Consider the following 144,179-nt stretch of genomic DNA (forward strand, 5'->3'; position numbering starts at 1 on the left):
TGGACTCTTTGGCCCTTCTTCAATCTTTTGGGGCTGAAAACTCTAAGAAAAGAAGAGGAGGAAAGACACCTCTTGTAGAAACAGAGGTAAGGAGGAGTGATAGAATTAAAAAAGATAATGCTGGGTTTAAAAGAGGTTCATGCTCTAATAATAAGTGTCTGCCATGTAATGCTGCCCCCCAGTTGTTCAGAAATCAGTGGTTAAAAATCTCACAACCTCATTTTGCAAGGTGGTTGATCAGGACTTGGAGGGGAAGATCTCTAAGAAGCCCAAGAGAAGAGTGGGAGAGGAATTGGCTGGGATGCTCCCATCCAATGAGGACAGGCAGGACTCCCAAAGTGTTTAGATGATCAAGTTATGTGCTTTTGTAGTGGAGAGATAGGGGATTAAAGTCATGACTTGTATCCTTGTTCCTTTTGGTTGTACTTGCACTATATGGGCCCTTTGGACTTACTGTAATAGTTCATGTACCTCTGACAATGCACTCTGCTACTATAATACCCTTTGGGAAGTTACCTCTTTTGCTATGCTATGGATGATGTGGTTGCTGTATCTGCTGAAATTGCTTACTCTGCTGCCTTGTGGGTCAGTTTTTCCTGGGCTCTAGCCAAGTGGTGGTGCTTGGTCATTGGTTACTCTCATAAATTGTTTCCATGAATAGTCAAAATAGAAGTTGGAATATTCTCAACTGGAACATCAGAGGGATTAACTCACCTGATAAATGGCTTGCTCTAGGGCAAAAAATTGAAGAAAGTGCTTGTGCCATTTGTGTCTGCAAGAAACCAAGAGGGAACATTTTGATGCTACTTACATTAAGAACTTTTGTCCTAACAAGCTCAATAAATTTGCTTTCCTGCCTTCAATTGGCGCTTCTAGAGGACTTCTAATCACCTGGAATGGCTCACTCTTTGAGGGATAGGTCATCTTCCAAAACAGATTCTCTCTCTCAACTAGTTTCACTAGTTTTTTGTCCAACCAATCTTGGGTCCTCACCAACATTTATGGGCCTTGTGAACAAGCAGACAAACTTGAATTTATCAATTGGTTCTCCAACATTCATATGCCTCTGGACACTAGTTGGATCCTAGTTGGAGATTTTAACTTCATTAGAGCTCCTACTAATAGAAACAGACCTGGTGGGGATGTTAATGAAATGCTTCTCTTTAATGAAGCCATCAGTAACCTTGGTTTAATTGAGCTCCCACTTCATGGTAGAAAATACAGTTGGAGTAATATGCAACAGAGTCCTTTGTTGGAAAAGCTGGATTGGTTCTTCACCTCTGCTTCTTAGATGACTGCTTTTCCTGATACAATTGCTATGCCTCTTTTCAGGCCTATTTCTGATCATCTGCCATGTGTTATTAAAATTGGGATTGCTATCCCAAAGGCCAGGGTCTTTAGATTTGAAAATTTCTGGTTAAAGCACTCAGACTTTAAAGATGTTGTTTCTGCAGCATGGAGTATTCCTGTGGGTAATCTTGATGCAGTAAAAAGCTTAAATGCCAAGTTCAAAAACTTGAGAAGGGCTCTCCAACTTTGGGCCAAAAGCCTGTCTTGCATGAAAGTAAAAATTGCAGCAATTAATGAGGTTATCTTCCTGTTTGATCTGTTTGAAGAATTCAGAGACCTGGGTGATTTTGAGTGGAACTGCATGGTGATTCTCAAAGAGCAATTGCTCATTTTACTGAAAAACCAAAAGATCTATTGGAAACAGAGAGGTAAGATCAAGGGTGTTAAGTTTGGTGATGAAAACACAAAAAGAATTCATACAAAGGCTTCTATAAACCACATGCATAATCACATTGCAATGCTAAAAAATGAGGATCAAGTGGAAATAACAGATCATGCAGGAAAAGCTGCCCTTCTGTGGAATGCCTTCAAGAGCAGATTAGGGCAGTCTCAGCAAACCACTATGCACTTTGATTTATCTTCTCTGCTGCAACACCAAGCTAGTTCTTCAGACTTTGAACAGCTGGAAATTCCTTTCACTGAGGAAGAAATCAATGAGGTTGTCAAACACTTGCCATCAGACAAGTCTCCTGGACCTGATAGATTTAACAATGAATTCTTTAAGAGCTGCTGAGATATCATAAAGCCTGATGTCATTAGACTGATTCATGAGTTCTATGCTGGGCAAATTTCTCTAGAGAGTATCAACACCTCTTTCATAACCCTGGTTCCCAAGGGGCCCTCTCCAATTACTGCAAATGATTTCAGGCCTATACCTTTGCTAAACTGTTGTCTCAAGCTCATTACCAAATTGCTTGCAAACAGGCTGCAAAAAGTGATCCTCAAAATGGTCCATACAAATCAGTATGGTTTCCTAAAAGAAAGAGCTATCCATGACTGTCTAGGCTGGGCCTATGAGTACTTGCATCAATGCCACAAGTCCAAGGAGAAAATTGTTGTGCTGAAACTAGATTTTGAAAAGGCATTTGACCTCATTGAACACTCTACAATCATTGACATCCTCAGAGCAAAGGGATTTGGTGAAAGATGGATTGGCTGGATTAAAATGCCATTTACATCTGCTTCATCACAAGTGATTCTCAATGGTATTCCTGGGAAAAAGTTTTATTGTCTGAGAGGTGTAAGGCAAGGGGATCCCCTCTCTCCTCTCCTTTTTGTGCTGGCTGCAGACCTCTTTCAGTCAATCATGAACAGAGCTATGAATTTGGGTCTTCTCACACCTCCTTTGCAAGTGCAGTCATGTCCTGATTTTCCCATAGTACAGTACGCCGATGATACTCTGATTCTCATGCAAGTTGATGCCCCACAACTCCATTGTCTTAAAGCCCCGCTTCACACCTTTGCAGATGCTACTGGGCTAAAGGTCAACTACAGTAAATCAAATCTCATTCCAATCAATGTGAGTGATGAAAAAATGGAAATTTTGACTGGTACTTTAAACTGTTTGAAGGGATCATTCCCCTTCACCTACTTGGGCATGCCTTTAGGGCCCCTAAAACCAACAGTGGAACAGTGTTTGCCTTTAGTAAGCAGAATTGCAAAAAAATTGGTGGGTCTATCCTCTTTTATGACTCTTGCTAGCAAGTTGCTTCTGGTCAAGTCAGTGCTCAATTCTCTTATTATATATTTCATGGGTTGCCTTGATGTTCCTATAACCATCAAAAACCAGGTTAACAAATACTTGAGACATTGTCTTTGGAGAGGTCCAGACTTGGAGGATCACAGACCTGCTATGGTAGCTTGGTCCACTATTTGTAGACCCAAAAATCAGGGTGGCCTAGGAGTGATGAACATCTTTGTGCAAAACCAAGCCCTTCTGCTCAAAAACCTCCACAAATTCTACAATAGGGAAAATATCCCTTGGGTCAACCTCATTTGGGAGGCTTATTATGACAATGGCATCCTCCCAGGACAAAAATGGGAAGGATCCTTCTGGTGGAAGTGTAACTTGAGGCTCATTGATAGCTACAAATCCATGGCAAGATGCACAATTGGAGATGGTAAATCTGCTCCGTTTTGGTCTGACCTCTGGCACTCTGCTTGTGTGAATCAATTGTTCCCTCATCTTTACTCCTTTGTCAGAGATCAAAACATTTCAGTGCAACAGGTCCTTATGTTTGAATACTTGGAAGACTTATTTCACCTACCACTTACTCAGGAAACTTTCTGGAATTTGAGCGGATGGAAGAGATTTGTGACACCTTGAGAGGATCTGTATTTACTGACCACCTGGATTCTTGGAGTTATATGTGGGGGAATAATACATTTTCTGTGGCCAAAGCATACAAAATTCTGATAGGTGTAAAAATTGTACCAGCTCAGTTCAACTGGATTTGGAAAAGTTCTGCTCAGCCAAAACACAAGGTCTTCTTTTGGAGACTTCTGCGTGATAGACTCAATACCAGGAATCTGCTAAGAAGGAAAACTTTTCATCTTGACAACTATAATTGTGCTACTCTCAACTGTCAGCAGGAAGAAACTTTACAACACCTATTTTGGACCTGCCCTTTTGCTTCTGCTTGCTGGGATTTCCTATGCCCTAACAGACAAAGAAACCTAACCATCATGGAAGCCATTCCAGACTTAAGGGGCAATCTACAACAACCTTTTTCTATGGAGATCATTATCATTGCCTCATGGGACATTTGGATAATCAGGAATGATAATATTTTCAGTAACATTCCCACCAGCCTTGATAGATGGAAATTCATCTTCCTCTCAGAGCTACACCTTCTCAAATTCAGAATTAAGGAGAAGTTTTCATCTGCTTTCATTTCCTGGTTGGACAGTCTAGTCCTGTAATTTTTTCTATTGGAATTTTTAGACTAGTTTTCACTTTTCTTCTGGGCTTATCTCAAGCCTTGTATGTTTAAACTCTCTTTTATAATATATAAAAATTGCGGTGGGGTTTTGCCCTACTGTGTACAGTCAAAAAAAAAATCAACGCTAAAATAAGTTATCCCTAGCCCATCATGCTCAATCATTGATCCATTCATGAAACACACTCGCATATTAACTACACCCAATTCTCAAGTACGATCATAGTGCCCCCTAGTTGGTGCTTTATAAGAGAAGATGGAGACTCAGATTAAGAATAAAAATTGTATAAAGTAAAAGAAAGGCCCTTCATGGAGGGAAGTAGATATTTGTAGAGGTGCGAGAGCTCAAAGCGAAAATTGAGAGATAAAAACATTTTGAGAGGCATACTTTTCCCACCAACGAAAACGACTTAGAGTTCCCAAAACTTTCCATGCTAGATATATCATAGGAGGTTCCCAAATATAAATTAAAGTTTATGCCTTTTTCCACCATACTTTCACTTTCCATGGCTAACCGTATCCACGGGTGCCTTCCATACCAAGACTTTTCAAAGAATTTATTATTTGACAACATAAAGTAAGTTCATTTTTCATTTCGGGACTGGGCTTCCTTATACCTTTGCCTTACTCTCGTGTAATGACAAGTGAATAAACTCTAATCGTGAGAATAACACGTTTAGCATGGAAAAAATTGGCCACCCCTCGTCGCCTTGCGAGCGGTACGAGCACACAAAAGAGAAAATTATTTTGAAAATTAGAGATGGCACATACAAATTTGCTTAGAACGGCAAAATAATACCACATATAGGTAGATATAATGGACTCATGTGGCAAAACTGGTTTAAAGGATTTTGGATGCACAAGTAGTGATCATACTTAGTGCAAAATGAAGGCTAGCAAAAGATTGAGAAGCGACCAACCAAGAAACGAATAATCTCATAAGCGAGCATTAAGCATAATTAACACTGAGTAATGCACCACAAGTAGGATATAATTTCATTGCATAACTATTAACTTTCAGGCTTGCATAGGGAATCACAAACCATAACAACAATGTTCTTACTAAAGCATAATTACTCATCAACATGACTCACATATCACATCATCATATCTCAAAACTATTACTAGGAATCAAGTTTATTTTGTCCAATGATCTTCATGAAAGTTTTTATTATATCCTTCTTGGATATCTATCACTTTGGAACTAAATTTCATGTGTTGCTTTTGATAAGCTCATACAAATATAAGTGAAGATCATCAGCATAATTTTTCTTTCTCTCAAATTAATTTAAGTGAAGCAAGAGAGAATTTCTTAAAAAATTTACTAACTATCAAATAAATCTAAGTGAAGCAAGAGAGCATTTCTTCAAAAATACCAAAGCACACCGTGCTTAAGAAGATATAAGTGAAGCACTAGAGCAAATCCATGGCTCATAAAAATTTAAGTGAAGCATAGAGAGCAATTCTAACAAGTCATGGCATAATTTTGGCTCTCTCAAATAGGTGTTTCTAGCAAGGAATCAAGACTAAAAACACAAAGCAAAATAAGCAAAGCCTCAAATCATACAAGACGCTCAAGCAAAACACATAGTATGTGACGAATAAAAATATAGCTTTGAGTAAAATACCGATGGTCCTTAGAAGAAAGAGGGGATGTCACTCTGGGCATCCCCAAGCTTAGTTGCTTGCTTCTCTTTGGATAATAACTTGGGGTTCCATGGACATCCCCAAGCTTAGGCTCTTCTTACTCCTTATTCCTTCATCCATCGTAAGATAACCCAAAACTTGAAAACTTCAATCACACAAAACTCAACAAAACCTTCGTGAGATCCGTTAGTATAAGACAACAAATCACTACTATAAGTACTGTAGCAAAACAATTCATATTTTATTCTTGCATTATATCTACTGTATTCCAACTTTTCTATGGCAAAAACTCATCAAAGAAAACTATAGAATCATCAAAACAAGCACACAACGCAAAGAAAACAGAATCTGTCAAAAACAAAACAGTCTGTAGCAATCTAGATATTTTGAATACTTCTATAACTCCAAAAATCTTGATAAATTAGGGAAGCCTGAGAAATTTGTATATTAATCTTCTGCAAAACGAATTTGTATTTTATCACGCTCTGGTTAAAAATGAGAATTGTTTTCGTGAGCGTAAAAGTTTCTGTTTTTCAGCAAGATCAAACAACCATCACCCAAGAAGATCCTAAAGGCTTTACTTGGAAAAAACACTAATTAAAACACAAAAAACACAATCATAACATTAGCATAATTTTGCTAACACTCAAGAACAGAAAGAAAAAGGCAAAAATGAATTTTATTCATTGGGTTGGCTCCCAACAAGCGCTATCGTTTTACGCCCTTAGCTAGCATAAAGCAAGGATCTAAGTTTTGTCATCTTTGTTTCGAGATCCATAAGATGCCCTCATGATTGATTCATATGGTGGCCTAATTCTTGCTCTAGGGAAGTGTTCCATACCCTTCCTTAGTGGAAATTAGAACTTAATATTGCCTTCTTTCATATCAATCACGGCACCAATAGTGCGTAGAAATGGTCTACCAAGAATAATTGGACAAGACAGATTGCAATCAATATCAAGAATAATAAAATCTATGGACACATAATTCCTATTTGCAAGAATACGAACATCATTATTTCTTCCCATGGGCTTTTTAATAGTAGAATCCGCCAAGTGCAAATTTAAAGAGCATTCTTAAATATCGGTAAGACCAAGCACATCACATAAAGATATCAGAATTGTAGAAACACTAGCACCCAGGTCACACAAAGTAAAACACTCATAATTTTAAATCTTGACTTTGATAGTAGGTTCCCATTCATCATGTAATTTTATAGGAATTGAAACTTCTAATTCCAACTTTTCTTCTAAAGCTTTCATCATAGCATCAAAAATATGCTTAGTAAAAGCTTTATTTTGTTCATAAGCATGGGGTGTACTTATCATGGATTACAACAAAGAAATACAATTAATCAAAGAGCAACTATCATAATTAAAGTCTTTGTAATCCAAAAGAGTGGGCACATTACTAGTTAAAGTTTTGACCTCTTTAAACCCACTTTTATCAATTTTCTCAACAATATTTTCACCCTCTGAATTATCGGGACGCCTTGTAGCTAAAGTTGACTCTTCTCCAGTCCCTTTTTGATCAATCTTAACTTTACTAAACAAGGAATCAATAGACGAAACACCAATCATTTTAAGATCATCGTTTTTATCTTCTAGCGAGATTGGTTTAGCGGCCATTTGATTTACTAGGGTAGCTTGTGCATCGGATATTATTCCTAGCAAACTTTCAGAAAAGGCATATTTAGATTGGAGATTAAACTTCTCTACTAATATCATCAAGTTGTTTTGTTATAGCATCAAGCACAATGGAGTGTTCCTTAAGTTCTTCGGTAAAATACTTATTATGCCCAAATTGTGTAGTCATATATTCCTTAGTACTTTTCTCAATTTCAAGCAAAATATTGGGGTAAGGAACACCATAATATTTCTTTGAGGCATCATGACTACGCAAACAAGAACGCACACAAAAACAATTCCGACAAGAAAACGGCAAACGAAAAATAGGGCGAATAAAACGACAAATTTTTGTGAAGTGGGGGAGAGAAAAACGAGAGGCAAATGGCAAATAATATAAATTGCGAGGAGATGAGATTTGTGATTAGGAACCTGGTATATGTTGAAGATCCTCCCCGACAACGGCGCCATCAATTCTTTTTGATGCGGCTTGAAGCTACGTCGGTATTTCCCCAAAGAAGAAGGAATGATGCAGCACAGTGGCAGTAGGTATTTCCATCAGTTATGAGACCAAGGTGTCGAACCAGTAGGAGAACCAAGCAACAATATGCAAACATCACCTGCACACAAATAACAAATACTCGCAATCCGACGTGTAAAAGGGGTTGCCAATCCCTTTCGGGTAGCGGCGCCAGAAATTGGCAAACGGACGTGAGAGAGTAGTAAATATTGATAGATCGAACGCCAAATAAAATAAAGTGTAGCAAGGTATTTTTGTATTTTTGGTTTAATAGATCTGAAAATAAAAGCAAAGGAAAATAGATCATAAAGGCAAAAAATATGAGAAAGAGACCCGGGGGCCGTAGATTTCACTAGTGGCTTCTCTCGAGAAAAATAGCAAACGGTGGGTAAAAAAATTACTGTTGGGCAATTGATAGAACTTCAAATAATCATGATGATATCCAAGCAATGATCATTACATAGGCATCACGTCCAAGATTAGTAGACCGACTCCTACCTGCATCTACTACTATTACTCCAAACATCGACCGCTATCCAGCATGCATCTAGTGTATTAAGTTCATGGAGAAACAGAGTAATGCAATAAGAACGATGACATGACGTAGACAAGATCTATTTATGTAGAAATAGACCCCATCATTTTATCCTTAGTAGCAACGATACATACATGTCGGTTCCCCTTCTGTCACTGGGATCAAGCACCGTAAAATCGAACCCACTACAAAGCACCTCTTCCCATTGCAAGATAAATAGATCAAGTTGGCCAAACAAAACCCAAATATTGGAGAAAAATACGTGGCTATAAGCAATCATGCATATAAAAGATCAAAGAAACTCAAATAACTTTCATGGATAAAAAGATAGATTTGATCATAAACTCGAAGTTCATTCGATCCCAACAAACACACCGCAAAAAGAGTTACATCATATGGATCTCTAAGAGACCATTGTATTGAGAATCAAACGAGAGAGAGGAAGCCATCTAGCTACTAACTACGGACCCAAAGGTCTACAAAGAACTACTCGTGCATCATCGGAGAGGCACCAATGGAAGTGGTGAACCCCTCTGTAATGGTGTCTAGATTGGATTTGGTGGTTCTGAACTCTGCGGCGGCTGGAATTGATTTTTGTTGACTCCCCTAGGGTTTATGGAATATTGGGGTATTTATAGAGTAAAGAGGCGGTCCGGGGGCACCTGAGGTGGGCACAACCCACCAGGGCGCGCCTGGGCCTCCAGGCGCGCCCTGGTGGGTTGTGCTCCCCTCGGAGCAGCCCCCAGGTGCTTCTTCGGCCCACTGGATGTCTTCTAGTCCAAAAAAAATCCTCAAAAAGTTTCGCTGTGTTTGGACTCCGTTTGGTATTGATTTCATGTGATGTAAAAAACATGCAGAAAACAACAACTGGCACTTGACACTATGTCAATAGGTTAGTACCAAAAAATGATATAAAATAACTATAAAATGATTATAAAACATCCAAAAATGATAATATAATAGAATGGAACAATCAAAAATTACAAATACGTTGGAGACGTATCAGCTACCAATGTCTAACCCAGCACAATAGGAATCACCTAGAATGCCTTTCAAGTCCCACTTAACAAGATCCCAAAACTCGTGATAAAAATCAATAGGGAATCCATTAGGACCAGGGCTTTTTTTTTGAATTTTAGGACCAGGGCTTTTATTTTTCTCCATCATGAATTGCTTGCATAGAAAAAGGTTCTATTATTTTTTCAGCCACCTCTCTAGTAATCCGAGGCAAATCCTAGTTTTGGAAAGCAATATTAGAGAAATCAGGTTACCTATTTTTATTTATAAAATTCAGTTATGTAAGCGATCAACTGAACTTCACCCTCTATCACCCCTTCTTCCTGTTCCAAGGATGAAATCATATTTCCTCTTCTTCTCCCCCATTTACTTTAGCATTAAAGTATCTGGTATTGATGTCTCCATCTACAATTTCTTTATCCTTATATGTCTGCAGCCACTTCAATTCTTCCTATTTTAAAATTATAGTCAACTAATCTCTGAGCTCTTTTCTGCTCCCGTCTATCACACGCAAAAGACCCATTTTCTCAGTAGTTTTATCAATAGCATCTAGCTTACCTAAAATCTCCAACTTAGTCTTGTAAACCAAACGTCAACATTTCTACTCCACCCTCAAACTTTCTTCCTTAGATTTCTCAGTCTTTCCCACCATCTTTCGAAATTGGATCCATAATAATTTTGATTCCAAATTTTAAAGACAAAATCCCTAAAACCTCTATAAGCATCAATGATTTCTCAGACTAAAAATAGGAGGGTCATGGCAGCGATCTCCATAATCTAGAAACAAAGGAGTATGATTAGAAACCTCTCTAGCAAAGGCTTGCAGCATAGACAAAGGACAATGTTCCTCCCATTCAGGGCAGAAGAATACTCCATCTAGTTTTTCAAAGGTAGCATCCTCCAAATTATTTACCCACGTGAAATTTCTCCCATTTAAAGGCTTCTCTCTCAACCCAACATGTTAAAATGATGTATTAAACACAAAACGCCAGTGATTAGTATCATTGGATTTGTTTTTTCACAGCTCTTTCCCATTATTTTAAAATCCCCACCTACTAAACATGGTAGAGGATTATCTTGATATATTCTAGCCAACCAATCTTGGAAGTTAGCTTTTCCTTCCAAGTGCGCATCACCATAAACAATAATGAGATTCAAATTAAATTCGACAATCTTATAAAAAGTATTATTCTAATAAAGTACCCTCCCCTCTCCAGTTGGATAATATCAAACACATCTTTATTAATACCACTAAAATCTCACTGGACCTCCACCTAGGATGATTTCAATGTCACTATTTTTTTCTACCACTCAAAGAGTGAAGTTCATTGTTAGAAAAAAATGTTTTGTGGTTTCCAAAAGACTAATAAAATCCAATCTATGATCAATTATCATTTCCCTAACATATCTCTTTTGGGGATCTTGTCCTAAACCTCTAAAAATTCAATCTAAAAGACCTCCCACGTTACAACTTGGATGGACCTCATGCATGAGTCTGGGAGAAGGTTTCGAGGAGTCGCATCACAAGCCTGCGGCCATCCATCCCCTCCCACGAGGCCTTCCTAACGCAAGACTCCGTGCTCTGTCGAGACGGCTAAACCTATTATTAAAATATTATTTTATTTGTTTTTATCCATGTATGTATGCATCCAGGGTAACTATACTTTAAACCGTTACGAAGAATACCTTTAGTTGGGAATTGTTTTCATAACAACAAGCCTACAATTACACCTTGTTTTATTTCGTTGAGATGATGGTCCTAGATTTATGAAATGGAATTTGTTCCTGAAGTGTCCGTTTCCACGTCAAAAGTGTAAGTGCCACCTTGAATTGGAATCGTGATTTTTCTCCGATCCAGCATTTGCTTTTCGAGAACAAGACTCCGACTCAGTTTTTCTTTCGTCCGATTGTCCTAGAATCTTGAGAATCGGGAGAAAGAACTCGGCTCCGACATTTGTTTAGGGATAACACACCGTGGCCCTGGCCCTGGCCCCAACAAAGCTGCAAGCCCAGCCCACCGGGTACCCACGTCCCTCGGGCCTCGGGCCTCACCCATTTCCATTAGCTAAGAGCAACTCTAGTAGACCCCGCAAGAAGCCCCGACCCGCAAAATAACCGCTAAAATGCGGGTCGGCGTGGAAAATCCCGCCCGAACAGACCTGGCATACATGTCCGACCCGTAATTTTTTTTGCGGGCGTGGCAATAGATCTTCCCCGACCTCTAGATTCACAGGGTGGGAGGACGACCCGAGCTCGGCCCCTATCCACAGCGAGATTTGGCGGGAGGGACATTTCCGGGCGGCCGTTCCCGCTCCCCCGACCCTCCACCACCATTGCCCCGTCACCTCCCGCTCTGGTGCATCTTCCTCGACTGTCCTTCGCCGCCATGGACGACTCCCTGCCGTCCCCGTCACCGTCGAGGTCGCCACGCTCAATCCCCTTGGGCGGATCTCGTCGCTGGCCATGTTGGCCCCGCCGTCGCCCAAGGCACCACTGCGCATGGCCGCAAGCGGCAGGGCAACGTGGTCATGCAGGGCGGGAATCCGGCTGCCCCCACCGGAAGGCCCGCGCTCCGGGCGCCGACGCCGCTGCGCGATCTCGGCCGGCGGCGGAGAAGGTCGCTAAGGTCTCTGGCGCAAAGCAAAAGAGGATTACGGCTACAAAGAAGCCGGCTCCTTCATCCACTCCCTCCGGTCCGGAAAGAGGTTCCTCGGCGATGCCGCTCAACGGTGCTGCTCCCACCGCAAGCGAGGTGTTCGACGAAATGGCCGAAAAGTATGCCTCTCCGGTCATGGAATTTTTCTTTGCTTTTTCGCCATTTGCGATGGCTCGTGACTTGTTGTCATTCACTATAGCGGTGGTTCGAACAATGCAACTGTCGAGTTCGTGAACTTGTTGGACACCAACGCCGTTGACACCGATCAAGCCCCGTTCGCCGCATTTGATTACAATGAAAAGAAGGGCGGCGTGGATGATCATGGGGGTGAAGAAGAAGTTGAGGAGATCGATGAGGGGGCGTATGAGCAATCGCAAGCAAGAAGTGGAAAAAGCCAGAGATCGAAGAACTACACGACCTTGGAGTGCGGTGTCTCTTGATGCATGCACAGGTACTTCTCAAACCGCCAAGAGGTATTGGCAAAGGATCGGAGATCAATACTTCTGCATGATGGCAAAGTATCCCAATAGGACTCCACGCACCTTTCGGTCGCTCCAAGGTCGTTGGGACGTGATCCAGCCTATTTGCAGCCGTTGGGCAGCTTGCTTGGAGCAAGTATGCAATGCACCTCCAAGTGGAACCGTGGAATCTGACTATGTGAATTTGTTTTGACTTTGTTCAAGTTGTGCACATCATGTTGCATCATATGAAATGATTGCATCATATGAAATGATTACACCGTTCAAATTGTGTAGGACAAAATTGCCCAACAAAGATACAAAGACATGGAAGCTTCAGAAGGCAAATTCTTCAAACTAGAGCATTGTTGGGATTTGCTCAAAGAATGCGAGAAGTGGAAGTTGATTGACAAAGAAACCCCACCGAAGAAAGGTTCACTTACAAACATTGATGAAGATGAGGATGACGATGGCCCAAGAAACTGAACAAGCCCGATGGCAACAAGAATACTAAGGAGAAGATGAAGAGAGAGCACGAAGCGTCGAGCTTGAGGGAGAAGATTGATGCCATGGTGCAATCAAATGAGTTGATGTTAGTGAAGACGTTGGAGATCAAGAAAGAGTTGGTCGAGAAGAAGGCACGAGGAAAGCAAGAAAAATGGCAATTGCTCAAGGAAGAGGGGCTGCGCAAAGCAGCCATTGAGGAGAGAAGAGCACATGTCGCTGAAAACGAAGCCATGTCCAAGTTGCTCGCAGAAGAAAACAAGATCATGACAATGAACCGCAATGATATGGACGACCTCACCAAAGAATGCCATGATATGGCAACAAGAGAAATCTTGAAGAGGAGAATGGTTGCGTTGGCCAGTGCGTGTTACAATGCCAGAGATGTTTTTTCAGTGGGGTTTGGACCAATGTCACCGATGTGTTCAGTGCATCAGCCGATGATTTCGGTACGGGAGTTGGAACAAGCGCCGGAGGTGAACTCCATGGACTCGATGGCACGAAGTGAAGATCGACCAAGATGATGTCGGACGTGATCGTCACTTTTGCAAGACCCTCTTTTGCGTTTGTCTTAAAAAACTTAAGCTTTTATTTGTGAACTGTGTCTTATTATTTGAATTTGAACTTATTTGTTGAAATCGATGTCAAATTTGATAATTGGGCGTCCTCGGTTTGCGGGTCGACGCGGCGGTGCCCGAGCAGATCCCGCATAGCTGACCCATAAAAAAGCATATTCACCGAATATCTTTTTTACGGTTCTGTTTTGCGGGGTCTAAGTCGGACCTTGTCCGCGCCAGCCTGCATATACACGTTTGTGCAAACTACAAGATATTGCGGGATCTGTTAGAGATGCTCTAATAAATACTAAATATTGGTAAACCCCCATCCCCTCTCCCCCACCCCACCACACACACAAGACAGCGGCCAGAGAAGAGGAACTGAAAAGGAAAAAAACGGGGAAGAAAAAGGAGGCAAGCAGTGCACAGGTCTAGTGGAAAATGGCGGAGGCGGCGTGCTCGACCTCGGGCACGTAGCTCACGCGCAGCTCACCGTTCCCCGTCGCGCTCTCCAGAGACCCCGCGCCGCCGCCGGCGACCAGCAGCTCCCCCGTGCGGCGGCTCCGCGTCTCCACCCGTCTCGTTCTCCCGCTAGGGTTTCCCCCGATCCCCAATCACTGTAAGCCGCGAAGACTTGTCTCGCTAGTTTCCTTCTGGTTTAAGCTCACGGGAGCGTGCGCGTGGTCCCCGAGTGGGTGGATTTGGGGGTTGCGGTCTCGGATCTTGCGCGATCAGTGTAGCGCTGTTCCCAGCTAGGGTTAGTTCGTAGAAGCATAAGTTGGGAACTGAAATTCGTGGAGCCTTATGTCATTTGGGTCAGCGAGCTGCTTCTGTAGCGAGAACTTATAAGCTCTGAGCGCGTCATGTGGAGTAATTGGCCTATTCTGTGCAATAATCCCATCTTTAAACATTCGTCTCTTTTCCGGTTCTGTTAGGGATCTTTTGGGTGTGACTTGGGTTTATTCCTTGTATGCATTGCCTAGTCATGACCTGATTGGTTAGCTTTTAGTTGCACTTAATTGGTCGGTGAATTGTGTTATAGGGTGGGATGTCTTGTTAGTGAAGCTTGATCAGTATCATGCATCTGATTGCTTTTCTCAAAGAGTGGCACTATTTTTTTAGACCAAATGAGTGGCACTATTTCGTTGTTATCCACAGAATTTTTAGCATGTGGAGCGGTCCCACGCTACCATGAAGCAAGAAATACCAGTTTTTAACTTTAGCTCAGCATATACTGATATCTCTGCTACTTTCTCTAGAGCAGCTTGAATGCACGCCATTGTGATGCCTGCTATTAATTTACATAGCATTACATGTGGTGAACATGCAAATTCTATAGCAACTTTTTTGGAAGTTCTGTTTTTGGTAGCTATGTAACTGTAGAGTATGCCTGTTTGCAATTTACTAAACCTGCTGCTCTGCATTAACAGTTTGCATCTACAAAGATTAGCTCTGAAATTCATGCTGCTGTATCTGTACTCTCTTTCGAACTTGGATCCATAATAATTTTGATTCCAAATTTTAAAGACAAAATCTCTAAAACCCTCTATAAGCATCCATGATTTCTCAGACTAAAAATAGGAGGGGCATGGCAGCGATCTCCATAATCTAAAAACAAAGGAGTATGATCAGAAACCTCGCTAGCAAAGGCTTGCAACATAGACAAAGGACAATGTTCCTCCCATTTAGGGCAGAAGAATACTCTTATCTAGTTTTTCAAAGGTAGCATCCTCCAAATTATTTACCCACATGAAATTTCTCCCATTTAAAGGCTTCTCTCTCAACTCGGCGTGTTAAAAATGATGTATTAAACACAAAACTCTAGTGATCAGTATCATTGGATTTGTTTTTTTCACAGCTCTTTCCTATTATGTTAAAATCCCCACCTACTAAACATGGTAGAGGATTATCATGATATATTCTAGCCAACTCATCTAGGAACTTAGCTTTTCCTTCCAAGTGCGCATCACCATAAACAGTAATGAGATCCGAATTAAATTTGGCAATCTTATCAAAAAGTAATATTCTAATAAAGTACTCTCCCCTCTCCACTTGGATAATATCAAACACATTTTTACTAATACCCACTAAAATCCCACTGGACCTCCACCTAGGATGATTTCAATGCCACTATTTTTTTTCTACCACTCAAAGAGTGTAGTTCATTGTTAGAAAAAAAATGTTTTGTGGTTTCCAAAAGACCAATAAAATCCAATCTATGATCAATTATCATTTCCCTAACATATCTCTTTTGGAGATCTTGTCCCAAACCTCTAACAATTCAATCCAAAAGACCTCTTGCGTTACAACTTGGATGGACCTTAGGCATGAGTCCGGAAGAAGGTTTCGAGGAGTCGCATCAGAAGCCTGCGACCATCCACCCCATCCCACGAGGCCTTCCTAACGCAAGATTCCGTGCTTTGTCGAGACGACGAAACCTATTATTAAAATATTGTTGTATTTGTTTTTGTCCATGTACGTATGAACCCAAGCTAACTATACTCAAAACCGCGTTACGAAGAATACCTCTAGTTGGGAGTTGTTTTCATAACAACAAGCCTACAATTACACCTTGTTATATTTCATTGAGATGGTCCTAGATTTATGAAATGGAATTTGATCCTGAATTTTCCGTTTCCACGTCAAAAGTGTATGAATTGGAATCGTGATTCCACTCCGATTCCAACATTTGCTTTTCGAGAACAAGACTGACCCAGTTTTTCTTTCGTTCGATTCTCCTAGAATCTTGAGAATCGGGAGAAAGAACTTGGCCTCCGGCATTTGTTTAGGGATAACACGCCATGGCCCTGGCCCCAACGAAGCTGAAAGCCCAGCCCACCGGGTACCCACTGCCCTTGGCCCTCGGGCCTCGGCCCTCACCCATTTCCACTAGCTAAATACTGGTAAACCCCCCCCCCCTCTCTCCCCCACCCCACCACACACACAAGACAGCGGCCAGAGAAGAGGAACTGAAAAGAAAAAAAGGGGAAGAAAAAGGAGGCAAGCAGTGCACAGATCTAGTGGAAAATGGCGGAGGCGGCATGCTCGACCTCGGGTACGTAGCTCACGCGCAGCTCATCGTTTCCCGTCGCGCTCTCCAGAGACCCTGCGCCGCCGCCGGCGACCACCAGCTTCCCCGTCGGCGGCTCCGCGTCTCCACCCGTCTCGTTCTCCCTCTAGGGTTTCCCTCGATCCCCAATCACTGTAAGCCGCGAAGACTTGTCTTGCTAGTTTCCTTCTGGTTCAAGCTCACGGGAGCGTGCGCGTGGTTCCCGAATGGGTGGATTTGGGGGTCGTGGTCTCAGATCTCGCGCGATTAGTGTAGCTCTGTTCCCAGCTAGGGTTAGTTCGTAGAAGCATAAGTTGGGAACTGGAATTCGTGGAGCCTTATGTGATTTGGGTCAGCGAGCTGCTTCTGTAGCAAGAACTTGTAGCTCTGAGCGCGCCATGTGGAGTAATTGGCCTATTCTGTGCAATAATCTCATCTTTAAACATTTCGTCTTTTTCCCGGTTCCGATAGGGATTATTTGGGTGTGACTTGGGTTTATTCCTTGTGTGCATTGCCTAGTCATGACCTGATTGGTTAGCTTTTGGTTGCACTTAATTGGTCTGTGAATTGTGTTATAGGGTGGGATGTCTTGTTAGTGAAGCTTGATCAGTATCACGCATCTGATTGCTTTTCTCAAAGAGTGGCACTATTTGTTTTTAGATCAAATGAGTGGCGCTATTTTGTTGTTATTCACAGAATTTGTGGAGCGGTCCCACGCTATCATGAAGCAAGAAATACCATTTTTTAACTTTAGCTCAGCATATAGTGGTATCTCTGCTACTTTCTCCAGAGCAGCTTGAATGCATGCCATTGTGATGCCTGCTATTAATTTACATAGCATTACATGTGGTGAACATGCAAATTCTATAGCAACTTTTTTGGAAGTTCTGTTATTGGTAGCTATTTAACTGTAGGGTATGCCTGTTTGCAATTTACTAAACCTGCTGCTCTGCATTAACAGTTTGCGTCTACAAAAATTAGCTCTGAAATTCATGCTGCTGTATCTGTACTCAATGTACTGTATTTGATTATCGAAATCTATCACATTTGTTTTCCTACATTAACTAATGGCGTACTGGTTTGCCTCTTATAACTTATAATTTATATAATTTATTTATCTTCTTTTTGATTGATCTTATTTTGATGGCAAGCAGAGTTTGCAAATGGCTTCATCACAGCATGTTGAAGTGGAGGCTGCGAAGCTACTTCAAAAACTCATTCTGGAATCAAAGGATGAGCCCGCTAAATTAGCAACAAAACTTTATGTGGTATGCAGCGCAACCTATATACAGGACATGAAAAGCCTTAACTCAACCATAACCTTGTTTCTTTGTTCAATGTTCTAGATATGTCAACATATGAAGTTAAGTGGAAAAGAGCAGTCTCTTCCCTATCAGGTCATATCTAGGTAAATATTTCTTTTGTTCTTGGCTATCTTTTCAGAAGTTTTTTTTGCCATCAATTTTACTGTAAATATTAGTCAAATATTCTGTTAGAAAAACACTACTCTCTCCGATCCATATTAATTGATGCTGGTTTAGTTGTATTAACTTTGTACTAAACCAGTGTCAATTAATTTGGATCGGGGGGAGTAGTTAAAGTTCTACCTTGTGTCTTAGACATGTTGTCTTGTTATTCTTGACTTTCAGATTTGATAATTGTTGATGTGTTGTTCTTATGTTCGAAAGTTCTGCTTATTTAATTATAATTATGCCATCATCAAACTAGATTTCACACATCAGTTAGTACTCATTGTCAATTGTGGAATAGCATACAAGGAGGGGGCCTAACCATCTAGATGCTGTTGCAGCGAGGTTGTAGCTTGGTACTCTCCCTAGGTACTAAATGTTGCTCCAACTAGTTTAGGTGAAGAAAATAGGAATAAGCAGAAAGACCAGACGCCCCTGGACACAGGCTCAATGAGGGAGACAGGAGGGGATTGAAGCTCAGTGATGGACACTTTCCTCATCTATGTAGTGAACTGTTAATACACACTTACACAGTAGTACGATATCCACAACCCCAAAATGCATGGGCAAATTGAAGTTCAACATCCTCCCTCTGAGCAGCCTTTCTCATGGAGATGGAGATTTGAGGAGGGAGAGAAGTCGTTGGAGGATGGCAAGAGGGAGCGGCAGAGAAGTGCAAGTAGGAGTAAGATGGGAGTAGCGAGCTGTCATTTGGAGGCTTACAACTGATAATATTTGTCTTTTGGTTGACATGTTAGCCTGTAGTAATAGATCTTGATTCTTGAAATCCTCTATCCTTGATGGGAGTAGCGAGATTTTTAAGACTATTTGATTGTGTTTGGCTGGGCTGTGGATTTTGAGCTTGGCCTGGGCCTGAGTTTGGTGCTGATTTGTGCCTGGCCAGGCTGGCCTGGGCATGAAGCGTTTGGTTGGTGGCCTGGATGTAATAGCCTATTGGTTGATAGTAGCTCTGAATAAAATATAAATAAAAGCTCTAGACAAAGCTATTTGCATGGGATAGCGTGCCCAGGCAGGTTTATAGATGGCCAGGCATCCATTTCCATACGCCTGCCCCAGGCTAACGCCCGTGCCTGGTGCTCCAGCCAGGCTAATCAACATGAAAAATGCTCCAGGCCAGGCAAGCATTTCATTGCTCAGGACACCATCCAAACAACCTCCAGGCTAGTATCAGGCAAGCTCCAGGCCAGGCATAAAGAGGTGAGGAAGCGAACCAAACTGACCCTTTCTGAAAGCAGATGCAAGAGATGTACCGTGGGAAAGCTGCTGTGGACGGTGTGTTGTGAGAAAGCTGTGAAGCCATTTGGCAAACTAGCTGTCTGAAATGCGGCTGCGGGGATAAATGTCTGAAATACCCTTAAAAGCCGAGACATTGGATACATACTGTTTAATGATAAAAACATCATTACAGGTTGACCTAGTTCGTAAATATAGCTATTCAACCAGTTACCTAGTTAATTATTTCATGGAGTTTTTGTTTTAATGCATATTAATAAAAATATATATAGCTCTACATATCACAAAATAGATGCACTAGTGCCATACAAAATTTACATATCAACAGACACATTAATCTGGTTCCAGTCTGACCATAGGCTACTACTGCCATACAACATAAACATATCACCAAAAAATGCAATGGTCGTACATCTCCAGTGGGGCAAATCTGGAGAAAGGAACGACATGTACATGGGCGAGGGAAGCGGCAGTAGTACACCTCGAATGGGGGATGTAGCAGAGGTCAGGCAGCCATGGTCGGCGGCGGCCTTGCTCGTCTGAGTAACCTTGGACACTGGTGGAGGTAGATGAGGGGGTGGGGGTGGAGCAGGGAAGAGGAGTCCAATTGACCGAGGTGGATGAAGGGATGGAAGCATCCACCGGCGGTCTTGCGGCGACGTGCCGTCAGTGACATGGGAGTGAGCTGGTGACCAGCAGCTGGCCGGCGGTGCTAATGAACCCTAGAATCGCCAGAGGTGGGGGACGAGAAAAGGGCCTTACTCGATGGGTTTGGTAGAGCTGTCTCTCGTGGACGTACCGGCTGGATTATTTTGGCGGCGAAGGTGAGTAATTTGATCTCAAGTGGATGTAGGTTCAGGGAGCCATGCAGCCAAAGCCAGAAAAGCACCTCTTCGTCCGCTTTCACTCGTACATGTGTTTTGCGATGGCTTTCAAGGGAATCGCGTTCGTTCGTTTTGCCGTTTGGTTGTGATTTCAGCTCTGAAGGAGAGAAATCCACAGCGAAAGCCAAACCAAACGCAGCCTTTGCCTTAGACAATTTAAGAGTGTAGAACCTTGCGCGCACCTTTTGTCTGGAATCAATCATCAGTGCTGTCAACTGGAGCTATCGTTTTCCATAAATTTGGGGTTGTTTTTGCACCAAAAGAATTAAGTATCTTTTGTTTGGTAGAGCTTATACTCCATTATGATATTGAGTGCGTTATGGTTTATACTCTATAGTAGGTGGTGTCAGATGATTTACCAAATGTACTGTTTGCAACGTGTAGTATAAGTATAGTAATACAAATAATCCAGTTTGGTTAGGTTTACTGTACCTGAGTGTTTGTAATTTCAAATGAAAGGATTCTGTGTATGTCAGAGAGTTCTATCAAACTTTCAATTTTTCTCTAGCTTGACTTCTCTCCTCTTTCTAGTTTCTAAGATGCCCATAACATCCGTAATTTTTGCCTGCAGGGCCATGGAGACTGTTGTAAGTCAACATGGAATTGATATGGATGCACTGCGATCATCACGAGTTCCATTTGCCGGCGGTCCACAAGCAGTAGATTCTAGTGGCGTTATGTCTAAGGACAAGGAGATCATTGGTGGTCAGTCTTCCATGGTTGGAAGTGATGCATCCCAGAGCAGCGGTCAAGCTGCATTATGGCATTTGCCACCAGGTAACCAACCAACTTGGAAAGGAAACTGCAGTCACTGTTTTGGAGATGTGATATGATTTATTTTATATTATTAGGTTCAGCAGATATGGCAAGGCCTGGGGTGTATATTCCAGGCAGGGTTCCAGCAGGACAAAATAGGGGTGATGTCGCAGGATCTGATATTCATCAAGGCTCCATGTCGCAAAAGAGTGGCAGGTCCTCTGGAGTCGAAAGCCCTGCAAGTCTGCAAATGGAGGACACTAGATCTATGAATTCACATGATTCTTTGAAGTCCGATGAAAAAACAAGCAAGAAAGCTTCCTCTTCCAAGAGAAAAAGGATGGATTCAAAAGCAGCAGGGGATATGCAATCTGAAGAAAACTCAAAATCAGATGGTATCTCAAGTGGACAAAATATTAGAAAAAGGAAACAGGTTGGCAAAGCAGGTGCACAAGGTCAGCCCTCCAGGGGAGCTGAGCCTGAGCAATCACATATACTGCAAGGTGCTACTGCTCAGGTGCCACCCTTACCTGGTGGTGCATCATTTTTCAGGGCTCACCAGGAAGGTCCACCAGCTTCTGCTGGGAGGACTATTGACAATACTAAACCATCAAACCCGTTCGCAATGTCACAAGTTTCAAATTTTGCTGAAGGGCTGGCTTCTGGTAGTATCCCCACTGAGTTGCAGAAAAGTATACTGGGAGGAACAAATATGTTTAACACTGGTTTTGGCTGGAATCAAAGTTCACAAGGTTCAGCTATTAAGAATACTCAAGGTTCTGTTGCCAACTTAATGCGGCCAGGAGTTAATGTTGAAGGTACTTCCATTAAAAAATAATGACATAACAGCATTGTGAAAGACTTGAATTACAAATATTTACCTTAATGAGCTTGCTTATACTGCAGGGAAAATTAATGTAGGGTCACAAGGAGCTTTTAACCCTACTCCCACATCGCAGATGGATTTTCCCAAAATCCCTCCTTACATGTCTTCCTCCTTTGGAGGTGGCTCACAGTTTCTGGACAAGGGCAAGGATTCGGCTTCTGGCAATACCGGCACTGAACTTCATTCTGCTGCTAAAGTTGGAGTTAACTTGGGGATTGTGCATGTAAGGCCTGTAGTTTAATCCTTAAAGACCCGGGGTGTTAACATGCTATTTCGGCTACAGTTTGGCCCTTCTAAAAAACCTTTTAATTGAAAAGCTAATATTTTTTGCTGTGTTCGCCAATGGTAACCTGTTACGGAAGTGCCTAGTAGTAATGGTATAATGCAGGGTATTCATTTGCATAAGATTGTACTCGAGCTTCGAACACAAGTGTATTGCACGCTGGTTTTGTGTATGTCTATTTGCGTGCCTTGATAGACTTTCTGCCAGGTTTCAGGTTGATCAACCGATAAATAAGCTGTTTCTGCCTGCAAGATTAATAATTTTGTTGTCTGGTCATTTAGTGATATGTTAATTGATTTCTGTATCTCAAGTAGAGGTGCTTTATTTGATGCATCCATGTAATACGACTTTGCAGGGCAGTCCAATGCAAGAAAGGCAAAATATTACCAGAGCACCACAGAGGGCCGAATCATCTTTGCAAGAAGCCAGATTGTCTTCGCTCCCGAATAGAAATGTTGGGCCATATCAAACGTCTCACATCTCTCCAAACACACCTTTCAAAGAACAACAGTTAAAGCAGCTCCGAGCACAGTGCTTAGTATTTCTTGCATTCAGGTACATGCTTAGAGCACTGTAGGATGATTGGTATCCGAAGTTCATCTCTGTAGTACTAATTTAGCTACTCTTTCTTGTAGAAATAATATGCAGCCCAGAAAGGTGCACCTTGAAATTGCCTTAGGTGGAGGCCCCACTGCAGAGGGTAAGAACTAAGAACAGAAAACATTGTGTGAGCTGACAAGGTTTCTGTACTCATGATGAGCTTATAATTAAATAAACAGGTGGCGGCGCGGGTCAGGGAGGTAACGAGAGCAGAGTGGCTGATGGTTCTGTAAGGGAAAACGGAAACAGTCAGGAAAACTCTGCTATTTTCGGCAGCCAAAGTGATATGTCTAGACTCCCATCCACATCTGCAGGCAGCATTGCAGAGGCTGATTCTTCACTGAAGGACTCGGAAATTAAGAAGAAGATCAATATAGCTGAACATGAGAAGTCATCGATGGAAATGGAAAATATCCAGCAAGCTGTTATGCAGGGAACTGGTTCAAGTTCTGAAATGCGCTCCCAAGAAATAGCATCCCCTGTGCCATCTGGACCACAGCAGTCATACTTTCAGGGAGATAAAAGAAGAAATGCCCCTGAGGCCTACAGGACGGATGCAGAAAATTTGAACAGGAATTTAAGTTTCGGAGGCCAGGGACCATCTTCTTTGGGTGGTAATAGACAACATCCAAATTTTGAAGCTGCTGTTTTGACCAAAGATCGATTACAGGATGAAGCATCTAAAGAATCATATCCACCTTCGAGGCTTCATCACATGCCTATCGATGGTTACAACTCCAATTTACCAGGAAAGGATCTAACTCCAGATACAGATAGAAATGAGGTTGAACATTGTACCCAGATGGGGGAGATGTCTGATCGATCAGCTGATGAAGGAGATGACGATCTATTTGAGCATGATGATTTTGCATCAACTCCTCCAAAATACACAATGACTGAAAAATGGATTGTGGATTATCAAAAGAGAAAATATGGAGAAAATGAAAAGAAGGTATTAGAACAGCAGAGCGCACATAAAAGGATGTCAGCATCCTATCAGAAGTTAAAGGTCTCTCTCTGCCTTCCTCACATTTATTTTTGAAATGGGGGGAGTGTCATTTAGAAATACTGTGTACATATTTATGAGTTTTTGCGAGTTCCTGTTTCATATGTCCAGTTTTCCCTCACTGTAGCAGCTGTAATTGTTGGTTGCAAAATTTTAAGTTCTTGTTCATCCTACAGGGAAGTGTTAGTTCATCTGAAGATCTTACTGCAAAGACAAAGAGTGTCATTGAATTGAAAAAGCTTCAACTTCTCTCACTTCAGCGTCGTGTGCGCAGGTTTGCTTGCCATTGGAGATCATCAGTCTTCAGTTTCTCTCCTTGTGCTTACCGTATGTTTCTATGGCTGTAACTTCCCTATTCTAATTTCTTGCTTATATTGGGCAGTGAATTCTTGTCAGACTTTTTCAAGCCTAATACAGCTGATTTGGAGCGTGTAAAAGCAGTAAAGAAACACCGGCATGGACGCCGTGTGAAACAGCTTGAAAAAATTGAACAGAAAATGAAGGAGGAAAGGCAAAAAAGAATACGCGAGAGGCAAAAAGAGTTCTTTGCTGATATAGAGTCTCACAGGTTGGATGACTATATTTGATTCTTCATTCTGACCCCTTTAGTATGGAGATGTTATTTAAATTTTTTCTTACGCAATATTCTCAAGTATTTGTGGCATCTATGCTCCGTTTTTACAGTACTGATGATTTGGGGTCTATTTGGTATTTGCCAATGCAGTGACTATCAAGCTTTACTTTCATTTTGGTATTGTGTATAGGCTAATATCATCTGCATTAGAGCCACAACAAAAGCTGTTTACATTATTCTTGCAGCTAAATAAAGTCCATGGTGGAGCACAGCAAAAACAAGCCGGCCTTAAATAATCAAACATAAGTAAGCTAAGCTGAAATAAGTAAATGGTGGTTTTTAAGTAAACATGTTGCTAAAAGAACTGGATCAGAATAGCTGATTCAACCTAGTCAGTAGTCACCTTTGTAAACGCTGCCTGTCTGTGTTTACACCCCCTCAACATTTTACCCATGTCATTTGGTAATAATGCCTTGCCTTTGTAACTTGCAGAGAGAGACTGGAGGATAGTTTCAAGGCTAAAAGAGAGCGTCTAAAGGGTTTCAATCGATATATAAAAGAGTTCCACAAGAGGAAAGAGCGAATTCATCGGGAGAAGCTGGATAGGATCCAGCGGGAGAAAATTAACTTGCTTAAGAACAATGACGTTGAAGGGTATCTTAGGATGGTCCAGGTGAGTCTTATTTGCTTTGTTTCTCATCATGTTCTTCTATATTAGCTTAACCCTTCACACGTCAAAAAAAGAAAAGCTTAACCCTTCATTTTATTTTCTCAATATTTATTGGACGAAGTCACATCTGCTAAGTGTTACTGCTTTGCAGGATGCAAAATCTGACCGTGTTAAGCAACTACTACGAGAGACTGAGAAATATCTACAGAAACTTGGGGCCAAATTACGAGGTGACAGCTCAATGGATGGCCGTTCTTATGTTTCTGGTAAGGGCGTCACTGCAAACGATGTTGAAGACGAGAGCTACCAGCCACAGGTTTTATTATCTCTTTGTTTTAGTCAACGTCTAGGTGCATTTTTGTTGAATATTTACTTAATTTTGTTCTCCTTTCAGAATTATCTTGAGAGCAACGAGAAGTACTATCAGTTGGCCCACAGGTACTACATGGATTAAATAGACTTTCATGCTTCATTTAGTAAATCCTTATCAATGTCTGCATAGCATAAATTACGTACTACCTAACTTTCTAATCCTCCATCTTATTCATACTTTTTTTTGAACTTTACCATCTTATTCATACTTCTTTGCCATTGAACTTTCTAATTCTTTTTTTTGAGATTACTGAACTTACTAATTCTGCCTTGTATTCATACATATTTGTTTATTTTTTCTAGTGTGAAGGAGATTGTAAATGACCAGCCTACTTATCTTAATGGTGGGAAATTGCGGGAGTAAGTTGTGCTGCTATTTTCCTTGCTTTTACCTCCTTTTCATTTTAAGTGTATTTTGACATTATTGTTACTGACTTGTGTCCTGCTACAATCTGTTTAACCATCCAGTACATATTTCCTTGATCTATTACTTGCTGTATTACAGGTACCAGATGAACGGTTTGCGTTGGCTGGTTTCATTGTACAATAATAATTTGAATGGAATTTTAGCTGACGAGATGGGGCTTGGTAAAACAGTTCAAGTAAGATCCAGTACAACGCCATCTCAGCATTTATTGTTCGGTTTGTATGTTATCTGATCTAAGCAAGTGTCTGAATTCTGCTTACACTGCCCTTGCTACTTTCTCAGGTAATCTCTTTGTTGTGCTACCTTATGGAAACAAAAAATGACCGGGGCCCATTTCTTGTGGTTGTACCATCCTCTGTTCTTTCTGGATGGGTATCTGAACTCAACTTCTGGGCACCTAGTATAAATAAAATTGCTTATTTTGGTCCTCCAGAAGAAAGGCGCAGACTGTTCAAGTAAATTCTGAATTTATAGTTCGATACTTTGTCACAGTTCATGTGAACATTTTATTAACCAAGCTAATTTTTTCAGAGAGATGATTGTTCAACAGAAGTTCAATGTTCTTTTGACAACATATGAGTACTTGATGAACAAACATGATAGGCCAAAACTAAGCAAAATACAGTGGCACTATATAATAATCGATGAAGGGCACCGTATAAAGAATGCGTCTTGTAAGCTCAATGCTGATCTGAAGCTTTATCGGAGTTCTCATCGGCTATTGTTGACAGGAACACCTCTGCAGGTTCTAAAGCTTGCACTTATACTTTCACACTTGATCCTGTATTTGTTGCTTTCCAATGAATGTTCTTTTCAAGGAATGTATGAACGGCTTGCTCATATATTTATTTAATGGTCTTGGGTCTCTGTATGAAGTATTCTATTATGCATATATGTCAAGTTGCTAACTTCTTGTAACTTCTTCTTGAAGAATAATCTTGAGGAGCTGTGGGCACTTTTGAACTTTCTGTTGCCCAATATATTTAACTCATCCGAAGATTTCTCTCAGTGGTTTAACAAACCATTTGAAAGCAATGGTGATAACTCAGCTGATGAGGTAATGCTGCCGTTTTTCATGATACAACATTGTTTTCTTGGAAGGAAACTGTGTTTGACTCCAATCATCTTCTTTCTTAAAAGGCCTTACTTTCAGAGGAGGAAAACTTGCTGATCATAAACCGTCTTCACCAAGTTCTTCGGCCCTTTGTACTCCGAAGACTTAAGCATAAGGTATTGATTTTATTTGCTATCGTTATGCTTGTGTTGAAATCACTGGCACTGTAGGAATTCACCATGCAATTTATTTGAAATTCCAAGTTCCAACAGGAGATCTATGCTATGCTTAGCTATTCAACCTCATTATCTCAAACTGAGGGAGTTCCAGCCTTCCAGAATTGCATCCAGTGATCACATTGGCAGAACCCTTGCTTCTAACCGAAACCTAGTAATAGTAGGGAGACAGATAAGAAAATAATTGCTTGATGTCTTTATTGATGTGAGGGCCTAGCCTTATATAGCTGGCTACATAGATATATGGAAATAAAGTAACAATCTTGGAAGCTTATCTAGTTATTTAAAAGAAATCTAATAACCAGTAACCAACTAGAGATGAAATTTGTTACGTATTTGCTTAAGGCAGACCAGGGGGTTAGACTTTAGGCGTTGGCTGTATGCCTAACCCCACTTGTCACACATTATAAGCTCATATTATTTGAGCAGTACACATGTTCCTTAAATATGTGTGACCTATCAGGAGTTACTCACAGCATGTAATTCGGCTTTCAATATGTCAGCTGATTCAGTAGACATTGCTTGATGTTCCTTACTTCTTTTTCCATTTGAAGTCTTTATATGTTGCATTTGTTGGGATGATTCATGTTTTTGTATTGTACGAATGCTGAGCTGGGCATTGCAGTGGTGAAGAGCTAAATATTGTCCATAACTAGGTTCAACAGCACAACGCAACACAATATAGCAACGTCAAACTGGTTCTTGTTAGCTTTGTTGCTCTACATGATCTGTAATTTAAAAATTCCATGGACAAGATTTCTCTATGTGCTTGTACACATCCATCTAGCTGCCTGAATGCCAAAAAATGTTGCTTATTCTGTTTCTCAATATATGCTACTTTGGCATATCAGTACAAGCACGGTCACACTTTTCAAGTTTGACCACCAACATATTAAAAACATCTAGATTTTCACATCAGAAAAACACTAGTAGCTCTTCCACTAGAGTTGCTCTACAAGTTTTTTTGAAAACTAGTTGCTCTACAAGTTGTAGATGCTTTTATGAATGTGGATTTTCTCAACTAGTTGCCGCTGCACCCTACTCTAGCATCCATCGCGAAAAGTTCTAAAAAGATGGGAATTTCGTAGATGTACAGTTTGCTATAATATGCGCAGCTGATAAATGGCCATTTGTGTATTGTGCGAAAAATTAAGAGATGAGTGTCTAGTATAGCAACTATATGTGCACACATGGTCACACTCACTCTTAAAGCATATGTGCGAGCATTTTGTATATCTATGACTTTTTTTCGCTTTTTGATAAAGAATTACGTGCTTTCCATCTTCACATTCTTGTGAAATGCATAAGATATAATTTTGCCAACTACTATACAAACATATAATCATTAAGACCATGAATAGGAAAGCATCTTTCATTTATAAACGGTGAGTGCTCCATATTTCTTAGTTTATGATTACTAGTAAAAGGTACTGATTCTGTTCCTAAATGTAAGACGTTTTTAGAAGTGCAAAAACGTCTTACATTTATGAACAGAGGGTAGATTATACGATTCGAACAGAAATCATGGTATTTGGCAATGTTCAAAAAATCATTAACTGGTAGCTGCTTGGTCGGCTGGCGATAAGGGATTTATAGGTGAATCGGCCAGTTAACGGCAAATATACCAGTTAATTCGCCTATAAGTCAATTAATCGGCTACTCGGTGACCCACTGAGTAGGGATTAATTGGCCAGTTAACTGATTTATCGGCCGATATTCTGACAATACTTAATTATGATAATTTTCGATCATGTGGTGTAGACGTGCAAATTTGTTTTTTAGAGGTTGGTGAACCAATCTTGCAACCGGTTCATTGATTTTTAAAATTTAATATTTGAAGCAAATTTGTTACGCCAAAAGTCAAAATTTTGAATATGAAAACTGAATTTTTTTTGTGATAAATTTTCACAAAAGAATAACCGAAAGTATTGAAATTATGCCTGATAGTTCCAAATAGTCAAGAAAACTCGATCAAACTACATATTAATTGGTTCTTATGCTAATGACCAGCTGAAAAATTGGTTTTGGCAGGAGCACTGTTGATGGTGTGTAAATCAAGTTCAAAACTGCTGTTTACAAGTAGAGATTATGATTACTTTAAGTTGCAACTTAGTTAAAAAAGCAACTCATATGTCCATGCCCCCTTTTCTCTTGGTTTTGAATTGATTTTTGTTTAGACTTTAGAACCGTTGATGTCGAATAAATTTGAAAGAAGCACCAATCATTGGAGCTCCAACCATTTGTACTTCTTTGAAACTTATTCGACATCAACGGTTCTAGAGTCTAAACAAAAAGCTACTATTGTGATGCTGTGTGGGAAACTAGCTCGTCAGGTTGGGGATTTGATATTGTTTCCCAATTGTTTCTCATCTTTGTTTGTATCTAGACCATCTGGATGGTGCAATAGTTTCAATTGTGTTTTACTGTCTTCAGGTTGAAAGTGAATTGCCAGGGAAGATTGAAAGACTTGTAAGATGCGAGCCATCAGCTTATCAGAAACTTCTGATGACAAGGGTGGAAGACAACCTTGGTGGAATTGGAGCAGTTAAGGTGCGTAGTGTGTGACTGTTCGAGTTGTTTATTTTAATGTTTCACTTGTCAGATATTTCACAGGTTCTTATTTGTAATATGTGTCTTAAAATTTTTAGGTTCGCTCGGTGCACAATTCTGTCATGGAATTGAGGAACATATGCAACCATCCATACCTTAGCCAGCTTCATGTTGAGGAGGTAGAGCATGATTCTGCCTTGTCGCCACATTCTGGCTATTTTTGTTTCCTCTTGGGCATCACCAGCCATATGGATTGTCTATGCAGATTGAGGGTCATCTACCTAGGCACTACCTGCCATCTATTGTGAGGCTGTGTGGGAAACTTGAGATGTTGGACAGATTGCTACCCAAACTCAAAGCTACTGGCCATAGGGTAAGTGGATTTTACTGGTAGCGTGGTAGGTTTGTAAAGATCTCCTACTCGTATGTCGCATGAATTGTATTTTCTCGAACAAGTCTCACATCAAACTTGCATTATCTGAGTTGAAGTTGTCGTCCGTTCCTTGTTCCTTCCTTGGCATGCAGGTTCTACTTTTTTCTACAATGACAAGATTGCTTGATGTGATGGAGGATTATCTGGTATGGAAAAAGTATCAGTACCTTCGGTTAGATGGACACACTTCTGGGCATGAGAGAGGAGCACTTATTGATAGATTTAATGATCCTGATTCTCCAGCTTTCATTTTTCTGCTAAGGTAAAATATTGGTTCACTATATTGTGGTGTAGGAGGCATTATATAAATAGAACATAGTGAACTCATGAATCCTTATCGGCCAATTTAATTAATTAATATTTGATATCTAAGGCCTACTTCACCCCTGTTTTCTGTAGTATCCGAGCAGGAGGTGTTGGTGTCAATCTTCAAGCAGCTGATACTGTCATCATATTTGATACTGATTGGAATCCTCAGGTAGCTAAAGTTCCTTCAGTGTTGTCACTCTATGTTGTAAGATTTGTTTTACATAAATATATCTTTTCCTTGATTATTTCAGGTTGACTTGCAAGCACAGGCTAGAGCCCACAGAATTGGTCAAAAGAAGGAGGTTCTTGTTTTACGTTTAGAAACTGTAAGTGCACACTGACAGTTCGCTTATCACCGGGAGTAAATATGTAGAAACTGAAATGAACAAGGAACATTTGTTTGCTAACAAGGAGATGGTAGTTAATAAATAGAGCAAGTCGCCAGTTGAGTCCTTTGTGTTGCATAGGGTTTGTTTGAGCATCTTAGATCAATAGTTAGATACGTGACTTATGTGGTATTCTAAATGAAGAACTGGTCCAGATTTACTCAATACCACTCCACCATGGGGATGGGCCCCCATGCATAAACAGCACCCTGCTTGCACTTTCTTCCTCACTTCATGTAAAAGGGTTAATTCGGAGGTGCAATGTTTTGACTCATGACTCATCATGCATTATATGCTACTATGCCCACACTAGAATCTGGATTCCAATACTGCTTGGGTTTTCCTCTCTTTGTGCCAATTTGTGGCTGTTGTGTTGCTGCGCTGCCTTGGAACCTAGCTATAGGGATCTTTACTGTTTTCTTGTATATTTTGGTGATATAACTCCAAAAGAAGTTACTTTCAACTGCTCCCTCCGAGAATTCGCTTCTGAATATCTTTCCATGGAGAATATCACGAGTGTAGTTATTGCTGTGTTTCCAGTCTCTGTTTTACTTAAATGCTTTGTATCTGTCAATTAGTAGGGGTACGCATGGTCATTTCTCATTAACTCTCTCAGATTTAGTGCTCTCTTTGTCCGTTCGCTTGATGAAGTAACTATCCATATGTGGAAAAAGGTACTGCACTAGCTACCAGATCGTGACTGCTCTCTACGGAGCCTTTGTCTTCTTGGCTGTTTATTTCTCTAAGCTTGGACAGAACCCACTAGCGTTTTGTGACACTGCCAATATGATAGGAATAAATGCTGCCTGTTATGCTCTAACCAGAACCAATGCATTCTATTACTTCAACTGAAAATTTCAATACGCCTGTTCCTGACTTGGATGTACCTTGTTGAACTTAAGGTCCGAACTGTAGAAGAGCAAGTCAGGGCTTCGGCAGAACATAAATTAGGCGTTGCTAATCAGAGTATAACTGCTGGATTTTTCGACAACAACACAAGGTCAATTCTTCTACTCGGTTAAGATTTTAGCTTTTCTAGCTCTCTTTTTTCCTTTCCTTCATGCTAGATGGTAACAATTGCAGTGCTGAAGATCGGAGGGAGTATCTTGAGTCACTTCTACGTGAGTGTAAAAAGGAAGAATCAGCTCCAGTGTTAGATGATGATGCTCTGAATAATATTCTTGCCCGCAGGTAAGACTGAGTTTGCTGTTAGTATTATTTAAGCATTGTTTTAACAATCTCTGTCACTCCTGGTACTTTATCTAATTACATGACATATCACATTTCTCTCCTTGCAGCGAAGATGAGATCGACATATTTGAATCTATTGACAAGCAAAGACTAGATGATGAAATGGTATACTAAATTCCTTTACTTTGTACATGTTTATTTCTGCTAATATTTTGTGCATCCCAATTTGATTCTTGTACCCCTTGTAGGCTGTATGGCTAAAGGTTGTTCAGGATGGTTCAGTTAGTGGGCTAGACCCCTCAGTATTGCCACCCCGCCTTGTGTCTGATGATGATCTGAAGCCCTTCTGTCATGCTATGAAGATTTACGAGTCTTCAAATGTAAAAAATGTGAAGGTAAATGTGAGGAAGAAGGGCGAGCTTGGCGGCCTTGATACAAAGCATTACGGAAGGGGAAAACGTGCTCGTGAGGTCAGTTGCATTATCATCTTCTGTATGTCTCTCTATTATTGGTTGAAGTATTTGTTTGCTAATTTCATTATATATCCTTTGTAGGTCCGGTCTTATGAGGATCAATGGACCGAAGAAGAATTTGAAAAACTTTGTCAGGCTGAATCTCCTGACTCACCTCAACCTGGTGGTGTATTGAAGGATATAGATATCTCTAAAGAGAGTAAGTTGGAGGTACCTGCAGAAAGTTCAATAGACCCAAAAGAAAGTTCAATAGATCCAGTCGAAGCCAAAACGGTGCCAGTCCTGGCTGTTCCAGACTCCTCACCACCAGTCCCGTCTGTTCCAGACTCCTCACCAGCTAAGCGGCGAAGAGGTAGACCTAGAAGGTCAGACGTTTCAGTATCTCCTGTTATGTCCCCAGCAAAAGCTGTCCAACAAGAGGCAGGAACTACACTTGGCAGTTCTGCACCAGCAAGTACCATCGATTCTGCAGCACCAACTGCTACCATCCATTCTACTGGTCCAGATGTTACCACCCATTCTGCTGCACCAGTTGCTGCCATCAAACCAGATATTGGTGCAGAAGTTAAGGCTACTGCTTTTGTTGCTGCTGTACCAACTGCTACCATGAAACCCGAGATTGGTACTGAAGTTACGGACCATGTTGTTTTGGAAGGGTCTATAGCAAAGGAAGTTGGTCCGGCGGTAGAGAGCGGTCATGACCCAGTAGCTGCCAGTGCAGCCCCTCATCCACCAGCTCCTGCTACATCTAGAGGCAGAAAGACCCAAACAGTTGAAACCCCTCGCAGACGAGGCCGAAAACCAAAATCTCTTTCCTCATCTAGTGCTGGTGATGTTAATATAAACCCTGTGGTTGCAATTGGTAGTGGACCTGCTTCTGTGGGTTCTCCATATCCTCAAGGGGATATGCCTGCAAGTCTCATGTCAAGATTTCAGAAGGATTTGGTTACAGGTAGGCCTGTTACGTCATTGCCAGAGGCAGTTAAGGGCATCTCCGCCCCTGAAGGTACGACACCTGTTGCCGAAGATAAACACACTGGAACTGCAATAAGCTCGGACAATGCCAGCTTACTAATGCCAAAGATCATTCACAACGAAAATGTTGGATTTGTTCAAGCGAGCTCTGAGCAAGTTTTTTCTGCATCAGTACCTACTTTAACTGCCGTCTCAGGTGGAATATTGAAAGCATCACATATTCTCTTGGCAGATAAGCCTGCCGAGAAGCAAAGTGCTTCACGCCGTCGCAGAAAGAAAGCGCCTGGTGGTGAGGATACTGGAGTAAGCACTAGGCAAAGAGCAGCTATGAAGAAATCTGATGGTATTCCTGGTACCACTGACAATGTTGGTGCGGACACGAGCACAGCTGAGAAGCTAGGAGCAGTGAATGTAAAAGATGGCAGTTCACTTCAAGATACTCCCAAGGAATTACCAAATATAAACTCTCCTCCATATGACAAGTCTGGGTATGACTCTCAACCAAGAACACCTATAGCAGTTCCCATTAGTGAAGCTGCACTTCCTAGTGGTTCCGGTAATGCCCATGTTGCTTATTCTGATATAACTCCTAGGATACCTACCAATCCTGATGTTCAAGATAAACCAGTAAATCTGCACATAGGAGCACCTCTAGCGGCAGCCACACAACCTGAAGTGCCATGTAAGACAGGGAATGACCATGTTGCAGTGTGTTCTGTGGTCACTACCACACATTCTGAAACGGTTACTGAAAAACCATTGCTAAATCCTGTTAGTGAAGTAGCAAATGTCCAGGTCGAAGCACCTAGTTCTTCACTTCATAATTCAGGTAAGAACATCAGTACAGTGCCTTCTGAGGTCAATAGTGTCGCTCCCAGTAAGGCATCAGGTAGGAGGAGGAAAGGTCCTGCCTCTGAACCACGCACCAGAAGTAAAGCCGCAACAGCTGCATGTGAACGTCGTGCTCGACTAGCTGGACCAAAGCAGACAGGTGATGCGAGAAAAATAGAAATATTGGCAAGCCCAAGCACGGCGGTTTGTGTTTCTTCAGTTGAGCAACAGGAAACCGCCCTGGCAGAGCCTCTCACCGCTTCTGTCTGCGAACCGCAGAAGAATGCTGAGAGTCATGTACGTGGTGGAATGTCTACTCTGATGGGGATACTAGATGCCCCAAAGCAAATTGCTACCCAGTCAATTACAGCATGTACTGAAGAAACAAATAACAGTCTAAGCACCCAGACTCCTGCACTTCCCATATCCAGAGAAAGTATTCTTTCCATGGGTGACAAGCAAGGTTCTCTCTCTCTCTCTCTCTCTCTCTCTCTGCTGTTATTATTCATTGTTTGGTAGTAACAATGGCTCATGCTGATGCCCATGATGCCTTTTTTCAGGTGTTGGAGTTGATACCATACATGGACAAACAAAGATGGTTTTGGCTGCAGAACTGACATCTGCAAATGATGAACATAAGCTGCATGAAGTACATGATAAGACTGCTGATGGTAATATACTCCAACACAGTGCGGCAAATGACACACTCCAGGATAAAACTGATAGCATTGCTGGTTTGGACCTAGCCTCTCGTCATAGAATTGGTGATTTGGAAATGGAGAAGGGTGATTCTAAAACAGTGATGTTACCAGACTGCCAAACCCCTTTTGATGCCTCAGTTAAGGATATTAACGATACTCTTGCCCCCACAGAAGCTGATGTCAGTGATCTGCAAAGTGAGGCTGCTGCTATTGATGTGACTAGTCCTAAGCAAGATACTATGGTAGTTGAAGCACTTTACACTAATTCTGGAGGTTCTGCTAGTCATCTGCCTGCTGCTTTACAATCAACGGACTCAAACCAGCATGCAGAACGGAAAGGAAGTTCAGATAACAGTGGCTCTAAAATTTTTGCATCTGGGAAGAAAACAGAGGAAATGGAAGGAACTTTGGATAAGAATACGGATCACAATCTTATTCAGGCAAATGCCAATATAGCTTTAGGAAGATATTCTCCTTCAGAGGACAAAAGAGAGGACAGTTGTGCCCATGTAGTTGATGGTGGCCTGTTGGGAAGCAAACAAACTCTTCCTGAAGTCGTTTCTGCTGTAAACACTGATGGCTCTGAGGAAGCACTCAATGCTTCGTCTACCCACTCGAATAAAGATGCCACCTTGGTTTGTGAAGTAACAAAGGATCCTGAGAGTCATGTATCAGTGTCTGTACTGGCCTCTGCTGCTATGAACGCTGGTGATGACTCTGAGGAAGTTCACAATGTTCCATCCACCCATTCTGATAGAGGGGGCAGCATGGTAGAAGTTGACGCGTCTAGAGATGATGCTACCTCTATTTGCGAAGTACGCAAGGATCCCGAGAGTAATGTATCTGGTGAGTTGTCGATGCCAGTACGGTTAGCGGAGCTTGAGTTAGAACTGCCAAACCAATCCAAATCTTCTAGCCAGTCTAGCGCAGTAAATGCTGATGAGACAAAGGCCAGTATCAACATTCAGACTACTTCATTGGTAGAATCAGGAGAACAAAAATCACCCAGAAATGGTGCACATGGTACTCCCTATCTCTATCCCCTCTTTCCCCCTCTCTCTCCCACCAACCATGATCCTGTACACATTCCCTGGTGTATGCTGATTGTTATTCTTATCCAGCTAGTGTATCTTTTTTATGTTTTGCCAGAGTTGAAAGAAGGGATGGAGTTGGCTGGGCCTAAGATTGAGTGCACCATACAAATGCCGAGTCCCGATGATAAGAGTATGCTCTGTTATTACTTTCTGTTGTAGTAGAGACGGGCCAGGGGGCTCATGCACATCTGCACCTTTTCAGGTTCTGAGGCTCATAGTTTGGCACAACGGGAGATGGTTTCGGGTGCAGAACAAGCATCTATGAAAGGTATAGTCAGGTTTTAAATTTCTGAATTAATTAACGCATGGTCAATAGTTACTCATGGGTAGTGTATCTAACATATGTACAGATGATAAAGAAAACAAGATGGTTGATGTTACATTTTCGTCTGGTGGGGAACAAGAAACACAGCGAGCTGATGTAGACTTGCCCACATGTCCAACATATGCAGATTGTGAGGGTGAAAAGGACGATTCCCCTAAAACTATTTTGGCAGGCAGCCAATCTTTTTGTGAAGCCTCAGATAAGGACGTTGCCCCAGTGAGAGATGATCACACTGATCCGCAAAGTGAAGTTATTGTTGTTGATATGAATGATGCCAACCAAGACTCTGCTGAAGCGGAAGCTATGCAGATTGATAGTGTCTCCAAAGGATCTTCAAGTGATTTGCCTGCTGCTTTACGATCGACCGATTCAAATCAGCCGGCAGAACAAGTATCTCCTTGTCCGAAAGAACATGAGAAATTGGAAGAAACTTCTGGTGAAATTGGTGGTGGCAATTCCAATCGTAGTCGGACTGATGGTGATTCTCATATTATGAATCTAGTTGGTTATTCGGAAGACTCAGATGAGGACGATTCTATCCAGGTAGCTGATGTTGGTGATGTGGGAAGTAAAGAAACCACTCATTATGACATCTCAGCTGTCGCTAGAGGAGCAGAACCAGGAGATGGACCCTGCACAGAGCCTACTTGTGAAACTGCTGTTCATGTGCACGAATGCAATGCGGACGTTGCTATTTCCGAGGATGGTCATGGCACAACGGCCCTTGGCAGCGTCCAAGTGTCTACGACAGAACTAAAGGATTTGGAGAGTGGAAGATGTCTAGAACATGGAACAGGTACTTCTTTATCTGCTTGCTTTATTCATCAAAGCCCACCGAACAAAGAACTTAGTTATGCTATTTCAGTAATTCCTGACCCTGTTGATCATGATGGCACAGGAACCCCTGTGGCTCTTCAGGAGGGAACTGCTGTCGCTACAGAACCAGAAGCAAAGAAAGAGGTCGACGAACCTACTCAAAATGAAGATGTTGAGCCGTCTGCCATAAAGCCAGAGGCGGTGGAGCATGCTGGTACAGAAGCCGATCCAAGTAAAGAAGCATCTATACCTCCTCAAGAGGAAACCACTGCTGTAGCCTTGGTTACAGGACCGGAACAAAATGAAGAAGCAGATGCACCTACTCAAGTCGAACCAGTTGCTATAGTGCCAGATTCCATGGAGCATGCTAGTACCGAAGTTGATCAAAGTATAGAAACATCTGTGCGTCTCCCAGACAAAACTTCTGTTATACCTGGTACGGAACCAGAAGAGAAGATAGTAGAGGCATCCTCCCAAGAGGATAATGTTGAAGCAGTTGCTGCAGAGCCAGAACCTGCTGGATCCCAGGAAAATGCAGAAGTTTCTACCAAGCCTAGTCCTATGGAGATAGAGTTGGTTCAGGAAACAGCTATGCTGGGAGAAGCTGAAACCAGGCAGCAACTGCCACTTCCGTCTGCCGAGGGCGTGGTAGCCGAGGCTAGTGAACCTCCAGAGGTGACTGCTATGAAGGAACCAGAGTTGCTGAGCACTGAACCAGCACCCGATGGTGAAAATGCTAAGCTTGGAGAAGCCAAAGCTGAACAGCTGTTGCAGCAACCTTCAACCTGCGAGGCTATGGCAGCAGTCACAGGAGAGCTTCCTAGCGCAGCGGGAGCGAAAACGGATGGAACTTCAGACGTGGTGGCTGATGAGTCTCCTGCTGTCGTGGGAGAGGAGGTGCTCAACACTGAAACTGCACCTGATGGTAAAAATCCAAGGCCGAGCGAGGCTGATACGGCGCAGTCGCCACCTTTGCCTGAAGAGGGCAAGGCCGTTGCAGCTACCGAGCCTGCCAACCTTGAGGAGGCGGAGGCTACTGATGGGAAGTAGTTAGCGTGCAAAAATGGAAGCAGATGTTGCGTTGAAGAACCTCTGCCGTTAGATCAGACAGAGCATGTTTGGGCTGATGAAACTGAGAAGTACCTTAGACTTTATGCAAGTGTTGTATGTAGAACATAATTAAGAAACCTGTTGTATTCAGAGGAGTTGTTGGTACATAAGTTATAACTACCTAGTCCCTTTGCAATGCTAGTAGTACCTTGTTGCACCTGATGCAGTTGGTTGAGATCCTCTACGGCGGGTAGTGCCGATGACACGTGGGGTCTGGACCCTGATGCAGCAATTGCAGTGCCAGAACGGTGTGGTTTTACGCTGTTTTGCCTGCCATCAGCTGTTGAAAGGTCAGCCTGAACGCCATCGAGACCTATGCAATGCAAGGTGCTCGACGACGATAGTTCTGTAGCCGCACTTTGTTTTCTGGACTCGGATCCAGCGCGAACGTTCGTGCAGCAAGACGTTGGTTGATCCGGCGCGCTGCGCGCAGCTCATCGGGTTGCTAACTCCATCCAACCCCTTGCCGGATTAGACGGAAACTAGCGCAGAAGAAGCGCGCCTGTCACCGTTTCCGTCCGTATTTTGCCGAAATAAACAAGAAAATAATATGTATCACGTGATAAAATAAAATAAAGAGAACACGAGTTCCATCTCTACCCCATGATATGTGTAAGCACGGAACCAACATTAAACGATTTAACAAATTAAGTAAACCGGCTTGTCTATTAATATTTTTTTGTATGTTGTTTCGGTTTATTCAGGTGATTACAATTCGACTACTATTTTGGTTTATGGTTCGCATAAATTAAAGTTTTTGGTTTATCTGGAGTTTATCACGAGTAGGCTATAAAGTGAAACATTATTAACAATGCATATCCAGCTAGCGAGCAACAAAACAATTCATGCACTAGAGTCAATAATCTAGTTCAGATCGCCATGTGATTTAACACAAATAGTTCACATCTTTATGTGATTAACACCCATAGTTCACATCGTCATGTGACCAACACCCAAAGGATTTACTGGAGTCAATAATCTAGTTCACATCGCTATGTGATTAACACCCAAAAAGTACTAAGGTGTAATCATGTTTTGCTTGTGAGAGAAATTTAGTCAACGGGTCTGCCATATTGAGAACCGTATGTATTTTGCAAATTTCTATGTCTACAATACTTTACACGGAGCTACTCTAGCTAATTGCTCCCACTTCCAATATGTATCCAGATTGAGACATTGAGACATCTGGATTAGTGTCAAAGCTTGCATCGATGTAACCCTTTATGACGAACTCTTTTCACCTCCATAACCGAGAAACATTTCCTTCCTCTTAGGTAACTAAGGATAATTTTGACCGCTGTCCAATGATCTATTCCTGGATCACTATTGTACCCCCTTGGCAAACTCATGGTAAGGTACACAATATGTCTGGTATATAACATGACACTTTATAGAACCTATGACTGAGGCATATAGAATGACTTTCATTCTCTCTCTATCTTCTGCCGTGGTCGGGTTTTGAGTCTTACTCAACTTTACACCTTGCAACATAGGTAAGAACCATTTCTTTAACTGATTCATTTTGAACTTCTTCAAAAATCTTGTCAAAAGGTATGTGCTTTTGAAAGCCCTATTAAGCGTCTCGATCTATCTCTATAGATCCTGATGCCTCAAATATAAGTAGCTTCACCGACGCCTTTTATTGAAAAACTCTTATTCAAGTATCCTTTTATGCTATCCACAAATTCTACATCATTTCCAATCAACAATATGTCATCCACATATAATATTAGAAATGCTACAAAGCTCTCACTCACTTTCTTGTAAATACATGCTTCTCCAAAAGTCTGTATAAAACCATATGCTTTGATCACCTCATCAAAGCATATATTCCAACTCCGAGATGCTTGCACCAGTCCATAAATGGACGCTAGAGCTTGCACACTTTGTTAGCACCTTTAGGATCGACAAAACCTTTTGGTTGCATCATATACAACTCTTCTTTAAAAAATCCATTAAGGAATGCAGTTTTGACGTCCATTTGCCAGATTTTATAACCATAAAATGTGGCAATTACTAACATGATTCGGAAAGACTTAAGCATAGCTACGGGTGAGAAGGTCTCATCGTAGTCAACATCTTGAACTTGTCGAAAACCTTTCGCAACAAGTCGAGCTTTATAGACAATAACATTACCATCAGCGTCAGTATTTTTCTTGAAGATCCCTTTATTCTCTATGGCTTGCCGATCATCGGGCAAGTTAATCAAAGTCCATACTTTGTTCTCATACATGGATCCTATCTCAGATTTCATGGCCTCAAGCCATTTTGTGGAATCTGGGCTCATCATCGCTTCCTCATAGCTCGTAGGTTCGTCATGGTCTAGTAACATGATCTCCAGAATAGGATTACCTTACCACTCTAGTGTGAAACGTGCTCTGGTTGACCTACGAGGTTCGGTAGTAACTTGATCCGAAGTTTCATGATCATTATCATTAGCTTCCTCTTTAGTTGGTGTAGGCATCACTGTAACTGATTTCTGTGATGAGGTACTTTCCAACTCAAGAGAAGGTACAATTACCTCATCAAGTTCTACTTTCCTCCCACTCACTTCTTTTGAGAGAAACTCCTTCTCTAAAAAGGATCCATTCTTAGCAACAAAGATCTTGCCTTCGGATCTGTGATAGAAGGTGTACCCAACAGTTTCTTTCCGGTATCCTATGAAGACGCACTTCTCCGATTTGGATTCGAGCTTATAAGGCTGAAGTTTTTTCACATAAGCATCGCAACCCCAAACTTTAAGAAATGATAGCTTAGGTTTCTTGCCAAACCATAGTTCATACGGTGTTGTCTCAACGGATTTAGATGGTGCCCTATTTAAAGTGAATGCAGTTGTCTCTAATGCATCACCCCAAAACGATAGTGGTATATCAATAAGAGACATAATAGATTGCACCATATCTAATAAAGTACGGTTACGACGTTCGGACACACCATTACGCTGTGGTGTTCCAGGTGGCGTGAGTTTGAAACTATTCCACATTGTTTTAAATGAAGGCCAAACTCATAACTCAAATATTCACCTCCGCGATCAGATCGTAGAAACTTTATTTTCTTGTTACGATGATTCTCCACTTCACTCTGAAATTCCTTGAACATTTCAAATGTTTCAGACTTGTGTTTCATTAAGTAGATATACCCATATATGCTAAAATCATTTGTGAAGGTCAGAAAATAACGATACCCACAGCGAGCCTCAACACTCATCGGACCGCATACATCGGTATGTATTATTTCCAATAAGTCATTGACTCGCTCCATTGTTCCGGAGAATGGAGTTTTAGTCATCTTGCCCATGAGGCATGGTTCGCAACTATCAAAATGATTCATAATCAAGTGATTCCAAAAGCCCATCTGCATGGTGTTCCTTCATGCGCTTTATACCAATATGACCTAAACGACAGTGCTACAAATATGTTGCACTGTCATTACCAACTTTGCATCTTTTGCCATCAATATTATGAATATGTGTATCACTATGATCGAGATTCAATAAACCATTTACATTGGGTGTATGACCATAGAAGGTTTTATTCATGTAAACAGAACAACAATTATTCTCTGACTTAAATGAATAACCGTATCGCAATAAACATGATCCAATCATATTCATGCTAAATGCAAACACCAAATAACATTTATTTAGGTTCAACACTAATCCTGAAGGTAGAGGCAGTGTGGGATGGTGATCTTATCAACCTTGGAATCACTTCCAACACACATCGTCACCTCGCCCTTAACTAGTCTCCGTCCATTCTGTAACTCCAGTTTCGAGTTACTAATCTTAGCAATTGAACCGGTATCAAATACCCCGGGGTTACTATGAACACTAGTAAAATACACATCAATAACATGTATATCAAATATACCTTTGTTCACTTTGCCATCCTTCTTATCCTCCAAATACTTGGGGTAGTTCCGCTTCCAGTGACTATTCCCTTTGCAGTAGAAGCACTCAGTTTCAGGCTTAGGTCTAGCTTTGGGCTTCTTCACGGGAGTGGCAACTTGCTTGCCATTATTCTTGAAGTTCCCTCTCTTTCCCTTGCCTTTTTTTTATTGAAACTAGTGGTTTTGTTAACCATCAACACTTGATGCTCTTTCTTGATTTCTGCCTTCGCCGATTTCATCATCGCGAAGAGCTTGGGAATCGTTTTTGTCATCCCTTGCATATTATAGTTCATCACGAAGTTTTAGTAGCTTGGTGATAGTGACTAGAGAACTCTGTCAATCACTATCTTATCTGCAAGATTAACTCCCACTTGATTCAAGCAATTGTAGTACCCAGACATTCTGAGTACATGCTCACTGGCTGAGCTATTCTCCTCCATCTTGTAGGCAAAGTACTTGTCAGAGGTTTCATACCTCTCGACACGAGCATGAATCTGAAATACCAATTTTCAGCTCTTGGAACATCTCATATGCTCCATGGCATTCAAAACACTTTTGAAGTCCCGGTTCTAAGACGTAAAGCATGGCGCACTAAACTATCAAGTAGTCATCATACTGAGCTTGTCAAATGTTCATAACATTTGCATATGCCCCTGCAATAGGTCTGTCACCTAGCGGTGCATCAAGGACATAATTCTTCTGTGCAGCAAATGAAGATAACCCTCAGATTACGGACCCAGTCCGCATCATTATTGCTACTATCATTTTTCAACTTAGTTTTCTCTAGGAACATATCAAAAATAAAACAGGGGAGCTATACGCGAGCTATTGATCTACAACATAGATATGCAAAAACTATCAGGGCTAAGTTCATGATAAATTAAGTTAAATTAATCATATTACTTAAGAACTCCCACTTAGAGTAGTTTTCAATGGTGAACATCTCTATGTTGATCATATCTACTATATGATTCACGTTCGACCTTTCGGTCTCCAGTGTTCCGAGGCCATGTCTGTACATGCCAGGCTCGTCAAGTTTAACCCGAGTATTATGCATGTGCAAACTGTCTTGCACCCGTTGTATTGGAACGTAAAGTCTATCACACCCGATCATCACGTGGTGTCTCAACACGACGAACTGTCGCAACGCTGCATACTCACGGAGAACACCTATACCTTGAAATTTTAGTAAGGGATCATCTTATAATGCTACCGCTGTACTAAGCAAAATAAGATGCATAAAAGATAAACATCACATGCAATCAAAATATGTGACATGATATGGCCATCATCATCTTGTGCCTTTGATCTCCATCTCCAAAGCACCGTCATGATCTCCATCATCACCGGCTTGACACCTTGATCTCCGTCATAGCGTCGTGGTCGTCTCGCCAACTATTGCTTCTACAACTATCGCTAACGCATAGTGATAAAGTAAAGCAATTACATGGCATTTGCATTTCATACAATAAAAAGACAACCATAAGGATCCTGCTGGTTGCCAGTGACTTTTACAAAACATGAACATCTCATACAATAACGTATATCACATCATGTCTTGACCATATCACATCACAACATGCCCTGCAAAAACAAGTTAGACATCCTCTACTTTGTTGTTGCAAGTTTTACGTGGATGCTACGGGCTTCTAGCAAGAACCGTTCTTACCTACGCATCAAAAACCACAACAGTGATTTATCAAGTTTGCTGTTTTAACCTTCAACAAGGACCGACCGTAGTCAAATTCGATTCAACTAAAGTTGGAGAAACAGACACCCGCCAGCCACCTTTATGCGAAACTAGTTGCATGTTTGTCGGTGGAACCGGTCTCATGAATGTGGTCATGTAAGGTTGGTCCGGGCCGCTTCAACCAACAATACCGTCGAATCAAAATAAGACATTGCTGGTAAGCAATATGACGATCACCGCCCACAATCCTTTGTGTTCTACTCATGCATATCATCTACGCATAGACCTGGCTCGGATGCCACTGTTCGGGAACATAGCATGCAATTTCAAAAAATTTCCTACGCTCACGCAAGATCTATCTAGGAGATGCATAGCAACGAGAGGGGGAGAGTGTGTCTACATACCCACATAGACCAAAAGTGGAAGCGTTTGACAACGCGGTTGATGTAGTCGAACTTCTTCTCATTTCGACCGATCAAGCACCGAACGTACGACACCTCCGAGTTCTGCACAAGTTCAGCTCGATGACGTCCCTCAAACTTTTTATCCAGCAGAGTGTCGAGGAAGTAGATGAGTTTCGTCAGCACGACGGTGTGGTGATGGAGATGGTGAAGTGATCCACGCAGGGCTTCGCCTAAGCACTATGAGAATATGATCGAGGGTGTAATCTATGGAGGGAGGCGCCGTAGACGGCTAACAGATGTTGTTTTTTGTTCTAGCCATGCCCCCACTCATATATATAGGTCGGAGGGGAGGAGAGGCAGCCAAGGGGGCGCCCCAAGTAGGAGGATCCTACTTGGGCACCTCCCAATTCGGCCTCCCCTCTTCCATATTCATCCGGAGGGGGAAGGAAGGAGGAGGGAGGAGGGAAGGAAGGGGAGGCCGAATCCCTCCCCTTCATTTCTCCCTTCTCCTCTTTCCTTCCCTTATTTTGGCCTACATGGGGCGCACGAGCCCCTTAGGGGCTGGTCTGTCCCCCTCTTGGCCCATTAAGGCCCATGTAGTTGCCGGGGGGATGCCCGGAACCCCTTCCGGTGACCCGATATGCACCCGGTACCCCCGGAACACTTCCGGTGTCTGAATACCATTGTCCAATATATGAATCTTTAACTCTTGACCATTTCAAGACTCCTCGTCATGTCTGTGATCTCATCCGGGACTTCGAACAACATTCGGTCACCAAATCACATAACTCATATAATACAAAATCGTCATCGAACGTTAAGCGTGTGGACCCTATGGGTTCGAGAACTATGTAGACATGACCGAGATACCTCTCCGGTCAATAACCAATAGCGGAACCTAGATGCTCATATTGATTCCCACATATTCTACGAAGATCTTTATCGGTCGTACCATAATGACAACATACATTATTCCCTTTGTCATCGGTATGTTACTTGCCCGAGATTCGATCGTTGGTATCTTCATACCTAGTTCAATCTCGTTACCGGCAAGTCTCTTTACTCGTTCCATAATACATCATCCCGCAACTAACTCATTAGTCACATTGCTTGCAAGGCTTATTATGATGTGCATTACCAAGAGGGCCCAAAGATACCTCTTCGATACTCGAAGTGACAAATCCTAATCTCGATCTATGCCAACCCAACAAACACCTTTAGAGATACCTGTAGAGCATCTTTATAATCACCCAGTTACGTTGTGATGTTTGATAGCACACAAGGTATTCCTCCTGTATCGGGGAGTTGCATAATCTCATAGTCGAAGGAATATGTATATGACATGAAGAAAGCTATAGCAATAAAACTGCACGATCAACATGCTAAGCTAACGAATGGGTCTTGTCCATCACATCATTCTCTTGATGATGCGATCTCGTTTATCAAATGACAACACATGTCTATGGTTAGGAAACTTAACCATCTTTGATTAACGAGCTAGTCTAGTTGAGGCTTACTAGGGACACGATGTATTGTCTATGTATCCACACATGTATCAAGTTTCTGGTTAATACAATTCTAGCATGAATAATAAAAATTTATCATGATATAGGGAAATATAAATAACAACTTTATTATTGCCTCTAGGGCATTTTTCCTTCAGAAGGCGTGGTGGCCGGCGCTGGGGCGCCGTTGTTGCGTGCGCGCGAGAGAGGGAGAGAGCAGGGGTGGCGGCTAGGGTTAGGTCTCCCGGCTCCCTAAGGAAGCCGAGCAAATATGACTGCTTCTTTCTTAATCCCAACATGGGTCTTTACACAAGTTTATATAATCCTCCTAATAAGATAATTGGGCTAAGCCCCTAATAACGATAAGATAAACTGGGCTACAACTAACTGGGCTAAGCCCCTAATATGTCGGTCATAACATCTCTCCCCGCCTGCACAAAAAGCTCGTCCTCGAGCTGGAAGGCGGGGAAGCGCTTGCAGAACTCCTCGAGGTGATCAATGGGCGCCCAACACCTCCGCATCAGCTGGGGCAGGCAGGTCGCCGAGCCCAGCGGCGGTAGTGTCCTCCTCAATGTAGTCCGTAGACTCCGGGTAGAAGAGTGCAGACGTGGTCGGGCACGTAGGGCTCGTCGTAGTTGAAGCACAACCCTTGGCGGTGATCCGGCGGAACGGGCACGCCACGGACGCAATGAGGGGTGCCGCGGAAGCCTGAGCAAGCCGACCCTGCACGGGAACTTCCGGCCAGGGCGGCGACCCAGTGGCCTGGGGTAGTGGCGCCTGCTGGATGGCCACCGCGCAGCGCTCGAACATGCGGACATAGTACATGGTCGTTTGGAGGTCCCGTGGCCTGTGCATTTCCACGTCCACGCGAATGTGGTCCGGTAGGCTACCGACGAAGAGCTCAGCCCGCTGACGAGCCGAAACACCGAGGGCGTGGCACGCCAATGTCTGGAAGCGGTCGGCGAAGTATTGCACTGTGGTGAGGAACGGATGGCACCCAAGCTCCGCCAGACGACTCCCGCATATAGGCGGACCGAAGCGCAAGAGGCACAGATCACGAAAATGCTCCCATGGCGGCATGCCGCCCTCGTCCTGCTCGAGGGCGTAATACCACGTCTGGGCGGAGCCGCGTAGATCATAGGAGGTGATCCAGGTGCGGTCAGACGCGAGCGTGCGCTGCGCCCTAAAAAATTGGTCGCATTGGTTGAGCCAATTCAGGGGGTCGACGGTGCCGTCGTAGGTAGCGAACTCTAGCCTGGAGAATCTCGGCGGTGGCTGGGCATGGACGACGGGCAGGTATGTGTCATCCGTGTGGAACAGCGAGGGCGACAGTGCCGAGTGTGCAGGTTGCAGAGTACCGCCATGGAAAAGGGTCCCATCGACACCATCATAGGGACCGCGGCACCCGAGGACCCACCGAACTGCATGGTCGGGGGAGGCGCTGGCAGTGACATCACGTGCGGCTGTCTTGAGGCCATCGTATAGACTGGCTCAATGGACCCGACGAGCCAGGCCGGTAGCGGAGATGGCGATAGGGGAAACTGACCTGGTGGATGGGCACCCCGGGTGCCGTCTACGGAAGGCCCGACCCCGAAATCACCGATGGCGACGGTGGCGGCTGCTGCTGCAGCGGCAGCGGCAGCGGCATGATGGATGCGACGGAAGTCGCCGGTGGTGGCGGCTGCCACGGGAGCTGCTGCGGCCCTGTGATGGTGGTGACGGGGGCGGGCGAAGGCAGCCCACAGTGCCCCCCGAGGAAGGTGCAGATGCCCTGGACCGCCTAAGTCAGGTCCCGGAACGCCGCCGTCATCTCCTCCGGGGTGAGCACGGCGGAGGCGGGCGTGGGTGGCGTCCAGGCGGCGGAGGAGACTAGCCCGGTCAGGTACGACATGCTCGCCGCGGTGGTCATCAGTGTCGAGGATGCGATCGGCAGCGGGAGGGAGGGGGTGGGCAGTGGTACGGACATGATCGAGCCTGAGACACCTGATACCAGATTGGTAGGAACCGGATCCCTACCAGGGCGAGATCTCAGGTTGTAGGGGTGGAAGGAGGGATGGCGTGGTCACCGACGCTGGGGAACCGTCGTTGCGTGCGCGCAAGAGAGGGAGAGAGCAGGAGGCGACGTCTAGGGTTAGGTCTCCCGGCCCCCTAAGGAAGCTGATAAGATATGATTGCTTCTTGCTTAATCCCAAAACAGGTCCTTACACCACTTTATATAATCCTCCTAATAAGATAATTGGGCTAAGCCCCTAATAATGATAAGATAAACTGGGCCACAACTAACTGGGCTAAGCCCCTAATATGCCGGTCATAACATCCCCTCTCTCTCCCGTTACTCCATAGTTCTTCTGTCCTCGTTCTAGTAGCACTTGGCGAAGCCCTGCTGAAGTAGCTCCACCACCACCATCATCACCACGCCATCATGCTGGTTGTGATCCCATTTACTTCTCCGCCTTATCTTGCCGGATCAAGGAGGAGGAGACGTCATCAAGCCGCACATGTGCTAAACTTGGAGGTGCCATCCGTTCAGCACTAGATCGGTTGGATCGTGATTGGATCGCGAAGAGTACAACTACATCAACCGCTTTATATACGCTTCCGCTTTCGGTCTACGAGGGTATGTAGACACACTCTTCCCTCTTGTTGCTATGCTTCTCCTAGATAGATCTTGGGTGTTCGTAGGAATTTTTTTTATTTTCATGCTTCGTTCCCCATCAGTGGCATCATGAGCTAGGTCTATGCGTAGATGTATATGCATGAATAGAACACAAAGAGTTGTGGGTGTTGATGCTCAAATTGCTTACCTCTCTTGTCTTATTTGGACTCGACGATATTGTGGGATGAAGCGGCTCGGACCAATCTTACATGTCCTCGCACATGAGACCGGTTCCACCGACTAACATGCAACTTATTTTGCATAAGGTGGCTAGCGGGTGTCTGTCTCTCCTACTTTAGTTGAATCTAATTTAAGAAAGGCGGTCCTTATAGAAGGTTAAAAGGCAAATTGATTATCACCATTCTGACTTTGCATAGGTAAGAACGGTTCTTGCTAGTTGCCCATAGTAGCCACGTAAAATTTGCAATACCAAAGTAGAGGACGTCTAACTTGTTTTTGCAGGGCATGTTGTGATGTGGTATGGCCAAAACGTGATGTGATATATATATATATATGTATGAGATGATCATATTTTGTATAATAGGTTCACGACTTACATGTCGATGAGTATGGCAACCGGCAGGAGCCATAGGGTTGTCTTTAATTTATTAATCGCCATGTAATTGTTTTACTTTATCGCTATGCGTTAGCAATAGTTGTAGAAGCAATAGTTGGCAGAGACGACCATGTGACGACACGATGATGGAGATCATGGTGTCATGCCGGTGATGATGGAGATCATGCTGGTGCTTTGGAGATGGAGATCAAGGGTGTGTTTAGTTGATGTCATCAAGTGGAATGTAATGGGTCGGTTCCGTCCCCAAAGCCCGTTCCCATGTTTGGTTTGTCGAAGGAACGAGAACCCACCGATTCCAGAGAATGGCATATTCCTTGTTTATGCGGAACTAAGTGATACCTCCAAATCCAGCGGACGACACGGAACGACTCTCGCTCGTCTTTCCTAGTTTCCCTCCCCGGCGCTGCATCTGCCTCCCAACCTTGCGCGCACCGCCGCCAGCAGCCCCACCGCGCGCGGCCATGAATGGCCACCGCTGCATCCGTCACGCTCGTAGTCGCCCGGCCACACCTACGTCTTCCCCTTCCCTGCGCCGCAGCTCCCTCCGCATCCTTGCGTGTGCTGCCGCCGACAGCCCGACCTCGTGCGGCCATGACTTGCCGCTGCCGCATCCTCGCGCTGGTGCTGCTTGCCGTCGTGCCGGCCGCATCCCAGCCTGGCGCACCTGATGCGTCCCACCGAGAAGGGAGGTCGGGCGGCTCTCTCAATCATCTTCTTCAGCCGAGCATGGAGGCCGGGCAGCCCTCTCACTCGTCTTCTTTAGCCGGGCATGGAGGCTGGGCACACCAAAGGCGCTATCGTCGGGGAGCTTTGGCCGCCGCACCAAGGAGCTTGTGGTGTGCAGTGACATTAGCCGTGGATGTTTTTGCAGGCACTGAACTCCAGATTAATATACGGCAGCGTCAAGTACATGTGTTCTTCCGTATTCAGATTCAGTGTTCCATGGGTATTCTTTTGTACTGCGGCGTCAAGTACATTTGCTCATTACAATCGACGGAATCAAGTGTTCAACATTTAGTTTAGTTTTTTATCAAAACTCTAATTCATCATGTAATAAAGTGAGATGAAAAATTCCATTCCATCTATCAAACCAAACACTAAAATGTACTCATTCCATTCCTCGAAACCCCTCCTACCAAACATAAGGATGGAACCGACCCATTCTAGTGGAATGGAACCATGACATTCCATTCCATTTCGTTCTGAAACCAAACACACCCCAAAGGCACGACATGATAATGGCCATATCATGTCACATATTGATTGCATGTAATGTTTATCCTTTTTATGCATCTTATTTTGCTTAGAATGACGGTAGGATTATAAGATGATCCCTTCACTTAATTTCGAGAAACTGTCTCCCTGAGTATGCACCGTTGCAAAAGTTCGTCGTTTCGAAGCACCTCATGATGATCGGGTGTGATAGACTCCACGTTCGCATACAACGGGTGTAAGCTAGTTTTACACATGCGGAATACTTGGGTTAAACTTGACGAACCTAGCATGTACAGACATGGCCTCAGGACACAGGAGACCGAAAGGTCAAACATGAGTCATATAGTAGATATGATCAACATGAAGATGTTCACCATTGATGACTACCCCATCTCACGTGATGATCGAACATGGGTTAGTTGATTTGGATCATGTGTCACTTAGACAACTTGAGGGATGTTGATTTAAGTGGGAGTTCATTAGTAATTTGATTAGCTGAACTAAATTATCATGAGCTTAGTCTTTAATTGTCTTTGCAAAATTTGTGTTGTAGATCAATGGCCCGCGCTGTAGTTCCCCTGAATTTTAATGCATTCCTAGAGAAAGCTAAGTTGAAAGATGATGGAAGGAACTATGCGGACTGGGTCCGTAACTTCAGGATTATCCTCACTGCTGCAGAGAAGGCTTATGTCCTTGATGCACCACTATGTGATGCACCCCCTCCAGCGTCATCTGTGGATGTTGTGAACATCTGGAGGGCACGTTCTGATGACTAATCAATAGTTTAGTGCGTGCTTTACAACTTAGAACCGAGGCCCCAAAGACTTTTTGAGCACCACAGAGCAAATGAGATGTTCCAGGAGTTGTAATTGGTATTTCAAGATCATGCCTAGGTCGAGAGGTATGACATCTATGACAAGTTCTTTAGCTGTAAAATGGAGGAGAACAATTCTATTAGTGAGCATATACTCAGAATGTCTGGGTTGCACAACCGCTTGACTCAGTTGGGAGTTAATCTTCCAGATGACTCGGTTATTGACAGAATTATCCAATCACTGCCTATTGGGGAACATAGTATTTCAAAAAAATTCCTATGATCACGCAAGATCTATCTAGGAGAAGCATAGCAACGAGCGGGGAGAGTGTGTCCACGTACCCTCATAGACCGAAAGCGGAAGTGTTTAGTAACGCGGTTGATGTAGTCGAACGTCTTCACGATCCAACCGATCAAGTACCGAATGCACAACACCTCCGTGATCTGCACACGTTCATCTCGGTGACGCCCCTCGAACTCTAGCTCCAGCTGAGGCCGAAGGAGAGTTTCGTCAGCACGACGGCGCGGTGACGGTGATGATGAAGTTACCGACGTGGGGCTTCATCTAAGCACTACGACAATATGACCGAGGTGGAAATCTGTGGACGGGGCACCGCACACGGCTAAGAAATCAACTTGTGTGTCTATGGAGTGCCCCCTCCCCCGTATATAAAGGAGGGGAGGAGTGGGTCGGCCGGCCTCAAGGAGCGTGCCCTAGGGGGGAATCCTACTCCTACTAGGAATAGGTTCCCCCCTTTCCTAGTCCAACAAGGAGGTGAAGGAAGGAGCAAGGGGGGAGAAGGAAGGAGGGGGGCGCCGCCCCCACCCCATGTCCAATTCGGACTGGGGGGCGCGCGCCACCTCCTGGCCGGCCCTCTCTCCTCTAAGGCCCATGGTGGCCCATTAACTTTCGGGGGGGGGGGTCCGGTAACCCTCCAGCACTCCGGCTTTATCTGATACTATCTAGAACACTTCCGGTGTCCGAATAACATGCATATATCAATCTTTATTTCTCGACCATTTCGAGACTCCTCGTCATGTCTGTGATCACATTCGGGACTCCGAACAACCTTCGGTACATTAAATCACACAACTCATAATACATATCATCATCGAACAGTAAGCATGCGGACCCTACGGGTTTGAGAACTATGTAGACATGAGCGAGACACTTCTCTGGTCAATAACCAATAGCGGAACCTGGATGCTCATATTGGTTCCTACATATTCTACGAAGATCTTTATCGGTTAAACCGCACAACAACATACGTTGTTCCCTTTGTCATCGGTATGTTACTTGCCCGAGATTCGATCATCGGTATCATCATACCTAGTTCAATCTCGTTACTGGCAAGTCTCTTTACTCGTTCCGTAGTGCATCATCCCGTAACTAACTCATTAGTCACATTGCTTGCAAGGTTTATAGTGATGTGCATTACCGAGAGGGCCCAGAGACACCTCTCCGACAATCGGAGTGACAAATCCTAAACTCGATCTATGCCAACTCAACAAACACCACCGGAGACACCTGTAGAGCATCTTTATAATCACCCAGTTAAGTTGTGACGTTTGATAGCACACTAAGTGTTCCTGTGGTATTCGGGAGTTGCATAATCTCATAGTCATGGGAACATGTATAAGTCATGAAGAAAGCAATAGCAATAAACTAAACGATCATAGTGCTAAGCTAACTGATGGGTCTTGTCCATCATATCATTCTCTAATGATGTGATCCCGTCATCAAATGACAACACATGTCTATGGCTAGGAAACTTAACCATCTTTGATTAACGAGCTAGTCTAATAGAGGCATACTAGGGACACTCGATTTGTCTATTTATTCACACATGTACTAAGTTTCCGGTTACTACAATTCTAGCATGAATAATAAACATTTTATCATGATATAAGGAAATATGAATAACAACTTTATTATTGCCTCTAGGGCATATTTCCTTCAGTCTCCCACTTGCACTAGAGTCAATAATCTAGATTACATAGTAATTATTCTAACACCCATGGAGTCTTGGTGCTGATCATGTTTTGCTCGTGAGAGAGGCTTAGTCAACGGGTCTGCAACATTCAGATCCGTATGTATCTTGCAAATCTCTGTGTATCCCTCCTTGACTTGATCGCGGATGGAATTGAAGTGTCTCTTGATGTGCTTGGTTCTCTTGTGAAATCTGGATTCCTTTGCCAAGGCAATTGCACCAGTATTGTCACAAAATATTTTCATTGGACCCGATGCACTAGGTATGACACCTACATCGGATATGAAATCCTTCATACAGACTCCTTCATTTGCAGCTTCTGAAGCAGCTATGTACCCCGCTTCACACGTAGATCCCGCCACGACGCTTTGCTTGGAACTGCACCAACTGACAGCTCCACCATTCAATATAAACATGTATCCGGTTTGTGACTTAGAGTCATCCGGATCAGTGTCAAAGCTTGCATCAACGTAACCATTTACAATGATCTCTTTGTCACCTCCATAAACAAGAAACATATCCTTAGTCCTTTTCAGGTATTTCAGGATGTTCTTGACCGCTTTCCAGTGATCCACTCCTAGATTACTTTGGTACCTCCCTACTAAACTAATAGCAAGGCACACATCAGGTCTGGTACACAACATTGCATACATGATAGAACCTATGGCTGAAGCATAGGGAATGACTTCCATTTTCTCTCTATCTTCTGCGATGGTCGAGCATTGAGTCTCACTCAACTTCATACCTTGTAACACCGGCAAGAACCCTTTCTTTGACTGATTCATTTTGAACTTCTTCAAAAATCTTGTCAAGGTATGTGCTTTAGAAAGCCCTATTAAGCGTCTCGATCTATCTCTATAGATCCTGATGCCCAAAATATAAGTAGCTTCACCGAGGTCTTTTATTGAAAAACTCTTATTGAAGTATCCTTTTATGCTATCCAGAAATTCTACATCATTTCCAATCAACAATATGTCATCCACATATAATATCAGAAATGCTACAAAGCTCCCACTCACTTTCTTGTAAATACATGCTTCTCCAAAAGTCTGTATAAAACCATATGCTCTGATCACCTCATCAAAGCATATATTCCAACTCTGAGATGCTTGCACCAGTCCATAAATGGATCGCTGGAGCTTGCACACTTTGTTAGCACCTTTATGATCGACAAAATCTTATGGTTGGATCATATACAACTCTTCTTTAAGAAATCCATTAAGGAATGCAGTTTTGATGTCCATTTGCCAGATTTCATAATCATAAAATGCGGTAATTCCTAACATGATTCGGACAGACTTAAGCATTGCTACGGGTGAGAAGGTCTCATGGTAGTCAACTCCTTGAACTTGTCGAAAACCTTTGGCAACAAGTTGAGCTTTGTAGACAGTAACATTACCGTCAGCGTCAATCTTCTTCTTGAAGATCCATTTATTCTCTATGGCTTGCCGATTATCGGGCAAGTCAACCAAAGTCCACACTTTGTTCTCATACATGGATCCCATCTCAGATTTCATGGCCTCAAGCCATTTTGCGGAATCTGGGCTCATCATCGCTTTCTCATAGTTCGTAGGTTCGTCATGGTCAAGTAACATGACCTCCAGAACAGGATTACTGTACCACTCTGGTGCGGATCTTGCTCTGCTTGATCTAAGAGGTTCGGTAGTAACTTGATCACAAGTTTCATGATCATCATCATTAGCTTCCTCACTAATTGGTGTAGGAATCACTTGAACTGATTTATGTGATGAACTACTTTCCAATAAGGGAGCAGGTACAATTACCTCATCAAGTTCTACTTTCCTCCCACTCACTTCTTTCGAGAGAAACTCCTTCTCTAGAAAGGATCCATTCTTAGCAAAGAATATCTTGCCTTCGGATCTGTGATAGAATGATACGGCTCAAATAGCTTTGAGACGATTTTATGTAGTGGCCCTGATCTTTCACTCGCGCAAACAGGTAGAAGAAATAGTTTAGGAAGAAGTAGAAGTGTAGGTGCAAAAGAACCAGTATGGCTAGACTTGATGGATGGATTGATTGTAGAGATCGGAAAGTAGTAGAAGATGCGTACGTGGTAGTTGTAGTACTAGGATAGATGGAGGGATTAAGCTAATGGCGATTAGCGGCGGCGACGGCGACGGTGATGGAGTAATTAGCGATAATAAGAACTAGCAAAAGTAGATGGAGAAGAACGGGAAGCTAGCTAGATTGACCCTTGTAGATCAAGATTCAAACGACACTTGTACCTTGGCGATCGAAGCTGCCGAAACACATGCAATTATCAAACCCTAGACAGGGACGCAGAAGTACAGATACACATCCATCAGATGAGTTTTCTTCCTGAACTAAAACCTAACCTAGACAACACTGCGCCCCTTGCTTATATAGGTGGTGCGTAACACATGGGCCAAGCCCGACCTAGACTAGGACATGACGAGGACTCCTCATCAATTACAAGTTGTACGCAGAAAGAAACTAAAAAAACACAAAAACCAATTAAACTAGAAAACCAATAAAAAGGACATGCCTCCTTCTCTGCCATGGCATTCTTGTAGGCTTGATTCATCTAGGACCCACGTACATATATTGGCCTTCGTACAAATATTGGCAAGGTGTTCTGAACATAGGCTTCACTTTCTCCCGAGGCACGATCCGAGGAGCAACTTCAGTAGCATATGGAACAGGCATCACACCTAAGATTCCTCTCTGTTTTGTAGCACACATTATCTTCTTATGACGCAGAGCGGGAACCACTACTTTTGCATCTTATTTTCATAGCCAGACTCTTGCTTAGAAAATACTTTACTTGGCGATAATGGTGAAACAAGAGTACCTGGGGTGACCGCATCATCCTCCCCCCTTCAAACGAAACCGTCCTCGGTTTCGGAGCACCCTTCAAAATATCCTTGTGTACAAACATATGATCAACCTTGATAGCATTATTACCCATGGGCTGCAGCACACGTTTGATGCCAACATCTCGTAACACGTAAGTGTCCGACCACCCCTCATGTATAGCGTTGCGATCATATTGCCACGGATGACCCAATAGTAATTGGCACACATCCATTGGCACAACGTCACAAATGACCTCATCATAATATGTGCCAATATTGAACTTTACGTGTAGCTTGTGAGTCACCTTCAGACATCCGGAGTTGTACAACCATTCAATGCAATGTGGCTGCGGATGTGGCCATGCCTTCATTCCTAAAGCATCCACCACACGCTTGCTTATGATGTTGGTGTAGCTCCCTCCATCAATAATCAACTTGCAACACTTGTTGTTGATTCGGCATTGTGACTGAAATTTTTTCCACCGCTGTCATGCGCTTGGAATTTGATCCTCTTTAGATCTCTGCACCATGATGCATGGAAGATCATAATCCAAAGGATAACACATGATAGGATTAGCTTCACTTTCCCCTTCCTTGGGCTCATCAGACTCCAAGTCAGTTTTGTCTTCGGAAACATATCCATCATTAACAAGGAGCACTCTCTTCTTGTTCAGACAATCAATGCGTTTGTGTCCCCTACCTCCACATGTGTAACACACAATCTCACTAGTACGCATAACAGACTGCGCACTTGAATCAGCCCTTGAAGCCACTTTGCTCGCGGCCATAGGTTCTTTGCTCATCTCCTTGTGATCAGTGGCAGCTGACCTATATGATGAAACTGGCTTGACATTATCATCATCATGCGAATAGGAACGCCGTCCCATGCTAAAATTAGTTCGGCCTTTGGAAACTTGCTTTGCTTTGACCCACAGTTCGGCATGCTCTACTTGATGAAGTAGCTCTTGCATATCATTATACTGCATTGATAACCCACAAGTATAGGGGGTCGCAATATTTTTCGAGGGTAGAGTATTCAACCCAAATTTATTGATTCGACACAAGGGGAGCCAAAGAATATTCTCAAGTATTAGCAGCTGAGTTGTCAATTCAACCACACCTGGAAACTTAATATCTGCAGCAAAGTGTTTAGTAGCAAAGTAATATGATAGTAGTGGTAACGGTAGCAAAAGGTAACAGTAGTAAAAGTAGTGTTTTTGGTATTTTGTAGTGATGATAGCAATAGCAACGGAAAAGTAAATAAGCGAAGAACAATATATGGAAAGCTCATAGGCAATGGATCGGTGATGGAGAATTATGCCAGATGCGGTTCATCATGTAACAGTCATAACCTAGGGTGACACAGAACTAGCTCTAGTTCATTGATATAATGTAGGCATGTATTCTGAATATAGTCATACGTGCTTATGGAAAAGAACTTGCATGACATCTTTTGTCCTACCCTCCCGTGGCAGCGGGGTCCTTACGGAAACTAAGGGATATTAAGGCCTCTTTTTAATAGAGAACCGGAACAAAGCATTAACACATAGTGAATACATGAACTCCTCAAACTACGGTCATCATCGGTAAGTATCCCGATTATTGTCAGCTCAGGGTTAAAGGATCATAACACATAATAGGTGACTATAGACTTGCAAGATAGGATCAAGAACACTCATATATTGATGAAAACATAATAGGTTTAGATCTGAAATCATGGCACTCGGGCCCTAGTGACAAGCATTAAGCATAGCAAAGTCATAGCAACATCAATCTAAGAACATAGTGGATACTAGGGATCAAACCCTAACAAAACTAACTCGATTACATGATAGATCCCATCCAACCCATCACCGTCCAGCAAGCCTATGATGGAATTACTCACGCACGGCGATGAGCATCATGAAATTGGTGATGGAGGATGGTTGATGATGATGATGGCGACGGATTCCCCTCTTAGGAGCCCCAAACGGACTCCAGATCAGCCCTCCCGAGAGGTTTTAGGGCTTGGCGGCGGCTCCGTATCGTAAAACGCGATGAATTCTTCTCTTTGATTTTTTCCTCCCCGAAACACAATATATGAAGTTGGAGTCGGAGAGGCACCAGGGGGCCCACGAGGTAGGGGGGCGCGCCCCCCACCCTCGTGGAAGGTGGTGGGCCCCCTGGCCTTCATCTTTTGCAGGTATTTTTTATATTTTCCAAAAAGTTGCTCCGTGAAGTTTCAGGTCATTCCGAGAATGTTTGTTTCTACACATAAATAACACCATGGTAATTCTGCTGAAAACAGCGTCAGTCCGGGTTAGTTCCATTCAAATCATGCAAGTTAGAGTCCAAAACAAGGGCAAAAGTGTTTGGAAAAGTAGATACGACGGAGACGTATCAACTGCCCCAAGCTTAAACATTTGCTTGTCCTCAAGCAATTCAGTTGACAAACTGAAAGTGATAAAAAAAACTTTTACAAACTCTGTTTGCTCTTGTTGTTGTAAATATGTAAAGCCAATATTCAAGTTTTCAGCAAAGATTATAACTAACCACATTCACAATAATGCTTAGGTCTCAAGTTTACTCATATCAATAGCATAATCAACTAGCGAGCAATAATAATAAATCTCGGATGACAACACTTTCTCAAAACAATCATAATATGATATAACAAGATGGTATCTCGCTAGCCCTTTCTGAGACCGCAAAACATAAATGCAGAGCACCTTTAAAGACCAAGGACTGACTAGACATTGTAATTCATGGGAAAAGAGATCCAGTCAACTCATACTCAATGTAAATTAACAGTAATGAATGCAAATGACAGCGGTGCTCTCCAACTGGTGCTTTTTAATAAGAGGATGATGACTCAGCATAAAAGTAAATAGATAGGCCCTTCGCAGAGGGAAGCAGGGATTTGTAGAGGTGCCAGAGCTCGGTTTTGAAATAGAGGTGAATAATATTTTGAGCGGTATACTTTCATTGTCAACATAACAACCAAGAGATGGCGATATCTTCCATGCTACACACATTATAGGCGGTTCCCAAACAGAATGGTAAAGTTTATACCCCCCTTCCACCAACAAGCATCAATCCATGGCTTGCTCGAAACAACGAGTGCCTCCAACTAACAAGAGTCCTAGGGGGAGTTTTGTTTGCAATTATTTTGATTTAGTTTGCATAAAGCATGGGACTGGGCATCCCGGTGACCAGCCATTTATCTCGTGAGTGAGGAGCGGAGTCCACTCCTCTTGAGAATAACCCGCCTAACATGGAAGATACAGACAACCCTAGTTGATACATGAGCTATTCGAGCATACAAAACAAGATATTTATTTGAAGGTTTAGAGTTTGGCACATACAAATTACTTGGAACGGCAGGTAGATACCGTATATAGGTAGGTATAGTGGACTCATATGGAATAAATTTGGGGTTTATGGAGTTTGGATGCACAAGCAGTATTCCCGCTTAGTACAGGTGAAGGTTAGCAAAAGACTGGGAAGCGACCAGCTAGAGAGCGACAACAGTCATGAACATGCATTAAAATTAATCAACACCGAATGCAAGCATGAGTAGGATATAATCCACCATGAACATAAATATCGTGAAGGCTATGTTGATTTTGTTTCAACTACATGCGTGAACATGTGCCAAGTCAAGTCACTTAAATCATTCAGAGGAGGATACCACCCTATCATACCACATCATAACCAATTTAATAGCATGTTGGCACGCAAGGTAAACCATTATAAGCTCCTAGCTAATCAAGCATGGCACAAGAAACTATGATCTCTAGTTGTCATTGCAAACATGTTTATTCATAATAGGCTGAATCAGGAACGATGAACTAATTATATTTACAAAAACAAAAGAGGTCGAGTTCATACCAGCTTTTCTCATCTCATTCAGTCCATCATATATCATCATAATTGCCTTTCACTTGCACGACCAAATAGTGTGAATAATAATAATAATGCACGTGCATTGGACTAAGATGGAATCTGCAAGCATTCAATAAACAGGAGAAGACAAGGCAATATGGGCTCTTTTGCCAGATCAACAATAATGCATATGAGAGCCACTTCAACAATTTAATTATGGTCTTCTCCTATCGACCCCAAAGAAAAGAAAAGAAATAAAACTATTTACACGGGAGAGCTCCCAACAAGTAAAATAAGATCAGGAAATATTTTAGGGTTTTCTTTTTAATTACTACTACAAGCATGGAAGGTAAACTAATTAAAAGCTACAACTAATTTTTTTGGTTTTTCTTAAGGTTTATTAAACACACAAGAAGAAAGCATAAAAGGAAAATAAACTAGCATGGATGATACAATGAAAAAGTATGAGCACCGACATCTAGAAATGAGTGTGTGAACATAAATGTAATGTCGGTGGGAAATACGTACTCCCCAAGCTTAGGCTTTTGGCCTAAGTTGGTCTATGGCCACGGTTGGCCTGGCTGATATCCGTAGTAGAAGTTGGGGTCGTACTGAGATGCAGCGGCTATCGCCTCCTGAGCTGCAGTGTGGCGACGAGCGGCCTCCGCTCTCCTCTCATACTCATCTGCGTCCTCTTTGGTAATAACATATCTTCCTCTAGCCTGATAATCAAAGAAGGCAGGAGCAGGGAGAGTAATATGGATAGCACGGCGTCTGTCAAAGATTAGTCGATACTGGAGAGGTGATTCATTCCTCTCGACAAACTGGTGGTGAACCATAGCATTAAAATCTAGATAAGCAGGAGATAATTCAATATCATCTTCGCGTATGGCTACACCAAGAAAATTAGCTATGTAGGTTGCATAAATTCCACCAAAGAAATCTCCATTAAATCTATTAAGATGCAACCTACGTGCAAAAATGGCTCCCAAATTATAAGATTTATCTCCTAACACAGCACTCCTAAGAATACTGAGATCAGGGACACACATGTGACATGCCTCATCTTTACCATTAATGCATCTACCTATGAAGAGAGCAAAATAATGTATAGCTGGGAAGTGAATGCTCCCTATGGTAGCTTGTGTTATATCTCTAGATTCTCCCACAGTTATACTAGCAAGAAAATCTCTAAATTCAGATTTACGAGGATCCCTTATACTACCCCATTGTGGAAGTTTGCAAGCAGTGGTGAAGTCCTCTAAGTCCATAGTATAAGAATTTTCATAAAGATCAAACATGACAGTTGGAGAATTACGTGAAGTTGAAAATTCAAACCTCCTCACAAAGGTACTGGTGAGGTTGTGATACTGACTGCACTTCTCTTCCTCGAAGCTCACAAGATCGGCGTTACGCAAATATGCGTTGAATTCTTATTTAATTCCTGCTCGATCCATAAAATTTTCAGAAGGCCACTCACAAGGACACATTGGAGTGTCTCTTGGTGGCTCTTCATCAGCATCACGCATTGCAAGCCTGGGTCCTTGCTTCCTTGAGGAACCACCTTGGAACATTTTCCTAAGCATTTTTCTTCCTCTGAAAAATTCTGAATTTTTTTAGTAACTTCAAAATAAAAGTAAACCAAACTCAATAATATTGGTAGCAACTACTCCTACAAGTGCCTAGGGCCTATATCATGCATCAAAACTACTTTTGACCATATAAATTTGACATGCAAGCTCAAGAACAGGGTCACCCTAAGCAGCAAAAATTGGCAATGAATAAAGCACTAGAACAAAAACTAATTGGACCAATGGAGGAGTCACATACCAAGGAACAATCTCCCCAAGCAGTTTTGTGAGAGGTGCTTTGGGCAAGGAGACCGAAAATGGCAGCAAAACAAGCTTGGACTCGGGTTTGAGCTGGTTATTTGTGTTTGTGGGAGGAAGAAGAAGTGTGTGGGTGCAGGAATAAGTGGAGGAGGGCCACCGTGGGCCCACGAGGCAGGGGGGCGCGCCTAGGGGGGTAGGGCGCGCCCTCCACCCTCGTGGGCAGGTGGTTGACCCCCTGCTATGTTCTCAGTGCCAAATATTCTCAAATATTCCAGAAAAAAATCATATTTAAATTTCAGGGCATTTGGAGAACTTTTATTTTCGGGGTATTGTATATTGCACAGATAATCAGATAACAGATAGAAAAATACTATATTTATTTTATTTAATATAAATAACAGAAAGTAAAAGGAGGGTACAACAGGTTGTGCCTTCTAGTTTCATCCATCTCATGCTCATCAAAAGGAATCCACTAACAAGGTTGATCAAGTCTTGTTAATGAACTCATTCCGAATAACATGGAACTGGAGAAATTTTGAATAACACTATGTTACCTCAACGGGGATATGCACATCCCCAATAATAAGAATATCATATTTCTTCTTGACAGTTGGAAGAGGAAATTCAAAACCTCCAAATATAATCGATGGAATTTTTCCAATAGAGTTGATACTATGAACTTGAGGTTGTTTCCTCAGAAAGTGTACCGTATGCTCATTGCCATTAACATGAAAAGTGACATTGCCTTTAGTGCAATCAATAACAACCCCTGCAGTATTCAAAAAGGGTCTTCCAAGAATAATAGACATACTATCGTCCTCGGGAATATCAAGAATAACAAAGTCCGTTAAAATAGTAACGTTTGCAACTACAACAGGCACATCCTCACAAATACCGACAGGTATAGCAGTTGATTTATCAGCCATTTGCAAAGATATTTCAGTAGGTGTCAACTTATTCAAATCAAGTCTACGATATAAAGAGAGAGGCATAACACTAACACCGGCTCCAAGATCACATAAAGCAGTTTTAACATAGTTTCTTTTAATGGAGCATGGTATAGTGGGTACTCCTGGATCTCCAAGTATTCCACCCTTAAACGTATAATTAGCAAGCATGGTGGAAATTTCAGCTTCCGATATCTTTCTTTTGTTAGTAACAATATTTTTCATGTACTTAGCATAAGGATTCATTTTGAGCATATTAGTTAATCACATACGCAAAAAGATAGGTCTAATCATTTCAGGAAAGCGCTCAAAATCCTCATCATCCTTTTTCTTGGATGGTCTGGGAGGAAAAGGCATGGGTTTCTGAACCCATGGTTCTCTTTCTTTACCATGTTTCCTAGCAACAAAGTCTTTCTTATCATAACGTTGATTCTTTGATTGTGGGTTTATCAAGATCAACATCAGGTTCAATTTCTATATCATTATCATTACTAGGTTGAGCATCGTTATGAACATTATTATCAACATTATTACTAGTTTCAGGTTCATTACCAGATTGTGTCTCAACATAAAAAATAGAAATTTCATTTGGATTCTTAGGTGTTTCAATAACAGGTTTACTAGAAGCATGCAAAGTCCTATCATTTTTCTTTTTCTTCTTTTTAGAAGGACTAGGTGCATCTATATTATTTCTCTAAGAATCTTGCTCAATTCTCTTAGGGTAGCCTTCAGGATACAAAGGTTCCTGAGTCATTCTACCAGTTCTAGTAGCCACTCTAACAACATTATCATTATCTTTACTATTCAATTCATTGAGCAAATCATTTTGAGCTTTAAGTACTTGTTCTACTTGAGTGGTAACCATAGAAGCATGTTTACTAATAAGTTTAAGTTCACCTTTGACATTAGCCATATAATCACCCAAGTGTTCAAGCATATTTGAATTGTATTTCAATTGTCTACCAAAATAAGCATTAAAGTCTTCTTGCTTAGCCATAAATTTATCAAACTCATCTAAGCATGGGCTAGCAAACTTAGTAAATGGGATTACAGCTTTATCATATCTATAGAGAGAATTTACCTTTACTACCTGTGTCGGGTTATCAAGACCATGAGTTTCTTCAGTAGGTAAAGGATTAAGATCATATGTTTCTTCAACAGGCGGTAAATTAAGACCGTGTATTTCTTCAATAGGAGGTAAATTCTTAACATCTTCAGCTTTAATACCTTTTTCTTTCATAGATTTCTTTGCCTCTTGCATATCTTTAGGACTGAGAAATAGAATACCCCTCTTCTTCGGCGTTGGTTTAGGAATAGGCTCAGGAATTGGCTCCGGAGGTGTCCAATTATTTTCATTTGTCAACATATATTATTCAATAGAATTTCAGCTTCATCCGGCGTTCTTTCCCTAAAAACAGAACCAACACAACTATCCAGGTAATCTCTGGAGGCATCGGTTAGTCCATTATAAAATATATCAAGTATTTCATTTTTCTTAAGAGGATGATCAGGCAAAGCATTAAGTAATTGGAGAAGCCTCCCCCAAGCTTGTGGGAGACTCTCTTCTTCAATTTGCACAAAATTATATATATCCCTTAAAGCAGCTTGTTTCTTATGAGCAGGGAAATATTTAGCAGAGAAGTAATAAATCATATCCTGGGGACTACGAACACAACCAGGATCAAGAGAATTAAACCATATCTTAGCATCACCCTTTAATGAGAACGGAAATATTTCAAGGATATAAAAGTAGCGAGTTCTCTCATCTTTAGTGAACAGGGTGGCTATATCATTCAGTTTAGTAAGATGTGCTACAACAGTTTCAGATTCATAACCATGAAAAGGATCAGATTCAACCAAAGTAATTATATCAGGATCAACAGAGAATTCATAATCCTTATCAGTAACACAGATAGGTGAAGTAGCAAAAGCAGGGTCAGGTTTCATTCTAGCATTTTTTTGACTATATACTGCAAGGCAACAGCCTCACAGTCCTTTATTAATAAAGAAAAGGAAATTACAAGTTCACAAATTTACAAATGTACAAGGAAAGAGAAGGGGAACTTACAAAAAACTATGAAAGGTTAGCTATCCAAGACAGTAAGCTATCTTTGTATTTACATCCACTAAAAAAATACACTTCCGTGATGATACGTGTTTGTCACAGTAGGTCGCGTTTTTTGTCATGCATGTACATCCATGACAAATTTATGACAGAATCAAGATAGTCATACCTGTGATGTCGTAGAAGTGTTCCATGACATTACCAAAATTATCATCACGGAAGTGTCCACTTCCATGAAGATAAATCACGCGTCACAGAAGTGCTTTCGTAAGGGTGACCGACACGTGGCATCCACCGTAACGGAACGCCGTTAAGCTATCGGTTCGGGTTTTGGATCCGATAACCCGTTAACAGCCCCGACCAATGGGGATTTTCCACGTGTAAAATCATCATTGGCTAGAGGAAACACATGTTGGCTCATCGTTGGGACAGATGTCATCCACTCACTGGACAGAAGGCGCCTATGATACGTCGACATGTGGCACGGCCCAACAGTGGCCCATTCCTGTGAAAAGGCCGCCCCGTTTGAATTGGTCCAAAGCTGGCAGGCCGGCCCATGGAAAGCCTGTTAACGGCCTGTTCGCATATAGCCCATTTACAGCCCGCTAACCCAAGGCCCGTTACGCCCTGTCCGAATTAGGCTTAGTAGTGTCATCTGGGCCATCCAATATGATTCCAGCCCGTTTTCACTTCTGGCCCATGTATAGCCCATGACGTCTTTCGGCCCATATGAGGCCCTTTGTAACTCTTGGCCCATTAGCGCCCGTGGTGAAACTGGCCCGTAATGAACAGTGTATTACTTTACACCCATTAACGGCCCGTGGTGAAACTGGCATGTAATGAACAGTGTATCACTTTATACCCATTAACGGCCCGTTATTCCGTTGGGCCGTTTCCAGCCCAAGTTAACTTCTGGCCTTCTGAGGGCCCATTTATTCTTGGGCTCAATTGCAGCATTCGGTTACTTACGGCCCGTTACTGCCATTTTCTGCTTGTGGGCCAAATTCAGCCCGTCGTTACAGTCGGCCCGCTTGTGGACCGTTAGTCTGTTGGGCCATTTTCCTAGCATCACCAAATACGGCCTATTAACGGCCCGTTATGGTCAGCCCATAAAACGTACGATTTCCATTAAAGGCCCATCTACGGCCCATTAAAGGCCCGTACAAGACCCATAAATGAGTCGGCGGCCCATGGATCCTACGAGACGTAGAAGGCCCATGGATCCTACGAGACATAGAAGGCCCATGGATCCGACGGCCCGTGAAGGGACATGGTCGGGCGAGTTGGCCCCCGTTTGAATGATATAGCATATTCAAAGAATTATCCTACTCAATACTATCACCTCTAAAAAGCATACACTATACAACAAAGAGATCAAGGCATAGAAAGGTAGAATAATCCTACACTATACAATAAAGAAATTACAGCCGATTATACCCACGTGGCATTATGGTTCGGCACAGGTGATAATAAAGCATACACAAACAACAAATTACATACATTGGGCAAATACAGCTCATACATCATGGACGCGCATCAGCTTAACTCCATTTGAACTATAATCTCTTCAGAAAATAGGATTGGCCGGATTCAGATAGCACAAATTTCAGTCTGCAAAATCTCCAATTCCTTCATGGTTACCTCACTGTCTTGTTTCATTTTTTTGACTCTTGCATCTAATACCTGCATGTCCAGTCTCAACTTGTTCATTATACGTTGACAATCATGTACACATTGTCTTGCCACCTCTAGTTGATGCTCGAGAACATCAGCACATTCCAATTCCAATCCATAATCATTCGGTAACGGGCATGCCGCACTGCTCGCAGATCTTTGTGTTGATGTCACTTCATCCTGAAATGTTTTTGTAAGTACACATGACTAGGGCAAAAATATAGTTATAACAGTGAAGCGAACAAGACACTATTTTGTACTCCCTCCGTTCCAAATTACTCGTCGCAGAAATGGATGTATATAGAACTAAAATACATCTAGATACATCCATACCTGCGACAAGTAATTCGGAACTGAGGGAGTACTACATGGCAAAACAGGACTAACAATAATGTTACACGTCACTTTCAAAAAAAATGTTACACGTCATGAAGCATAAGCAGGTGATATTTTAAAAATTATAAAAAAGATAGTCTGTGCAGCCTGCATACAGAAATCCCTCTTAGCTCACCGGAGGAGCATGATGTTGGGGCCCAATCGAAAACACAGACAAGTTACAAATTTAGACAGCACGTTGCGTATAAGTAAGCAAGCAGTTGGCCATTCTGTGCCTCAATTAAAGTCTTAGGGAGCATAATGAACAGCAGAGGGTTTCATACAAACATACTACAGCAGGCAAAACTATGCAACCATTAGCGTAGTATAAACTAGATTGTGAGCCTCATGCAATAATAGTTGGTTAATAGACTTCAAAGCTTCAGGCACACTTCGGCAGAGTAATTAAATGGTAAGGCCTTTAATTATGTCAACTAATAGTGATACAAGTACCGAACATCAGGCATGATTATTTGGGCATCTCATTAACTAAGAACAAATAAAGCAATTGAAAAGAGAAAATTAACTATGCCTGAAACAAACAAGGAATTGAACTGTTGAGTTGCATACAGTGACTTACCTTAGCAGGTTGAAGAGGCTCAACGCAGCTCCTCCTTCTCTTGCAAGGCTCCTTCCTAACATCTTGTACTTGGAAATCCTCAATTTGATCTTCATTGCACCCCCTCAGCAAGGTGACACAAACTAGTTACTCGTCTCCTTGGAAGATAAATATGCATACTTTCCAGTCTGTGAACACAAAAGAATGAGATTATAACAAAACAACACCACATAATGAAACATGTCGCATCTCTTGCACTTGCACACAATGACATGAGCATTTACTATGTCTGCACTATCTGAAAACTAGGCATACCTTCGAACTGGATCTCCAGATACTCTTGGAGAGCCTACTATAGTGTACAGCCAAACCTTTGTGTCACCTATGAGTTAGATAAGGCCCCACTACAGCAGCCCTTAGTGTTTAAATCATTGACAATCTCTATTAGAGTGTTAGGTCAAGAACATCAAGAAATCAAAATAAACAGTCCTAGTATGGCTGGCTGATGCAAACAAGCAATTGAACAGATGTGTGAGCAAATCTTATATATCAAGAAAAGAAGCAAAGAAGGAGGCTTAAAGACCATCACTTGATTGACCAGATTTAAGGGGCATTTAAACATCATGTGCAATGTATGAACTAACATAAACATTGCATATTCCAGATTCTACAATGGAATGCACATGTATTAGGTTATGCCATGTATGATGATGCCTAAATGTACAGATAGAAGGCAGGAGTGATTCATCATTGCACGCACAATTGAATTGCAGGTTAAGGGCCAGTTCGATTCCGCCTTTTCAGGCCATATTGTCAAAATAAGCCATAAAAGATGTAAAGAAGTCATTTTTGAGTTATGGGCTTGGGCTTAACTAATTTCGCTTTGGAGGGGGGTGTTTCGGGTAGAACCTCACTAAAAATTGAAGGGAAGGGGAATAGTGAAATGACTCTGTTGTCTGCCTATATTACACTCAAAATGCAACTGCTGACGCCCGTGTCACACCTGACCCTCAAGTAAAAACAAACACACAAGCATTCATTGCCCTGCCCGCTTGCATCTCCTCTCCCCTTTCCCTCTACCTCGATCCACTGCCTGCAGCACTAGGGTTCCTCCAGCGAGCCGTCGCCACTGATCCCATCTGGCCTGGTCCTCGACGATGCTATGTCCAGCTAGGCTACATGGCCGACGGGTAGGGGCAAATCTCCCTGGCTGCTCCTCCCTCTGGCGCCGCCCCTCATTCTCATGGTCTCCAGTAGCTGCTCCACTGTGGTTCGTCCAACGCACTACTCCGGCGGGCGCTGCACAACTACGGCTGATGCCACACTACGGCAGAAGGCACCTTATTCCCCCTCCCCTCCTCCCAGGCCATGGCCTTGAGGTGTTGTTGAAGGATGAGCTCATACAACAAGGTGAGGATCTCCTCTGATTTTTTTGCCAAATTTTCATTCTGATCCACTATACGATGAATTGCTATGAGCTGCTTCTGCTGCTGCTATATGATGCATTGCTATGAGCTGCTCCTACCGCTGCTATATGATGAATTGCTATGAGCTGCTGCTGTATGATGAGTTGCTATGAGCTGCTGCTGCTATATGATGAATTGCTATGAGCTGCTGCTGCTATATGATGAGTTGCTACAAGCTGCTCCTGCTGCTGCTATATGATGAATTGCTATGAGCTGCTCCTGCTGCTGCTATATGATGAATTGCTATGAGCTGCAGCTGGTATATGATGAATTGCAGACTGCTGCTGTATGATGAGTTGCTATGAGCTGCTGCTGCTATATGATGCTTTTAGGTGGTGCTGCTATACGATAATAACCAGCCAGTTGGACCATCGAATTTCAATAAATAATTGTTCTTCATTTAAATGTGGGTGATGCGTTCTTCGTTTAAATTAGGCAATGGGATCTCTATGGAAAACATTGACCAAAGTAGATTGTGCCAAGTAGATGGTATCTTTGTATTTGCATTTTGAGCAAATAGTGATGGTATGTTTTCCTATCATATTAATTACTGCACTGGGTTCAATTTGTGATGTTTGCAAGTCAAATTAATTTCCATATGGGCAACAAAATGAAAAAAATATAATGCAATCTAGACTTTCCACTGATCATACCAAAGATAAGCTGAAAACGCAATGAAAAGAACTGGTTGGCTTATTACATGGAGCTTATATTCACAAGTGCTTATTTTCTTAGGATAACTCGTAATAACTGTCCCTAAGAAACTTGGCTAATAGAAATGGCATACAAATAACATGTCATGATGATTGCAATGGAGGAGTGACGTACCATAGCACACTGTATAGGCTCACCGCTGCCTCTCCTTTTTCGCGATGTTCCATGAAATTGCCACATACATCTTGTACTTTTTCATTGTGTAACCCAATCTGCAAGTTGACACGGCTAATTTCAGACATCTCTACATGATACAACATTGCATATCCCTTGCGCATATTTAAACCACCAATTAACGATTGTGTGCGTACCATAAACTAGCCATGACTCTGTATGCTGGACTAGCAGGCACTCTAAGGGAGCCTAATGTAGTGCACTGGAATTCCTACATGCCACCTACGATTTTGTGTAATGTACTGCCCCTGTTCCTAAATATATGTCTTTGTAGAGATTCCAGTATGGACCACATACAGATGTATATAGATGCATTTTCGAGTGTAGATTCACTCATTTTGCTCCGTATGTAGCCTATAGTGGAATCTCTAGAAAGACTTATATTTAGGAACGGAGGTATGAGGTAGTATCATGTATGACATCTACATATCTAATTTAGCAGCCAGTAGTAGAAATCATTGTCTGCACATAGGGATTACTGGTCAAAAATCCTAGCAAAGCACGCTGGCAGGCACAGAACAATACAAGAGAGAGAGACGTGCTTACAAGATCATAGCAATGCCTCAGTCCAGGATCTTGGTTGGCCAAGCTATTAGATCCAGAAGAAACATCGTCCTTGTAGTTTTTGCCAGCTGCATAACAGGTAACAGCTACCGGTTAGTATATTTGAAGTACATCGGGCAGGTGATGCTGGACGGGTTTAAAGGTGACAATTACCTAGGCCATGGCGGGTGCTTGGCATCTCTCCAGACGGTGGGAATCAGGTTAGAAACGTCGAGGGTGATGACGCTGAGCTGGCTGTCGGGGTCCGGTAAGGAGATCTAGAACCGTCGAGTAGGGTGTTTGTGGAGCGGCTCCGGTAGGGTGGACTACGGTGTGGGCGAAGCGGATCTGTGGTCGTGGACGAGGGCGTAGGTGAAGCTGCTCCGGTGGTTGGGTTAAGGATGGTGTCGACGACGCGGATCTGCGGCCGTAGACGGGGCGTCAGAAGCTGCTCCGGTGGTTGGGTTAAGGATGGTGTCGACGATGCAGATCTGCGGCCGTAGACGGGGCGTCAGAAGCTGCTCCGGTGGTTGGGTTAAGGGTGGTGTCGACAATGCGGATCTGCGGCCGTGGACGGGGCGTCAGAAGCTGCTCCGGTAGGTTGGATGAGGGTGCGAGGAAGCGGATCTGAGGCCGTGGACTTGTGAGTTGGCAAAGCGGCCCCGGTAGGGTTGAGAATGGTATAGGCGAAGCTACTCCGGTAGGGTTGACGATGGTGTCGGCGAAGCGGCTCCGGTAGGGTTGAGGAAGGTGTCGGCGAAGCGGCTCCGGTAGGCTTGAGGAAGGTGTCGGCAAAGAGGATCAGAGGCCGTCGATGGGGGCATCGATGGGGAGGCTCCGGGGGGTGTGGACGAAGCATCTCCGGTGGGTAGTACGAATGAGCCACTGCAGATGCGTGGCGGTTGACGAGAGTACCGGCGAAGCAGATCCGGCGTCGTGGACAAGGCCGGCACTGAATGGGCTGTGGTACAGTGGTGGATGAGCAGTCTACTTGTTTCTAGGGGGGTGGGAGGGGTAGATGCGGCCGGAGAAGCAGATCCGGCAAGGTGGACGCCGCTGGAAGTGAATGGGCTATGGTACGCCGGTGGATGAGCAGTCTAGGGTTTCGAGAGGGGAGGGGAGAAAGGGTGATGAAGTACGGACGTCGTGATGTAAGATGCTCTGGTGCTGTGGAGTTAGTCGTTCTTGCGGGAGGGGGAGAGGAAATGGGGGTGCCGTGTAGTGGGGGAACCGGAAGTTACCAAAGCAGCCCCGACCTATCATGTAGATGAGGGCGGTACTGTAACTGTTGGTCCCCGTGCACCAAGGACAAAAGGGGGATTTCGCATGCTAAAGACTAAGGTGGCGGAAATTTTAGAAGGAAGCGGGAGATTTTGCCGCCCGCGGGATCGTTTGTATCCAGTTTCAACTAATTTTGGACCGTGATAGCAGGAAGGTCATGCTAGACAGTGTACACGGGGCACACGTCAACAGTTAATAACTAGTGTGAAGTCCACCCCAGAAAAAGACAATAAATCAGGATGATGCGCCGATAACTTGGACGTTCACACGGGCGCGACCAATCGTACGGGTGTAGTGGCGCGTTCACAAAAAAGGGATCAAACGCTCAGCCTATGTATTTCTCGTGTAAATAGATAATTTAGTGCCATTGGTTACTTACTTTAAACATAATGCATTGACGTGTTAGTGTAGAGGCGCACAAAAATAAATGGATATTGTAGTCAGCTACTTAAAAGTGTTACCTCATATGATTTCATAGCCTCCATTTCATAAATTGCGTACCCGTTGAATTCATATATGAATATTACATATATTACTTCAAAATAGAAACTTAAATCATCCAAGACTTATGAATTTGAATGCAAGAGTAACAATGGTGCATGTACATGGTAGCTACATTGGTTGTTTGAAGAAACATCACTGTAACTTTGGCATGCACAACTGAAAAGGTTTATTTAAATAGAAAAAAATGTGATATGTGAGTGTCCAATCTTTATAGCATTGAATCGATATTGTACATTTGGCCATGATACGAAGTAGATATTGACTTATGTTCAAGCGATGCACGTCCACGATCGCTAGATAGTGATACGTGAATGAATTGTGTAATCTCTCTCACACGCATACATATCTCATTTCCCTGTGGGCATCGGAATCACACACGCGCACTTCGTGTATTTCTCTTCCTTCGTCAGGGTTAAATTCGTCTTTCTACCCCGTCCTACAAGTCTCTCACACAGAAACACACACGCTCTCTATGTCTAACACACCCACCCCTTTAATTCCGCCCACCCACAGCCACTAATGTCTCAAAGTATAATAATGTCTCTCACACATATGCTATCTACCTATCCCTTAATATAGCTAGATATGTGTCACACAAACTCCTTCTCCCTACTAGCAAGATGCCCATGCGTTGCACAGAAAATCAGGATGCATTTGTATGAGAAGTTTATCTTGTGGGAGAAAATGATGAACGAGGGAATGCCTTATTTGCAAATGCGGAGAGGGGTGTGGGTATCTTTTTGCAAAATTGCCATAGTTTCCTTCCTGTCCGTCGGATATAAATCGGATGGCCTATATTGCAGGGTGGCGGGAACACCATCATCACCAACTCTGTTTTTATAAGAGTAGAGATATGTGAGTGTCACTGCCCCCCCCCCCCACACACCCACACTTCCCAACACCGAAGGAGTAGGGTGACACCTCGATCTTGATACTAATCTATCGACTGGCTTCTCTCTCAAACATACACACTACTCGGCACCGAAGGAGTAGGGTGGCACATCGATCTTGATAATAATCTATCTACTCCTCTTTCAAACACACACAGACACACACACACTAGTTGTGCCTCTGTGCCTACCGCGCACACTCTCGATGTGTCTTTCTCTCCCCCCAACAATGACAACAGAAGGGTGACAACTCGATCTGATCATAATCTGTCAATTGGTTTCTCTCTCAAACATTGTGTCTCGGTGCCTCACTCGGTAGCCCCCTCGATATGTAGACTTCTCGCGCGCGCACAGCTGTAGTGACGATGACGCTGAACCCAGTGTGCCTTGTTTTTACCGGCCTCATGTGATAGTTTCACCCTGTTTTCTGTTAATTAACAAGGCCACCTTTTCTTTGTTACTACTAGTGAATCTGAAATCATTCGGGGCAGACATAAAATATATCACTTCAACCCAATTATCACAGCAACTATTTTAAAAGAAATTAGCTAGCTACCCGTGCGTTGCACGGAACATCAAGATGCATTTGTATGAGTAGTTTATCTTGTGAGAGAAAAGGTTGAATGAGGGAAGGCCTTATTTGCGAACATGGAGAGACGTGTGGGTATATTCTTGCAAAATTGCCATAGTTTCTTTCCTATCTGTTAGATATAAATCGACGGCCTATATTGCAGGATGTCACGCACACCATCATCACCAACTCTGTTTTCTACTCCCTCCGTCCGAAAATACTTGTGATCAAAATGGATAAAAAGAGATGTATCTAAAACTAAAATACGTCTAGATACATTTCCTTTTATCCATTTTGATGACAAGTATTTCCAGACGGAGGGAGTATTTGTCTTTTTAGAGATTTCAACAAGTGACTATGACTGGACCTTACCAACATACTCAAAAAAGTAGTACATAATTTTGATGTTACCCTCTTTTCTTGGCGGTGCAGTGCCATCTGGATAAATAAAGTACTACATGATACTAATATATGATACATGGTGCAGGAGTACTAAGTATTATTAATACAGTTTTGCTAGAACTCATCTAGATGAGATATAATTTGGTCTCATTCATCTTTTATAGCCATTGGATGTGATGCTATATAAGATGCGTGTGTGCTGACGTGGGTTGTATTTGTTCTTGTGCAACGAACTGACCACTGCATGTCATGTTTGATAATCTCAAGTCATTAAAAGCATACAAGCCCCACATCTCTGCTTGGTTGATTCCTCTATTTATGTCAAAAAATAAGAAACAACGTGAGAGTTAATGCACCACGCCTATGTGTTTACTAGTATTTGGTTTTCGTAAGATGACTTAATACTCACCTAGACGGAAGGAGTATTTGATTTGACAGTGGGCGGCGCAGTTCCCAATACGGCTTTAATGCAGACGAGGGAGGGAGTAGCGGTTCCCGATATGTTGAACGGCCAATGCATCCTCCTTCAATTAATGCATGAGGGAAGTAATGGGAGGAGGTCCGGGAAAAGAGGCTGCACGATGTGAATGCAACGCAGTTTGCCCTCATTGCCCTCATATAAAGGCGCCCCTCCATTCCAATGCATCTACCACATCGTACGCACCTAAGCATTTGCCTAAGCACCTACACTAAGCGCAAAAGAGCTCACTCCAGACCCATGGCGGCGATGCTCGTGAGCGGCCAACGGCTGCGCCAGATGGTTCACGACGCCGGCCTGCGGCATGGCGTCGAGGATCGTCTCCAGACGGTGTTGGAGACCGGCTGGTGGATGGCCGCCTTCGACGCCAACTACGAATCTCAGTTGGACCAGATGATCGTTGCCACCAGCAACAAGTTCACCATCCTCAAGAAGCTTGCGGACGACATCGCCGTACTCCTCCAGCCCACGCGCCCAGGCTCCTCATTGCCTGCCACCCTAATCGGCCTCCATGGCTGGAACCTCTTTCAAGCACTGGTGGCCCTGCGACTGCCCGTCGACCTCCTCCAGCCTCCACGGGCTCCTGTTCATCTAGCCTCCACCGCGCGCTACTCCACCGGCTACTGTTCAACCACCCCTCCACCGTCTACTGTTCATCCAGCCCTCCACACCACGGGGTCCTATTCAACCACCCCTCCACGGGCACCCCTCCATCGTCTACTATTCATCCAGCCCTCCACCACACCACGGGGTCCTATTCATCCAGAGGCAACGCCACCGCTCACTGTTCATCCAAACGCCCCCCCTGCAACGCTCACTGTTCATCCCAGAGGCAGCATCAATCGGCTTCAGTTAGCAGCAGTAGCGAAGGAATCGCTCGATTGGGTTCAGTTAACAGCCATTGATCGATCGCTCGGGTTCAGTAACGCGTATCCTGCAGTGCAATCGCTCGGGTTCAGTTAGAGCCCAACGCCTCGCTCGGGTTCAGTTAGAGCCAACGCCTCGCACACACGCGCGTACATGTACGAGAGAAACGCGCATCGCTCGGCCCTCGACCTCCCACCGTAACTGGGAACTCCCCAAAATTTTCCTCCCCCTCGCTTCTTCCACGGTTTTTTCCGTCATGGACGGCCCAAAGAATGTCATGCAGCTGCGTCTCCGGCCCGCCCAGGACAAAAAGCCCATTTTCTGTCATGATTTTTTTGTCATAGAAGTAGGAGCCCACCACATCTATGATGATACCGGGTTTTGTCACAATTATCGTCATAGAAGTGTCATATGTATGACATAATTTTTTTTCGTTCGGCCCAAAATGTCACGGATGTGTCTTTTTTTTGTAGTGATCTAATTCTATGAGAGAGAAGAGAAATGTCATGAATAAAGATTCTCCTCCAAGCTCTAAAAGAAGGTTGCTCATTCCTGAAAATCTTCCCATTCCTTTGTGTCCAAATATTCCAAGAAGCAGTGAAGACAACCTCAGTGAAGAAGGAATGACCAAAATCCCTCCTAACTGATTGAGCCATCTCATATGTGGTTTGGTTCGGTTGAATAGACCAAGAGATCCCAAGGTAATTCCAAACCCTTTGACTAAAGTTGCAAGCAAAGAATAGATGAGCTCGATCCTCATGTTGTGCACAGTTGCATAGCACACATGTTGCATCCTGGATGTTCCAATGTCGGCGTTGCATCATATCCCGAGTGTTCAAACGATCCATTAAAAGAAGCCAGCCAAACACCTTGAACTTGAGCGTGCATGCACTCTTCCAAATCCATTTGAATATAGGATCAACCACTAGGTGAGAGAAGCATGAGTCATAGTATATCTTTGACATAAAGATACCAGACTTCGAAGGCCATATCCAGATGTCATTGCTCTCCTCGTCCAGGTTGATGGAAGGCAACAGGGCCAGGAGTTGTGAGAGTTCATCATAAGCCTCCTGTGACAGAGGCAAATGGAAATGGTCCAAGGCATCAGGTAGTTCCAAAAACTCCTTGACAGTGATTACATCATCAATTACAAATGAATGAAGCCTTGGGAAGCTGTCACGTAAAAGGACAACACGATTTCCCAGCTGCCAATGATCAAGCCAAAATAGCACTGTGTCACCACTATGAACTTGTGGAATAGCGATCTTGGAGAAATTGGGATACAAGCGCATGACATAACGCCACCAAAAGGAGCCACAGGTCTGGGTGCTTTGAGGTGGTGATGAAGCGTAATAAGTATCCCAAATTAAAGTGACCCAAGGCACGTCAACCTTATTAAAGAACTTGAATAGATGCTTTAATAACAAAGCCTCATTTTGAATGCCCAAATTAAGGACACCCAAGCCCCCGTATTTCGTAGGGCGACAGAACAAATCCCAAGCGGCCAATGATTGGCGTGGATTATCCGTGTTGCCTCTCCATAGACATTGTCTCATGATCCGCTCCAATTGCTGCAAAATGCCCTTGGGAAGAGATAAGGTACAGAAAAAATATATTGGCATGGAGCACAACACGGATTGTAGAAGTTGCAATCGGCTTCCTTGATTTAGTAAGCATGAGGAGGCAGATAAACATCGCTCGACGCGATCGACCAGGGGCAACAGATCATAGATTGTAGGTCTAGAAGTTCCCATTGGCAAACCTAGATACGTGAATGGCATGGACCCAACGTCGCATCCAAGCAAGGAAGCCACCCTAGCACCTTCCTCGTCACTCATATTGATTGGGATGAGTGAGGATTTACTGAATTTGACACGTAATCCTGTGGACGCTGCAAAAGTGTCAAGCATCTCTTTGAACGCAATAAGCTGGTCATCAATCGCAGGCAGGACAATTAAGGTATCATCGGCATATTGTACTGTCGGGTAATCACTGGAGCTGGTTGGTATTGGCAGTGAAAGGATGTTCTTGGAGCACATCTCATTGACGACAGATTGTAATAAATCAACCGCAATCAGAAACAGCAACGGTGAAAGGGGGTCTCCTTGACGCACTCCCGTTCTGCAAACAAAATGATTACCCGGCACACCGTTGAGAAGCATGGAAGAAGATCTCGTAGATAATATGCTATTAATCCATCCAGTCCATCGGGAGTCAAAACCCTTGCATTGAAACATTCTGAGGATAACTTCATGCTCAACTGTGTCGAAGGCCTTCGTGAAATCCAGCTTAAGTAGGACGATGGGCCGCTTCGAGGCTTTGCATTAGTGTATATACTCAAAACACCAGGCCATGCAATCTTGAATAGAACGACACCGAAGAAAACCATATTGATTGCGGTGGATGCATTTGAGGATCACTTTCTGAAGACGGTTAGCAAGCAGCTTAGTCAAAAACTTCAAACACGTGTTGGTCAAAGAGATGGGGAGAAAGTCACCGACAACTTCGGGGTTCGGCTTTTTGGGGATTAGAGTAATTAACGATGTGTTAAGACATTCGAGATTGCATCTTCCTTCATAGAATTCCTTAACAAGTTGCATGAAATCCTCCTTTAGGATTGGCCAACACTTCTTTAAGAACAACCTAGTAAAGCCATCGGGACCAGGGGCATGATCCGTTGGCATGTTCTTAATGACAGATTCAACCTCAGAGTCTGTAAAAGGCTGGGATAAATCTTCCAGGCCATCAACACGCGCAATTAAGGTGTCCAAATCAAATCCCATGTGGATTCCTTTTGCATTGCCCATACGCTGATTAAAATCGGACCGAAACATGCCAGCTAGTGGTTGGTGATCTGAGACCATGTCACCTACTGAATTTTTAATTGAATAAATTGTGTTTCTCCTAAACCTTTCAATGGCCATGGCATGAAAAAATTTGGAGTTCTCCTCACCAACTTTAATGCTTCGTACTGTACAATGATGCTTCCAATAAACAAATTGCCAATGTAAGATATCCTCCAGGTGCAATTTGACAATTCTCCTGAAATTAAACTCCGGCCTAGTCAAAGGCCTAATTTCCTCTAGTCCCTCAAAATATAAAATCACTTTGTTGCAGTCTGAAATGAGCTCCTTAATTGTGGACATATTAAGATGCCATTTCTTGAGGGCATATCGAAGGGCCTTGAATTTGGAGGAGATAGTTGAGGCAGCAGAAGATGTGATAACAGGCCTGTTCCACACTTGAGCAACACAATCATTAAAACCAGGCAGATCAACCCAATAATTTTGAAAGCGAAAAACTTTAGCCTTAGGAATAGCCGTAGCGATTGAGACCACACACGGAACATGATCGGAGGCCGTGCGTGCAAGCGGCAAGACTAGCGTGTTGGGATGATTCGAGGTCCATGCAACTGAAGTAAAAAACCAGTCGATCTGCTCAAGAAGGGGTTTAGTTTGCATATTTGACCAAGTGAATTGCCGTCCTTTAATTGGTAGCTCAACAAGACCTAAGTGCCCAATCACTTCATTAAACAGAAAGATGTCACTGACATTACCCCCAGGTAGGTTACGATTTTCCAATGATCGCATAAAATTGAAATCGCCCAAAAGCAGCCAATTATCATCACAGTTAATGTCAAGATTGTATAACCATTGCACGAAATCATCACGGGCCGGACCCTGGCAAGGGCCATAAACTGACACTAGGGTCCAAACTTCAGACGTATGCTTAGAGCGAAACTCCAGAATAATACCATAAGGCCTTGCCTCAATTAATTTACCCTCAAAGAAAGAGGAGTTACAAATGATAACCATCCCAGTCGAGGCACCCACCGAAGGCACATACGAGAAATTATCAAAACGTCTCGGACAAAACCTCCTAATAAGCCTTTGATCGATATGCATACATTTCGTTTCTTGGAGACAGACCACTGAGCACCCACTTTCATCAATCTTTTGTTTAACCGCTAATTGACGCGCTTCAGAATTAAGACTACGCATGTTCCAACATAATACCTTCCAGTCTTTAAACCCGGACTGATTCATTACAAACCAAAATATAAAGCAGCAAAAGTAGGTCACGCAATGACCTACACTGACCAGCTAATCATAGAAATGAGATAGAGTACCAAATATGAAAACATAAATAAAGATAGATGGCGTTTGTATTGGTACGCTATGGACCATGAAACTGTCTGATGTAACTAATCATCAGAACTCTTGCTGTTGGAGGAGGTAGCAGGATCAGCCTCAAGCTTATCCTTGGAAATCTTCCCAGAAGCAATGCGTAGGCGAGCCCCGATACGCTGAAGATCAGCAATAGACGTTGGTGGAGGCACTGACGAATTCTCCTCAGACTGTGAAGAACTGGTTTTCCTCTTCTTGAATGTATTATGTGCCTTGCTCTGCCGAGAGCCATTGCTTGGAGCTCTATGAAAGCCATCACGTAACGCGCTTAGACGTGCACTGTGGCGAACCTCCGTGTCCACCAAGATTTTAGTAGACCTTGGCTTGCGGCCACGCTTGGTGGTCACCTCAGGGACAGCAGAGAACTCGAACGACTCGGTGACAGGTGCAGAGAGGTCTTGGTGGTCATCAAAATAAAGAGCTCTTGCAACAGGTCTCCTAACTGGAGAAGCATGGCATGGAAAGTTGTAAGAGGGACCTGGCTGCGGCTGCAGAGAGAAACTGACATATGCATCATTGTAACTAATATCCCAGGAGCACTTAGGCAGCAGTATAGACCCAAAATCAGCCTTAAACACAAACTTTGGGATTTCAGCAAAGGAAAAAACCGGCAAGCACATCTGGAAGGTGCGCTGCCATTGCATAGCAGGTGGCAGAACATGGCCAAATACAGTGAGTACTCGCCCAATATGAAGAGGAGGCTGCATTGGCGCCGCAGGTTGCTGAAATATCACCATATCATTCACTGGGTGATCATTAACAAAATCATTCTAGCATTTAGAGATTGCTTATTCCATTTAGCTAATAACCTCTTTAGTTCATTTCTATCTTTGCAAGCTAAAATAGCTAGAGAAGCTTCTTGATCAAAAACATAACCCTTAGGAATAACAAGTGATTCTTCATCATCACTTTCATCAGTATTATCAGATTCAATATTTTCAATTTCTCTAGCCCTAGCAAGTTGTTCATCAAGAAATTTAGCAAGTGGCACAGTAGTATCAAGCATAGAGGTAGTTTCATCATAAGTATCATGCATAGTAGAAGTAGCATCATCAATAACATGCGACATATCACAACGAATAGCAGAAGCAGGTATAGGTGTCGCAAGCTTACTCAAAACAGAAGGTGAATCAAGTGCAGAGCTAGATGGCAGTTCCTTACCTCCCCTCGTAGTTGAGGGATAAATCTTGGTTCTTGGATCTTTCAAGTTCTTCATAATGATAAGCAGATATAAATCCCAAGTGACTCAAAGAATAGAGCTATGCTCCCAGGCAACGGTGCCAGAAAATGGTCTTGATAACCCACAAGTATAGGGGGTCGCAACAGTTTTCGAGGGTAGAGTATTCAACCAAAATTTATTGATTCGACACAAGGGGAGCCAAAGAATATTCTCAAGTATTAGCAGCTGAGTTGTCAATTCAACCACACCTGGAAACTTAATATCTGCAGCGAAGTGTTTAGTAGCAAAGTAATATGATAGTAGTGGTAACGGTAGAAAAAGGTAACAGTAGTAAAAGTAGTGTCTTTGGTATTTTGTAGTGATGATAGCAATAGCAACGGAAAAGTAAATAAGTGAAGAACAATATATGGAAAGCTCGTAGGCAATGGATCGGTGATGGAGAATTATGCCGGATGCGGTTCATCATGTAACAGTCATAACCTAGGGTGACACGGAACTAGCTCCAGTTCATTGATATAATGTAGGCATGTATTCTGAATATAGTCATACGTGCTTATGGAAAAGAACTTGCATGACATCTTTTGTCCTACCCTCCCGTGGCAGCGGGGTCCTTACGGAAACTAAGGGATATTAAGGCCTCTTTTTAATAGAGAACCGGAACAAAGCATTAACACATAGTGAATACATGAACTCCTCAAACTACGGTCATCATCGGTAAGTATCCCGATTATTGTCAGCTCAGGGTTAAAGGATCATAACACATAATAGGTGACTATAGACTTGCAAGATAGGATCAAGAACACTCATATATTGATGAAAACATAATAGGTTTAGATCTGAAATCATGGCACTCGGGCCCTAGTGACAAGCATTAAGCATAGCAAAGTCATAGCAACATCAATCTAAGAACATAGTGGATACTAGGGATCAAACCCTAACAAAACTAACTCGATTACATGATAGATCCCATCCAACCCATCACCGTCCAGCAAGCCTACGATGGAATTACTCACGCACGGCGATGAGCATCATGAAATTGGTGATGGAGGATGGTTGATGATGATGATGGCGACGGATTCCCCTCTTAGGAGCCCCGAACGGACTCTAGATAAGCCCTCCCAAGAGGTTTTAGGGCTTGGCGGCAGCTCTGTATCGTAAAACGCGATGAATTCTTCTCTCTGATTTTTTCTCCCCGAAACACAATATATGGAGTTGGAGTCGGAGAGGCACCAGGGGGCCCACGACGTAGGGGGGCGCGCCCCCACCCTCGTGGAAGGTGGTGGGCCCCTGGCCTTCATCTTTTGCAGGTATTTTTTATATTTTCCAAAAAGTTGCTCCGTGAAGTTTCAGGTCATTCCGAGAACGTTTGTTTCTGCACATAAATAACACCATGGTAATTCTGCTGAAAATAGCGTCAGTCCGGGTTAGTTCCATTCAAATCATGCAAGTTAGAGTCCAAAACAAGGGCAAAAGTGTTTGGAAAAGTAGATACGACGGAGACGTATCATGCATCAAATCTACCCGGTCGCGTATGTCTTCATTCAGCCCCTCAAAGAAACGTGTCATGGTTGCATCATCAGACTCATGCACATTAGTTCTGATCATCAAAACTTGCATTTATTGATAATACTCATCCACCTCCATGGTTCCTTGAACAAGACGGTGAAGCTTTGTGTGTTGCTCCTTCTGAAAATAAGCTGGCACAAAGCGAGCTCACATTGTACGCTTCATCTCACGCCATGACTCTGGTCGTGCGTCATTGCAGTTGAGCTGATCCCACAAATTAATGCATAACCTGAAAATTCAAGTGAAGCAAAACGAATCTTCCGCTCCTCGGAGTAACGGTGATTATCAAAAATCTGCTCCACACGCATCTCCCACTCAAGATACTCCTCGGGACCGGCCTGGCCTGTGAATGAAGGTATAGTAATTTTTATTCTACCAATACCTCCGTCCTCGTCCTCATTGCGGCGCTGTCTTGGTCCATCACCACGGGGATGGGCATCATGTGGTGGTCGGCGAGGCAAGTCGCCACGAGCATCAGACCCATCCTCAGACTCGACATCATTGTCGTTGTTGGCAACGTCCGCATCACGGACGTGTAGAGGTGCTCGCTGCTAAAGGACATGTTGTGCCCTCGCTGGAGCAGCTGTGGCGGTTGCCCTTGCCTCTAGGCGACGGATGGCTGCCTGCATGGCATGGAACCAGTCGGTCATCGTCTCGTCGAGGGCCTTCATGCGGTTGTCGAAGTGCTGGTATGTAGCCTTGAACATAGCACGGACACCTGGGTCTAGATCGGGACCATATTGTGGCGGCCCATCATCCTCTCGCACCTCATCCTCGTCACGCTTGCTTGTGGTTGACATCACGCACAGTGATAATCCTGGCGCTCTCTGATACCAACTGATACGGCTCAAATATCTTTGAGATGATTTTATGTAGTGGCCCTGATCTTTCACTCGCACAAATAGGTAGAAGAAATAGTTTTAGGAAGAAGTAGAAGTGTAGGTGCAAAAGAACCAATATAGCTAGACTAGATGGATGGATGGATTGTAGAGATCGGAAAGTAGTAGAAGATGCGTACGTGGTAGTTGTAGTACTAGGATAGATGGAGGGATTAAGCTAATGTCAATTAGCGGCGGCGATGGCGACGGAGTAATTAGCGATAATAAGAACTAGCAGAAGTAGATGGAGAAGAACGGGAAGCTAGCTAGATCGACCCTTGTAGATCAAGAATCAAACGACACTTGTGCCTTGGCGATCGAAGCTGCCGAAACACATGCAATTATCAAACCCTAGACAGGGACGCAGAAGTACAGATACGCATCCATTAGATGAGTTTTCTTCCTGAACTAAAACCTAACCTAGACAACGCTGCGCCCCTTGCTTATATAGGTGGTGCATAACACCTGGGCCAAGCCCGACCTAGACTAGGACATGACGAGGACTCCTCATCAATTACAAGTTGTACACAGAAAGAAACTAAAAAAACACAAAAACCAATTAAACTAGAAAATCAATAAAAAGGACACACCTCCTTCTCTGCCATGGCATTCTTGTAGGCTTGATTCATCCAGGACCCACGTATGTATATTGGCCTTCGTACAAATATTGGCAAGGTGTTCTGAACATAGTCTTCACTTTCTCCCGAGGCACAATCCGAGGAGCAACTTCAGTAGCATATGGAACAGGCATCACACCTAAGATTCCTCTTTGTTTTGTAGCACACATTATCTTCTTATGATGCAGAGCGGGAACCACGTGCTTTTGCATCTTATTTTCATAGCCAGACTCTCGCTTAGAAAATACTTTACTTGGCGATAATGGTGAAACAAGAGTACCTGGGGTGACCGCATCATAGAAGGTGTACCCAACAGTTTCCTTTGGGTATCCTATGAAGACACATTTCTTCGATTTGGGTTCGAGCTTATCAGGTTGAAGCTTTTTCACATAAGCATCACATCCCCAAACTTTAAGAAACGACAACTTGGGTTTCTTGCCAAACCACAGTTCATATGGTGTCGTCTCAACGGATTTCGATGGTGCCCTATTTAACATGAATGCAACCGTCTCTAAAGCATAACCCCAAAACGATAGCGGTAAATCAGTAAGAGACATCATAGATCGCACCATATCTAATAAAGTGCGGTTATGACGTTTGGACACACCATTACGCTGTGGTGTTCCATTAGTGCGGAGAACGGAGTCTTATTCATCTTGCCCATGAGGCATGGTTCACAAGCATCAAGTGATTCCAAAAGCCCATCAAAATGGAGTTTCTTCATGCGCTTTATACCAATATGACCTAAACAGCAGTGCCACAAATAAGTTACACTATCATTATTAAACTTATATATTTTGGCTTCAATACTATGAATATGTGTCTCACTACTATCGAGATTCAATAAAAATAGATCACTCATCAAGGGTGCATGACCATAAAAGATATTACTCATATAATAGAACAACCATTATTCTCTGATTTAAATGAATAACCATCTCGCATCAAACAAGATCCAGATATAATGTTCATGCTTAACGCTGGCACCAAATAACAATTATTCTGGTCTAAAACTAATCTCGAAGGTAGATGTAGAGGTAGCGTGCCGACCGCGATCACATCGACTTTGGAACCATTTCCCACGCGCATCATCGCCTCGTCCTTAGCCAATCTCCGCTTAATCTGTAGCCCCTGTTTTGAGTTGCAAATATGAGCAACAGAACTAGTATCAAATACCCAGGCGCTACTGCGAGCATTAGTAAGGTACACATCAATAACATGTATATCAAATATACCTTTCACTTTGCCATCCTTCTTATCCGCCAAATACTTGGGGCTGTTCCGCTTTCAGTGACCAGTCCCTTTGCAGTAGAAGCACTCAGTCTCAGGCTTAGGTTCAGACTTGGGCTTCTTCACTTGAGCAGCAACTTGCTTGCCATTCTTCTTGAAGTTCCCCTTCTTCCCTTTGCCCTTTTTCTTGAAACTAGTGGTCTTGTTGACCATCAACACTTGATGCTCCTTCTTGATTTCTACCTCCGCAGCCTTTAGCATTGCGAAGAGCTCGGGGATTGTTTTATCCATTCCTTGCATATTTTAGTTCATCACGAACCTTTTGTAGCTTGGTGGCAGTGATTGAAGAACTCTGTCAATGACACTATCAACTGGAAGATTAACTCCCACCTGAGTCAAGTGATTGTGGTACCGAGACATTCTGAGTATATGTTCACTGACAGAACTATTCTCCTCCATCTTGCAACTGTAGAACTTATTGGAGACTTCATATCTCTCAATCTGGGCATTTGCTTGAAATATTAACTTCAACTCCTGGAACATCGCATATGCTCCATGACGTTCAAAACGTCATTGAAGTCCCGGTTCTAAGCCGTAAAGCATGGCACACTGAACTATCGATTAGTCATCAGCTTTACTCTGCCAGCGTTCTTAACACCATCATCAACATCTTAAGCAGGCCTAGCACCTAGCGGTGCTTCCAGGACGTAATTCTTCTGTGCAGCGATAAGGATAATTCTTAAGTTACGGACCCAATCCGTGTAGTTGCTACCAACATCTTTCAACTTAGCTTTCTCTAGGAACACATTAAAATTCAATGGAACAACAGCACAGGCCATTTATCTACAACAACATAGACATGCAAAATACTATCAGGTACTAAGTTCATGATAAATTAAAGTTCAATTAATCATATTACTTAAGAACTCCCACTTAGATAGACATCCCTCTAATCATCTAAGTGATCACGTGATCCATATCAACTAAACCATGTCCGATCATCACGTGAGATGGAGTAGTTTTCAATGGTGAACATCACTATGTTGATCATATCTACTATATGATTCACGCACGACCTTTCGGTCTCAGTGTTCCGAGGCCATATCTGCATATGCTAGGCCCGTCAAGTTTAACCTAAGTATTCTGTTTGTGCAAAACTGGCTTGCACCCGTTGTATGTGAACATAGAGCTTATCACACCCGATCGTCACGTGGTGTCTCGGCACGATGAATTGTAGCAACGGTGCATACTTAGGGAGAACACTCATACCTTGAAATTTAGTGAGAGATCATCTTATAATGCTACCGCTGTACTAAGCAAAATAAGATGCATAAAGGATAAACATCACATGCTATGAAAATAAGTGATATGATATGGCCATCATCATATTGTGCCTTTGATCTCCATCTCCAAAGCACCGTCATGATCACCATCATCACCGGCTTGACACCTTGATCTCCATCGTAGCATCGTTGTCGTCTCGCCAACTATTGCTTCTACGACTATCGCTACCGCTTAGTGATAAAGTAAAGCAATTACATGGCGATTGCATTTCATACAATAAAGCGACAACCATATGGCTCCTGCCAGTTGCCAATAACTTTGTTACAAAACATGATCATCTCATACAACAATTTATATAATCACGTCTTGACCATATCACATCACAACATGCCCTGCAAAAACAAGTTAGACATCCTCTACTTTGTTGTTGCAAGTTTTACGTGGCTACTACGGGCTTAGCAAGAACCGTTCTTACCTATGCATCAAAAACCACAATGATCTTTCATCAAGTGTGTTGTTTTAACCTTCAACAAGGACAGGGCGGAGTCACACTCGATTCAACTAAATCTGGAGAAACATAAACCCACTAGCCACCTGTGTGCGAAGCACGTCGGTAGAACCAGTCTCATGAACACGGTCATGTAATGTCGGTCTGGACCGCTTCATCCAACAATACCGCCGAATCAAAGTATGACATGCTTGTAAGCAGTATGACTATTATCGCCTACAACTCTTTGTGTTCTACTCGTGCATATAACATCTATGCATAGACCTGGCTCGGATGCCACTGTTGGGGAACATAGTATTTCAAAAAATTCCTACGATCATGCAAGATCTATCTAGGAGAAGCATAGCAACTAGCAGGGAGAGTGTGTCCACGTACCCTCGTAGACCGAAAGCGGAAGCGTTTAGTAATGCGGTTGATGTAGTTGAACGTCTTCATGATCCAACCGATCAAGTACCAAATGCACGGCACCTTCGCGATCTGCACACGTTCAGCTCGGTGACATCCCTTGAACTCTAGATCTAGCTGAGGCCGAGGGAGAGTTCCATCAGCATGACGGTGTGGTGACGGTGATGATGAAGTTACCAATGCAGGGCTTCGTCTAAGCACTACGACAATATGGCCGAGGTGGAAATCTATGGAGGGGCACCGCACACGGCTAAGAAATTAACTTGTGTGTCTATGGGGTGCCCCCTCCCCCGTATATAAAGGAGGGGAGGAGGGGGCCGTACGGCCTCAAGGAGCGCGCCCCAAGGGGGGAATCCTACTCCTACTAGGAGTAGGTTCCCCCCTTTCCTAGTCCAACAAGGAGGGGAAGGAAGGAGGAAGGGGAGAGAAGGAAGGAGGGGGCGCCGCCCCCACCCCTTGTCCGATTTGTACTGGGGGGCGCCACCTCTTGGCCGGCCCTCTCTCCTCTAAGGCCCATGGTGGCTCATTAACTTCCGGGGGGGTCCAGTAACCATCCGGCACTCCGGTTTTATCCGATGCTATCCAGAACACTTCCGGTGTCCTAATAACATGGTCCAATATATCAATCTTTATGTCTCGACCATTTCGAGACTCCTCATCATGTCCGTGATCACATCCAGGACTCCGAACAAGCTTTGGTACATCAAATCACATAACTCATAATACATATCGTCATCGAACGTTAGGCGTGCGGACCCTACGGGTTCGAGAACTATGTAGACATGACCGAGACACTTCTCTGGTCAAAAATCAATAGCGGAACCTAGATGCTCATATTGGTTCCAACATATTCTCCGAAGATCTTCATCGGTCAAACCGCACAACAACATACGTTGTTCCCTTTGTCATCGATATGTTACTTGCCCGAGATTCCATCGTCGGTATCATCATACCTAGTTCAATATCGTTACTGGCAAGTCTCTTTACTCGTCCAGTAGTGCATCATCCCATAACTAACCCATTAATAACATTGCTTGCAAGGCTTATAGTGATGTGCATTACCGAGAGGGCCCAGAGATACCTCTCTGACAATCGGAGTGACAAATCCTAATCTCGATCTATGCCAACTCAACAAACACCATCGGAGACACCCGTAGAGCATCTTTATAATCACCCAGTTAAGTTGGGACGTTTGATAGCACACTAAGTGTTCCTCCAGTATTCGGTAGTTTCATAATCTCATAGTCATAGGAACATGTATAAGTCATGAAGAAAGCAATAGCAATAAACTAAGCAATCATAGTGCTAAGCTAATAGATGGGTCTTGTCCATAATATCATTCTCTGATGATGTGATCTCGTTCATCAAATGACAACACATGTCTATGGCTAGGAAACTTAACCATCTTTGATTAACGAGCTAGTCTAGTAGAGGCATACTAGGAACACTCTGTTTCGCTATGTATTCACACATGTACTAAGTTTCCGGTTAATAAAATTCTAGCATGAATAATAAACATTTTATCATGATATAAGGAAATATAAATAGCAACTTTATTATTGCCTCTAGGGAATATTTCTTCACCGCCACCAAGCTATAAGGGCTTTGTGATGAACTATAATATGCAAGGGATGGAGAAAACACTTCCCGAGCTCTTCACGATGCTTAAGGCCGCGGAGGTAGAAATCAAGAAGGAGCATCAAGTGTTGATGCTTAAAAAGACCACTAGTTTCAAGAAAGGCAAGAGAAAGAAAAGGAACTTCAAGAAGAACGGTAGAGCAGTTGCCGCTCCCGTGAAGAAACCCAAAGCTAGACCCAAACCTGAGACTAAGTGCTTCCACTTCAAGGGGAATGGTCACTGGAAGCGGAACTGCCCCAAGTACTTGGCAGATAAGAGGGCTGGCAACGTCAACAAAGGTATATTTGATATACATGTTATTGATGTGTACCTTACTAGTTCTCGTAGTAGCGCCTGGGTATTTGATACTGGTTCATTTGATCATATTTGTAACTCGAAATAGGAGCTGCGGGGTAAATGAAGACTGGCTAAGGACGACGTGACGATGCACGTCGAAAATGGTTCCAAGGTTGATGTGATCACCGTCGGCACGCTACCTCTACATCTACCTTCTGGATTAGTTTTAAACCTAACTAATTGTTATTTGGTGCCTGCGTTGAGCATGAACATTATATCTGGATCTTGTTTATTGCGAGACGGTTATTCATTTAAGTCAGAGAATAATGGTTGTTCTATTTATATGAGTAATATCTTTTATGATCATGCACCCCTTGTGAATGGTTTATTCTTGTTGAATCTCGATCGTAGTGATACACATATTCATAATATTGATGCCAAAAGATGCAAAGTTAATAATGATGGTACCACATATTTGTGGCACTGCCGCTTAGGTCATATTGGTGTAAAGCGCATGAAGAAACTCCATGCTGATGGACTTTTGGAATCTCTTGATTATGAATCATTTGAGACATGTGAACCTTGCCTGATGGGCAAGATGACTAAAATTTCGTTCTCCAGAACAATGGGGTGTGCTAGTGACTTATTGGAAATAATACATAATGATGTATGTGGTCCGATGAGTGTTGAAGCACATGGTGGATATCATTATTTTCTTACCTTCACAGATGATTTGAGTAGATATGGGTATATTTACTTAATGAAACACAAGTATGAAACATTTGAAAAGTTCAAGGAATTTCAGAGTGAAGTGGAAAATCATCATAACAAGAAAATAAAGTTCTACGATCTGATCATGGAGGTGAATATTTGAGTTACGAGTTTGGTATGCATTTAAGACAATGTGAAATTGTTTCAAAGCTCAGGCCACCTGGAACACGACATCGTAATGGTGTGTCCGAATGTCGTAATCGCACTCTATTGGATATGGTGCATCCTATGATGTATCTTACCGACTTGCCACTTTCATTTTGGGGTTATGCATTAGAGACAGCCGCATTCACTTTAAATAGGGCACCATCTAAATCCGTTGAGACGACACCGTATGGGTTGTGGTTTGGCAAGAAACCTAAGCTGTCGTTTCTTAAAGTTTGGGGATGTGATGCTTATGTCAAGAGGCTTCAGCCTGATAAGCTCGAACCCAAAGCGGAGAAGTGTGTCTTCATAGGATACCCTAAAGACTCCATTGGGTATACTTTCTACCATAGATCCGAGGGCAAGATCTTTGTTGCCGAGAATGAGTCCATTCTAGAGAAGGAGTTTCTCTCGAAAGAAGTGAGTGCGAGGTAAGAAGAACTTGATGAGGTAATCGTACCTTCTCTCAATTTGGAAGGTAGCACATCACAGAAAGCATTTCATGTGATACCTACACCAACCTAAGAGGAAGCTAATGATAATGATCATGAAACTTCGGATCAAGTTACTACTGAACTTTATAGGTCGACCAGGGTATGTTCCGCACTAGAGTGGTATGGTAATCCTGTCATGGAAGTCATATTGTTAGACAACGGCAAACCTACGAACTATGAAGAAGCTATGATGAGCCCGGATTCCAACAAATGGCTTGAGGCCATGAAATCTGAGATAGGATCCATGTATGAGAACAAAGTATGGACTTTGGTGGGCTTGCCCAATGATCGACAAGCCATTGAGAATAAATGGATCTTTAAGAAGAAGAAGACAGACGTTGATGGTAATGTCACCATCTATAAAGCTCGAGTTGTCACAAAAGGTTTCCGAGAAGTTCAAGGGGTTGACTACGATGAGACTTTCTCACCCGTAGCGGTGCTTAAGTCTGTTAGAATTATGTTAGCTATTGCCGCATTTTATGATTATGAGATATGGCAAATGGACGTCAAAACGGCATTCCTTAATGAGTTTCTTAAGGAAGAGTTGTATATGATGCCTCCAGAAGGTTTTGACGATCCTAAGGATGCTAACAAAGTATGCAAGCTCCAGCGATCCATCTATGGACTGGTGCAAGCATCTTCGAGTTGTAATATTCGCTCTGATGAAGTGATCAAAGTTTTTGGTTTTATACAAACTTATGGAGAAGCTTGTATTTACAAGAAAGTGAGTGGGATCTCTTTAGCATTTTTGATATTATATGTGGATGACATATTGTTGATTGGAAATGATATAGAATTTCTGGAAAGCATAAAAGGATATCTGAATAAGAGTTTTTCAATGAAAGACCTCAGTGAAATTGCTTACATATTGGGATAATAGGACTTTCACAAAGTACACACCTTGACAAAGTTTTGAAGAAGTTCAAAATGGACCAGTCAAAGAAAGGGATCTTGCCTGTATTGCAAGGTGTGAAGTTGAGTAAGACTCAAAGTCGACCACGACAGAAGAAGGAGAAAGGATGAAAGTCATTCTCTATGCCTCAGCCATAGGCTCTATAATGTATGCCATGCTATGTACCACACCTGATGTGTACCTTGCCATAAGTCTAGCAAGGAGGTACCAAAGTGAACCCGGAGTAGATCACTGGATAGCGGTCAAGAATATCTTGAAGTACCTGAAAAGGACTAAGGACATGTTTCTCGTTTATGGAGGTGAGGAAGAGCTCGTTGTAAAGGGTTACATCGATGCTAGTTTCAACACAGATCCGGATGACTCTAAGTCTCAAACCGGATACATATTTATATTAAATGGTGGAGAGGTCACTTGGTGCAGTTCCAAGCAGAGCGTTGTGACGGGATCTACATGTGAAGTGGAGTATATAGCTGCTTCGGAAGCAGCGCAAGGAGTCTGGATGAAGGAGTTCATATCTGATCTGGGTGTAATACCTAAATCATCGGATCCAATGACTATATTTTGTGACAACACTAGAGCTATTGCCATTGCCAAGGAGCCCAGGTTTCACAAGAGAACCAAGCACATCAAGCACCGCTTCAACTCCATTCATAATTATGTTGAGGATGGAGACATAGAACTTTGCAAAGTACATATGGATCTGAATGTGGCAGACCCGTTGACTAAACCTCTTCCGCTGGCAAAACATGATCAGCACCAAGACTCCATGGGTGTTAGATTCATAACTATATAAACTAGATTATTGACTGTAGTGAAAGTCGGAGACTATTGGAAATATGCCCTAGAGGCAATAATAAATTGGTTATTATCATATTTCCGTGTTCATGATAAATGTTTATTATTGTACTAACACCCTGGATTTTAGCCTTTTCTTTTTCTTTTGAATTTCTTTGGATTTTGCTTTGATTTTCTTTTTTTGTGGCTTTGTGATCTGGAAACATGGGAAGATCATCTCTTCTCAGTCTCCCAAGTGGCTTGCCATACTCAAATCCATCCCAAGACCATGTCATTTCCATCTCGACCCAATCCCAAATTCTTTTTATTGGGAATATTCCTTTTTCTATTAAAGGAATAACCCTATCTGCTCTAGGTTGTGAAGCAACCTATATTTCTGTTTTGCCATAAATTCCCACGAAATTCTCAAAAATCCTTTGGACCATATGAACATTGGATATGAAAAAATATTCAAGATTCCATCCTCACGGTGAGCATACCTTCCAATCTTTGTTTCTAGTCAGATTTTCAGGTAGTGAAGCAACTATATTTTATATTGCTTCATTATTGCTGAAATTTTACCAGGACATGCTCCTACCCATATAAACTCACTCCACCAAATTTGGGCTCATTTAATATTTCCAATTTCCCTCTATAATTTTCCAAAAATTCTGTCATGAGAGATGCATTGTGAAGGAAGTACCATTTTGGCGCGCCAATTGGAATGAAATTTTTACAGTATCTTCATATGACCAAATGATCATACACCACAAAATTTCAGCTGCATCTAACACTCTTTGTGAGTGCCACTTCATGATCTTGTTTCTGGACCAGATTTGGCAGTTGCAAAGCAACTATATTAAATCTTGGTCCAAATCCTTCCAAATTTCACAGGATTGTAGTCCTTCCTACCCTAAGCATCTGTGACATCTTTTTTATTCCAAGCAACCATCTCAATTTGCCACAACATCTTGCCAAAGTTGGCTACAACAAACTTCACCCTAATCGCTCCTATCAACCCTTGGCTTGCTTTGTTGAACCATCACTTCAGAGGGGACCTAACTTGGATGGACTACACGGGAGACAACCTGTGGCATGACAGAGCGCACCACGTGCGCCTGTTCACATGGTGATCGCGTAGCCTGGCATGCCATGGACGTGAGTTGGACGTCGTTTTGCTTTGGGCCCCTTCCGCCCATCTATTTCCCTCGCGCAGTTGACACCTAGCCATGTCTAGGAGCTTCCCCTCGTAGTAACCTCTCCCCTGGTTCCTGTCCCCCCTCCGGAAGCTTCCTCGCCGGTGCTAGTTGCCGCGTGCCCACGGGCGCACAGTGGCCGATCGGCTCTGTCCGCGCCCCATCCTCTTCTTCCTCTCCCTTGGCGCCATTTTCTACTCCAGTGGCCTCCTTTGCTCTCTCCCTATGCTTCCATAGCTCACGAGCACCCTGTTCTTCGCCAAAGTTTTGTCCAAGCCCTCGCGAAGGACTCCGGCCACGGGCATCTCTCCCCGGCTATTTAAACAGTGCCCGAGGCCTCCCGAGCTCACCACTAGCCTCACCACACTCCTCTAGCCCTCCCCGGCTTCTTCCCCGAGCTCCAAGAGCTCTCCTCACCCTTAAATGCCGCCTCGGGCCCCGCTGGCTGTCGGCTAAATTTGATCAAAGCCAAGCCCCATTCACCCTCCTCCCACCACCGGAGACCTCCACCACCACCCTAAAGCCGCCCCAGTACCTCTCCTCCTCCTCTGATGTGTTGTGCCTCCAAGCCCGAGCTCGCCCGTCACCGGTCTCCGCCGTGCTCGTGGGAGCACTCGTGCTCGACCTCCCCGAGACCCGAGCCATACCTGAACGGATGCGCCTCATACTCCCTGTTGGGGATATGACTATCAGATATTACCCATTCAGGAGGGGCCAGGTCATCCCTATGGCGGTTCATCTGGATAAATCCCAAGAGGATATTAACGATGGCGGTTCATAGACAGGCTTAGTAAAAAGGCCGAAACCTGAAGGCAGCTTAAGGCCCATGAAGTATAAACCGCCATGTATGTGTAGACTTGTAATATAAGGCATGTAAGATAAAGTCACTGAGCCAGACACGTTGTATGAGCCGGCCGTGACTCTGTAGGCCACAGGGCGTCAACCCATGTATATAAGGGGACGACCCGGCAGCGGCTTAGGGCAAGAAACAACAAGTCGAAAGCCAGGCAAAGCGTGTTTGCTCCCTGGTAATCGAATCCCTAGCAATACCACCTCAAACTGGAGTAGGCCTTTACCTTCACCGCAAGGGGCCGAACCAGTATAAACTCTCTGTGTCCTTTGTCCCGTTTAACCCCTTTAAGCTAACCTCGTCGCAATGGCTCCACAACTAAGTCCTTCCATGAGGACATCTGCCGTGACACTTCCACGACAGTTGGCGCCCACCGTGGGGCCAGCGCATGGTGGTTTTGAGTTCTTAAAGGGGAGCTTCGAAGGGCTCAAGGGATACGGTGTGGGCCGGATGACCAAGAGTCGTCGCGGCAAGCTCTACATCGACGATGTAGGATGGGGCCCCAAGGCCGGCTCAATTGAGTACGGGTACCGGGTCCCCTTCGGCGGAATCCATGTCTTCATCGGCAAGATTGGCAAGCCGGGCCTTGAGCCGGACATCTGCACCGACATCATCGAGACGGCTCAGAGTGCACGACCCGCCCGAGCTCAACCCGCCGTAAGGCATGTCTTCATTTGGTTCACCAATGGGGCTGAGTTGGAAGGCTTTGTCTCTGGTAGTGAGACAGAAGTCTTCTCTAATGATGAGTCCACAGGCGAGACCAGCTCAATGTATCAACTGCAAGACGGGCGGCTTGGGAGTTGTTCTGATGGCAACAGTATTCCGGACCCCCGAGAGCCGCCGAACAGGGTGGCGATCTTCATGGCGGGCACCTAGCCGGTTCTCGGCTCGGCAGCTGCCGCGTCTATAATATCTGGTGCGGCAGCGATGACAACTACAGGTACTGGCGGGTCAGCTCGCCCGACGGCTCAAGTTTTAACAGATCTATATTGGATGCTCTAGCGATTCTGATGGAGGTTGAGGTAACCCCAGACAACCAGGAGCAGCACAAAGTCGAGATAGCTAAGTTGCGCGATGAGATAGCACAGGCTAAGGAGGAACTAGCAGCAGAAAATGCCAGGATGGCTGCAGAGCGGGCCATTTTAAGTGCCCAAGCACAACGGATTCAAGTAGATTCATACCGGCTCGCGGTGGATCAGAACGCGTCAAACGAAGTTTTGAGGAGAAAATACTGGATTCGTCTGCCCTCTGTTTATGAATCAAGGGACCTCTTCAACACCCCCGGAGCTGGGGCCAGTAACCCGTCGGTGGTAAATCGGATGACAGAAGCGCCAGATGATGGGGTACCGGGTCAGCTGCGCGTGGCGAATTCTCCATATATGAAAAACACCCCGCCTCAACACGTGGTAACACCGTCGTGTCACTATTCCACCCCTTTGGACAACATGATTGTTGTGGCAACGCGATTGGTGGCTTTACCAGTTGAGCGTGAGACTCCGGCGGCGGTTGAAACCCGAAGAGCCATGGAGCTTCTTCAAACAGCTTTAGTGCAGCAACAGGCTTATTCTTATAGCCGTGACCGGATTCATTCAACCCCTCGACCAAGCCGGAGCTACAGCAGGCACATTGACTCATCGACAGTCTCGAGTACGGAGCAACGTCGTAACCAACCTCATGGACATGACCCGGCGCACAATGATTTGGTGGACCAGGATAGAGCGCGTCGGGAAGCCGAGCTGGTGGCTCAGCTGGCGGCTCATCGGCACGCGCCGGTTTACCCGACAGCCTCAGTTGCGACGGGTGTAACTTCTAAAGCTTTCGGTGTGCCGTGTCTAACGGCGGCTCTACGAAACGAGCGCCTGCCCAAGGACTTCAATGGCCCTCGTAAGGTGCCTAATTATACAGCCGATCAAACCCCTGAGGCGTGGGTGGAGAGTTACGAGATGGCCATGGAGATGCTAGATGTTAGTGAGGCTACATACGCAAAGTACTTCACCATGATGTTAGAGGGGACGGCTCGCACCTGGTTGAAGGGGTTGCCGGCTAACTCCATCGGGTCATGGGCGGAGCTGAAGGCCCAGTTTATCCAGAATTTCAAAGACACGTCCAAACAGCCTATGTCGATTGTGGATTTGGTTTCCTGTGTGCAGGCTGAGGGCGAGTCAACGACCAGCTGGGTGCGCCGGGTCTCGACCATCATACATTCTTCAGATAATATCAACGTTGGCTCATCGGTTCTGATGTTGGAGAAAAATTGCCGGTTCATTCCTTTCAAGCAGAAGCTTGGGCGGCTCAAGCGTCATTGCAATGACATGGGGGAGCTAATGGCGGCTCTTGTTCAGTATGCCGACTCTGATGGTACCAAGGACCCCGACTCTGAGGATGAAAAATCGGGAAAGGAAAAGAATAGTAGTGGCACGAAGAGACAACGATACAATTCTACCAATCAGGGCGGCAACAGTAAGCGCAAAGCTGATGACTTTGTGGCTAACACCGGTGCACGCAATTATAACCAGCATCGTAAGGGACAGCCGGCTCAGAGACAGGATTCGACATTGAGGCAATGTTAAATCAGCCGTGTCTGAAACACGGAAAGGATCAGAAGCCGGCTACTCATTCGTGGAAAGATTGCAGCATAATGAGAAGCTTTAGGGAGTCCATCCAGCGCCACCATGGCCTGAATGGTGGATCAGGGTCCGATTCTCATGGTCCGGGTCATGGAGGTGGCGGTTCAAATTCCGGGTTTCAAGGTCACAGTAACCAGGGTGGTTACAATCAGCAGAGTAATCAGGGGAGTCAACAGCAGCAGCAGTCTGGTTATCAGAGCAACCCGAAGCAGTTGAATAGTGGGCAGTATCATGTCTTCACCACTAGCTTATGTAAGCGGGACCAGAAGCTTCATAAGAGGGCCGTGAACACGATTGAGCCAGCAGTGCCACGTTATTTGCGATGGTCAAAGCAGCCTTTTGTGTGGAGTCGTGAGGATCATCCGCCCCGGGTTGATAATCCGGGTCACCTGGCTCTAGTAGTGGCACCTCAGGTTGGGGGCTATAAGTTTACTAAGGTGCTCATGGATGGAGGTAGCATCATTAACATCATTTATTATGAGACCTTCCATCGCATGGGACTGTCAGATAAGAATCTTAAGATGTCAACCACTGTCTTCCATGGTGTGGTGACGGGTAAGTCGGCCTACCCGGTGGGTAAGATATCTTTGGAAGTTACCTTTGGAGACGAGCACGATTCCAGTTCTGAGATGTTAACCTTCAAAGTGGTAAAGATTAAGAGCCCCTATCATGCTCTGTTTGGGCGGCCGGCTTATGCTAAGTTCATGGCAAGGCCTTGTTATGTTTTTGCAGCTTAAGATGCTGGGTTATAAGGGCACCATCATAGTACATGGGAGTCGCAAGGTGGCCTTGGAATATGAGGAGGGTGATGTGGCTTATGCTGAATCAGTTTGTGCAACGGAGGAGCTGAAATTTTACAAGGACAATGTTGACCCGGCAGACATGACGTCTTTGAAAAAACCAACCACAGAGCATGATCCTTCGTTAAAGTTTAAATCGGCGGACAATACTAAAATGGTTGATTTCGTCCCTGGCGACTCATCCAAGAAGTTCAGCATCAGCGCTAATCTGGATCCGAAATAGGAAAGCATGCTCATCAAGTTCATCCGTGAGAACCGGGACATCTTTGCATGGAAGCCTTCAGACATGCCGGGTGTACCGAGGGAAATCGCTAGGCACACTCTTAATATTGATCTGAAGTTTAAGCCGGTCAAGCAATTTCTTCGCCGGTTTAACGAGGAGAGGCAGAAGGCCATTGGTGAGGAAGTGGCCCAGCTTTTGGCGGTCGGGTTTATCATTGGAGTTTTCCATCCAGAGTGGTTGGCTAATCCGGTGCTGGTACTCAAGAAGAATGGCACTTGGCGGATGTGTGTGGATTACACGGACTTGAACAAAGCTTGTCCGGCTGATCCATTTGCTCTCCCTCGTATTGATTAGATCATTGATGCTACGGCGGGTTGTGAGAGTTTGAGTTTTTTGGATGCTTATTCTGGTTATCATCAGATCAAGAAGGCAGTTAATATTAGGAGAAGATAGCTTTCATTACTCCGTTTGGAGCCTTCTGCTATGTGTCTATGCCTTTTGGGCTCAAGAGTGCCCAGGCGACTTATCAGCGGTGTGTACAAAATTGCCTTCACAATCGGATTGGGCGCAATGTTCATGCTTATGTAGATGACATTATGGTGAAGTCAAGAGAGAAGGAGACCCTAATTGATGATTTGAAGGAGACGTTTGACAATCTCCAGGTGTACAAGATGATGCTTAACCCGACTAAGTGTGTTTTTGGTGTACCAGCAGGCAAGCTCTTGGGATTTCTGGTTTCTAACAGAGGCATTGAAGCTAACCCAGAGAAGATCAAAGCCATTACTTCCTTGGCTAAACCGGCGTGTCTCAATGATGTTCAGTGACTGGCGGGTCGTATTGTGGCTTTAAGCCAGTTCATAAGCCAGCTGGGTGAGAAGGCTATCCCCCTTTATCAGATGATGAAGAAGATGGATCACTTTGTTGGAGTGATGCTGCTAATCAAGCGTTTGAGGATCTAAAGAAACAGTTGGCTAAGCCGCCTGTGCTTGCTGCCCCTATTGATAAAGAGCCTCTGTTGTTATATGTGGCTGCTAATAGCTGGGCCATCAGTGTAGCCATTGTGGTGGAAAGGAAAGAGGCAGGCAAGGAGTACCCGGTTCAACGGCCGGTTTATTACATCAGTGAGGTGCTTATCGAATCCAAACAGAGGTATCCACACTGGCAGAAGCTTGTATATGGGGTTTTCATGGCAAGCCAGAAGCTTAAGAAATATTTTCAAGGTCATCCCATCACTATGGTTAGTTCTTCTCCTTTAGGAGATATCATCCAAAACAGGGAAACCACAGGCCGGGTTGCTAAATGGGCCATTGAGCTTGGTCCTCACGGTTTAAAGTATGTGCCACGCACGACCATCAAGTCCCAAGCACTTGTCGATTTCATCAATGATTGGACAAAGTTGCAGGCACCTGAGGAAAATCCGGATAACACATATTGGACTATTCACTTTGATGGATCCAGACAGTTGGAGGGCTCGGGGGCTGGAGTTGTTTTGACTTCCCCACGAGGTGACAAGTTTTCTTATGTTCTCCGGCTAATGTTCCCCTGTACTAACAATGCAGCTGAGTATGAGGCCTTGCTCCATGGTCTTCGGATGGCTAAGGAGATAAACTTAAGTCGGGTGAGGTGCTTTGGTGATTCGGATCTGGTGGCTCAGCAAGTTTCTGGTACTTGGGATTCTAAGGATCCGCTTATGGCAGCTTATCGATGAGAGGTTGATGCCATTGCAGGCCACTTCAAGGGTTACCAAGCTGAGCATATTGACCGAAGGAAGAATGAGGTGGCTGACAATTTAAGCCGGCTAGGGTCACAGTGTAAGACAGTGCCACCTAACACGTTCTTGGATGTTCTACTCAACCCTTCCGTCAAATTACCTACGGAGGAGGACCTCGCTGTTCCTGACCCGGAAGCACAATTGGTGGCGGCTCTTCATGCTATTCCTGATTGGACGGTTCCGTATTTGGCTTACATGACCCGGGGTGAGTTGCCAGAGGATGAGGTCTTGGCCAGACAGATAACCCGGCGGTCTAAGTCAATGACGATTGTCAATGGGGAGTTGCACCATCGCAGTGTCACAGGGGCGTTTCAACGTTGCGTCTCTCTGGAAGAAGGTTGTGAGATTTTACAAGAGATCCACAAAGGAGATTGTGGTCACCATGCTGGCTCTAAATCTCTTGTAGCCAAGGCTTTCCGTCATGGGTTCTATTGGTTGAAGTCTCATGCTGATGTTGAGGATCTGGTAAGCAGATGTGACGGCTGCCAGAAATTTTCACGACGAGCTCATGTGTCGGCTCAAGAATTGAGGATGATTCCAATTACTTGGCCGTTTGCAACTTGGGGGCTTGATATGGTTGGGCCTTTTAAAATGTCCAAGGATAAGAAGACCCACCTCTTGGTGGCAGTTGATAAGTTTACTAAGTGGGTTGAAGCAGAACCGGTTAGTAAATGTGATGCGGCAACAACGGTTCAATTCATGAAGAAGGTGATCTTCCGTTTTGGCTTTCCACACAGCATTATAACAGATAATGGCACTAATCTTTCTCAAGGCGCTATGGAATAATTTTGTCAACGGGAGCATATCCGGCTTGATGTTTCCTCTGTGGCTCACCCTCAATCCAATGGGCAAGCAGAACGAGCAAATCAGGAGATTCTGCGAGGTATCAAGCCCCGGTTTATGGTTCCTTTGCAGAGAACGTCGGGTTGTTGGGTGGAGGAGTTACCCTCAGTGTTATGGAGCATCAACACGACCCCCAACAGGTCTATGGGTTACACATCTTTTTTCATGGTTAATGGGGTAGAGGCGGTTCTCCCTAGTGACATCCGTCATGATTCACCCCGGGTGGCGGCTTATGTTGAGGCTGACAATGAAAAGGCGCGTCAAGATGCACTTGACTTCTTGGATGAGGAGCGTGATCTCGCAGCGGCTTGTTCGGCGATTTATCAGCAAGACCTACGTCGTTATCATAGCCGCCGTGTTAAAACTAGAACCTTTCAAGAAGGTGACTTAGTGCTCCGGCTCATCCAAGATCAGAAAGATATGCATAAGTTGCCACCGCCTTGGGAAGGACCTTTTGTGGTGAGCAAGAATTTGCATAATGGGTCATACTACCTTATCGACATTCGAGACAACAAGGACTCACGCACATCGGAGGAGGAGACCCGTCGGCCGTGGAACATTGCTCATCTTCGGCCCTACTATACTTGAGCCTCCGGCTCTCATGATGTACATAGTCACTTAATGTATATATTATAAGTAGTATAATAAAGCTAGAATCCTTGACAATTCAGGGCTTCTGTCGTTTCACTCCCTCGAAGCTAAGTCTTTATCATCATTTAAGAGGCTCGGTGCCCACAATTTCAGGGACCAAAGAGAGTTGGATGCACAATACAGCTCAAAAATAGGTCCCTGATGAGCGCGATTCGTCAGTGTATCACTTGGGGGCTTCCTGCTCATCGAGCATAGCTGTCGGTACCCTCTTGATCGGTGCAATGCCAAAGCTTATATGGTCACTTGGGGGCTTCCTGTTCAAACATAGGTGTATTCACCAAAGAGAACATAGTTGTCGGTACCCTCTTGATCGGCTCAACGCCACACTTGTAAGCATGTCACTTGGGGGCTTCCTGTTCAAACATAGGCGTATTCGACCAAAGAGAACATAGCTGTCGGTACCCTCTTGATCGGCTCAACGCCACACTTGTAAGCATGTCACTTGGGGGCTTCCTGTTCAAACATAGGCGTATTCGACCAAAGAGAACATAGCGTTACTACCCTCTTGACCAGGTTTGTTCAAACATAGGCGTATTCGACCAAAGAGAATAAACTCTGACCGGTTCATCCTACATGTAACCAGCTGCTTCAACTCCATCAGGTCATCCTGATTGACCCGTCGAACTCTTAACAATCAGTCTTTACGGCGTATTCGACCAAGATCTGAGCTCGATTAAGGTTCAAACGATGGCTTGTCATGCGAGAGCACGGTTTACAGATAGTCAGGATGAATCCAGGCTTCATAAGTCGCCTTCCTTGGAACTTGGATAAATCGGCCCGTGATGTATGTTGTTACTCTGGCCTCGCGTACTCTTGATAAGTCTTTAAGCAAGACCAGACTTTATCTAGGGTTCAAATGTCGATTGGGCACACTGTGAGTCAGGCTCACGGAACGCACGAACAATCTATTGGCTCGGGCTAGTTTCATTGAAGAAGACACTTTGGCTTGGTAGCCTACAAAAGCCTCGAATTTCTTCTGATTTCTTATTTGTATTCTTTATATGGCTTTTTTCACTACCTTCTAGTTTTTGCAAGTCGGGCCCAGCTGCCCTGTTTACGGCTCATATTTGAAGCATACTTTGGGTTTTATAACCCATCAAGAGGACAGAATCTAACTCGTCAGAGCGTAAGGAATCCTATGTTTGGAGTTAATTCTAACACCCCTAGCTTCATGAAGCTGATAAGCCAGCAGTCTAGGCATATACTACAGGTATGCAATTTTATTTAGCAATTATCAGACCGGCTCCAGTTATGGACTATTTGTCCCCAGCGGCTTCAATTGGGTATCATGACCTGCTCGGCGGTAAGCCGCCAGGGCACTTGTGTTTTCTTTGTGTGTAGGATAATAATCATTCAAATCTGCATATATCAAAGACTATCATACCCATAATGGTTTTTAAAAATAGGTGGATCAACAGGATTATGCAAAACAGAAACGTGCATGATGGCACGACAGATCTAAGATTTAACTACCCTATTACATGGCTCCATGAGCCAAAATAAGATCAAGTGTTTTTCAAAGATCAAGTATCTAAACCGCCCGGCGGTTCAATCTTCTTGGCCTTGCTGATGGGAGGCCTCTGGTTCATCCCTTGCCGATTCTTCGTCCTCCTCCACCATCTGGAAGTTTGGTTTTGACCAATCAAAGCCACGCAAGGCGTAGAATTCTGCTTCGTCATCGATAAGATTAGACGGGTCAATTTCAGGGGCGAAAACGTGCTTACGAATTGGAGGGACCAGGTCCATCACTTTAAATGCTAGGGTAGACATCTTCTGATTGTCTGCATCGTAAGCCGGCTGATATTTGGAGAGGTTGGTCTCTTCAGCAATGACTGTTGCATGAGGACGAATTTCTTTAACACAAGCGGTGAAGTCTTGCTGATCAAAAGATGTCCCATCCTCCTTTAAGCTCGGATACCCACTGGCCATGTCTGCCGGGTCTAATTCCGGTACCCATGCCTTGGCACGGCTCAAGGCTGTCACAGCTCCGGCTCTTGCACAAGACCGTTTAATTTCTTGAAGTCTAGTGGGTAAGATGGACAATTTCTTCAACACATCACTCAACAGGTTGGGTCCTTGGTTAGTTGGGGAGATAGTAGCAACAGTACGCTAAGCTCCGGTGTACAATTTCTCAACAAGGGTATAAACCGCCATGAGCTTAACAAGCATATCCTGATTAAGGTTGCTACTCCTTGGACCTGAGGAAAACACAGATCGGTTAAATGGCGGTTTACATTACTATGACAAAAATACTCACTTTGGATGAATAGCAAGGTGACTCACCGAAGATAGCAGAAACCATCTGAGATACATGGTGTTTTAAGCCGGTGAGCTCAGTGGTTACCTCCTGAAGAGCTGCTTCTGCTTTTTCAGCTCACTGCGTTAAAGCAGTCTTCTCTTAAGCCCACGTCTTTTCTCCGCCAAAAAATGGGTCTTCAGTTTTTCCGACTCAGCAACGCTAAACTGGAATTTTGACTCAGCTTTCTGGGTCTCAGTTTCCTGAGTTGCCAGCCGGGTCTTTGCATCGTTCAATTGAGACTCCAGTTCAGCAGTAGCAGCCTGTATGAAGCACAGAGTTATCAACAAATTTATATCAGGATTACAACAATATAAGTCCCAAGTCCTTTGCAAGCAACAACACTTGGCACTTGGGGGCTAATGTCTTTCAAAACAATTTTTCAAAGAAACGGCTCTTATGAATAAAGTCCCAAGCACTTCACAAGCAACACTACTTGGCACTTGGGGGCTAATGCATATCGCTTGTATCTTAGTAATGATGACCCAGATGTACTGTAAACAGTCTCAGCCGACTCATGGGGGCTATGCAATTAAGTTCTCCTTTCTTACACAATGATAAAAAGGACCAGCTCATTCATACTGATTAAACCGGCCCTTGGGGGCTACGGATGCAAAGTTAGACTAATTCAACATCTGATTTAATTTTTAATCGGACTTGGAGGAGTCTATGATAGAAGCTTATGGATTCTTCTAAGTCTACAGATTATTCAATCTTATCATAATGAGAAGACTTGGGGGGCTGGTAGGATGTACATAACTTATTTAAAGTCGGACGACATACCTCATACTTCTGGTGCATCTATTTCACCATTTCAATTTCCAAATCGTGGATGGAGTGTACTTGGTTGAGATAACCAGACAATATTTCACTACTGCTCAATTGAGCATAGTGGGAAATATCAAACCTCACTTTCCGTCTCTCGATGACTTCTTGCTTAGCAAAATGTTTGGCTAAAACAGTTGGGTTCCCTGGTTCAGTAAAACGAGTGCCAGTGATCAGAATGTCATCAGCGTAAGTCTCTGACGGTTTAAGTGAGCTTGACGGTTCAGTATTTAAAGAGTCAATGTTGGTTTGATCAATAGAGAGGTCAGGCATCTCAGCTTGAGTGTTAGAAAGCAGGATCTTCTGGTTGTTGTTCAGAGGCTTCTGGTGCAGAGGCTTGCTGGTCCAGTTTAGCAACTTTAGGGTCTTCAGCTGGCTTGGTCACCTTTGCTTTCTTGTTAGGCTTTGCTTGTCCACTGAAAGAGTTAGGAAAAGTCAGTATAATGGTGAGGATATAAAAGTACAGGAGAAAGGTAATTGTTCTTACCCATGGGCAGTCTTGAAAGCCGGTAGCTGGGTCTGAGATGAATCGCCAGAGGAAGAACGAGAAACCTCCTGGAAGTTTGAACCAAAGGAATTGAGTGGCTGGTGAAAGAGACCCGCCAGTAAATAAAAAGAGTTAAGGTTAAAAGAACCTCATTTTGGCGTTTTCGAGGAGCGGGAGTGTTTGGTAAAGCGGAGGATAATTCTTCACCTCCGCTGGTCTGGGTCTGACGTTGATTCTCGTGTTGCTATCATTTCAAAAGAAAGTGAGGATCTAAATAAGTCAATGGGTGTGAAAACCTTACTTTCCGGGTTACTCGCCGAAGTTTCTGTCTTGGCAAAGGTTCTGAGTCGGAGGAAATAATAGTTACCGCTTCTTCAACTGCTTGGCTGTCTCCCATATCATCCTGATAATAGTCAGTGTCAATAAGATGGTTGAAAAACAAGCCAAGAGAGTCAAGGGCTACCTCCGACTCAGAGGTGTCATCCAGCTTAAGCCGATCAGAGGCGCTTGGTTTCTTCTTTTTCTTAGTGGTCTTCTTGACGGTTTTCCTGGCGGCTTTCTTGGCAGCCCTGGCCTTCTTGGCAGCTTCATGATCATATGCCTTTTTCCAAAAATCAGACTTAGCCTGTAAAAGTTATCAAAGGTTGAGTAAAATGTTTGAATAATGAGGTAAAGGTAAATAAGTTTAGAGACTCACATTCGGTGGCGGGTTAAGCTTGCAAAAAGGGGCCAGACCCGTTTTAATGCAATCTTCTGGATCTTCATTCAGAAGGGACTTAACCATTTCATTTACTGCCCCGTCAGCTAATGGTGCAGAGCTGTGGCGCAGTGGATCCTTTACATCCCCAGTGTAAGTGCACATTAAGCCGGAGCGGCGACTCAAAGGGATGATCCGCCAAGAAACCCAGCACCTGACCAGGTCAACACCAGTTAAGCTGTTTCCTAGCAGAGTTGTAACCTTTACAATGGTAGGAGCAAGTTTTGCCCGTTCAGCAGTGGTAAGCTTCTCAGGAAGATTGCGCTTTGAGTCCAGGCGCTCGACACGGTAACCTGGCAGTGGATTCCCGTCAGCCGGAGAGGTATCTTTGCAGTAAAACCACGTCTGATTCCAATCCTTTGGGTGACTCGGCAGAAGTGCATAAGGGAAAATGGCGTCTCTTCTGCGTTGAATCAAGATTCCACCAAGTTACAAGCCGGGTCCGTTGGTGAACTCATTCTGACGGTTCAAATAAAAATATTCTCTAAAGAGGTCGATGTTGGGCTCCTCTTGAAGGTATAATTCGCAGAAGACTTGAAGGTTACAGATATTTGACACGGAATTGGGTCCGATGTCTTGAGGATGGAGTTGGAAGAAATGCAGAACATCTCAGAAAAACTTAGAGCCGGGAGGTGAGAAACCCCGGTTCATGTGATCAGTGAATACAATGACTTCGCCATCCTTTGGCTGAGGTCTTTCCACGCCCGGTTCAGGAGTGCGGTAATGCATAACACTCTTTGCGGGTAAGTACCCGACTTTGACAAAGTCTTTGAATTTGCCCTAATTGATGATGGAGGGGACCCAGTTGCATGTATAGACTGTCTTTGGCGGCATGGTAAAAGAAGGAAAACCTAAAGGGAGGAAGTAATTTGCCGGTTCAAGTCAGTTGGTGAAATCACAAGTTAACAGTTGCAATGTACGTTCAGAATGGCGGCTTAAGTGAGGACTAATGGTGTATGGTTAATCATAAACTGGATATATAAGCCGCCATGACATGTACTGGTATTCAAGATCTGATAAGAGCAAAATTTTACTAAGTATGAGAACAAACAAGTTTTGCAGATTGAAGCTATGAGATTGAATCTGCGATAGTTCAGGAAAAAGGAAATAAATCCTAAATATAAGGTGGTGGCAGCAGGAAAGTGGAGGTGCCTAGATGAGATATGTTGCGACAAGGATATATTATAGTATAAAAAACAGGTGCTAAAACTGCTACCGTACGAGGTTTGTACTACTTTCAGATCAAAACTATGGATTTGGGGCGATGAAGGGGAAGAACAGTGATGAATAACGATGAATAGAGAAACCCTAATGGAGATCTACTACAGTAGAGAAAGAGAGAAGTACTTACTGGATCTACGGAACGGCGGAGAGGCGCCACAGTTTTCTGGTCTAGTACAGGGTGATGCAGCGGCCGAGGTCGAGGATGACGATGAGCTTCACGGCGGCGCCGGTGTTCAGAAGCACAGACGCGTCACGAAGGAAGGTGGAAGACGAGAAGAAGAAGAGAGGGGAAAGAGAGGAGGACAGCTTGACCCTATTTATAAGGAGAAGGGTAACAGGTGGGCGCAAAAAACGAGGGGGTCAAATGATGATTATCTAGCTAATCGAATGCCTCGATTTTCGAGAGATCATTAAAGATAAAGATCCGTTAAAGATACGTTATGTCACGTGTGAAGTTAATGGCAGATGACGTTATGGAGTTTTTCCGAAATTTTTGGGGATAACGTCATGGCGGGTTACACTGTTTCACAGCAAAGGAAGAAGGACTTTTCTAAGTGTTGAAGATTGACATGAACAAATTCAAATCAACCTGGGGCCTAATGTTGTGGATATGACTATCATATATGACCCGCTCAGGAGGGGCCGGGTCATCCCTATGGCGGTTCATCTGGATAAAGCCCAAGAGGATATTAACGATGGCGGTTCATAGACAGGCTTAGTAAAAAGGCCGAAACCTGAAGGCAGCTTAAGGCCCATGAAGTATAAACCGCCATGTATGTGTAGACTTGTAATATAAGGCATGTAAGATAAAGTCACCCAGCCGGACACGTTGTATGAGCCGGCCGGGACTCTGTAGGCCGCAGGGCGTCAACCCATGTATATAAGGGGACGACCTGGCAGCGGCTTAGGGCAAGAAACAACAAGTCGAAAGCCAGGCAAAGCGTGTTTGCTCCCTGGTAATCGAAACCCTAGCAATACCACCTCAAACTGGAGCAGGCCTTTACCTTCACCGCAAGGGGCCAAACCAGTATAAACTCTCTGTGTCCTTTGTCCCGTTTAACCCCTTTAAGCTAACCTCGTCGCAATGGATCCACAACTAAGTCCTTCCATGAGGACATCTGCCGTGACACTTCCACGACACTCCCGATTTTGTCGGTGGTCAGAGGTCCACCGGGGATGGCCGGAGCTGCTAGGCTGGCCACCGGTGTCGGCCCTGTCCTCTGTTCCGCCGGGCGAGCGGGAGGTTGAAGAAGAAGCCAGGCCAGGAAGGCCCCACCTCCTCGTGGTCCCCACCTGTCAGCCGCATAGCCAGTTGACCCTAGGCGCTGACATGGATAAGTGAAAGCGTATTCTTCGGAATACGTTTTCCTCCAGCGAAAGCGCACTTCGGCTCTGCTTCGACCAAAATTACACTTCCCCTGTTAGAAAGCATATTACTCAAAAAGACGCCTTCTATTTCTCAACCGCCGACCGAATCTGCTATTTTGTGAACGTTCTCCTGTTAGCAGCAAAAAAGGACAGTTTTTAATTCTTTTTCTGCCTAACGAACGAACGGTGATATCTCTGCGACCATAACTCCGATTCAGGTGATTCCAAAGCCCACGTTCTCTGTTCGTCAAGACCATTCCGTTCGTGCCATTTTCATGATGTTATACATTCTAAAAATGACCATTTTTCCCTTGCACTTAATCAGCCCCCTTAGGGAGAGAAACATGTCTGACGAATCTTTCCGCGAGCTTCTCGCACTTCTTCCCAGAGAATCCTACATCCCCAGGCAAGCCACGACAGCCGCTTGCATGATGGCCTTGCAGTAGCCATGGTTTTCAACTTGAATATTTAATTGTTTTGTGCATGTTAATATTTCGTGAATGCTTTATATATGCTTGTGAATCCATACTTATCTTTATACCATGATCATTTGCATCTAGTTGGTTAAGTGATTACTCTCTAATATTATTATCATATTCTTTTCTGGTAATTATTTTCCGGTGCCAGTGATCATGCTATGTCCATCTGAAGTGTTATTATTTATTATACTTGTGCTATTCATGATCATCAGTATGCCATGCTCATTTGCATCTAGAGAATGATTTATTGTGGTAGATATGTTAAATGGTTATATTGCTCATCCATGTTCATGTTGATATCCTGCTCATATGCATTGTTATTGCATCATGCTCTTTCTTTATGACTCAGCTCATCACCATTCAAGTTGAACCGGACTTTAATCGAACTTGAACACCGTTGACTGAGTCATAGTGCCATCAAATCGAGCTGACCAGTGCAGCCACACTTGCCTGTATGACAATGCCCCGATGCAGTCTATTGTCATGCCTCTCGTTGATGCCTCCAACTAGGGAAGGTTATGTGCGCGCGCTACCCTGATCAGGTAGGCGGCCATAAGCCTTGTGTGCCCATAGTTGTTTGGTACCATTTGTCCCCGTTTGGGACCATTTTTGTTTTGCCACAACGGTGGCCGTTGATGTCCAGAGTGGCATCCGGGGCCACCCATGACTTAGCCCAAAGGGGAGTTGGTCGGAGTGGCTAGGAGAGTGTCATGCAGTAGATTGGTTTTGTCAGAACGCCCTTGGTCCACCCGAATGGGAGCACGAGGCCATGGGTTCTGTGGTGTGGGTACGGTGTACTAACCTCTGGTGAGTGTATAATCTATCGATAGTCGCGCCCATGGATATGGGCCCAATTCGTAGTAGGTTACACTATGGGTCAACAGTAATAATAATCTGACTAATAAGCAACCCTGGTTCGATGAGGAAATAAGTTGATTGATATTATGTGATCATGAGAGGATCACAATGGGATCGTGGATACCGAAGTTGGTTGATCTTTATGGTGTCATGTGATGACCTAGGGTAAAGATTGAGCTCCCTATGGTCATGTAGTGATCACTATGGTATTGTTAATACCAAGCTTGGTTGATCCTAAGGTGATCGTGTGTTGTCCATGATGGTAAGTTGATACATGTGGTGGTTACGAGGTAACCTCCGAACAGAGTAAGTTGGTCCATGATATTTGTAAACCTGATGCATGCTAGTATCATCATTCTTCACATCATGAGTAACATGTTCATGCCATGCTCATCTTGTATTGTTCTAGTAGTATTTTGCTCATCAGGGATGATTAATCTGTAAATGCCATGCTATTGTTTGTCTTGATTGATTTGGTTGTTGTGAGCTTGCGAGTACATTCAAAGTACTCACCTAGCGTGTCATGCTAGTTTGCAGGTCATGTCATGATTGCTTGCGTGTCGAGGATCCCGAGTTTGCGAGCTAGGATACACGTTCCAGCCAGAGTCCCTGCAGAGTGGAGTTCACCGCCGTCGCCATTGTTCCGCTGCTAGATGATATTCTGCGACTATGAGTTGATCTGCTGCTAGCATAGAACTACCCTAGCAGGCGTAGTGTCGCCGTGCCTATGTAATCCTTGGGTCTTCAGAACCCTTGTACCCATATCCATTGTAATAAAAAGCGGATTTGTTCTATGCCTAGAGTGTCGTATTCCAGAAGACTTGATCTCTGGGCTGGAATACGGGGTGTTCCGGTCTCTCTGAGCCGGGGTGCCACAATTATTCATGCTAGAATTGTATTGACCGGAAACTTAAATACATGTGCGAATACATAGACAACATAGTGTCCCTAGTGAGCCTCTACTAGACTAGCTTGTTGATCAAAGATGGTTAAGGTGTCCTAACCATAGACATGAGTTGTCATTTGATAATGGGATCACATCATTAGGATAATGATGTGATGGACAAGACCAAGCTATAAGCTTAGCATCAGATCATTTAGTTTATTTGCTATAGCTTTCTTCATGTCAAGTATTTGTTCCTTAGACCATGAGATCGTGTAACTCCATGACACCGGAGGAATACTTAGTGCGTATCCAAATGTCACTTCGTAATTGGGTGATCATAAAGGTGCTCTACAGGTATCTCCGAAGGTGTCTGTTTGGTTGGCATGGATCGAGATTGGGATTTGTCACTCTGTATGACAGAGAGATATCTCTGGGCCCTCTCGGTAATACAACATCTTAAAGAGCTTGCAAGCAATGTAACTAATGAGTTAGTCACGGGATCTTGTATTACGGAACGAGTAAAGAGACTTGGCGGTAACGAGATTGAACTAGGTATGGAGATACCGACGATCGAATCTCGGGCAAGTAACATATCGCCGGACAAAGGAAATTGCATACATGATTAACCGAATCCTTGACATCGTGGCTCAACCGATAAAATATCTTCGTGGAATATGTAGGAATCAATATGGGCATGCAGGTCCCACTATTGGTTATTGACCGGAGAGGTGTCTCGGTCATGACTATATGATTCCCAAACCTGCAGGGTCACACACTTAACATTCGTTGACGCTAGAGTAGTATTGGGATATTTGATGATTGGTAACCGAATGTTGTTCAGAGTCCCAGATGAGATCCCGAACATCATGAGGAGTCTCAGAATGGCCGAGAGGTAAAGATTTATATATGGGAAGTCATATTTTGGGTTCCGAAAAAAGGTGCAGTTTTTTCGGTATTGTACCGTGAAGCTTCTAGAAGGTTTTGGAGGATTCCGGAGGGGTCCGAAAGTCCACAAGTGGGTCCACCACATCCCAAGGGCTGGCATGGGCTGAGGGAAGGCGCCCTGGCCTTATTAGGCTGGGTGAACCAAGTCCTCAAAAGCCCATATGGCTAGGGAAGGAAAAAAAAAGAGTCCTAGTAGGAATAGGATTGGACCTGGAGTCCAAGTCCCCCCTGGTTGTGCCCTAGGGCTTGGAGGGGCTGTTCCCCACACCCCTCCACTATATATAGAGGGGAGGGGGGCGCCCCAAGAGCACACACCAAGCCCTTGGCGTCCCTCTCTCTCCCGTTACTCTGTAGTTCCTCCATCCTCGTTCTAGTAGCTCTTGGCGAAGCCCTGCTGAAGTAGCTCCACCACCACCATCACCACCACGCCATCGTGTTGGTTGTGATCCCATCTACTTATCCGCCTTCTCTTGCTGGATCAAGGAGGATGAGACGTCATCGAGCCGCACATGTGCTAAACTCGGAGGTGCCGTCCGTTCGGCACTAGATCGGTTGGATCGTGATCGGATCGCGAAGAGTACAACTATATCAACCGCGTTATATACGCTTCCGCTTTCGGTCTACGAGGGTATGTAGACACACTCTTCCCTCTCGTTGCTATGCTTCTCCTAGATAGATCTTGGGTGTTCGTAGATTTTTTTTATTTTCATGCTTCGTTCCCATCAGCGGTGAGTTTGCCACGTAGTCGAGCTGATCTTTCAGGCGAGCGTGATGCTCGGATACTCCGACACCTTCGCCGGCTCCATCTCCGACAAGTTCCCCGATGGTTCCATGCGTCGGCGATGGAAGGAAGAAGAGGGTGGGACAAAAGAGCGGGAATTAGGCGAAAAGCGGCGGGGAATGGAAGAAGAGAGTGAGGAATTTTGACGCGGAAACAATGCGGGCTGCTACAAAAGCGCGGGCTCCAACTTCCTTTTGGGTGGGCTAGGGGTAGAGAGCGACGTTTAGCGTGTCCGCAAAGGCCCCTCATGTTTGTCTTTGGTTCGGATCGTCTTGCAGATCGATACAACCGCAACATATTTGGACAATACGATCCGGATGGACGCGGGTCGTTTGCAGGTTGCCGTTTGGAGATGTCCTTATAGTATATAGTAACTTATTCAGCCCTTCCGCTGTACGCGCTGTAGATTCACACCGACAGTAGGCAATGTGCCTTGTTTATCTGTCTGTTCTAACCAGTTACTTGGAACGCCGTAAGATAAAATACACGCGCCACACGCCTTCAAATCATTCGCCGCCCCTCACGCGAACGTGAGAAATAAGCATCGCCGCGTCCCACGTGATGCACGGTTTTGTTTATCCTAGGCCCAAGTCGCAGCAATGATATGACGAGCCACCTGTGCTCTCTCTCTGCCCCCTTCGTCGCCATGGACGCAGTTGCAGAGTAGAACAAGCAGCCATATCCTAGCAAACCTCACCAGCCGGCGGTCTCAACGGCGAGCTTGCAGCGAGAGGAGCTACGCGCGCGCAGGATCTGCGTTGGTGCTACGGTACGGTCTGCTCGTCCTCTCCCCTTTGTTAATTTCTCCTGAGCTTCTTCTTTTGCTGGTCTTTTAGTTGGTGGCCGGAAGGATCAGATAACTCCTTTTCCCGTTACGAAAAACATTTTTCCTTGGGTTTAGTTCACAGGTTCCTAGAGAGGACGACTTTTTCCGTTACAAAATATTTGCATGGTGGTCAATGGTGTTGTGGATTTGGAGCTTGATTGTTAGTTTTTGCATACCCAAATTAGAAACCCTTGCGCTCTCTGGTTCCATTCCATACATATACATTGTTCTAGCTGCAGTGCTGCACTTGTAGATTACTGGCGGACTAAGAAATGCAGTCAGGAGCTGAGAACAGCAGCGGCTCAGAGCAAAATTCGGTATAGAAAAAGGATGGAGAAGTGGAGAAGGCGAGAGAACATGGGAGGATCGGAGAATGATTTGCTTGCATCAGAGCCCTTGGTCTCGCCCACGAATCGAGCGCCTCGTGCCAAATTTAAAACTAAACCTTACTGCTACGTCATGTGTCCCCGCGCCAATTTTCTTCTTCTCGGCTCTTCTCTATGTTGGCACTGATCAATCCGCGCACAACACGTGGATGGTACAGTACTAGTAGGTTGGCGCGAGGAGTTGAAAAGAAAATTAAACATTACTCCCTCTGTAAACAATTTAGTGATCTAAACGCTCTTGGGAGTACTAGCAAGTGTAGAATGGAGACATGGAGTTTTTGACCCCGAGCGCACATGCCTATGATGAACAGAAAAAAAATTCAAAACAAATCTGATTTTTTTTCTTGATAAACATTGATTAATGTTTTAACAGCGTGCAAAATTTTCTGATGAAATGACATTGGTGGAGCCCTGAAAAAAGAAAAAAAATCGATGCTATGAAAAGAATATTGTGGAAGCATTTTGGAGCATCGATTTTGTTATTTTGCCCAGACCTCCTTGAATGTTATTTTATCAAAAAGAATTGTTTTCACACATATTTCAAGAAAAGTAAATATTAATTTGATCAACGAAATGTGATTTATACTCAATGAAAATTAGACTAAACCATTGAATTTTTTTAAAATGTTTATCAAACGGTATATATTGTGAAATATAGCTAATATTCATTTATCAAATAGATGAAAAAAAACTAAAACACAAGAGGCACCCGAATGGAGGGTATACCTTTTTCCATGTGACAGACTAAAGTGAGGAATTTAACCTAAATAAAAATAGGGAAATGTTTGTATACGGCGAGCCGGCCGAAAACTACGCCGGTCGCGCGCGCGCCGTGCGATCCCGTGCCATCCAGCGGCCCGCGTCACGCTCATGTGAGTTGACTAGTCAACTGGGCCCGCCACAATCCCATCCCCTTCTATTTTACTTTTTCCTCTCGTGATGGCACTGTCATCTCTTTCCTCTGGTTTTCTTTCTTCCTCTCGTTCCTTCTTCTCTCTCTCCTGTGGGGCATGGCGAGGCGCACCACCACTGCCACACTTCTATCTCCATTGGCATGGGAGGTCACATCACTGCAAATTTGAGCACTCACCGCTCCTGCGAGAGGAGACGGGCGCTGTTTGTGAGGGCAGATAAGCGAGCTACAACCAGCGGCCAAAAGAGCTGCGACCAGTGTCCATTTTTGCTGGAACCAGCTTGTGTCGGATCTGGGACCTCGTGAAGACTAAGCTGCAACCACAGCTGCCCCGAACTACATCTGTTGCCGTAAAAAGCTACATGCAGTAGACAAAAAAGCTTCAACTGAACACTGACAAACTGAAAAAGTTGGAATTGTTGAAAGAAAAGCTTCAACTGAAAAAGCTTCAACCACGGTTGAAAAAAGCTTCAACCATAGATAGAAAAGCTTCAATCGGCACTGCCCAACTAAAAAAGCTTCAACCATAGATAGATTTTGCTACTGCCGGCGAGGGTTTTTGCTACATCCATCATGGCGAAGCCGTGACCTCGTGCCGGCGGCGACGATGATTTTGCTGCAACCGTTGTCATTTTTTGCTACGACCGATGATTTTTGTTTGCTACATCCATTCAACGACATATTTTTTGCTACCATAGAAAGCTGCATCCGGCTGTATGTTTCGTCGACGGAGCTACATCCCCGCGACGACGGAGGTTATTTTGCTGCAACGGTCGTCGGCTTTTGCTACGACCAACGAGAAAATTTGCTACATCCATTAATGGCGCAGATGTGACGCTGGACGACGGCGACAATGATTTTGCTGCAACCGTCGCTATTTTTTGCTACCACCGGCGAAGTTTTTGCTACATCCATCTAAATGGTGTCGATTGGGCGGCCTTTGTTCGTGCAACCTCAGGCAGCGAGCATCGACGACGGCGGTCAGAGTGGCGGCCGGCGACACGGTGGTGCTGCGACGGACGTGATATGGCGGCGACAGCTAGGTGCTGCAAGGATAGGGGACGTTGGGCGTGATGGCGACGCCGTCCTTGCTGGAACCGGCAAGGACGGTGTGCTGTGACGGCGAGCACCAACGACGAGGGCGGCGAGCACCGGCGACGAGGGTGGGGACCGGCGGAGGGAGGAGTTCCAGGCGAGGTGGTGGCGGTCGGCGGCCGAGATGACATCCACGCGAGCAGGGGGCGGCGTCTGCGCAGCGCACGAAGAGGACGAAGGAGATGAAAGTCAACAGACAAATCGGACGGGGAAGCGCACTGGATCTGACGGCTGGTGCTGGACCGGCCCAACAGTTGGGCCGGCGCACCGGCGCAGATCAGCGCCCATAAAAATATAAAAGGAAAAGGAAAGGACAACACAAACAAGTTTTTTTTAGCAAAAGGAAAAGAAAATGACAGCACAAAATAGTGATTAGGACTCTTGAGAGAATGCGTGGGCCAGTTCATGTAGTCCAGCCGATTCGAGAGCGCAGAACGGTGACGGTCGCCTCGCCAGAGCAGGGGAGCACGCCAAAGCGGCGGCAGCGCCGCCGGCTTGGTGGCGAGTCGGCCAAAGACGGAGGTTGCTGGCTATGATGGGGACTCCGAGGTCGGGAGCGAAGAAAGCTGGTCCAGAAGGGACACGCCGAGATTGGGAGATACTGCTCCCTCTCTGGTTGCGGACAGTAGCTACGCTTGACACCGATGTCGCCGCAGAGTCGCGGCGGCCGGCGGGCTCGCCATAAATGCAGGTGATCCGGAGGAGGTCGCGTTCATCCTCCAGCTGCGGCGTCCACGCGGGAAGTAACTGCTCGTCCATCGCCCCTGCTTCATCCATTTGGACTTGGGTCACCGAATCAGTTGCTCAACAAGCAGAGCAATGGATAAATGGCGCATACAACTGCAATTCAGCATATACTACATGTTATCTTGTTGAATTTGTTTTTACAAGTAGATGCACTTTTTTTGCTGACTAATCCAAGGTTTATGTTATTTTCAGGAACAAATGGGGCTAATTTCATGGCATCATTTAATTCTCTTCTCCAACCTAGTCTCGCTCTGCTGCGGTTTGAGTTCAGATGGCCATGCCCTTCTGGCTCTCTCCAGGAGGCTCATACTACCTGATACCATAAGCTCGAACTGGAGTTCTTCTGATACAACTCCCTGTGTATGGAAGGGAGTTCAGTGCGAGATGAACAATGTAGTTCACCTCAATCTATCATACTCCAAAGTTTCTGGTTCCATTGGTCCTGAGGTAGGGCTTATGAAGTACCTGCGTCAACTCGATCTGTCAAGCAACAACATCTCCGGTCCGATCCCTCGTGAACTAGGCAATTGTGTTCTGCTTGATCTGCTGGATCTGTCAGGTAACAGCCTTTCCGGTGGGATCCCGGCATCCCTCGTGAAGCTGAAGAAGCTATCACAGCTGGCTTTGTACAGCAACTCCCTCAGTGGAGAGATACCCGAGGGACTGTTCAAGAACCGGTTTCTGGAGCGGGTGTATCTCCAAGACAATAAACTCAGTGGCTCTATCCCTTCATCGGTTGGTGAAATGAAGAGTCTGAAATACTTTAGGTTGGATGGGAACATGTTGTCCGGAGCTCTGCCGGACTCAATTGGCAACTGCACCAAGTTGGAGAATCTGTATCTATATGATAACAAACTGAATGGGAGTCTTCCGAGATCATTGAGCAACATCAAAGGGCTCGTGCTCTTTGAGGCCAACAACAACAGTTTTACAGGTGACATCTCTTTCAGATTCAAGAGCTGCAAGCTTGAAGTGTTTGTTCTATCTTGGAATCAGATCAGTGGGGAAATCCCGGGGTGGCTGGGAAATTGTAGCAGCTTAATCAGACTTGCATTTCTCCACAACCGTCTCTCTGGCCAGATACCGACTTCACTCGGTTTATTGAAAAAACTATCAATCCTTATACTTACCCAGAATTCTTTGTCTGGGCTGATCCCTCCTGAGATTGGTAGCTGTCGGTCGCTGGTGTGGCTGGAGCTGGACGCGAACCAGCTCGAGGGCACCGTTCCGAAACAGCTGGATAATCTGCGTAACTTGCAGCAGCTATTTCTGTTTGAGAATCGCCTCAGTGGGGAGTTCCCTCAGGGTATTTGGGGCATCCAAGGCCTCGAATCCGTCCTTCTGTACAACAACAGCTTATCTGGGGCCCTACCTCCAATGTCGGCCGAGTTGAAGCACCTAAAGTTCGTCAAACTACAGGATAACCTGTTCACTGGAGTCATACCACCAGGATTTGGGATTAACAGCCCTTTAATACAGATTGACTTCACAAATAATAGGTTTGTTGGTGGAATTCCGCCGAACATTTGTTCAGGTAAAAGATTGAAAGTTTGGAACTTGGGGCATAATTTTCTCAATGGTACCATCCCGTCCACTGTTGCTAACTGCCCAAGTTTGGAACGAATTCGTCTCCATAACAACAGTCTCAGTGGGCAAGTTCCGCAATTCCAAGACTGTGCAAATCTGCGGCACATAGATTTGAGTCACAATTCCTTAAGTGGTCCTATTCCTGCAAGCTTGGGCAGGTGTGCTAACATTACAGCGATAAACTGGTCTGAAAACAAGCTTGGTGGTCCAATACCACCCGAACTCGGACAATTAGTGAAGTTGGAAAGTCTTGACCTCTCCCACAACAGCCTAGAGGGGGCAATTCCTGCACAGATTTCCAGTTGTTCGAAGTTGCACTTGCTTGATTTGAGTTTCAACTCTTTGAATGGTTCTGTGCTCACAACAGTATGCAAGCTGGAGTTCATGTTAAATCTGCGGCTACAGGGCAATAGATTAAGTGGAGGCATTCCAGATTGTATCTCGCAGTTACATGGGCTAGTCGAGCTACAACTTGGTGGCAATGTTCTTGGGGGCAATCTCCCTTCATCATTAGGAACTTTGAAAAGATTGAGTACTTCATTAAACCTTAGCAGCAATGGGCTTGAGGGCAGCATTCCATCTCAATTAGGCGACTTGGTGGATCTTGCAAATCTGGATTTGTCAGTTAATAATCTCAGTGGGAGTCTTGCTCCGTTAGGAAGTCTACGTGCATTATATGCCCTGAATCTTTCCAATAACAGATTCAGCGGGCCAGTGCCAGATAATCTTTTACTACAGTTTACGAATTCCACACCAAGTCCATTCAGTGGAAATTCAGGTCTCTGTATGCCTTGTCATGATGTTGGTTCTTCTTGCAAGGGAGCTAATGTTTTGGAACCTTGTAGTTCATTGAGGAAAAGAGGAGTACACAGCCGAGTCAAGATAGCTATGATATGTCTTGGTTCAGTTTTGCTCGGTGCATTTATGATACTCTGTATCTTTCTGAAATACAGAGGTTCCAAGACTAAACCTGAGGGAGAGTTAAATCCATTTTTTGGGGATTCATCTTCTAAATTAAATGAAGTTTTGGAATCAATTGAAAACTTTGATGACAAGTACATCATCGGCACAGGTGGCCAAGGAACTGTATACAAGGCAACATTGAGGTCAGGAGAAGTATATGCCGTGAAGAAGCTTGTGGGTCATGCACACAAGATTTTGCATGGAAGCATGATAAGGGAGATGAATACGCTTGGTCAAATTAGGCATAGGAACTTAGTAAAACTAAAGGATGTTTTGTTCAGGCGTGAGTATGGGTTGATCCTCTATGAATTTATGGACAATGGCAGCCTTTATGATGTTCTGCATGGGACCGAGCCAGCTCCAGTTCTAGAGTGGAGGACACGGTATGACATAGCTCTTGGTACAGCACATGGTTTAGCTTATCTCCACAATGACTGCCACCCAGCCATTATTCACCGTGACGTTAAACCGAAAAATATACTGTTAGATAAGGACATGGTACCACATATTTCAGACTTTGGCATTGCAAAGCTTATCGACCTATCTCCTGCTGCTTCAGAAACTACTGGAATCGTTGGCACTGTTGGGTATATGGCCCCAGGTATGAATGTTAAAAATATGGTGCATGCTTTTCTTGGCTTGGTCAATAAATTATTTCATATTTTTATTCTATTCCTTTGAGCATCCTGCGACTGATTTCATGTTATGTGTTTGTCAGAAGTAATGACATCAGAACCTTGATCTGTTTCTAAAGAAATTTTATCCAAGTCCTTGTTAGAATTTAGCTTATTCAAGGGAAGAAACAGTAATTTTGGTTGTTTCAATGCAGTCATACACAATAGTTGCCCCATCCTTTGACAAATAGGCTTGCTAAATCTGTAAATACACTGATAATGTGCATTTGTATTACATATATGTAATACAGTAATAGGCATGTAAATACTTTGAAAAACTACTTTGCATATACAACCGCAACTTCTTTCTAATCAGTATATCTAATGGACCGTATGGTTTCTGGCAGAGATGGCATTTTCAACCAGGAGTACCGTAGAGTTCGACGTGTACAGCTATGGAGTGGTATTACTCGAACTGATTACCAGAAAGATGGCCCTGGATCCCTCATTTCCTGACAATGTGGATCTAGTCAGCTGGGTATCCTCCACCTTGAATGAGGGCAACATAATCGAATCAGTGTGCGACCCTGCTCTAGTGCGTGAGGTATGTGGCACTGCTGAACTGGAGGAAGTATGCAGTGTGCTGTCGATAGCCCTTAGATGCACCGCGGAGGATGCAGGAAAGAGGCCTTCCATGATGGATGTTGTGAAAGAGCTGACACGTGCTAGGCGCGAGGTTGTATCACTACCGAAGCAGGCGATATCTGGTTCCAGCAGTTCCTGTCAAAACCTGGCAACTTGATGCTTTGCTTCAGCAGTTGTAGTAAGGGCTTGTTTGGTTCATAGGAAAAGTAGAGGAAAATTATAGGAACAGGAGAATTTCTTTTAGTAGCACTGTTCATTCGTTTGGTTCAAAGGGAAAATAGAGGAGAATTTCCTTTGATCTCGCTTTTAAAGGGGAAATGCAGGAATTTTACAATCCAGTTGAACCTCCTTTTAGAATCTCTACACATGAAGTATTAGACATGAGTCCTTAGTGGTTAATAACAATATCATCCTAATTATTATACCTCTTCACTTTGTTTGACTTTGATTTGACTGTGTTTGGTAGTAGGATTTATGTGGTTTTCCTATTCCTGCGAACCAAACGCAAGTTTACATAATTCCTGAGTTCCCCAATCCTCTGTTTTCTATTCCTATCACAATCCTGCATGTTTCCAGCTTCTACGCTTTTAGAATATTGTGAATCGAAGACGCCCCAATAAGACGGACATAACAATCTTGGGTTGGGCTCCTCTGCAGTACGGTTGTTACTGTATGCATGCTGCAGCTCATAAATCTGTCGTCCATTCCAATCTAAAGGCTCTCCTCCCCCTCCCTCAATTATCTTATTAACTGGAAGAAAACACCACAGGGAAGTTAGAGACGCGCGCCGCAACGGCAGTCCTCCGGCTTCCAGGTTCCAGCGCCGGCCAGCACGATCGTCCACATAGCTGTGCATGTGAAGCCGGGCACGGCTGTGTTGGGTTACGTAGTAATTTCAAAAAATTTCCTACGCACATGCAAGATTATGGTGATGCATAGCAACGAGAGGGGGAGAGTGTGATCTACGTACCCTTGTAGATCGACAACGGAAGCGTTTGGTTGATGTAGTCGTACGTCTCCACGGTCCGACCGATCAAGCACCGAAACTACGGCACCTCCGAGTTCTAGCACACGTTCAGCTCGATGACGATCCCCGAACTCCGATCTAGCAAAGTGTCGGGGAAGAGTTCCGTCAGCACGACGGCGTGGTGACGATCTTGATGTACTACCGTCGCAGGGCTTCGCCTAAGCACCGCTACAATATTATCGAGGACTATGGTGGAGGGGGGCACCGCACACGGCTAAGAATATGATCACGTGGATCAACTTGTGTCTATGGGGTGCCTCTTGCCTCCGTATATAAAGGATCCAAGGGGGGGTGCGGCCGGCCCTAGTAGGAGGCGCGCAGGAGGAGTCCTACTCCTACCGGGAGTAGGACTCCCCTCCCTTTCCTTGTCCAATTAGGAGAGGGGGGAAGGAAGGGAGAGAGGAGGGGGGGCGCCGCCCCTCCCTCCTTGTCCAATTCGGACTAGGGGGAGAGGGGGCGCGCGGCCTGCCCTGGCAGCCCCTCCTCTTCTCCACTTTAGGCCCATGAGGCCCATTAACCCCCCGGGGGGTTCCGGTAACCCTCCGGTGCTCCGGTTTTATCCGAAACTTCCCCGGAACACTTCCGGTGTCCGAATATAGCCGTCCAATATATCAATCTTTATGTCTCGACCATTTCGAGACTCCTCGTTATGTCCGTGATCACATCCGGGATTCCGAACTAACTTCGGTACATCAAAACTCATAAACTCATAATATAACTGTCATCGAAACCTTAAGCGTGCGGACCCTACGGGTTCGAGAATAATGTAGACATGACCGAGACACGTCTCCGGTCAATAACCAATAGCGGAACCTGGATGCTCATATTGGCTCCTACATATTCTACGAAGATCTTTATCGGTCAGACCGCATAACAACATACGTTGTTCCCTTTGTCATCGGTATGTTACTTGCCCGAGATTCGATCGTCGGTATCTCAATACCTAGTTCAATCTCGTTACCGGCAAGTCTCTTTACTCGTTCCGTAATACATCATCTCGCAACTAACTCATTAGTTGCAATGCTTGCAAGGCTTATGTGATGTGCATTACCGAGAGGGCCCAGAGATACCTCTCCGACAATCGGAGTGACAAATCCTAATCTCGAAATACGCCAACCCAACATGTACCTTTGGAGACACCTGTAGAGTACCTTTATAATCACCCATTTACGTTGTGACGTTTGATAGCACACAAAGTGTTCCTCCGGCAAACGGGAGTTGCATAATCTCATAGTCATAGGAACATGTATAAGTCATGAAGAAAGCAATAGAAACACACTAAACGATCGGGTGCTAAGCTAATGGAATGGGTCATGTCAATCAGATCATTCAACTAATGATGTGATCCCATTAATCAAATGACAACTCTTTGTCCATGATTAGGAAACATAACCATCTTTGATTAATGAGCTAGTCAAGTAGAGGCATACTAGTGACACTCTGTTTGTCTATGTATTCACACATGTATTATGTTTCCGGTTAATACAATTCTAGCATGAATAATAAACATTTATCATGATATAAGGAAATAAATAATAACTTTATTTTTGCCTCTAGGGCATATTTCCTTCAGGCTGGACGTCGTCGGAGGCCGGGAGCTCTCCCGCCTTGTAGAGGAGTAGCAGAACTGGAGCACAAGGTACCCAAGGAGGCTATCAGCATCATACGTCTATGAAGCTCAACGATTGGTGGCTGCAGCTCCGCCAGCGCCATGTGCTTCACAATGTCACGCAAAGAGGTGCCTGGACGGGGAGTGATGTCCGACGACCTTGTGTTGTGTTTGGTGACCTGTTGGTTCTTCTTGTTGCATTTTTTCCTGAACATCTAGACACGGGCAACAAAAAAAATCAACCACTGAACTCTACAACAGAAATGACAGGAGCTGATCAGCCAAAAAAACAGTTGACTAGGAGCTATGGAAGAGGATGAAACCCCATCCACGATCAAGATCATCCTGACCACGAGTGTCGCTGCGTAATTGTCGTGGCTTACAAGTTTTGGGAGATCGCTAGGATTCCTCCTCAGAGTTGTACACGAGAGGGAAACAGAAGATTACATCGGGAGGAAGAGGTAGACAGAAGAAAGAGATAGAAGTTTGAAGTATACACGCACATATCTATCTATCTATCTAACATCCTCCCTCAATCTAAACCTATGAAGATTTGTCTAGATTTAGAATGTATTTGAACTCATTCATCCTCCTCGTGGTAAGTGGTTTAGTGAAGCCATCGACAAGTTGATCTCCTGTAGGAATAAACCTGATGTCAAGTAGCTTTCGAGCTACCCTTTCTCTGACAAAGTGGAAATCAACTTCTATATGTTTTGTCCGTGCATGAAAAACAGGATTCGCTGAAAGGTAGGTTGCACCAATGTTGTCACACCATAACCTTGCAGCTTGTGGAATTTTGATACCTAGCTCACAGAGAAGAGTCCGGATCCACATAACTTCAGCAGTTGCATTTGCCAATGCTTTATATTCCGCTTCAGTGCTGGATCTAGAAACGGTAGCATGTTTCCTTGCACTCCATGATATAAGATTTGATCCCAGAAATACAGCAAATCCACTTGTGGACCTTCTATTATCAATACACCCTGCCCAATCTGCATCAGAATATGCACTTACTAGCATAGATGGTGACTTGATAATCTTAACTCCAAGTCCCATTGTAAACTTTAAATACCTCACAATCTGCTTAACTGTCGTCCAATGAACCGTACTAGGGGCATGCAAATATTGACATACCTTATTAACAGAATATGAGATATCAGGCCAAGTTAAAGTCAAGTACTGTAGTGCACCAACAACACTTCTGTAATTTGTTGCATCCTCTGGACCAAGTGCCTCTCCTCCCTCAACTGAAAGTTTCTCTGAAGTTGAGAGTGGTGTACTTACTGGCTTACAATGCTCTAGTCCGACCCTTTTTATAATATCACTAGTATATTTCTCCTGTATTAAAAACTTAAAAGTATGCCATCTTTCACCTGTTTTACTTCAATGCCGAGAAAATAGTGAAGATTACCCAAGTCCTTCAATGCAAACTCCATATTAAGATCTTGAAGAAGACATGTGGTGGCATCTGGACTGGAACTGGCAACAATTATATCATCAACATTAACAAGAACAAACACCGTTACATTACCTTTGTTATAAAAGAATAGTGAGGTATCTGCCTTTGATGGAGTAAACCCAAGTTGTTGTTACTGAGTACTTAATCTTGAGTACCAGGCTCTAGGGGCCTGCTTTAATCCATACAGAGCTTTATCTAATTTGCAAACATGATGTGGTGTGCTTTTGTTCTCATACCCTGGTGGTTACCGCATGAACACTTCTTCCTCAAGAACACCATGAAGAAGCGCGTTCTGAACATCTAGCTGTCGTAGACTCCAACCTCTAGAAATAGCAATAGATAGTACAAGTCTGATAGTAGCTGATTTAATAACGGGACTGAAAGTATCCTCATAATCAATCCCAAATCTTTGTTTGAAACCTTTTGCAACTAGTCTAGCCTTGTATCTATCTATACTTCCATCTGCCTTTCTTTTAATCTTGTAAACCCACTTGCAATCAATAACATTTTTACCTCTTCCTGGTGGAACCAAATGCCAGGTTTTATTTTTCATAAGAGCTTGATACTCACTATCCATAGCTTCTTTCCACTCCTTTTGTGCAAGTGCATCACTAAGATGTTTAGGTTCACCAACACTAGTAAGAAAAGCATGTTTGCGACTGTCATACCTTACGGTGCCATCTTTATACTCTTTAGGCTTGAATATTCCAGACTGTGACCTGGTACTGCGCTGAGAAACTTTAGATATACGGGCATAAATCCTTGGTGCAGAAATTGTTGGTGTAGTATTTTCATTTTCGGAAGTACAAAACTCAGATGCAGAAGATCCTGAAACAACCAGCTCAGTCGCAGAAGATCCGGGCACAGCCTCCGAAGGAGATCCATCATCCTGGTGCTCCAGATCCGAGGCATCCGACACATCAAAAGAAATCTTCCTCGTACCAGGTGTGCGAACCGGAGAATTCCGCATGGCAGCTACGGGTGCCGCCTGCTCGGGTGCGTGACAGGAAGTCTGGTTGGCGGGCCCTACGTTGGTCGGCCTGTCAGAGTCGGCCCGCCCACGCGAGGCGTCTGGTGAATCGTGACCACCCACGGTTGGGCTGGTGGGCTCGCCTTGGTCGGCCACAGAGCCAGTGGCCAGCCCAGCCTCGCCACTTGGCATCGAACCGGGTGCTGCTGCGCGAGACATGAGATCCTTCTCGGATCGCACGTCCCCCGGACTGCTGGTCCTGTTTTCGTCCGTTTCTGCGCACATAAAATCATGTCTAGAAATAGCATTGTTATCATCAGCAGCATTATTTTCATCCAAATTTTTTTCTATTGGACTCATCTCATGATCAGTTTCAATTAGTTCGCCCCCATGATCAGGAGAAGTCAAAGGATCAGAAAGGAGTGAAATTTCTTCACGAAGGAGAGCGCCTGCGTTGGGATGAAGTTGAGCAAAGGGAAAAATTGTCTCATCAAAAACGACGTCACAAGAGATATAAATTCATCCCGTGGAAACATCAAGGCACTTGTAGCCTTTGTGAAGATTACTATAGCCAAGGAAAACACATTGAGTTGACCGAAACTCAAGTTTGTGGCGATTATAAGGTCGAAGATTAGGGTAACAGGCACAACCAAATATTTTTAGAGAATTGTAATCTGGTTTTTGATGATACAAACGCTCTAGGGGAGTTGAATTTCCAGTGACTTTACTAGGGAAACGGTTGATAAGATATGTGGCAGCAATAAAAGTCTCGTCCCAATATTTGAGTGGCATAGAAGCATGAGCAAGTAGGGATAGCCCTACTTCGACAATATGACGGTGTTTGCGCTTGGCAGAACCGTTTTGTTGGTGGGCATGTGGACAAGAGACATGATGTTGGATGCCCACACTTCGAAAGAAGGAATTGAGTTTCTCATACTCCCCTCCCCAGTCACTTTGGACTGCAAGAATTTTTCTATCAAAGTGACATTCAACTAGTTTTTGAAATTCCTGAAAGATACCAAAAACTTCAGATTTGTGTTTAAGCAGGTATATCCAAGTGAACTTGCTATAATCATCAATGAAGCTAACATAATATTTTCCTTCCAAAAGAATCTCTGGCATGACCCCATACATCACTGAATATAAGCTCTAAAGGAGCATGAGAAACACTAATAGACCTAGGATAAGGAAGTTGGTGACTCTTGGCACATTGACAAGCCTCACAAACCTAGGATAAGGAAGTTGATGCAAGATTTTTGTTAGCTTGAGGGACATGAAGAACATCCTTTAAAACAAGATCACGTTTGGATGTAGGGGAATTAATGAAAGCATGACCAATATGATGTATGTCCATACCTCCACCGGTTGCGGCAGTGTTCACTTGATCGTTGTCATAGTATCTTTCACGAGCTGCAAGCTTCTCAAGTTCACCAATGATGTGATCGGTTGCTCCAAAATCAGCATACCACACGGTGTCTCCTTCTCCTCCTTGTTCTCTCAAGGCAGCAAGAACATGGCGCTCTTCGGGCACATAATTCTCATCGTACCTATGCCAACAATCAAGTACCTCATGTCCAGGATTCTTACAAAGTTGGCACCTAGGACGGGGTCGGCCACCGTTGTTGCTGGAGGGACATGAGCCATTGTTGTTGAAGCGCCCACGTCCATTGTTGCTGCTGTTGCCGCGACCTCGGCCTTGCTGACCTTGGTGACCACGACCACGACCACCATTACCGCGGCCATGGGTCATGGCGTTCACTGAGGACTGCCGTAGATTTGTTCCTCGCAGCAAGTTGATGCGGGCTTCAAAGCTTAAAAGTTGATTGTAGAGCTCGGTGACGGTGACTGGTTCGACGCGAGCAGAGAGCGTTGAGACCACCGAGTTGTACTCGAGGTCCAGGCCCTTCAGGACGAAGGAGACGATCTCCCCATCAGAGAGAGCAGTACCCGTGCATGCAATCTCGTCCGTCAGGGCCTTGATCTTGGAGAGGTACTCCAGCATGCCCAGGTTGCCCTTCTGGAGGTTTGTAAGAGCTATGCGGGTGTTGACGAGCTGCGATTGCGTCTGTGCAGCGAAGAAGGAGTGGATGGCGCTCCACACCTCGGCCGGCGTCTGAAGTGTTACAACCTGCGCAAGAACCTCACGAGAAAGAGACCCCATAAGGTACCCTTGGAGTTGTTGCTGTTGGGCGTACCAGATCGTCCGAGCGACATTGAAGACATGTTCTTCCTTCCCATCGTTGGTGACGGTGATGGTGGCAGGGGGCGCCTGGCTTGCGGCGTCCAGATAATGATCCATCTGTGCCCCCTTGATTTGGGGTAGCACTATGGCCTTCCATAGGAGGAAGTTTGTCCTCGTCAGTTTTTCTGACGGAGGTGGCCCGAGGGAGCTAGCTGAGTTGCTGGAGGTTGAAGATGAGGCATAGGTGTGGCCAGCGAATTGGGAGGTCAGGGAACTCATGGTGGACGTGGCGAGCGTGGAGATGGTGGAAGCAGCGGTGGATGCGGCGGTTCCTGCCATGGCTAATCTCGGCGGCGGCTAGGCTGATTTCCTCTCGGGCTAGGTGGGCTTTCTCTCGAGTTGCTAGATGCATGAGGATATGGCTCTGATGACCATGTAGAGATTGGGAAAGCGTTGAACCCTTTGTCTCAGGCCGTTGTATATATTGATCAATTGTCGTGGCTTACAAGTTTTGGGAGATCGCTAGGATTCCTCCTCGGAGTTGTACACGAGAGGGAAACAGAAGATTACATCGGGAGGAAGAGGTAGACAGAAGAAAGAGATAGAAGTTTGAAGTATACACGGACATATCTATCTATCTATCTAACAGCACATACTCCCACGGCAAATCTGACAAGGTAAACCAAGCGTCACAAACTTGTTCAAGTAGCTTTTGTTGGGGAACGTAGTAATTTCAAAAAATTTCCTACGCACACGCAAGATCATGGTGATGCATAGCAACGAGAGGGGAGAGTGTGATCTACGTACCCTTGTAGACCCAACACGGAAGCGTTAGCACAACGCGGTTGATGTAGTCGTACGTCTTCACGGCCCGACCGATCAAGCACCGAAACTACGGCACCTCCGAGTTTTAGCACACGTTCAGCTCGATGACGATCCCCGGACTCCGATCCAGTAAAGTGTCGGGGAAGAGTTCCGTCAGCACGACAGTGTGGTGACGATCTTGATGTACTACCATCGCAGGGCTTCTCCTAAGCACCGCTACAATATTATCGAGGATTATGGTGGAAGGGGGCACCGCACACGGCTAAGAATATGATCACGTGGATCAACTTGTGTGTCTAGGGGTGCCCCCTGCCCCCGTATATAAAGGAGCAAGGGGAGGAGGCCGGCCGGCCCTATAGGCGCGCCAAGGAGGAGTCCTCCTCCTAGTAGGAGTAGGACTCCTACTAGGAGGGGGAAGGAAGTGGGGAGGGAGAAGGAAAGGGGGGCGCCGCCCCCCTCTCCTAGTCCAATTCGGACCAGGGGGGAGGAGGCGCGCGGCCCACCTTGGCTGCCCCTCTCTCTCTCCACTAAGGCCCATATGGCCCATTACTTCTCCCGGTAGGGTTCCGGTAACCCTCCGGCTCTCCGATTTTCTCCGAAATCACCCGGAACACTTCCGGTGTCCGAATATAGCCGTCCAATATATCAATCTTTATGTCTCGACCATTTCGAGACTCCTCGTTATGTCCGTGATCACATACGGGACTCTGAACTAACTTCGGTACATCAAAACTCATAAACTCATAATATAACTATCATCGAAACCTTAAGCGTGCGGACCCTACGGGTTCGAGAACAATGTAGACATGACCGAGACACGTCTCCGGTCAATAACCAATAGCGGAACCTGGATGCTCATATTGGCTCCTACATATTCTACGAAGATCTTTATCGGTCAGACCGCATAACAACATACGTTGTTCCCTTTGTCATCGATATGTTACTTGCCCGAGATTCGATCGTCGGTATCTCAATACCTAGTTCAATCTCGTTACCGGCAAGTCTCTTTACTAGTTTCGTAATACATCATCTCGCAACTAACTCATTAGTTGCAATGCTTGCAAGGCTTATGTGATGTGCATTACTGAGAGGGCCCAGAGATACCTCTCCGACAATCGGAGTGACAAATCCTAATCTCGAAATACGCCAACCCAACATGTACCTTTGGAGACACCTGTAGAGATCCTTTATAATCACCCAGTTACGTTGTGATGTTTGGTAGCACACAAAGTGTTCCTCCGGCAAATGGGAGTTGCATAATCTCATAGTCATAGGAACATGTATAAGTCATGAAGAAAGCAATAGAAACACACTAAACGATCGGGTGCTAAGCTAATGGAATGGGTCATGTCAATCACATCATTCTCCTAATAATGTGATCCCGTTAATCAAATGACAACACATGTCTATGGTTAGGAAACATAACCATCTTTGATTAACGAGCTAGTCAAGTAGAGACATACTAGTGACGTTTAGTTTGTCTATGTATTCACACAAGTATTATGTTTCCGGATAATACAATTCTAGCATGAATAATAAACATTTATCATGATATAAGGAAATAAAGTAATAACATTATTATTGTCTCTAAGGCATATTTCCTTCAGTCTCCCACTTGCACTAGAGTCAATAATCTAGATTACAAAGTAATGATTCTAACACCCATGGAGCTTTGGTGCTGATCATGTTTTGCTCGTGGAAGAGGCTTAGTCAATGGGTCTGCAACATTCAGATCCGTATGTATCTTGCAAATCTCTATGTCTCCCACCTGGACTAGATCCCGGATGGAATTGAAGCGTCTCTTGATGTGCTTGGTTCTCTTGTGAAATCTGGATTCCTTTGCCAAGGCAATTGCACTAGTATTGTCACAAAAGATTTTCATTGGACCTGATGCACTAGGTATGACACCTAGATTGGATATGAACTCCTTCATCCAGACTCCTTTGTTTGCTGCTTCCGAAGCAGCTATGTACTCCGCTTCACATGTAGATCCCGCCACAATGCTTTGTTTAGAACTGCACCAACTGACAGCTCCACCGTTTAATGTAAACATGTATCCGGTTTGCGATTTAGAATTGTCCGGATCAGTGTCAAAGCTTGCATCAACGTAACCATTTACGATGAGCTCTTTGTCACCTCCATATATGAGAAACATATCCTTAGTCCTTTTCAGGTATTTCAGGATGTTCTTGACCGCTGTCCAGTGATCCACTCCTGGATTACTTTGGTACCTCCCTGCTAGACTTATAGCAAGACACACATCAGGTCTGGTACACAGCATTGCATACATGATAGAGCCTATGGCTGAAGCATAGGGAACATCTTTCATTTTCTCTCTATCTTCTGCATTGGTCGGGCATTGAGTCTTACTCAATTTCACACCTTGTAACACAGGCAGGAATCCTTTCTTTGCTTGATCCATTTTGAACTTTTTCAAAACTTTGTCAAGGTATGTGCTTTGTGAAAGTCCAATTAAGCGTCTTGATCTGTCTCTATAGATCTTAATGCCCAATATGTAAGCAGCTTCACCGAGGTCTTTCATTGAAAAACTCTTATTCAAGTATCCCTTTATGCTATCCAGAAATTCTATATCATTTCCGATTAGTAATATGTCATCTACATATAATATCAGAAATGCTACAGAGCTCCCACTTACTTTCTTGTAAATACAGGCTTCTCCAAAAGTCTGTACAAAACCAAATGCTTTGATCACACTATCAAAGCGTTTATTCCAACTCCGAGAGGCTTGCACCAGTCCATAAATGGATCGCTGGAGCTTGCACACTTTGTTAGCTCCCTTTGGATCGACAAAACCTTCCAGCTGCATCATATACAACTCTTCTTCCAGAAATCCATTCAGGAATGCAGTTTTGACATCCATCTGCCAAATTTCATAATCATAAAATGCGGCAATTGCTAACATGATTCGGACAGACTTAAGCATCGCTACGGGTGAGAAGGTCTCATCGTAGTCAATCCCTTGAACTTGTCGAAAACCTTTTGCAACAAGTCGAGCTTTGTAGATAGTAACATTACCGTCAGCGTCAGTCTTCTTCTTAAAGATCCATTTATTCTCAATTGCTTACCGATCATTGGGCAAGTCAACCAAAGTCCATACTTTATTCTCATACATGGATCCCATCTCAGATTTCATGGCTTCAAGCCATTTTGCGGAATCTGGGCTCACCATTGCTTCTCCATAGTTCGTAGGTTCATCATGATCTAGTAGCATGACTTCCAGAACAGGATTACCGTACCACTCTGGTGCGGATCTTACTCTGGTTGATCTACGAGGTTCAGTAGTATCTTGTTCTGAAGTTTCATGATCATCATCATTAGCTTCCTCACTAATTGGTGTAGGTGTCACAGAAACTGGTTTCTATGATGTACTACTTTCCAATAAGGGAGCGGGTACAGTTACCTCATCAAGTTCTACTTTCCTCCCACTCACTTCTTTCGAGAGAAACTCCTTCTCTAGAAAGTTTCCGAATTTAGCAACAAAAGTTTTGCCTTCGGATCTGTGATAGAAGGTGTATCCAATAGTTTCCTTTGGATATCCTATGAAGACACATTTCTCTGATTTGGGTTCGAGCTTATCAGGTTGAAGCTTTTTCACATAAGCATCGCAACCCCAAACTTTCAGAAACGACAACTTTGGTTTCTTGCCAAACCACAGTTCATAAGGCGTCATCTCAACGGATTTTGATGGTGCCCTATTTAACGTGAATGCGGCCGTCTCTAGAGCATAACCCCAAAACGATAGCGGTAAATCAGTAAGAGACATCATAGATCGCACCATATCAAGTAAAGTACGATTACGACATTCGGACACACCATTACGTTGTGGTGTTCCGGGTGGCGTGAGTTGCGAAACTATTCTGCATTGTTTCAAATGTACACCAAACTCGTAACTCAAATATTCTCCTCCACGATCAGATCGTAGGAATTTTATTTTCTTGTTACGATGATTTTCAACTTCACTCTGAAATTCTTTGAACTTTTCAAACGTTTCAGACTTGTGCTTCATTAAGTAGATATACCCATATCTGCTTAAGTCGTCTGTGAAGGTGAGAAAATAACGATATCCGCCATGAGCCTCAATATTCATCAGACCACATACATCTGTATGTATGATTTCCAACAAATCTGTTGCTCTCTCCATAGTACCGGAGAACGGTGTTTTTGTCATCTTACCCATAAGGCGCGGTTCGCAAGTACCAAGCGATTCATAATCAAGTGGTTCCAAAAGTCCATCAGTATGGAGTTTCTTCATGCGCTTTACACCGATATGACCCAAACGGCAGTGCCACAAATAAGTTGCCCTATCATTATCAACTCTGCATCTTTTGGCTTCAACATTATGAATATATGTGTCACTACTATCGAGATCTAATAAGAATAGACCACTCTTTAAGGGTGCATGACCATAAAAGATATTACTCATATAAATAGAATAACCATTATTCTCTGATTTAAATGAATAACCGTCTCGCATCAAACAAGATCCAGATATAATGTTCATGCTTAACGCTGGCACCAAATAACAATTATTTAGGTCTAATACTAATCCCGAAGGTAGATGTAGAGGTAGCGTGCCGACCGCGATCACATCGACTTTGGAACCATTTCCCACGCGCATCGTCACCTCGTCCTTAGACAATCTTCGCTTAATCCGTAGTCCCTGTTTCGAGTTGCAAATGTTAGCAACAGAACCAGTATCAAATACCCAGGTGCTACTGCGAGCATTAGTAAGGTACACATCAATAACATGTATATCACATATACCTTTGTTCACCTTGCCATCCTTCTTATCCGCCAAATACTTGGGGCAGTTCCGCTTCCAGTGACCAGTCTACTTGCAGTAGAAGCACTCAGTTTCAGGCTTAGGTCCAGGTTTGGGTTTCTTCTCTTGAGTAGCAACTTGCTTGCTGTTCTTTTTAAAGTTCCCCTTCTTCTTCCCTTTGCCCTTTTTCTTGAAACTAGTGGTCTTGTTGACCATCAACACTTGATGCTCCTTTTTGATTTCTACCTCCGCAGCTTTCAGCATTGCGAAGAGCTTAGGAATAGTCTTATTCATCCCTTGCATATTATAGTTCATCACGAAGCTCATGTAGCTTGGTGGCAGTGATTGGAGAATTCTGTCAATGACGCAATCATCTGGAAGATTAACTCCGAATTGAATCAAGTGATTATTATACCCAGACATTTTAAGTATATGCTCATTGACAGAACTGTTCTCCTCCATCTTGCAGCTATAGAACTTATTGGAGACTTCATATATCTCAATCCGGGCATTTGCTTGAAATATTAACTTCAACTCCTGGAACATCTCATATGCTCCATGATGTTCAAAACGTCGTTGAAGTCCCGATTCTAAGCCGTAAAGCATGGCACACTGAACTATGGAGTAGTCATCAGCTTTGCTCTGCCAGACGTTCATAACATCTGGTGTTTCTCCAGCAGCAGGCCTGGCACCCAGCGGTGCTTCCAGGACGTAATTCTTCTGTGCAGCAATGAGGATAATCCTCAAGTTACGGACCCAGTCCGTGTAATTGCTACCATCATCTTTCAACTTTGCTTTCTCAAGGAACGCATTAAAATTCAACGGAACAACAGCACGGGCCATCTATCTACAATCAAACATAAACAAGCAAGATACTATCAGGTACTAAGTTCATGATAAATTTAGGTTCAATTAATCATATTACTAAAGAACTCCCACTTAGATAGACATCCCTCTAATCCTCTAAGTGATTACGTGATCCAAATCAATTAAACCATGTCCGATCATCACGTGAGATGGAGTAGTTTCATTGGTGAACATCACTATGTTGATCATATCTACTATATGATTCATGCTCGACCTTTCGGTCTCCGTGTTCCGAGGCCATATCTGTATATGCTTGGCTCATCAAGTATAACCTGAGTATTCTGCGTGTGTAACTGTTTTGCACCCGTTGTATTTGAACTAGAGCCTATCACACCCGATCATCACGTGGTGTCTCAGCACGAAGAACTTTCACAACGGTGCATACTCAGGGAGAATACTTCTTGATAATTTAATGAGAGATCATCTTAAAATGCTACCGTCAATCAAAGCAAGATAAGATGCATAAAAGATAAACATCACATGCAATCAATATAAGTGATATGATATGGCCATCATCATCTTGTGCTTGTGATCTCCATCTTCGAAGCACCGTTGTGATCACCATCGTCACCGGCGCGACACGTTGATCACCATCGTAGCATCGTTGTCGTCTCGCCAATCTTATGCTTCCACGACTATCGCTACCGCTTAGTGATAAAGTAAAGCATTACAGCGCAATTGCATTGCATACAATAAAGCGACAACCATATGGCTCCTGCCAGTTGCCGATAACTTGGTTACAAAAACATGATCATCTCATACAATAAAATTTTAGCATCATGTCTTGACCATATCACATCACAACATGCCCTGCAAAAACAAGTTAGACGTCCTCTACTTTGTTGTTGCAAGTTTTACGTGGCTGCTACGGGCTTAAGCAAGAACCAATCTTACCTATGCATCAAAACCACAACGATAGTTTGTCAAGTTGGTGCTGTTTTAACCTTCGCAAGGACCGGGTGTAGCCACACTCGGTTCAACTAAAGTTGGAGAAACTGTCACCCGCTAGCCACCTTTGTGCAGAGCACGTCGGGAGAACCGGTCTCGCGTAAGCGTACGCGTAATGTCGGTCCGGACCGCTTCGTCCAACAATACCACCGAACCAAAGTATGACATGCTGGTAAGCAGTATGACTTATATCGCCCACAACTCACTTGTGTTCTACTCGTGCATATAACAACAACACATAAAACCTAGGCTCGGATGCCACTGTTGGGGAACGTAGTAATTTGAAAAAATTTCCTACGCACACGCAAGATCATGGTGATGCATAGCAACGAGAGGGGAGAGTGTGATCTACGTACCCTTGTAGACCGACAGCGGAAGCTTTAGCACAACGCGGTTGATGTAGCCGTACGTCTTCACGGCCCGACCGATCAAGCACCAAAACTACGGCACCTCCGAGTTTTAGCACACGTTCATCTCGATGACGATCCCCGGACTCTGATCCAGCAAAGTGTCGGGGAAGAGTTCCGTTAGCACGACGGCGTGGTGACGATCTTGATGTACTACCGTCGTAGGGCTTCGCCTAAGCACCGCTACAATATTATCGAGGATTACGGTGGAAGGAGGCACCGCACACGGCTAAGAATATGATCACGTGGATCAACTTGTGTGTCTAGGGGTTCCCCCTGCCCCCGTATATAAAGGAGCAAGGGGAGGAGGCCGGCCGGCCCTATAGGCGCGCCAAGGAGGAGTCCTCCTCCTAGTAGGAGTAGGACTCCTACTAGGAGGGGGAAGGAAGTGGGGAGGGAGAAGGAAAGGGGGGCGCCGCCCCCCCTCTCCTAGTCCAATTCGGATCAGGGGGAGGAGGCGCGCGGCCCACCCTGGCTGCCCCTCTCTCTCTCCACTAAGGCCCATATGCCCCATTACTTCTCTGGTAGGGTTCCGGTAACCCTCCGGCTCTCCGGTTTTCTCCGAAATCACCCGGAACACTTCCGGTGTCCGAATATAGCCGTCCAATATATCAATCTTTATGTCTCGACCATTTCGAGACTCCTCGTTATGTCCGTGATCACATCCGGGACTCCGAACTAACTTCGGTACATCAAAACTCATAAACTCATAATATAACTGTCATCGAAACCTTAAGCGTGCGGACCCTACGGGTTCGAGAACAATGTAGACATGACCGAGACACATCTCCGGTCAATAACCAATAGCGGAACCTGGATGCTCATATTGGCTCCTACATATTCTACGAAGATCTTTATCGGTCAGACCGCATAACAACATACGTTGTTCCCTTTGTCATCGATATGTTACTTGCCCGAGATTCGATCGTCGGTATCTCAATACCTAGTTCAATCTCGTTACCGGCAAGTCTCTTTACTCGTTTCGTAATACATCATCTCGCAACTAACTCATTAGTTGCAATGCTTGCAAGGCTTATGTGATGTGCATTACCGAGAGGGCCAGAGATACCTCTCCGACAATCGGAGTGACAAATCCTAATCTCGAAATACGCCAACCCAACATGTACCTTTGGAGACACCTGTAGAGCTCCTTTATAATCACCCAGTTACGTTGTGATGTTTGGTAGCACACAAAGTGTTCCTCCGGTAAACGGGAGTTGCATAATCTCATAGTCATAGGAACATGTATAAGTCATGAAGAAAGCAATAGAAACACACTAAACGATCGGGTGCTAAGCTAATGGAATGGGTCATGTCAATCACATCATTCTCCTAATAATGTGATCCCGTTAATCAAATGACAACACATGTCTATGGTTAGGAAACATAACCATCTTTGATTAACGAGCTAGTCAAGTAGAGACATACTAGTGACGTTTAGTTTGTCTATGTATTCACACAAGTATTATGTTTCCGGATAATACAATTCTAGCATGAATAATAAACATTTATCATGATATAAGGAAATAAAGTAATAACATTATTATTGTCTCTAGGGCATATTTCCTTCAATTTTTGCCGAAGCAAGGTCGACCACCAAGGCATCTCATCACCAGGCTCCTCCAAGGACGGGCGTCCTTTCGAGTAGGAGAAGTGGCCATGAGAAATTTCCGACATCAACCAGATTAATCCTCGCACCACAATCTCCCATAGCATCAGAGACGAGCTAAATGTGAGATTTCATATAAATTTTGCAATGAGCAAAGTGTGATCTCTTAAAGACAAGTGGAGGGCCAACATAGTAATGTTGAGGGGCAGAAGGTGGTGGTGGTGGTGTGTAATTCCAACTGGCTTGCTTGTAGATAGGTGCAGGAACACCACTATCGACCTTGATTGGAGTCTCTACCGTTTGTGAGGCAGAAGCGTCACCACTATGGAATGAAAGAGAAGAGTTTCACAACTATGTTGGTGATTGCCCATTTCGACACTATAATCTAACATCATGAATTTGGAAAAGAGCTTGGACATCCTCTCTCGTCCGCGACCGCGCCGCCCCCGCGGGCAGCCGGTCGCGCCTTCCCTCCTTCCCCACGCGCGTCCCCCTCCCTCCTCCTCCTCCCTGCCGCCGTCGTCGGCGCCCGCCTTGGGCCTGGCCCGGGCGATGTTGGTGGCGGCGGCCCCCGGCCCTTCCCCGTCTAGGGTTTCTCCGGCGCGGGACGGAGCGGCTCCAGGCGGTGTCTTTAGGCGGCGGCGGTCCTGCGCGGCGGCGGGGTGTCCTGTCGCAGGCGGGGGCGGACTCTGGGCGGCGGCGGTGCCATTGGCGGCGGGGCAGCGCGGCGGCGCCCGCTCAGCCCAGATCTGGGCCCTTCGGGCTCCATGTTGGTCGGGGCGGGCCGGCGACAGGTGTGGCATCGGCGTGGCCTTCAGGAGGCGGTGGCGAGCGGTGATGATCGGCGGGTTGCTGGCGGCGTCGACACCAACTTGCTGCAGCATGGCCGGCGGGGCTTAGCGGGCCCGTTTCGGGCCTGGCCGGGCCAGGGGTGGCCTGGTATGCCCCGCTGCCGTGTCCGGACGGCTACCGCACGACGGCGGTGGAGGTGGTTCCCTCCCGTTCGGCCTTGATGCTGCTGCTCCTATCGCTCGGATCTTCTCTCCGGTCTTCTTGGCCTCGTGGTGGTGTTCGCAGCGAGACGGTGTTGGTGGTGGCGCAACCGTGATGGCGCATAGTTGGGTGATGGTTTGACTAGTTGGCTCCGATTGGCTGGTGGGGTTTGGCGTGCGGGAGAAATCCTTGCCGGTTCGTCCGGCTCCGATGCGGTGACATCGGCGGGTGCCACTATCCCTTCTTAGAGGGTGTCGGGAGTAGCTATCCCCCACCTCCCTCCGCGTACTGGGGGAAACCCTAGGACTTGTCCGGGCAGCAGCGTCGTCGATGTCGCATCCCTTCTTAGAGGTGCTGCTTAGTTCGCGGTAGATCGGAGCCTCGGGCTGTGGTGGTTTGGTTCCGGAGGACGCAGCGGTCGTGGGTCTTCCGCACTTTGTCGAGTTTGCGATGTTGGCATTTTTTTCTTCTTCTTTTTATTTGGGCATGTTGTGCTGCTCGCCCCAGTATTGCGATATGTACAATGATGGTTTGCTTTGGAATACAAAGCGGGGGGGGGGGGAACCCTTTTTCGGTAATTTAACATCATTTTATGTATGTCGGCGGGTGAGTAAATCTTCATGGCTTGGCTAGAATTCTCTGGCCACACCCTTTTTCTCGGCCATCACACTCTTAAGGCGGTGAAGCCCTTAGAAAGAGTCCTTGGCTCTTATAGCAATTGAAAGGGTCGAGTAACCTAAAGGGTGAGTGAATAGGTCTTCTACACATTTTAGCTCCTTTTCTTTACAAGTTAGGCTTGGTGGAATATAAGGATACCTTGATGTAACTATGGTGAGGACAACTTATATGACACTTGCAAGGTCACATGACCAAAGATAAACAATAACAAGTGACAAAGATCACGTATAGAGATAACTAAGTCATGCAGAGACGAAGATGTATGCCAATGTTCACTTCTTTAAAGGGAAGCTAATCATCATTTGAGAGCTGGGGCCACCACAAAGGATTCCCAACACCACAAAGACCCATTCTCTTCTTCTTGAGCCACCACTACAAAGGCGATGCTCAACCACTAGTTGTTGACCTTGGGGTGGCCACAAAGTCCATACAAACTCCGGGGATATCAATAAGCTCGGATTCTCATCGATGACTCCTACCACCCAGGAGTTTCCAACTTTCAAGAATAACAAGACAAGTGTAAAGCTTCAAATCTTGCTCAAACAAGAAAGTGAATGGTCAAATAGAGGGTAATGGATGGACCTTGCTAGAGTTAGCTCCACTCCAAAATCTCTACAAAAAATCAAATGATTAGGGTTGGCAGAGAGTGGAGAAAGCTTGGACGAAGTAGATCCGAAATAGAATGAACAAGGAGTACCCTATCCAAAGTGGGAAGGGGTATTCATAGATGGGGTTGGAAACTAGCCATTTTATGCGGAACTTGCACATCCGGATAGTCCGCCCTAAAGGCCCCGGAGAACACATATGTACAAATTGTGCTTGTCTAAGTCTGAAATTGAAATTGAAAGCTGCTGGTAGAAAGGCAACATCCGAACAGTTAGGGCATCACCCCGGAAAAAGAAATGCAAACCGTCATCAATTGTCGAAACGCAAACCGTCACAAATGTGTGATGAAGTCGGCGATACATAAACCGTTGCAGCAACTCAGTAGCGGATACTGCAAACCAGTGATGAATTTGCCAACAGCCTTTATATCATAACAAATAAAAGTTAAAAAATATTACAAAGATAAGTTTATATGAGCAATATCACATTTGGCCCTCCTTGACTCATTGGGCCGGATCCGCCGCTCCAGCAACACGCCATGTGATCTATTGGTGTGTCCGGTTTCTCGATCTAACGGTTACCAAAATGAGAAAATGGTATTCCTTTGATTTACAAGAATTTTGTTAGAATTGTATATTGTAGGATTCATTTAGAATTTTTATTTCTTCAAATCTCTTTGGTTTTTTTTTGCGAATAAAAATCTCTTTGGTTTGTAAGAATGGATTCATATTTCTATGTAGAATTTGTACTGATTCTTCACATTTCAAAAAAGAAAACTCAAACCTAATTAAAAGATTCATATCGTATAAACTAAATGACATTTTTTTTTCCTAGAATTAGATGCATGACATTTCATTTCATATGACCCTGAACGTTTCACCGGATATGTTCTCGACCTGAACCTACCGATCTACTCCACTTGCTCTGCCCCCCACCTCCGCCGCTCCTGCTCTCCAATCTTGGCCTCGCTGGCCGACGGCGCCGTTTCCTCGTTACCGCGCAGCCAGCCAGTTCTTTTCTCCCCTGCATCTCTTTAGTCCTCATCGCCGACCCAGCGCCGCCGCCCCCGATTGAGGCGAGTTCGGTCGCAGCGAAGAAAGACGGTGACTGCCATGGACGGGGGTGGTGAACTGGGGATCACCAAGAAAGAGGCGGAGGCCGAGTACCATTGCCACGACTTCGAGTGGGAGGACCTCCGGGCGGATGTGGAAGCCAACCCTTCCTTCTCCTACCACCTGTCCCCTTTCCCCACGACCACCGCCTCACCGCAGCCACCGTCATCGGAGGCCTGGAGAAGCTTCCACCGCCGCCACGCCTCCGGCAAGTTCTTCAAGGTTCCTTATTTCCCCTTCTCTCCTCGGCCCCTTGTGCGAAATACCTTCTTATTGTATTTCACCTATCAATTCGGTAGGAATATGAACTACTAGATCACATTGGTAGAGAATGTTCAGATTCATGGACTAGTGCAAGGTTGCATTTCTTTATCGGGCAAACGACTGCACTCCTTGGAGTTAAGCCGTGCAGCTAGACAAAGCACCATCAAAGTAACAGTGCATGTGTGCTCCACAAGGCGAGAGAAGGGAGACTAGATTACTTTCCTTCCCATTTTTTTCATGAGTGAAGACAGACTATAACTAAAGCGTCGAATGAGCAATTAGAATGAAACTATTTCCTGAGTAGCAGTGTTCGACACTCTCTACCATTATCACCAAATTCGCAAATACCAGAAGATTGTCCGTTTGTTCATTCTTATGGAATGGGAACTTTTACTAGGTGATAATGTATGAAGTGGCCATGTGGGTATACCAATATGTACACCAAGGACTCTCGTGTCAGCAGCATCTTGTTAGTATGGATCAAGACTAGCGATATTTATAGAGATACGGTGTTGCTATCTACAGCAGACTGAACTTAGGGGGATTGACAAAATACATCTTCGTTTAGCTTTGAAAAAATAATACGGTAGGTTTTTAACCACGGCTCTCATGTCGCAACCTGTGTGTTAGATGATCAATTTTGGTCTTGTGCATTTTTTTTTCATTTTCTGTTTTTTGTTTACCCATAAGCTTTGGAAAAATCAAATTAAAGTGTTATACATCACCTTATTGATTGCTAGGCAAATATGTATGTGAACTAATGTAGTAGGACTTTGAGTAGGAAGAACTGACGAGTTCATATCATTTGTTCCTGCAAATCAATTTAAGATCCCATCTCACTTTGTTAGGAAAGAAGGTATTTGCTGAAGGAATTTCCTGAACTGCTTAACAGCAAAGGATGTGCAAAGGTTTTAGAGGTTGGGTGTGGGAATGGAAGCACTGTTGTCCCCATTCTACGGTAATGTTCTCGGATCTGTAATTTCATTTCAGTAAAATCAATCTATTGCTAATAGGTTCTCTCAATGCAGAATATTTATTGTATCATATTGCAGTAGTCTTATAGCCGCAAGCCCGCTAGCTTTGAATGTGACCATTTATCAAGGCACATGCAAAGATCGTGAGGGACGACTTTGAGGAAGAGGGAGATCAAAGTGAAGATTCAGGAAAAACATAGTAGATTCAAGAGGAAGGAAGGGGATTGGGGATGCAATTGCAATATTAGTGGTTCAGTCCAATACAACACACCATATATAAATAAAGAAAAGTTGCAGTGGGGCTTTGTTCTACTGTATAGCTCAAAACAAAAATACAATACACCGCCCTTGGCTTATACTGGTAGTCACTGCCTATGGAGCTCGAGCCATCCTTCCAAATTGTCGTGGATAGATGCTAGCACATCCGCCCACTTAATCAGCTCATGTTTAGTATTTGGTCCAAATTCTTTGGACCTGAGTGCACTGAACAATGACTATATCCCTCTAGACATTGGTTTAGCTGCTCTGTTTGGCAATCAAATTGAGGTGGTTAACAGAGCCCATCTGCAATTGAGCAGCTACTCTGTTTGGCTATCTGATATTGAGACTTGTGGGTTGTGGCGTACGATGAACCTTTTACGCATTTTGAGGAATGCTCAGAAAATCATGCAGAGCTGTCAAAGAGTATGCTTAAGGGGTGAGCAGTTATTAATAAATGACCACCAAAATCACAAGATGTTTGTTAGGCAAGAGAGGCCTTTCGATGAAGTAAATAGTTACTACTGTCTAGGTCCGGATGAAACCAGCAGAGGCTGCAAGATGCCTGTGCATATATGATCCTGAAGCATAACATTTTTGCGCCGTTCTTTGTTTGCCCACGACCCATGGTGCTTGAACTCTTATTATTTAATACTTCGGTGTGCCAACCCTGGCAATTCCCTTCCCTTTAAGTTTATTGCATGCAATGCGGACCTTTGCTTTTCTTTTTGCAGTTTGCACGCTTACGGCACTGATCATATCTCTTTAAGGCATTTAGAGCAAAACACACGGATAGAATAAAGTTGCGAGTAGTCGTTGTTTCGTAGTCGATGAACATTTATTGTGAACACACAAGGACTATTGCTAATGATGATGACAGTCATAATGAACAATTTGTGCAGATGTAGTCCAAGCATCACTGTCTATGCTTGTGATTGTAGTGAAGACACTCTAGAGAAAGCAAATGAGATTGTGTGTAATACACAGGGGGTAGATGCCAAGGATAGGTTCCACCCTTTTTTGCTGGATGTTTCTAGAGAAAATTTTCCAGGTTGGTTGTTCTGCAAATGTTGTCAAAGTTCAGATGGAAAGGTTGTTGATCTCTCACCAGGTACTTTGTTTATATATTGTCTATTTCAAAGCAAAAAAATTGCATAATATTGAACTCATCTATGTCGCCCCTTCCAGATTCAAGTCATCTTTATGTAAGGGGGAAAAACTCAATCTCGCTGAAAGAAGATCAGTGTTGTGTTGGCGGCATAGATTTTATCACCATGGTTAGTGAATTTTGTTCTACCATCTATCATTCTCCCTCCCTTCAGCCAGAGCATCTGCATCAGCATTAGATTCAGCTCAGTTATACTTTTAAAATTGACATCATGGTGTGATCGGATTTCTATTTGCAGAAGTTATAATAAATATTATAATTTTGGATGTATTAAATGGGAAATCCAAACCCTCATATTGGTGCCCACATCTATACTTGGTTAATAATACTGTCTTTTCGTTGACAGATATTTACGTTGTCAGCCATACCCTTCAACACAATTTCAGCTACTCTAGAGCGTTGTGTGTCTGTTCTAAAACCAGGCGGCCTTGTTTTGTTCAGGGATTATGGTAACATCTCAGGCATGGTATTAACTTGTATAATTTACTTATAAACAATCCCTTCTTGACAAATCTTCTTGTTTCCATATTAGGCGTTTATGACATGACAATGCTTCGATTCTTGCCTCACCAAAGAGTGGGATTTCGGGAATATATGCGTGCTGATGGCACCTATTCGTATTTCTTCTCGTTGGACACTGTAAGAGAACTCTTTCATGCTGCTGGGCTACTAGAGGTAACTCTAAAATCTCAATGATTTAATATGGAAGGTTACTTTGAACAGTACTGAATCAGTTGCACCTGCATCAGGCACATCAAGATGTCCATGCACAGGACAGTTTTATCTAGTTGCCAATTTCATTTCATCTATTCGTTTTATCTTGTAGAGTCGTTGTATTCAGTTGTCTTCTAGATATCTGTTGTTAGGGACTGGCTATTGAAATAAACCATTATCACAAGGAATATATTAAGTTCCTATCTGTCCCTATATACCACCACAGCTTATATGACACTCACATGTATTTACTTATTATCTGTGTGCAGTTGGAGCTGGAATACTGCTGTGTCAGATCAGTGAATCGAAAGAATGGCAAGAACATGCAAAGGGTATGGGTGCATGGAAAATTTAAAAAACCCACAAGTCAATGACTTTGTGGTTCCTCGGATGTGCTTCTAATGTACGAATGCTCTGCCGCGAACATGTAAATTTGCGAATTTATATACATATGCTTTCACTTCTTGTCAATCATGGTTCCTTGATTTCTGCGGTGTGCTTCTAACGTAGAGATGGTATTTTCGGTAAAATAGCAATGTTTAATGAACGACAAATTTCTGCACCTAAATTTTGCACAGCAAGCATACCAATTTGCAAAATCAATTTTACTATACTAACCATGCATGTCATATATGTTGTGACAGCATCAATATATTTCTTTGTGTTACCGTCTTTTCTGATTTTATTAGTGGCAAATATCTGTATAGCAGTGATTATTTTGTTTCAACCATTGTCATTATATGCTTCTTTTATTGTAGAAACGTTGTGTTTCAACCACGACGCGTATGTGCTTCGGTCAATGTGTGCTGCTTCTTGGGTGGTTTCTTTTTCATCGACATTTCTATTAGACAGACATTATTTTGTTGCACCAGATTGCAGTCATATTGCCGAGGAGAATGCTACAATGCTGCA

The 144,179-nt window shown here is 44.1% G+C and overlaps 4 protein-coding genes and 1 pseudogene across 10 annotated transcripts in view; 3 read left to right on the plus strand and 2 right to left on the minus strand.

Annotated features, from left to right (window-relative positions):
• Positions 1 to 14,144: 14,144 nt before the first annotated feature.
• LOC125524124 (uncharacterized) lies at positions 14,145 to 38,663 on the plus strand. Of its 3 annotated transcripts, none has more exons than XM_087536892.1 (36): positions 14,145 to 14,427; positions 18,012 to 18,125; positions 18,204 to 18,265; positions 21,036 to 21,241; positions 21,316 to 22,038; positions 22,127 to 22,329; positions 22,745 to 22,944; positions 23,025 to 23,089; positions 23,169 to 23,998; positions 24,172 to 24,269; positions 24,378 to 24,563; positions 25,062 to 25,242; positions 25,391 to 25,555; positions 25,634 to 25,677; positions 25,915 to 25,971; positions 26,117 to 26,213; positions 26,321 to 26,493; positions 26,570 to 26,783; positions 26,970 to 27,095; positions 27,179 to 27,268; positions 29,762 to 29,878; positions 29,977 to 30,057; positions 30,144 to 30,251; positions 30,404 to 30,573; positions 30,711 to 30,789; positions 30,872 to 30,946; positions 31,909 to 32,006; positions 32,090 to 32,197; positions 32,305 to 32,362; positions 32,446 to 32,667; positions 32,752 to 34,939; positions 35,037 to 36,200; positions 36,327 to 36,401; positions 36,474 to 36,539; positions 36,622 to 37,392; positions 37,495 to 38,663. In XM_087536892.1, exons 2-36 carry the CDS (start codon positions 18,021 to 18,023, stop codon positions 38,460 to 38,462), a joined length of 10,173 nt encoding a protein of 3,390 aa, XP_087393018.1. In that variant the 5' UTR covers positions 14,145 to 14,427; positions 18,012 to 18,020; the 3' UTR covers positions 38,463 to 38,663. The 3 variants fall into 3 exon arrangements, with proteins under 3 accessions (XP_087393018.1, XP_087393020.1, XP_087393019.1); XM_087536894.1 differs by lacking the exon at positions 14,145 to 14,427 and adding an exon at positions 16,732 to 16,863; XM_087536893.1 differs by lacking the exon at positions 14,145 to 14,427 and adding an exon at positions 16,885 to 17,012.
• A 7,841-nt stretch (positions 38,664 to 46,504) lies between these two features.
• Positions 46,505 to 78,169, minus strand: LOC147958903 (uncharacterized; annotated as a pseudogene).
• A 34,445-nt stretch (positions 78,170 to 112,614) lies between these two features.
• On the plus strand, positions 112,615 to 120,243 carry LOC125524930 (uncharacterized). Of its 2 annotated transcripts, XM_048689959.2 has the most exons (3): positions 112,615 to 112,807; positions 116,198 to 119,156; positions 119,577 to 120,243. In XM_048689959.2, exons 2-3 carry the CDS (start codon positions 116,204 to 116,206, stop codon positions 119,969 to 119,971), a joined length of 3,348 nt encoding a protein of 1,115 aa, XP_048545916.2. In that variant the 5' UTR covers positions 112,615 to 112,807; positions 116,198 to 116,203; the 3' UTR covers positions 119,972 to 120,243. The 2 variants fall into 2 exon arrangements, with proteins under 2 accessions (XP_048545916.2, XP_087387510.1); XM_087531384.1 differs by lacking the exon at positions 112,615 to 112,807 and having other exon boundaries at positions 115,951 to 119,156.
• Positions 120,244 to 122,410: 2,167 nt separating this feature from the next.
• Positions 122,411 to 127,400, minus strand: LOC147958904 (uncharacterized). The gene is made up of 5 exons (XM_087532357.1): positions 126,236 to 127,400; positions 124,158 to 125,328; positions 123,862 to 123,929; positions 123,585 to 123,709; positions 122,411 to 122,665 (listed from the first exon to the last, which is right to left on the minus strand). The coding sequence occupies exons 1-5, from the start codon at positions 127,398 to 127,400 to the stop codon at positions 122,411 to 122,413; spliced, it is 2,784 nt and encodes a 927-aa protein (XP_087388483.1).
• Positions 127,401 to 139,656: 12,256 nt separating this feature from the next.
• The window catches only part of LOC125522630 (Methyltransferase family protein), a 5,020-nt gene continuing 497 nt past the window's right edge, over positions 139,657 to 144,179 (plus strand). Inside the window, exons 1-8 of one of the 4 annotated variants that reach the window (XM_048687674.2) lie at positions 139,657 to 140,111; positions 141,007 to 141,111; positions 142,288 to 142,496; positions 142,574 to 142,662; positions 142,900 to 143,002; positions 143,086 to 143,228; positions 143,537 to 143,670; positions 144,026 to 144,179. The exon at positions 144,026 to 144,179 is cut by the window's right edge and continues 497 nt beyond it. In XM_048687674.2, coding sequence (XP_048543631.1) covers positions 139,981 to 140,111; positions 141,007 to 141,111; positions 142,288 to 142,496; positions 142,574 to 142,662; positions 142,900 to 143,002; positions 143,086 to 143,228; positions 143,537 to 143,641 — 885 coding nt within the window. In that variant the 5' untranslated portion in view covers positions 139,657 to 139,980 and the 3' untranslated portion in view covers positions 143,642 to 143,670; positions 144,026 to 144,179. Of the gene's footprint in view, positions 140,112 to 141,001; positions 141,112 to 142,287; positions 142,497 to 142,573; positions 142,663 to 142,899; positions 143,003 to 143,085; positions 143,229 to 143,536; positions 143,695 to 144,025 lie in introns of all 4 variants that reach the window. The other 3 variants (XR_007289859.2, XM_048687672.2, XM_048687673.2) reach the window with 3 other exon arrangements.

The sequence above is a fragment of the Triticum urartu genome, chromosome 7A (genome assembly GCF_056163025.1).
Source record: "Triticum urartu cultivar PI428250 chromosome 7A, HENAU_Tu73, whole genome shotgun sequence".
Classification (NCBI taxonomy): Eukaryota; Viridiplantae; Streptophyta; class Magnoliopsida; order Poales; family Poaceae; genus Triticum; species Triticum urartu.

Coding starts and splice junctions, on each gene's coding strand:
- LOC125524124 (XM_087536892.1), top strand. CDS start 18,021: ATGGCTTCATCACAGCATGTTGAAGTGGAGGCTGCGAAGCTACTTCAA. Junction 22,945..23,024: donor TTAGTATTTCTTGCATTCAG/GTACATGCTTAG, acceptor TCTTTCTTGTAG/AAATAATATGCAGCCCAGAA. Junction 25,678..25,914: donor TACTATCAGTTGGCCCACAG/GTACTACATGGA, acceptor TATTTTTTCTAG/TGTGAAGGAGATTGTAAATG.
- LOC125524930 (XM_048689959.2), top strand. CDS start 116,204: ATGGGGCTAATTTCATGGCATCATTTAATTCTCTTCTCCAACCTAGTC. Junction 119,157..119,576: donor TGTTGGGTATATGGCCCCAG/GTATGAATGTTA, acceptor GGTTTCTGGCAG/AGATGGCATTTTCAACCAGG.
- LOC147958904 (XM_087532357.1), bottom strand. CDS start 127,400: ATGGCAGGAACCGCCGCATCCACCGCTGCTTCCACCATCTCCACGCTC. Junction 123,710..123,861: donor GTTTGCATTGAAGGACTTGG/GTAATCTTCACT, acceptor TCTCAACTTCAG/AGAAACTTTCAGTTGAGGGA. Junction 122,666..123,584: donor TCTCATATTCTGTTAATAAG/GTATGTCAATAT, acceptor GCCCGTGTCTAG/ATGTTCAGGAAAAAATGCAA.